Source organism: Somniosus microcephalus, chromosome 4, assembly GCF_052327205.1.
Source record: "Somniosus microcephalus isolate GS21.2 chromosome 4, FLI_Smic_1.0, whole genome shotgun sequence".
Lineage (NCBI taxonomy): Eukaryota > Metazoa > Chordata > Chondrichthyes > Squaliformes > Somniosidae > Somniosus > Somniosus microcephalus.
In genome coordinates this window covers 80674476-80811785 of record NC_140990.1, presented here as the reverse complement: position 1 = coordinate 80811785, position 137310 = coordinate 80674476, and the positions used below count along the sequence as shown (strand labels likewise).

Here is a 137310-nt window from a genome sequence, read left to right as displayed (position 1 = left end):
CCAACTCCTCTTTCACCCCTACTCTCCAAACCCCCTCAACCCAACTCCTCTTTCACCCCAACTCTCCAACCCCCCTCACCCCCCACATAACCCTCTACACCCCACACCCCTCCCAACCCCCCTCACACCCCACCCAACACACCCCACCCCAACCCCCACCCACACCCCAACCCCACCCACACCCCACCCCCTCACCCCCACCACACCCCAACCCCCCCACCCCACCCCCTCACCCCAACACACCAACCCCCCTCACCCCAACTCCCTCAACACCCACCACCCCCCACCCCAACCCCTTCACCCAACACCACCCCACCCCCCCACACCCACACACACCCTCACCCCCCCCACACTCCAACCCCCCACACCCCACACCCTCACCCCCACACCACCAACCCCCACACCCCAACCCCCCAACACCCCTACCCCCACCCCCCACACCCCAACACCTCTTCACCCCCACACTCCAACCCCCCCACCCCCAACCCCTCACTCACCCCACTCACCAACACCCCCCACCCACCCCCTCACCCCACCACCCTTCACCCCACTCCAACCACCCCCCCACCCTCCACCAACCCCCACCTCACCCCAACCCCACTTCACCCCAACTCCCACCCCCCACACCCCACCCCACACACCCCACCCCCCTCACCCCCCAACCCCCTACACCCCAACACCTCTCACCCCCACACCCAACACCCTCACCCCACACCCCCTCCTCAACACCCCACCTCCCAACCCCCCCACCCCACTCCTCTTTCACCCCTACTCTCCAAACCCCTCACCCCAACTCCTCTTCACCCCTACTTCCAACCCCCTCACCCCAACAACTCTTCACCCCTACTCTCAACCTCTCTCACCCCAACTCCTCTTCACCCCTAATCCCAACCCACCTCACCCCAACTCCTCCTCACCCCTGCTCTCCAACCCTCACACCAACACCTCTCTCCCCTACTCTCCAAACCCCCTCACAACTCCTCTTCAAACCAACTCTCCAACCCCTCACCCCAACTCCTCTTTCACCCCACTCTCCAACCCCTCACCCAACTCGTCTTCACCCCTACCTCCACCCCCCCACCCCAACTCTCTTTCACCCCTACTCTCCAGCCCCCCTCACCCCAACTCCGCTTTCACCCCTACTCTCCAACCCCCCTCACCCCAACTCCGCTTTCACCCCTACTCCAACCCCCCTCACCCCACCTCCTCTTTGACCCCTACTCTCCAAACCCCCACACCCCAACTCCTCTTTCACCCCTACTCTCCAAACCCCCGCACCCCAACTCCTCTTTCACCCCGACTCTCCAACCCCCCTCACCCCAACTCCTCTACACCCCAACTCACCAACACCCTCACCCCAACTCCTCTTTCACCCCTACTCTCCAACCCCTCACCCCAACTCCTCTTTCACCCCTACTCTCCAACCCCTCAAACCAACTCCTCTTTCACCCGTACACTCCAACGCCCTCACCCCAACTCCTCTTCACCCCTACACTCCAACCCCTCACCCCAACTCCTCTTCACACCTACTCTCCAACCCCTCACCCCAAGTCCTCTTCACCCCTGCTCTCCAAACCCCCTCACCCCAACTCCTCTTGCACCCCTACTCTCCAACCCCCCTCACCCCAACTCCTCTTTCACCCCCTACTCTCCAACCCCCCTCACCCCAACTCCTCTTTCACCCCTAGTCTCCAACCCCCTCACCCCAACTCCTCTTTCACCCCTACTCTCCAACCCCCCTCACCCCAACTCCTCTTCACCCCTACTCCAACCCCCCTCACCCCAACTCCTCTTCACCCCTAGTCTCCAACCCCCTCACCCCAACTCCTCTTTCACCCGTACTCTCCAACGCCCCTCACCCCAACTCCTCTTTCACCCCTACTCTCCAACCCCTCACCCAACTCCTCTTTACCCCTACTCTCCAACCCCCTCACCCCAACTCCTCTTTCACCCCTACTCTCCAACCCCTCTCACCCCAACTATTCTTTCACCCCTACTCTCCAACCCCCCTCACCCCAACTCCTCTTCACCCCTACTCTCCAACCCCCTCACCCCAACTCCTCTTTCACCCCTACTCTCCAACCCCCTCACCCCAACTCCTCTTTCACCCCTACTCTCCAACCCCCCTCACCCCAACTCCTCTTTCACCCCTACTCTCCAACCCCCTCACCCCAACTCCTCTTTCACCCCTACTCTCCAACCCCCTAACCACAACTCCTCTTTCACCCCTACTCTCCAACCCCCTCACCCCAACTCCACTTTCACCCCGACTCTCCAACCACCCTCATCCCAACTCCTCTTTCAAACCAACTCTCCAAACCCCTCACCCAAACTCCACTTTCACCCCACTCTCCAACCCCCTCACCCCAACTCCACTTTCACCCCAACTCTCCAACCCCCCTCACCCCAACTCCTCTTTCACCCCTACTCTCCAAACACCTCACCCCAACTCCTCTATAACCCCTACACTCCAACCCCCCTCACCCCAACTCCTCTTTCACCCCAACTCTCCAAACCCCCGCACCCCAACTCCTCTTTCACCCCTACTCTCCAAACCCCCTCACCCCAACTCCTCTGTCACCCCTACTTTGCAAACCCCTCACCCCAACAACTCTTTCACCCCTACTCTTCAACCTCTCTCACCCCAACTCCTCTTTCACCCCTAATCTCCAACCCACCTCACCCCAACTCCTCCTTCACCCCTGCTCTCCAACCCCTTCACACCAACTCCTCTCTCCCCTACTCTCCAAACCCCCTCACAACTCCTCTTTCAAACCAACTCTCCAAACCCCTCACCCCAACTCCTCTTTCACCCCTACTCTCCAACCCCTCACCCAACTCGTCTTTCACCCCTACTCTCCAACCCCCCTCACCCCAACTCCTCTTTCACCCCTACTCTCCAGCCCCCCTCACCCCAACTCCGCTTTCACCCCTACTCTCCAACCCCCCTCACCCCAACTCCGCTTTCACCCCTGCTCCAACCCCCCTCACCCCACCTCCTCTTTGACCCCTACTCTCCAAACCCCCACACCTCTTTCACCCCTACTCTCCAAACCCCCGCACCCCAACTCCTCTTTCACCCCGACTCTCCAACCCCCCTCACCCCAACTCCTCTTACACCCCAACTCTCCAACACCCTCACCCCAACTCCTCTTTCACCCCTACTCTCCAACCCCTCACCCCAACTCCTCTTTCACCCCTACTCTCCAACCCCTCAAACCAACTCCTCTTTCACCCGTACTCTCCAACGCCCCTCACCCCAACTCCTCTTTCACCCCTACTCTCCAACCCCTCACCCCAACTCCTCTTTCACACCTACTCTCCAAACCCCTCACCCCAAGTCCTCTTTCACCCCTGCTCTCCAAACCCCCTCACCCCAACTCCTCTTGCACCCCTACTCTCCAACCCCCCTCACCCCAACTCCTCTTTCACCCCTACTCTCCAACCCCCCTCACCCCAACTCCTCTTTCACCCCTACTCTCCAACCCCCCTCACCCCAACTCCTCTTTCACCCCTAGTCTCCAACCCCCTCACCCCAACTCCTCTTTCACCCCTACTCTCCAACCCCCCTCACCCCAACTCCTCTTTCACCCCTAGTCTCCAACCCCCTCACCTCTTTCACCCGTACTCTCCAACGCCCCTCACCCCAACTCCTCTTTCACCCCTACTCTCCAACCCCTCACCCAACTCCTCTTTTACCCCTACTCTCCAACCCCCTCACCCCAACTCCTCTTTCACCCCTACTCTCCAACCCCTCTCACCCCAACTATTCTTTCACCCCTACTCTCCAACCCCCCTCACCCCAACTCCTCTTTCACCCCTACTCTCCAACCCCCCTCACCCCAACTCCTCTTTCACCCCAACTCCCCAATCCCCCTCACCCCAACTCCTCTTACACCCCAACTATCCAATCCCCTTCACATCAACTCCTCTTTCACCCCTACTCTCCAACCCCCCTCACCCCAACTCCTCTTTCACCCCTACTCTCCAACCCCCTCACATCAACTCCTCTTTCACCCCTACTCTCCAACCCCCCTCACCCCAACTCCACTTTCACCCTTACTCTCCAACCCCCCCTCACCCCAACTCGTCTTTCACCCCTCCTCTCCAACCCCCCCTCACCCCAACTCCTCTTTCACCCCTAGTCTCCAACCCCCTCACCCCAACTCCTCTTTCACCCCTACTCTCCAACCCCCCTCACCCCAACTCCTCTTTCACCCCTACTCTCCAAACCACCCTCACCCCAACTCCTCTTTCACCCCTACTCTCGAACCCCCCTCACCCCAACTCCTCTTTCACCCCTACTCTCCAACCCCCTCACCCCAACTCCTCTTTCACCCCTGCTCGGCAACCACTCACCCCAAATCCTCTTTCACCCCTACTCTCCAACCCGCCTCACCCCAACTCCTCTTTCACCCCTACTCTCCAACCCCTGACCCCAACTCCTCTGTCACCCCTACTTTCCAAACCCCTCACCCCAACTACTCTTTCACCCCTACTCTCCAACCCCCCTCACCCCAACTCCTCTTTCACCCCTACTCCACTTTCACCCCTACTCTCCAAACCCCCGCACCCCAACTCCTCTTTCACCCCTACTCTCCAAACCCCCGCACCCCAACTCCTCTTTCACCCCTACTCCACTTTCACCCCTACTCTCCAAGCCCCTCACCACTCCTCTTTCACCCCTACTCTCCAACCCCCTCACCCCAACTCCTCTTTCACCCCTACTCTCCAAACCCCCGCACCCCAACTCCTCTTTCACCCTGACTCTCCAACCCCCTCACACCAAATCCACTTTCACCCCTACTCTCCAACCCCCCTTACCCCAACACCACTTTAACCCCTACTCTCCAACCCCCCTCACCCCAACTCCTCTTTCACCCCTACTCTCCAACCCCCCTCACCCCAACTCCACTTTCACCCCTACTCTCCAACCCCCCTCACCCCAACTCCTCTTTCACCCCTACTCTCCAACCCGCCTCACCCCAACTCCCCTTTCACCCCTACTCCCCAACCCCCCTCACCCCAACTCCTCTTTCACCCCTACTCTCCAACCCCCTCACCCCAACTCCTCTTTCAAACCAACTCTCCAACCCCCCTCACCCCAACTCCTCTTTCACCCCTACTCTCCAACCCCCTCACCCCAACTCCTCTTTCACCCCTACTCTCCAACCCCCTCACCCCAACTCCTCTTTCACCCCTACTCTCCAACCCCCCTCACCCCAACTCCTCTTTCACCCCTACTCTCCAACCCCCTCACCCCAACTCCTCTTTCACCCCTACTCTCCAACCCCCTCACCCCAACTCCTCTTTCACCCCTACTCTCCAACCCCCTCACCCCAACTCCACTTTCACCCCGACTCTCCAACCACCCTCATCCCAACTCCTCTTTCAAACCAACTCTCCAAACCCCTCACCCAAACTCCACTTTCACCCCTACTCTCCAACCCCCTCACCCCAACTCCACTTTCACCCCAACTCTCCAACCCCCCTCACCCCAACTCCTCTTTCACCCCTACTCTCCAAACGCCTCACCCCAACTCCTCTATAACCCCTACACTCCAACCCCCCTCACCCCAACTCCTCTTTCACCCCAACTCTCCAAACCCCCGCACCCCAACTCCTCTTTCACCCCTACTCTCCAAACCCCCTCACCCCAACTCCTCTGTCACCCCTACTTTGCAAACCCCTCACCCCAACAACTCTTTCACCCCTACTCTTCAACCTCTCTCACCCCAACTCCTCTTTCACCCCTAATCTCCAACCCACCTCACCCCAACTCCTCCTTCACCCCTGCTCTCCAACCCCTTCACACCAACTCCTCTCTCCCCTACTCTCCAAACCCCCTCACAACTCCTCTTTCAAACCAACTCTCCAAACCCCTCACCCCAACTCCTCTTTCACCCCTACTCTCCAACCCCTCACCCAACTCGTCTTTCACCCCTACTCTCCAACCCCCCTCACCCCAACTCCTCTTTCACCCCTACTCTCCAGCCCCCCTCACCCCAACTCCGCTTTCACCCCTACTCTCCAACCCCCCTGAACCCAACTCCGCTTTCACCCCTACTCCAACCCCCCTCACCCCAGCTCCTCTTTGACCCCTACTCTCCAAACCCCCACACCCCAACTCCTCTTTCACCCCTACTCTCCAAACCCCCGCACCCCAACTCCTCTTTCACCCCTACTCTCCAACCCCCCTCACCCCAACTCCTCTTACACCCCAACTCTCCAACACCCTCACCCCAACTCCTCTTTCACCCCTACTCTCCAACCCCTCACCCCAACTCCTCTTGCACCCCTACTCTCCAAGCCCTCACCCCAACTCCTCTTTCACCCCTACTCTCCAACCCCTCAAACCAACTCCTCTTTCACACCTACTCTCCAAACCCCTCACCCCAAGTCCTCTTTCACCCCTGCTCTCCAAACCCCCTCACCCCAACTCCTCTTGCACCCCTACTCTCCAACCCCCCTCACCCCAACTCCTCTTTCACCCCTACTCTCCAACCCCCCTCACCCCAACTCCTCTTTCACCCCTACTCTCCAACCCCCCTCACCCCAACTCCTCTTTCACCCCTCGTCTCCAACCCCCTCACCCCAACTCCTCTTTCACCCCTACTCTCCAACCCCTCACCCAACTCCTCTTTTACCCCTACTCTCCAACCCCCTCACCCCAACTCCTCTTTCACCCCTACTCTCCAACCCCTCTCACCCCAACTATTCTTTCACCCCTACTCTCCAACCCCCCTCACCCCAACTCCTCTTTCACCCCTACTCTCCAACCCCCCTCACCCCAACTCCTCTTTCACCCCAACTCCCCAATCCCCCTCACCCCAACTCCTCTTACACCCCAACTATCCAATCCCCTTCACATCAACTCCCCCCTCACCCCAACTCCTCTTTCACCCCTACTCTCCAACCCCCTCACATCAACTCCTCTTTCACCCCTACTCTCCAACCCCCCTCACCCCAACTCCACTTTCACCCTTACTCTCCAACCCCCCCTCACCCCAACTCGTCTTTCACCCCTACTCTCCAACCCCCCCTCACCCCAACTCCTCTTTCACCCCTAGTCTCCAACCCCCTCACCCCAACTCCTCTTTCACCCCTACTCTCCAACCCCCCTCACCCCAACTCCTCTTTCACCCCTAGTCTCCAACCCCCTCACCCCAACTCCTCTTTCACCCGTACTCTCCAACGCCCCTCACCCCAACTCCTCTTTCACCCCTACTCTCCAACTCCTCACCCAACTCCTCTTACACCCCAACTATCCAATCCCCTTCACATCAACTCCTCTTTCACCCCTACTCTCCAACCCCCCTCACCCCAACTCCTCTTTCACCCCTACTCTCCAACCCCCTCACATCAACTCCTCTTTCACCCCTACTCTCCAACCCCCCTCACCCCAACTCCACTTTCACCCCTACTCTCCAACCCACCCTCACCCCAACTCCACTTTCACCCCTACTCTCCAAACCTCTCACCCCAACACCTCTTTCACCCCTACTCTCCAACCCCTCACCCAACTCCTCTTTCACCCCTACTCTCCAAACCCCCTCACCCCAACTCCTCTTTCAAACCAACTCTCCAACCCCCCTCACCCCAACTCCTCTTTCAATCCAACTCTCCAAACCCCTCACCCCAACTCCTCTTTCACCCCTACACTCCAACCCCTCACCCAACTCCTCTTTCACCCCCTCTCCAAACCCCCTCACCCCAACTCCTCTTGCACCCTTACTCTCCAACCCCTCACCCCAACTCCTCTTTCACCCCTAATCTCCAACCCCCCTCCGCCCAACTCCTCTTTCACCCCTACACTCCAACACCCTCACACCAACTCCTCTTTCACCACTGCTCCGCAACACCTCACCCCAACTCCTCTTTCACCCCTACTCTCCAACCCCTCACCCCAAATCCTCTTTCACCCCTACTCTCCAAACCCCCTCACACCAACTCCTCTTGCACACCTGCTCTGCAACCCCTCACCCCAACTCCTCTTACACCTCAACTATCCAATCCCCTTCACCCCAACTTCTCTTTCACTCCTACTCTCCAACCCACCTCATCCCAACTCCTTTCACCCCTACTCTCCAAACCCCTCACCCCAACACCTCTTTCTCCCCTACTCTCCAACCCCCCCTCACCCCAACTCCTCTTTCAAACCAACTCTCCAAACCCCTCACCCCAACTCCTCTTTCACCCCTACTCTCCAACCCCTCACCCAACTTCTCTTTCACCCCTACTCTCCAACGCCCATCACCCCAACTCCTCTTTCACCCCTACTCTCCAACCCACCCTCACCCCAGCTCCTCTTTCACCCCTACGGTCCAACCCCTCTCACCCCAACTCCTCTTTCACGCCTACTCTCCAACCCCCCTCACCCCATCTCCTCTTTCACCCCAACTCTCCAATCCCCTTCACATCAACTCCTCTTTCACCCCTACTCTCCAACCCCCATCACCCCAACTCCTCTTTCACCCCTACTCTCCAAACCACCCTCACCCCATCTCCTCTTTCACCCCAACTCTCCAATCCCCTTCACATCAACTCCTCTTTCACCCCTACTCTCCAACCCCCCTCACCCCAACTCCTCTTTCACCCCTACTCTCCAAACCACCCTCACCCCAACTCCTCTTTCACCCCTACTCTCGAACCCCCCTCACCCCAACTCCTCTTTCACCCCTACTCTCCAACCCCCTCACCCCAACTCCTCTTTCACCCCTGCTCGGCAACCACTCACCCCAAATCCTCTTTCACCCCTACTCTCCAACCCGCCTCACCCCAACTCCTCTTTCACCCCTACTCTCCAACCCCTGACCCCAACTCCTCTGTCACCCCTACTTTCCAAACCCCTCACCCCAACTACTCTTTCACCCCTACTCTCCAACCCCCCTCACCCCAACTCCTCTTTCACCCCTACTCCACTTTCACCCCTACTCTCCAAACCCCCGCACCCCAACTCCTCTTTCACCCCTACTCTCCAAACCCCCGCACCCCAACTCCTCTTTCACCCCTACTCCACTTTCACCCCTACTCTCCAAGCCCCTCACCACTCCTCTTTCACCCCTACTCTCCAACCCCCTCACCCCAACTCCTCTTTCACCCCTACTCTCCAAACCCCCGCACCCCAACTCCTCTTTCACCCTGACTCTCCAACCCCCTCACACCAAATCCACTTTCACCCCTACTCTCCAACCCCCCTTACCCCAACACCACTTTAACCCCTACTCTCCAACCCCCCTCACCCCAACTCCTCTTTCACCCCTACTCTCCAACCCCCCTCACCCCAACTCCACTTTCACCCCTACTCTCCAACCCCCCTCACCCCAACTCCTCTTTCACCCCTACTCTCCAACCCGCCTCACCCCAACTCCCCTTTCACCCCTACTCCCCAACCCCCCTCACCCCAACTCCTCTTTCACCCCTACTCTCCAACCCCCTCACCCCAACTCCTCTTTCAAACCAACTCTCCAACCCCCCTCACCCCAACTCCTCTTTCACCCCTACTCTCCAACCCCCTCACCCCAACTCCTCTTTCACCCCTACTCTCCAACCCCCTCACCCCAACTCCTCTTTCACCCCTACTCTCCAACCCCCCTCACCCCAACTCCTCTTTCACCCCTACTCTCCAACCCCCTCACCCCAACTCCTCTTTCACCCCTACTCTCCAACCCCCTCACCCCAACTCCTCTTTCACCCCTACTCTCCAACCCCCTCACCCCAACTCCACTTTCACCCCGACTCTCCAACCACCCTCATCCCAACTCCTCTTTCAAACCAACTCTCCAAACCCCTCACCCAAACTCCACTTTCACCCCTACTCTCCAACCCCCTCACCCCAACTCCACTTTCACCCCAACTCTCCAACCCCCCTCACCCCAACTCCTCTTTCGCCCCTACTCTCCAAACGCCTCACCCCAACTCCTCTATAACCCCTACACTCCAACCCCCCTCACCCCAACTCCTCTTTCACCCCAACTCTCCAAACCCCCGCACCCCAACTCCTCTTTCACCCCTACTCTCCAAACCCCCTCACCCCAACTCCTCTGTCACCCCTACTTTGCAAACCCCTCACCCCAACAACTCTTTCACCCCTACTCTTCAACCTCTCTCACCCCAACTCCTCTTTCACCCCTAATCTCCAACCCACCTCACCCCAACTCCTCCTTCACCCCTGCTCTCCAACCCCTTCACACCAACTCCTCTCTCCCCTACTCTCCAAACCCCCTCACAACTCCTCTTTCAAACCAACTCTCCAAACCCCTCACCCCAACTCCTCTTTCACCCCTACTCTCCAACCCCTCACCCAACTCGTCTTTCACCCCTACTCTCCAACCCCCCTCACCCCAACTCCTCTTTCACCCCTACTCTCCAGCCCCCCTCACCCCAACTCCGCTTTCACCCCTACTCTCCAACCCCCCTGAACCCAACTCCGCTTTCACCCCTACTCCAACCCCCCTCACCCCACCTCCTCTTTGACCCCTACTCTCCAAACCCCCACACCCCAACTCCTCTTTCACCCCTACTCTCCAAACCCCCGCACCCCAACTCCTCTTTCACCCCTACTCTCCAACCCCCCTCACCCCAACTCCTCTTACACCCCAACTCTCCAACACCCTCACCCCAACTCCTCTTTCACCCCTACTCTCCAACCCCTCACCCCAACTCCTCTTGCACCCCTACTCTCCAAACCCTCACCCCAACTCCCCTTTCACCCCTACTCTCCAAACCCCCTCACAACTCCTTTTTCACCCCTACTCTCCAACCCCTCACCCCAACTCCTCTTTCACCACTACTCTCCAACCCCTCAAACCAACTCCTCTTTCACACCTACTCTCCAAACCCCTCACCCCAAGTCCTCTTTCACCCCTGCTCTCCAAACCCCCTCACCCCAACTCCTCTTGCACCCCTACTCTCCAACCCCCCTCACCCCAACTCCTCTTTCACCCCTACTCTCCAACCCCCCTCACCCCAACTCCTCTTTCACCCCTACTCTCCAACCCCCCTCACCCCAACTCCTCTTTCACCCCTCGTCTCCAACCCCCTCACCCCAACTCCTCTTTCACCCCTACTCTCCAACCCCCCTCACCCCAACTCCTCTTTCACCCCTACTCTCCAACCCCCCTCACCCCAACTCCTCTTTCACCCCTAGTCTCCAACCCCCTCACCCCAACTCCTCTTTCACCCGTACTCTCCAACGCCCCTCACCCCAACTCCTCTTTCACCCCTACTCTCCAACCCCTCACCCAACTCCTCTTTTACCCCTACTCTCCAACCCCCTCACCCCAACTCCTCTTTCACCCCTACTCTCCAACCCCTCTCACCCCAACTATTCTTTCACCCCTACTCTCCAACCCCCCTCACCCCAACTCCTCTTTCACCCCTACTCTCCAACCCCCCTCACCCCAACTCCTCTTTCACCCCAACTCCCCAATCCCCCTCACCCCAACTCCTCTTTCACCCCTACTCTCCAACCCCCTCACATCAACTCCTCTTTCACCCCTACTCTCCAACCCCCCTCACCCCAACTCCACTTTCACCCTTACTCTCCAACCCCCCCTCACCCCAACTCGTCTTTCACCCCTCCTCTCCAACCCCCCCTCACCCCAACTCCTCTTTCACCCCTAGTCTCCAACCCCCTCACCCCAACTCCTCTTTCACCCCTACTCTCCAACCCCCCTCACCCCAACTCCTCTTTCACCCCTACTCTCCAAACCACCCTCACCCCAACTCCTCTTTCACCCCTACTCTCGAACCCCCCTCACCCCAACTCCTCTTTCACCCCTACTCTCCAACCCCCTCACCCCAACTCCTCTTTCACCCCTGCTCGGCAACCACTCACCCCAAATCCTCTTTCACCCCTACTCTCCAACCCGCCTCACCCCAACTCCTCTTTCACCCCTACTCTCCAACCCCTGACCCCAACTCCTCTGTCACCCCTACTTTCCAAACCCCTCACCCCAACTACTCTTTCACCCCTACTCTCCAACCCCCCTCACCCCAACTCCTCTTTCACCCCTACTCCACTTTCACCCCTACTCTCCAAACCCCCGCACCCCAACTCCTCTTTCACCCCTACTCTCCAAACCCCCGCACCCCAACTCCTCTTTCACCCCTACTCCACTTTCACCCCTACTCTCCAAGCCCCTCACCACTCCTCTTTCACCCCTACTCTCCAACCCCCTCACCCCAACTCCTCTTTCACCCCTACTCTCCAAACCCCCGCACCCCAACTCCTCTTTCACCCTGACTCTCCAACCCCCTCACACCAAATCCACTTTCACCCCTACTCTCCAACCCCCCTTACCCCAACACCACTTTAACCCCTACTCTCCAACCCCCCTCACCCCAACTCCTCTTTCACCCCTACTCTCCAACCCCCCTCACCCCAACTCCACTTTCACCCCTACTCTCCAACCCCCCTCACCCCAACTCCTCTTTCACCCCTACTCTCCAACCCGCCTCACCCCAACTCCCCTTTCACCCCTACTCCCCAACCCCCCTCACCCCAACTCCTCTTTCACCCCTACTCTCCAACCCCCTCACCCCAACTCCTCTTTCAAACCAACTCTCCAACCCCCCTCACCCCAACTCCTCTTTCACCCCTACTCTCCAACCCCCTCACCCCAACTCCTCTTTCACCCCTACTCTCCAACCCCCCTCACCCCAACTCCTCTTTCACCCCTACTCTCCAACCCCCTCACCCCAACTCCTCTTTCACCCCTACTCTCCAACCCCCTCACCCCAACTCCTCTTTCACCCCTACTCTCCAACCCCCTCACCCCAACTCCACTTTCACCCCGACTCTCCAACCACCCTCATCCCAACTCCTCTTTCAAACCAACTCTCCAAACCCCTCACCCAAACTCCACTTTCACCCCTACTCTCCAACCCCCTCACCCCAACTCCACTTTCACCCCAACTCCCAACCCCCCTCACCCCAACTCCTCCTTTCACCCCTACTCTCCAAACGCCTCACCCCAACTCCTCTATAACCCCTACACTCCAACCCCCCTCACCCCAACTCCTCTTTCACCCCTACTCTCCAACCCCTCACCCAACTCCTCTTTACCCCTACTCTCCAACCCCCTCACCCCAACTCCTCTTTCACCCCTACTCTCCAACCCCTCTCACCCCAACTATTCTTTCACCCCTACTCTCCAACCCCCCTCACCCCAACTCCTCTTTCACCCCTACTCTCCAACCCCCCTCACCCCAACTCCTCTTCACCCCAACTCCCCAATCCCCCTCACCCCAACTCCTCTTACACCCCAACTATCCAATCCCCTTCACATCAACTCCCCCCTCACCCCAACTCCTCTTTCACCCTACTCTCCAACCCCCTCACATCAACTCCTCTTTCACCCCTACTCTCCAACCCCCCTCACCCCAACTCCACTTTCACCCTTACTCTCCAACCCCCCCTCACCCCAACTCGTCTTTCACCCCTACTCTCCAACCCCCCCTCACCCCAACTCCTCTTTCACCCCTAGTCTCCAACCCCCTCACCCCAACTCCTCTTTCACCCCTACTCTCCAACCCCCCTCACCCCAACTCCTCTTTCACCCCTACTCTCCAACCCCCCTCACCCCAACTCCTCTTTCACCCCTAGTCTCCAACCCCCTCACCCCAACTCCTCTTTCACCCGTACTCTCCAACGCCCCTCACCCCAACTCCTCTTTCACCCCTACTCTCCAACTCCTCACCCAACTCCTCTTTACCCCTACTCTCCAACCCCCTCACCCCCACTCCTTTCACCCCTACTCTCCAACCCCTCACCCCAACTATTCTTTCACCCCTACTCTCCAACCCCCCTCACCCCAACTCCTCATTCACCCCTACTCTCCAACCCCCCTCACCCCAACTCCTCTTTCACCCCAACTCCCCAATCCCCCTCACCCAAACTCCTCTTACACCCCAACTATCCAATCCCCTTCACATCAACTCCTCTTTCACCCCTACTCTCCAACCCCCCTCACCCCAACTCCTCTTTCACCCCTACTCTCCAACCCCCTCACATCAACTCCTCTTTCACCCCTACTCTCCAACCCCCCTCACCCCAACTCCACTTTCACCCCTACTCTCCAACCCACCCTCACCCCAACTCCACTTTCACCCCTACTCTCCAAACCTCTCACCCCAACACCTCTTTCACCCCTACTCTCCAACCCCTCACCCAACTCCTCTTTCACCCCTACTCTCCAAACCCCCTCACCCCAACTCCTCTTTCAAACCAACTCTCCAACCCCTCACCCCAACTCCTCTTTCAATCCAACTCTCCAAACCCCTCACCCCAACTCCTCTTTCACCCCTACTCTCCAACCCCTCACCCAACTCCTCTTTCACCCCCTCTCCAAACCCCCTCACCCCAACTCCTCTTGCACCCTTACTCTCCAACCCCTCACCCCAACTCCTCTTTCACCCCTAATCTCCAACCCCCCTCAGCCCAACTCCTCTTTCACCCCTACACTCCAACACCCTCACACCAACTCCTCTTTCACCACTGCTCCGCAACACCTCACCCCAACTCCTCTTTCACCCCTACTCTCCAACCCCTCACCCCAAATCCTCTTTCACCCCTACTCTCCAAACCCCCTCACACCAACTCCTCTTGCACACCTGCTCTGCAACCCCTCACCCCAACTCCTCTTACACCTCAACTATCCAATCCCCTTCACCCCAACTTCTCTTTCACTCCTACTCTCCAACCCACCTCATCCCAACTCCTTTCACCCCTACTCTCCAAACCCCTCACCCCAACACCTCTTTCTCCCCTACTCTCCAACCCCCCCTCACCCCAACTCCTCTTTCAAACCAACTCTCCAAACCCCTCACCCCAACTCCTCTTTCACCCCTACTCTCCAACCCCTCACCCAACTTCTCTTTCACCCCTACTCTCCAACGCCCATCACCCCCAACTCCTCTTTCACCCCTACTCTCCAACCCACCCTCACCCCAGCTCCTCTTTCACCCCTACGGTCCAACCCCTCTCACCCCAACTCCTCTTTCACGCCTACTCTCCAACCCCCCTCACCCCATCTCCTCTTTCACCCCAACTCTCCAATCCCCTTCACATCAACTCCTCTTTCACCCCTACTCTCCAACCCCCCTCACCCCAACTCCTCTTTCACCCCTACTCTCCAAACCACCCTCACCCCAACTCCTCTTTCACCCCTACTCTCGAACCCCCCTCACCCCAACTCCTCTTTCACCCCTACTCTCCAACCCCCTCACCCCAACTCCTCTTTCACCCCTGCTCGGCAACCACTCACCCCAAATCCTCTTTCACCCCTACTCTCCAACCCGCCTCACCCCAACTCCTCTTTCACCCCTACTCTCCAACCCCTGACCCCAACTCCTCTGTCACCCCTACTTTCCAAACCCCTCACCCCAACTACTCTTTCACCCCTACTCTCCAACCCCCCTCACCCCAACTCCTCTTTCACCCCTACTCCACTTTCACCCCTACTCTCCAAACCCCCGCACCCCAACTCCTCTTTCACCCCTACTCTCCAAACCCCCGCACCCCAACTCCTCTTTCACCCCTACTCCACTTTCACCCCTACTCTCCAAGCCCCTCACCACTCCTCTTTCACCCCTACTCTCCAACCCCCTCACCCCAACTCCTCTTTCACCCCTACTCTCCAAACCCCCGCACCCCAACTCCTCTTTCACCCTGACTCTCCAACCCCCTCACACCAAATCCACTTTCACCCCTACTCTCCAACCCCCCTTACCCCAACACCACTTTAACCCCTACTCTCCAACCCCCCTCACCCCAACTCCTCTTTCACCCCTACTCTCCAACCCCCCTCACCCCAACTCCACTTTCACCCCTACTCTCCAACCCCCCTCACCCCAACTCCTCTTTCACCCCTACTCTCCAACCCGCCTCACCCCAACTCCCCTTTCACCCCTACTCCCCAACCCCCCTCACCCCAACTCCTCTTTCACCCCTACTCTCCAACCCCCTCACCCCAACTCCTCTTTCAAACCAACTCTCCAACCCCCCTCACCCCAACTCCTCTTTCACCCCTACTCTCCAACCCCCTCACCCCAACTCCTCTTTCACCCCTACTCTCCAACCCCCTCACCCCAACTCCTCTTTCACCCCTACTCTCCAACCCCCCTCACCCCAACTCCTCTTTCACCCCTACTCTCCAACCCCCTCACCCCAACTCCTCTTTCACCCCTACTCTCCAACCCCCTCACCCCAACTCCTCTTTCACCCCTACTCTCCAACCCCCTCACCCCAACTCCACTTTCACCCCGACTCTCCAACCACCCTCATCCCAACTCCTCTTTCAAACCAACTCTCCAAACCCCTCACCCAAACTCCACTTTCACCCCTACTCTCCAACCCCCTCACCCCAACTCCACTTTCACCCCAACTCTCCAACCCCCCTCACCCCAACTCCTCTTTCACCCCTACTCTCCAAACGCCTCACCCCAACTCCTCTATAACCCCTACACTCCAACCCCCCTCACCCCAACTCCTCTTTCACCCCAACTCTCCAAACCCCCGCACCCCAACTCCTCTTTCACCCCTACTCTCCAAACCCCCTCACCCCAACTCCTCTGTCACCCCTACTTTGCAAACCCCTCACCCCAACAACTCTTTCACCCCTACTCTTCAACCTCTCTCACCCCAACTCCTCTTTCACCCCTAATCTCCAACCCACCTCACCCCAACTCCTCCTTCACCCCTGCTCTCCAACCCCTTCACACCAACTCCTCTCTCCCCTACTCTCCAAACACCCTCACAACTCCTCTTTCAAACCAACTCTCCAAACCCCTCACCCCAACTCCTCTTTCACCCCTACTCTCCAACCCCTCACCCAACTCGTCTTTCACCCCTACTCTCCAACCCCCCTCACCCCAACTCCTCTTTCACCCCTACTCTCCAGCCCCCCTCACCCCAACTCCGCTTTCACCCCTACTCTCCAACCCCCCTGAACCCAACTCCGCTTTCACCCCTACTCCAACCCCCCTCACCCCACCTCCTCTTTGACCCCTACTCTCCAAACCCCCACACCCCAACTCCTCTTTCACCCCTACTCTCCAAACCCCCGCACCCCAACTCCTCTTTCACCCCTACTCTCCAACCCCCCTCACCCCAACTCCTCTTACACCCCAACTCTCCAACACCCTCACCCCAACTCCTCTTTCACCCCTACTCTCCAACCCCTCACCCCAACTCCTCTTGCACCCCTACTCTCCAAACCCTCACCCCAACTCCCCTTTCACCCCTACTCTCCAAACCCCCTCACAACTCCTTTTTCACCCCTACTCTCCAACCCCTCACCCCAACTCCTCTTTCACCCCTACTCTCCAACCCCTCAAACCAACTCCTCTTTCACACCTACTCTCCAAACCCCTCACCCCAAGTCCTCTTTCACCCCTGCTCTCCAAACCCCCTCACCCCAACTCCTCTTGCACCCCTACTCTCCAACCCCCCTCACCCCAACTCCTCTTTCACCCCTACTCTCCAACCCCCCTCACCCCAACTCCTCTTTCACCCCTACTCTCCAACCCCCCTCACCCCAACTCCTCTTTCACCCCTCGTCTCCAACCCCCTCACCCCAACTCCTCTTTCACCCCTACTCTCCAACCCCCCTCACCCCAACTCCTCTTTCACCCCTACTCTCCAACCCCCCTCACCCCAACTCCTCTTTCACCCCTAGTCTCCAACCCCCTCACCCCAACTCCTCTTTCACCCGTACTCTCCAACGCCCCTCACCCCAACTCCTCTTTCACCCCTACTCTCCAACCCCTCACCCAACTCCTCTTTTACCCCTACTCTCCAACCCCCTCACCCCAACTCCTCTTTCACCCCTACTCTCCAACCCCTCACCCCAACTATTCTTTCACCCCTACTCTCCAACCCCCCTCACCCCAACTCCTCTTTCACCCCTACTCTCCAACCCCCCTCACCCCAACTCCTCTTTCACCCCAACTCCCCAATCCCCCTCACCCAAACTCCTCTTACACCCCAACTATCCAATCCCCTTCACATCAACTCCCCCCTCACCCCAACTCCTCTTTCACCCCTACTCTCCAACCCCCTCACATCAACTCCTCTTTCACCCCTACTCTCCAACCCCCCTCACCCCAACTCCACTTTCACCCTTACTCTCCAACCCCCCCTCACCCCAACTCGTCTTTCACCCCTACTCTCCAACCCCCCCTCACCCCAACTCCTCTTTCACCCCTAGTCTCCAACCCCCTCACCCCAACTCCTCTTTCACCCCTACTCTCCAACCCCCCTCACCCCAACTCCTCTTTCACCCCTAGTCTCCAACCCCCTCACCCCAACTCCTCTTTCACCCATACTCTCCAACGCCCCTCACCCCAACTCCTCTTTCACCCCTACTCTCCAACTCCTCACCCAACTCCTCTTTTACCCCTACTCTCCAACCCCCTCACCCCCACTCCTTTCACCCCTACTCTCCAACCCCTCACCCGAACTATTCTTTCACCCCTACTCTCCAACCCCCCTCACCCCAACTCCTCTTTCACCCCTACTCTCCAACCCCCCTCACCCCAACTCCTCTTTCACCCCAACTCCCCAATCCCCCTCACCCAAACTCCTCTTACACCCCAACTATCCAATCCCCTTCACATCAACTCCTCTTTCACCCCTACTCTCCAACCCCCCTCACCCCAACTCCTCTTTCACCCCTACTCTCCAACCCCCTCACATCAACTCCTCTTTCACCCCTACTCTCCAACCCCCCTCACCCCAACTCCACTTTCACCCCTACTCTCCAACCCACCCTCACCCCAACTCCACTTTCACCCCTACTCTCCAAACCTCTCACCCCAACACCTCTTTCACCCCTACTCTCCAACCCCTCACCCAACTCCTCTTTCACCCCTACTCTCCAAACCCCCTCACCCCAACTCCTCTTTCAAACCAACTCTCCAACCCCCCTCACCCCAACTCCTCTTTCAATCCAACTCTCCAAACCCCTCACCCCAACTCCTCTTTCACCCCTACTCTCCAACCCCTCACCCAACTCCTCTTTCACCCCCTCTCCAAACCCCCTCACCCCAACTCCTCTTGCACCCTTACTCTCCAACCCCTCACCCCAACTCCTCTTTCACCCCTAATCTCCAACCCCCCTCAGCCCAACTCCTCTTTCACCCCTACACTCCAACACCCTCACACCAACTCCTCTTTCACCACTGCTCCGCAACACCTCACCCCAACTCCTCTTTCACCCCTACTCTCCAACCCCTCACCCCAAATCCTCTTTCACCCCTACTCTCCAAACCCCCTCACACCAACTCCTCTTGCACACCTGCTCTGCAACCCCTCACCCCAACTCCTCTTACACCTCAACTATCCAATCCCCTTCACCCCAACTTCTCTTTCACTCCTACTCTCCAACCCACCTCATCCCAACTCCTTTCACCCCTACTCTCCAAACCCCTCACCCCAACACCTCTTTCTCCCCTACTCTCCAACCCCCCCTCACCCCAACTCCTCTTTCAAACCAACTCTCCAAACCCCTCACCCCAACTCCTCTTTCACCCCTACTCTCCAACCCCTCACCCAACTTCTCTTTCACCCCTACTCTCCAACGCCCATCACCCCAACTCCTCTTTCACCCCTACTCTCCAACCCACCCTCACCCCAGCTCCTCTTTCACCCCTACGGTCCAACCCCTCTCACCCCAACTCCTCTTTCACGCCTACTCTCCAACCCCCCTCACCCCATCTCCTCTTTCACCCCAACTCTCCAATCCCCTTCACATCAACTCCTCTTTCACCCCTACTCTCCAACCCCCATCACCCCAACTCCTCTTTCACCCCTACTCTCCAAACCACCCTCACCCCATCTCCTCTTTCACCCCAACTCTCCAATCCCCTTCACATCAACTCCTCTTTCACCCCTACTCTCGAACCCCCCTCACCCCAACTCCTCTTTCACCCCTACTCTCCAACCCCCCTCACCCCAACTCCTCTTTCACCCCAACACCCCAATCCCCCTCACCCCAACTCCTCTTACACCCCAACTATCCAATCCCCTTCACATCAACTCCTCTTTCACCCCTACACTCCAACCCCCTCACACCAACTATTCTTTCACTCCTACTCTCCAACCCACCTCACCCCAACTCCTCTTTCACCCCTACTCTCCAACCCCTCACCCCAAATCCTCTTTCACCCCTACTCTCCAACCGTCCTCACCGCAACTCCTCTTTCACTCCTACTCTCCAAACCCCCTCACCCCAACTCCTCTTTCACCCCTACTCTCCAACCCCCTCACCCCAACTCCTCTTTCACCCATACTCTCCAACCCCCCTTACCCCAACACCACTTTAACCCCTACTCTCCAACCCCCCTCACCCCAACTCCTCTTTCACCCCTACTCTGCAAACCTCTCACCCCAACACCTCTTTCACCCCTACTCTCCAACGCCCCTCACCCCAACACCTCTTTCACCCCTACTCTCCAACCCCCCTCACCCCAACACCTTTATCAACACTACTCTCCAACCCCCTCACACCAACCCCTCTTTCACGCCTACTCTCCAACCGCCTCACTCCAACTCCTCTTTCACCACTGCTCTCCAACCCCTCACCCCAACTCCTCTTTCACCCCTACACTCCAACCCCCTCACCCCAACTCCTCTTTCACTCCTACTCTCCAACCCGCCTCACCCCATCTCCTTTCACCCCTACTCTCCAACTCCCCTCCCCCCAACTCCTCTTTCAACCCGACTCTCCAAACCCCCTCACCCCAACACCTCTTTCACCCCTGCTCTCCAACCCCTCACCCCAACTCCTGTTTCACTCCTGCTCTGCAACCCCTCACCCCAACTCGTCTTTCATCCCTACTCTCCAACCCCCCTCACCCCAAATCCTCTTTCACTGCCCTCCAGTACCTCACCAAGTGGTAATTCTGAGCTGTGAGCCTATACTGAAGGTGCTGTGTGATGGTGGGGTTTGGCCCCAGTCACTGTCTGCCTTCCAGTACCTCACCAATGGTAATTCTGAGCTGTGAGCCGATACTGAAGGTGCTGTGTGATGGGGTTCGGCCCCAGTCACTGTCTGCGCTCCAGTACCTCACCAAGTGGTAATTCTGAGCTGTGAGCCTATACTGAAGGTGCTGCCCGATGGTGGGGTTCGGCCCCAGTCACTGTCTGCCCTCCAGTACCTCACCAAGTGGTAATTCTGAGCTGTGAGCCTATACTGAAGGTGCTGTGTGATGGTGGGGTTCGGCCCCAGTCACTGTCTGCCCTCCAGTACCTCACCGAGTGGTAATTCTGAGCTATGAGCCTATACTGAAGGTGCTGTGTGATGGTGGGGTTTCGGCCCCAGTCACTGTCTGCCCTCCAGTACCTCACCAAGTGGTAATTCTGAGCTGTGAGCCTATACTGAAGGTGCTGTGTGATGGTGGGGTTCGGCCCCAGTCACTGTCTGCCCTCCAGTACCTCACCAAGTGGTAATTCTGAGCTGTGAGCCTATACTGAAGGTGCTGTGTGATGGTGGGGTGCGGCCCCAGTCACTGTCTGCCCTCCAGTACCTCACCAAGTGGTAATTCTGAGCTGTGAGCCTATACTGAAGGTGCTGTGTGATGGTGGGGTTTGGCCCCAGTCACTGTCTGCCTTCCAGTACCTCACCAATGGTAATTCTGAGCTGTGAGCCTATACTGAAGGTGCTGTGTGATGGGGTTCGGCCCCAGTCACTGTCTGCCCTCCAGTACATTGCTAATTCTGAGCTTGTGAGCCGATACCGTGAGCTGCCAACATTTCGACCATGGGGAGCAGCACAGCCGCCGGCCCTGGCTGATTCTGTCTGGCAAAGCTGAAGCCAATGATAGCACAGCAACAACAACTTTCATTTACATAGTGCCTGCAATGTATTAAAACCTTCCAAGGTGCTTCACAAGAGTGGAATCAGTCAAAAATTGACACCAAGACAAAGAAGACTTTAGACAATGTGGAAAATTGCCCAGGTATGTCCTGTCCACAAAAAGCAGGACAAATCCAATCCGGCCAATTCCTGCCCCATCAGTCTGCTCTCAATCATCAGCAAAGTCATGGAAGGTGTCGTCGACAGTGCTATCAAGCGGCACTTTCTCACCAATAACCTGCTCACCAATGTTCAGTTTGGGTTCCACCACGACCACTCGGCTCCAGACCTCATTACAGCCTTGGTCCAAATATGGACAAAAGAGCTTAATTCCAGCGGTCAGGTGAGAGTGACTGCTCTTGACATCAAGCAGCAATTGACCGAGTGAAGCATCAAGGAGCCCTAGTAAAACTGAAGTCAATGGGAATCAGGCAGAAAACTCTCCACTGGCTGGAGTCACACCGAGCACAAAGGAAGAGAGTTGTGGTTGTTGGAGGTCAATCATCTCAGCCCCAGGACATCGCTGCAGGAGTTCCTCAGGGCAGTGTCCGAGGCTTAACCATCTTCAGCTCTTTCACCAATGTCCTTCCCTTACCATAAGGTCAGAAGTGTGGATGTTCACTGATGATTGCAGTGATCAATTCCATTCACAACTCCTCAGTTAATGAAGTAGTTGTGCCCGCAGGCAGCAAGACTTGGATGACATTCAGGTCAGAGCTGATAAGTGGCAAGTAACATTTGTGCCACACAAGTGCCAGGCATTGACTATCTCTAACAAGAGAGATCTAACCACTGACCCTTGACATTCAACGGCATTACCATCACTGAATCTTTCACCATCAACATTCTGGGGGTTACCATTGACCAGAAACTTAACTGGACCAACCACATAAATACTGTGGCTACAAGAGCAGGTCAGAGGCTGGGTATTCTGCGGTGAGTGTCTCACCTCCTGACTCCCCAAAGCCTTTCTACCATCTACAAGGCACAAGTCAGGAGTCTGATGGAAATACTCTCCACTTGCCTGGATGAATGCAGCTCCAACAACACTCAAGAGCCTCAACACCATTCAGGACAAAGCAGCCCGCTTGATCAGCTCCCCGTCCAGCAACTTAAACATTCACTCCTTCCACCACCGGCGTACCGTGGCTGTAGTGTGTACCATCTACATGATGCACTGCAGAAACACACCAAGGCTTCTTCAGCAGCACCTCTCAAACCCGCGACCTCTTCCACCTCGGACAAGGGCAGCAGGCACATGGGAACACCACCACCTGCAAGTTCCCCTCCAAGTTACACACACCATGCTGACATGTAAATATATCGCCGTTCCTTCATCGTCGCTGGTTCCAAATCCTGGAACTCCCTCTATAACAGCACTGTGGGAGCACCTTCACCACACGGACTGTAGCGATTCAAGACCAGCTTCTCTATGGCAACTGGGGATGGGCAATAAATGCCGGCCTTGCCAGCGATGTCCACATCCCAATTCAATTAAAAAATCTAAATAGTAAAACTTTAAGAGGAGTAGAGGAGCAGAGAGAAGAGTGGTGTTAGATTCCAGCTAACGCCTTGTCTTATTATTTAATTAATAGGTCCAAGAGTTGAGTGTCAACAACTTTAAGATGAGCAGATTCTCTGTCCTCTACCGTATCATATATTGATCCATCAAGCAGAGTAAACAGGCAAGTCCCACGTCCGACTAAGGTAAGTTTGTGGGATGCGACCTTCTTTTGCAGAAGCTGTGTGAGTATTTCTAATGGATCCTTCCCTGTCCCAGTGACCATAAACAGCATCTCTCAGGATCCCATCAAGCATCTTCCCTCTGATCGAGATCACACTAATTCCAGGCTCTGATTCTCCCTGTTTTTAAAATGGGAATGACGAGAGCTACCTTCCAATCTCAGGGAACAATCCCTGACTCTATGGAGCTGTTGATGATACGGGCAAGGGGCTCACAGAGCACCGTCCCATCTCTTTAAACACCCGTGGGTGGATATCATCAGGACCTGGAGCGCTATCTAATTTCAGATCTCCTATTTTATCCAAGATGACAATCCCTTTCTATTTTAATACTTATGATAATATTGCTCCCTGACCAGTCTCCATTTCTCCTCTATTTACAGATGCTCCCTGACCAGTCTCCATTTCTCCTGCATTTACATACGCTCCCTGACCAGTCACCATTTCTCCTCCATTTACAGATGCTCCCTGACCAGTCTCCATTTCTCCTCCATTTACAGATGCTCCCTGACCAGTCTCCATTTCTCCTCCATTTACACATGCTCCCTGACCAGTCTCCATTTCTCCTGCATTTACATACGCTCCCTGATCAGTCTCCATTTCTCCTCCATTTAGATGCTCCCTGACCAGTCTCCATTTCTCCTTCATTTACAGACGCTCCCTGACCAGTCTCCATTTCTCCTCCATTTACAGATGCTCCCTGACCAGTCACCAGTTCTCCTCTATTTACACACGCTCCCTGACCAGTCTCCATTTCTACTAAATTTACAGAGGCTCCCTGACCAGTCACCATTCCTCCTTCATTTACAGACTCTCCCTGGCCAATCACCATTTCGCCTCCATTTACAGACGCTCCCTGACCAGTCTCCATTTCTCCTTCATTTACAGACGTTCCCTGACCATTCACCATTTCTCTTCCATTTACAGACGCCCCCTGACCAGTCACCATTTCTCCTCCATTTACAGACGCTCCCTGACTAGTCCCCATTTCTCCTTCATTTACAGACGCTCCCTGACCAGTCACAATTTCTCCTCCATTTACAGACGCTCCCTGACTCACTTCCTGTCTGACCCGGAGTTTGGCGCTTTGTTGAGAATCGGGCCGGAGTGAAACGTGAACCCGCGGGTGGGGGCGGATAATGTTCACTGCTCTTATAATCGGGCCTGGGGCCGCACTCGGGGTGTGTGAAACCCGCCTCCCTCTGACCTGCTGCAGCCTCTCCACCCGCGCATGCTCAGCTCACACTGCCCAACAATCAACCTCTCCCGCGCATGCTCAGCTCACCTTCTGATCAGGTTCAAAAGTCAAGCCCCGCCCCTCACACTCCGATTGGTTGGAGGACCCGCCGTCCGCGCGGTCCTCCAGCCGCGCCCCGCTCTTCCTGTTGGTCAGGAGCTCCCGTCAATCACCCGGGCAGTGTGAGCTGAGCATGCGCGGACCTGTGGCAGCAGCCGCTGACACATCAGGTGAGAGAGCTCAGGGAGCGGGTTCATGAACCCCGGGGGGACGCGGGCTGTTCACACCCCGAGTGCGGCCCCAGGCCCCATTATTAAAACATTCAACGTTATCCGCTTCACACACCTGGGGTGGGCCTCAGGCCCCGAACAAGAGCCTCCGGGCCGGGCGTTTGCCCCGAGCGGGGCGGCAGCTGCGGTGACAGGCCCGGGGTAACGGCCGCCATCTTGAGAGGCTCAGGGGGCAGCAGGGCGCATGCGCAGCCCTCTTGGCCAGGAACCAGGAGGAGAGAATCTTTTCCATTTCTATTCTGGACTCACAGTGATGGCTTTTGTAAACTCCTTTTACAGGCTGTGAGAAGGGCAGCATTTACACACCGCAAACTCAAACCAAACATCACATCGAGATCTGACAGAGTCACTCCATTCATCAGGACCCGAATATCATCATCCTCTGAATGTGGAAGGAGAAATATTTGTTCTGTCTGGGAAAAGATTTCAAACATCAGTGTAACTGGAAAAGCACCGAGACACACACACCCGAGTGAGAGTGTTCCAGTGCACTGACTGTGGAAAGAACTTTAACCAGTTACACAGCCTGAAAAAACATCGCACCATGCACACGTGTTCTGTGTGTGGACGAGGTGTCAACTGATCATCCATCCTGGAGAGACACAAGGACACCCGCACCATGGAGAAACCGTGGAAATGTGGGGACTGTGGGAAGAGATTCAATTACCCATCTGAGCTGGAAACTCATCAACGCAGTCACACCGGGGAGAGGCCGTTCACCTGCTCCGTGTGTGGGAAGGGATTCACTCTGTCATCCAGCCTCCATTTACACCAACGAGTTCATACTGATGAGAGACCTTTTAAATGCTCTGACTGTGGGAACTGCTTTAAACTCTCTGCAGATTTTATTAAACATCAGCTTGTTCACACTGACGAGAGACCGTTCAGTTGTACTCACTGCGAGAAGAGCTTCAGGCAGTCATCTCACCTCATTCAACATCAGCGAGTTCACACTGGGGAGAGGCCGTTTACCTGTTCTGTATGTGAAAAGGGATTCACTCATGCATCCAATCTTCGAACGCACCAGCGGATTCACACTGGGGAGAGGATATTCACCTGCTCCATTTGTGGAAAGGGATTTACACAGTCATCCAATCTCCAGACACACCAACGGGTTCACACTGGGGAGAGGCCGTTCACCTGCTCCGTGTGTGGGAAGGGATTCACTAAATCATCCCACCTGCTGACACACCAACTTGTTCACCTTGATAGAGCTTTTAAATGTGCTGACTGTGAGAAGAGCTTTAAAAGCGCAAAGGATCTGCTGACACATCAACGGGTTCACACTGGGGAGAGGCCATTCACCTGCTCCGTGTGTGGGAAAGGATTCACTCTATCATCCAGTCTCAAGGCCCACCAACGCACTCACAGCGGAGAGAGGCTGTTCACCTGCTCCGTGTGTGGGAAGGGATTCACTACTTCATCCAACCTGCTGAGACACCAGCGAGTTCACACTGGGGAGAGGCCGTTCACCTGCTCCGTGTGTGGGAAGGAATTCAATCGTTCATCCAACCTGCGGATACACCAGCGAGTTCACACTAGGGAGAATCCGTTCACCTGCTCCGTGAGTGGGAAGGGATTCTCTCGATCATCTTACCTGGTGAGACACCAGCAAGTTCATAAGTGACTGTAGGGGTAGGATTCTGCTGTTAATCACCTCCTATGTTTGTTTCTACCAATGTTATTAACCCCTATAACTGGGCTGTGTTATGTTCGTTATTTCTCCAAGATAAGGGACTAATTGATGTCCATTTTAGGACCTTTTCTCCTTTTGAACTCTAGATTAATTCAGTTCTCATACCTTCAGTTGTTCTCACGGACAAGTCCCAGCTCCCCATACCTTCCACAGTGCCTCCCCTAGCCTTGGTATTGAGGGAAGGTATCAGTAACATGCCCGGGATCACTAAACACAAAACCCAGTCTGTTAATCACTTTCAGCTACTGGACTTAGCGTGTGTCCCCCAGCATCTCTCTCACCTTTGATGTGTGAATAGAGTATCACGCCTCAGAACCTGGTTTTAAATTTATTCAGCAAATCTATTGAACAGAAGCTTGCAGGGTGATGAGGCAGTGTTGAGGTGCTGCTGTACCAGCCTTGGCTCAGTTGGTAGCACTCTCGCCTCTGAGTCAGAAAGTTGTGGGTTCAAGTCCCAGCCCAGAGACTTGAGCACAAGAACCTAGGCTGACACTCCTGTGCAGTACTGAGGGAGTGCTGCACTGTCAGAAGTGCCGTCTTTCAGATGAAACATTAAACCGAAGCCCCATCTGCTCTCTCAGGTGGAAAAGATCCCATGGCACTATTGAGAAGAAGAGCATGGGAGTGATCTCTGGTGTCCTGGCCAATATTTATCACTAAAATAAAACAGATTATCTGGTCATTTTCACATTGCTGTTTGTGGGAGCTTGCTGTGCACAAATTGGCTGCTGCGTTTTCTACATTACAACAGTGACGACGCTTCAAAAGTACTTCATTGGCTGTAAATGTTTTGGGACGTCCTGAGGATATGAAAGAGGCGGTATAAATGCAAGTCTCATCTTTACTCTGCATTGTGCCTGTAATGAAAATAACTGAAGATTTGTCCCAGTGTAACCTTTGCTGTCATGAAATGAGTGTGTCTTTGAATGAGCCTCATGTCCTTGCTCATGTCGGCTGCAATTGTGTAGAAAGGGGATGTGTAAAGAGATGGTCTGTGTATGGAGATGTGAAAGAAGGAAACGGTGTGTGTGTGTGATAGTGACACAGCCTTGTGGTCACAGTCAGAACAATAACAGATATCCTTCTGGTTATGGTTTGAACAGGGCCAGATCAATAATGTAGTAAACAAGTTAAATATAAATATTGCCAGTGTAGTCGCAGCTTGTTAGAACAGACTTGGGGAGAAGAGAGCTCTGAATCCACTATATTATCTCTGTTCTCCGGATCAGGTAACTATACTCTGCCTGATTCTTTGCAGTGCTGTTAATAAAGTCAGTAAAGGACAATCTGTTGTTGTGAGCTTGATTATCTGGTGTCTGAAACCACAAGACTCAATTTTTAGAGTCAACAAGATGAACACCAAACACATCATGGCCCAATACCCCAGCTCTGTATTCACATGAGAAAGTCTGTTATCACACTCATCAAGTGGACAGAACAAAGAAAGATCCCAACTCAAACAGCCTCTAGAATCATTTGTAAATACCTTTCAAATCCTGACTGATATCAATTGTCAGTATACGTTCCATTGAAGTCAATGGCTGATGAGGGAGGGGCTGGAGAGTAGGGGTGTAAGAGGAGTTGGGGTGAGGGGGGTTGGAGAGTAGGGTTGAAAGAGGAGTTGGGGTGAGGGGGGTTGGAGAGTAGGGTTGAAAGAGGAGTTGGGGTCGGGTTAGAGAGTAGGGGTGAAAGAGGAGTTGGGTGAGGGGGTTTGGAGAGTAGGGGTGAAAGGAGTTGGGTGAGGGTGTTGGAGAGTAGGTGTAAAAGAGGTGTTAGGGTGAGGGGGGTTGGAGAGTAGGGGTGAAAGAGGAGTTGGGGTGAGGGGTTTGGCGAGTAGGGGTGAAAGAGGAGTTGGGGTGAAAGCGGATGGAGAGTAGGGGTGAAAAGAGTTGGGGTGAGGGGTTTGGAGAGTAGGGGTGAAAGGTGTGTGGGGGGTTGGAGAGTAGGGGTGAAAGAGGACTTGGGGTGAGGGGTGTTGGAGAGTAGGGGTGAAGGAGGAGTTGGGTTGAGGGGGTTGGAGCATAGGGGTGAAAGAGGAGTTGGGGTGAGGGGGGTTGGAGAGTTGGGGTGAAAGGAGTTGGGGTGAGGGGTTTCGAGAGTAGGGGTGAAGGAGGAGTTGGGGTGAGGGGTGTTGGAGAGTAGGGGTGAAAGATGAGTTGGGGTGAGGGGGGTTGGAGAGTAGGGGTGAAAGAGGAGTTGGGGTGAGGGGGTTGGAGAGTAGGGGTGAAAGAGGAGTTGGAGTGAGGGGGGTTGGAGATAAGGGTTAAAGAGGAGTTGGGGTGAGGGGTTTAGAGAGTAGGGGTGAAAGAGTAGTTGGGGTGAGGGGGTTTGGAGTGTAGGGGTGAAAGAGGAGTTGGGGTGAGGTGGTTGGAAAGTAGGGGTGAAAGAGGAGTTGGGGTGAGGGGGGTTGGAGAGTAGGGGTGAAGAGTGGGGGTGAGGGGGTTGGAGAGTAGGGGTGAAAGAGGAGTTGGGGTGAGGGGGGTTGGAGAGTAGGGGTGAAAGAGGAGTTGGGGTGAGGGGGGTTGGAGAGTAGGAGTGAAAGAGGAGTTGGGGTGAAAGAGGAGTTGGGGTGAGGGGGGTTGGAGAGTAGGGGTGAAAGAGGAGTTGGGGTGAAAGAGGAGTTGGGGTGAGGGGGGTTGGAGAGTAGGGGTGAAAGAGGAGTTGGGGTGAGGGGGTTGGAGAGCAGGGGTGAAAGAGGAGTTGGGGTGAGGGGGTTGGAGAGTAGGGGTGAAAGAGGAGTTGGGGTGAGGGGGGTTGGAGAGTAGGGGTGAAAGAGGAGTTGCGGTGAGGGGGGTTGGAGAGTAGGGGTGAAAGAGGAGTTGGGGTGAGGGGGGTTGGAGAGTATGGGTGAAAGAGGAGTTGCGGTGAGGGGGGTTGGAGAGTATGGGTGAAAGAGGAGTTGGGGTGAGGGGGGTTGGAGAGTTGGGGTGAAAGGAATTGGGGTGAGGGAGTTGGAAAGTTGGGGTGAAAGAGGAATTGGGGTGAGGGGGTTGGAGAGTAGGGGTGAAAGAGGAGTTGGGGTGAAAGAGGAGTTGGGGTGAGGGAGTTGGAGAGTAGGGGTGAAAGAGGAGTTGGGGTGAGGGGGTTGGAGAGTAGGGGTGAAAGAGGAGTTGGGGTGAGGGGGTTTGGAGAGTAACAACAACAACTTGCATTTAGATCGTGCCTTTAACTTAGTAAAACATCCCAAGGAGCTTCACTGTAACGTTAGCAAACTAAATTTGACTCTGAGCCACATGATGAGATATTCGGGCAGATGATCAAAAGCTTGTTCAAAGAAGTAGGTTTTAAAGAATGTCTTAAAGGAGGAACGATAGGTGGAGAGGTTTAGGAAGGGAATTCCAGAGCTTGGGGCCTCGACAGCTGAAGGCACGGCCGCCAATGGTGGAGCGATTAAAATCGGGGATGCGCAAGAGGCCAGAATTGGAGGAGCGCAGAGATCTCAGAGGTTGTAGGGCTGGAGGAGTTTACAGAGATAAGGAGAGGGGAGGCCATGGAGGATTCCCCTGGTGCTGGAATCAAGAACAAGAGGCTAGAATCTTAAAATTAGAGCTCAGCCATTCAGGTGTGAAATCAGGCAGCACTTTTTCACACACAGGGTAGTAGAAATGTGGAACTCTCTCCCCCAAAAGGCTGTGGATGCTGGGGGTCGACTGGAGCTTTCAAGACTGAGATGATCGATTTCTGTGAGGTAATTGTTCCGAGGGATGTGGAATAAAGGCGGGTAAATGCAGTTAGGATACGGATCAGCCTGATCTAATTGAATGGTGGAGCAGGCTCGAGGGGCTGAATGGCCTCCTCCTGTTCCTAATGTACCTGTGACACACTCAGAAATGTCCCGGAGCAGTGAAATCCCACTGGGCCCCAGCACACGCTCAACGGAAAGCCCAGGTCAAGGACAAAGCCAGCGTGCCCTCTCTGAACCCAGTTTGCTGCTCCCTCTGTGCCCAGCACTGCCTGCACCCCCGGCACACGGCAGTGGAATTTCAGCTTCAGTGTTACATGTTTCATCGGTTACAGGCTGGAGAGAAGAATAATTCAATCTGTCACCGAGCTGTGTGATTGGTTCAGTCTCCACTAATATTGACTGTCAGAAATACCCAAGAAGCAGTTTTTGACTAATATCGGCTCCCACAGGGATGAGGAATTCACAGAGTTACAGAGAGTCTGCAGCACAGAAACAGGCCATTCGGCCCAACTGGTCCGTGCCGGTGTTTCTGCTCCACACGAGCCTCCTCCTGCTCCTCTTCATCCAAACTTATCAGCAGATCCTTCTATTCCTTTCTCCCTCGTGTACTTATCGAGCTTCCCCTGAAATGTATCCGTGCTATTCACCTCAACCACTCCATGTGGTAGCGAGTCCCACATTCTCACCACTCTCTGGGTAAAGAATTCCACATTGGATTTATTGGTGACTGTCTGATATTTATGGCCCCTAGTTTTGGACTCCCCACAGAAGGAAACATCTTCTCTACGTCCACCCTATCGAACCTCTTCACAGTTTTAAAGACCTCTATCAGGTCGAGAGAAAAGAGCCCCGGCCTGTCCAGTCTTTCCTGATAAGTACATCCTCTCAGTTCTGGGATCAACCCTGTGAATCTTCTTTGCACCGACTCCAGTGCCTTTTTTATCCTCTTTATAATATGGAGACCAGAACTGTGCAGAGTTCTCCGTGTGTGGCCTCACCAAGGTTCGATACAAGTTTAACAGAACTTCTCGACTTTCAATTCTATCCCTCTAGAAATGAACCCCAGTGCTTGGTTTGCTATTTTTAACGGCCTTATGAAGCTGCTCATCGGAAAACCCCGGGTAAGGTACACCCAGCGAGCCCACTCTGAACCCGCTTTACTGCTCATCGGAAAACCCCGGGTAAGGTACACCCAGCGAGCCCACTCTGAACCCGGTTTGTTGCTGATCGGAAAACCCCGGGTAAGGTACACCCAGCGAGACCACTCTGAACCCGGTTTGCTGCTGATCGGAAAACCCCGGGTAAGGTACACCCAGCGAGCCCACTCTGAACCCGGTTTGCTGCTCATCGGAAAACCCCGGGTAAGGTGCACCCAGCGAGCCCACTCTGAACCCGGTTTGCTGCTCATCGGAAAACCCCGGGTAAGGTATACCCAGCGAGCCCACTCTGAACCCGGTTTGCTGCTCATCGGAAAACCCCGGGTAAGGTACACCCAGCGAGCCCACTCTGAACCCGGTTTGTTGCTCATCGGAAAACCCCGGGTAAGGTACACCCAGCGAGCCCACTCTGAACCCCGTTTGCTCATCGGAAAACCCCGGGTAAGGTACACCCAGCGAGCCCACACTGAACCCGGTTTGTTGCTCATCGGAAAACCCCGGGTAAGGTGCACCCAGCGAGCCCACTCTGAACCCGGTTTGCTGCTCATTGGAAAACCCCAGGTAAGGTACACCCAGCGAGCCCACTCTGAACCCGGTTTGCTCATCGGAAAACCCCGGGTAAGGTGCACCCAGCGAGGCCACTCTGAACCCGGTTTGTTGCTCATCGGAAAACCCCGGGTAAGGTGCACCCAGCGAGCCCACTCTGAACCCGGTTTATCGCTCATCGGAAAACCCCGGGTAAGGTACACCCAGCGAGCCCACTCTGAACCCGGTTTGCTCATCGGAAAACCCCGGGTAAGGTACACCCAGCGAGCCCACTCTGAACCCGGTTTGCTCATCGGAAAACCCCGGGTAAGGTACACCCAGCGAGCCCACTCTGAACCCGGTTTACTGCTCATCGGAAAACCCCGGGTAAGGTGCACCCAGCGAGCCCACTCTGAACACGGTTTACTGCTCATCGGAAAACCCCGGGTAAGGTACACCCAGCGAGCCCACTCTGAACCCAGTTTGCTGCTCATCGGAAAACCCCGGGTAAGGTACACCCAGCGAGCCCACTCTGAACCCGGTTTACTGCTCATCGGAAAACCCCGGGTAAGGTACACCCAGCGAGCCCACTCTGAACCCGGTTTGCTGCTCATCGGAAAACCCCGGGTAAGGTACACCCAGCGAGCCCACTCTGAACCCGGTTTGCTGCTCATTGGAAAACCCCGGGTAAGGTATACCCAGCGAGCCCAATCTGAACCCGGTTTACTGCTCATCGGAAAACCCCGGGTAAGGTACACCCAGCGAGCCCACTCTGAACCCGGTTTGCTGCTCATCGGAAAACCCTGGGTAAGGTACACCCAGCGAGCCCACTCTGAACCCGGTTTGCTGCTCATCGGAAAACCCCGGGTAAGGTGCACCCAGCGAGCCCACTCTGAACCCGGTTTACTGCTCATCGGAAAACCCCAGGTAAGGTACACCCAGCGAGCCCACTCTGAACCCGGTTTGCTGCTCGTCGGAAAGCCCCGGGTAAGGTGCACCCAGCGAGCCCACTCTGAACCCGGTTTACTGCTCATCGGAAAACCCCGGGTAAGGTACACCCAGCGAGCCCACTCTGAACCCGGTTTGCTCATCGGAAAACCCCGGGTAAGGTACACCCAGCGAGCCCACTCTGAACCCTGTTTACTGCTCATCGGAAAACCCCGGGTAAGGTACACCCAGCGAGCCCACTCTGAACCCGGTTTACTGCTCATCGGAAAACCCCGGGTAAGGTACACCCAGCGAGCCCACTCTGAACTCGGTTTGCTGCTCATCGGAAAACCCCGGGTAAGGTACACCCAGCGAGCCCACTCTGAACCCGGTTTGCTCATCGGAAAACCCCGGGTAAGGTACACCCAGCGAGCCCACTCTGAACCAGGTTTGCTGCTCATCGGAAAACCCCGGGTAAGGTACACCCAGCGAGCCCACTCTGAACCCTGTTTACTGCTCATCGGAAAACCCCGGGTAAAGTGCACCCAGCGAGCCCACTCTGAACCCGGTTTACTGCTCATCGGAAAACCCCGGGTAAGGTACACCCAGTGAGCCCACTCTGAACCCGGTTTACTGCTCATCGGAAAACCCCGGGTAAGGTGCACCCAGCGAGCCCACTCTGAACTCGGTTTGCTGCTCATCGGAAAACCCCGGGTAAGGTACACCCAGCGAGCCCACTCTGAACCCGTTTTGCTGCTCATCGGAAAACCCCGGGTAAGGTGCACCCAGCGAGCCCACTCTGAACCCGGTTTCCTCATCGGAAAACCCCGGGTAAGGTACACCCAGCGCGCCCACTCTGAACCCGGTTTGCTGCTCATCGGAAAACCCCGGGTAAGGTACACCCAGCGAGCCCACTCTGAACCCGTTTTGCTGCTCATCGGAAAACCCCGGGTAAGGTACACCCAGCGAGCCCACTCTGAACCCGGTTTACTGCTCATCGGAAAACCCCGGGTAAGGTACACCCAGCAAGCCCACTCTGAACCCGGTTTGCTCATCGGAAAACCCCGGGTAAGGTACACCCAGTGAGCCCACTCTGAACCCGGTTTGCTCATCGGAAAACCCCGGGTAAGGTACACCCAGCGAGCCCACTCTGAACCCGGTTTGCTCATCGGAAAACCCCGGGTAAGGTACACCCAGCGAGCCCACTCTGAACCCGGTTTACTGCTCATCGGAAAACCCCGGGTAAGGTACACCCAGCGAGCCCACTCTGAACCCGGTTTACTGCTCATTGGAAAACCCCGGGTAAGGTACACCCAGCGAGCCCACTCTGAACCCGGTTTGCTGCTCATCGGAAAACCCCGGGTAAGGTACACACAGCGAGCCCACTCTGAACCCGGTTTACTGCTCATCGGAAAACCCCGGGTAAGGTACACCCAGCGAGCCCACTCTGAACCCGGTTTACTGCTCATCGGAAAACCCCGGGTAAGGTACACCCAGCGAGCCCACTCTGAACCCGGTTTACTGCTCATCGGAAAACCCCGGGTAAGGTACACCCAGCGAGCCCACTCTGAACCCAGTTTGCTCATCGGAAAACCCCGGGTAAGGTGCACCCAGCGAGCCCACTCTGAACCCGGTTTGTTGCTCATCGGAAAACCCCGGATAAGGTACACCCAGCGAGCCCACTCTGAACCCGGTTTGCTGCTCATCGGAAAACCCCGGGTAAGGTACACCCAGCGAGCCCACTCTGAACCCGGTTTACTGCTCATCGGAAAACCCCGGGTAAGGTACACCCAGCGAGCCCACTCTGGACCCGGTTTGCTGCTCCCTCTGCGCCCAGCACTGCCTGCACCCCCAGCACACAACAGTGGAATTTCAAAAGAAGGAAGGTGTCAGCGTGTGAAAGGCTTTTAGATAGAATTCAAGGTGTTTTCAGAGAGTTGGGATCTTTCTCTATTCTCGGGGAGTTAGATATCAGCTTTTAAATCCGTGAATTTTGATGTATGGTGCCCTTCAATAAATCGACAGAGACTGCAGAGGAACAATCAACAGGTGTTTACTGGATGAAGGTTACTCTAAAACTAAAGTACAGATCCCTACTCAGGGTTTATATACAGGTGTGGTCACTGCCGGTACTACAGTATACAGGAGCTGTAAAAAGTAGTTCTCCCCTTAAAGGTACCTACACTACAATTCCTCCCCTTTTAGATTAACAGTACCATAACATTCATTTAACAATTAACACTTTTAACTTGCAACATTAACTGCAAATAGTCCATTTTTAAATTCAGTCTTTGTGGCGGCTTCCTGATCCTTTCTGGATAGCGCCTTTCCTGAGTGTCTTGCTCTTGGTGCGGAGGCGATTCTGCCCCCCTGTCATCGGTTGGTTCATCAGCTCCCGATGCTACTGTTTCTGGGGTAGATGCTACCTGTATGTCGGGTTCATCACCAGGTACGCGAGACCTGGGGTTGACTCGTTCCTGTGACTCTAGGATCTGGTCGACATGGCGTCTCACAATGTTCTCCCCAACATCCACTGTATACATTAGTGGCCTCTGCCGTGTGCATATCGTTCCTGGTTGCCATTTCTCTGTTCGGTAGTCGCGGGCCAAGACTGGTTGCCCTACATTGAAGCTCCTTGTCAGCTTCTCATTGATGTGCTGGAATTGCTTATTCTCAACATCTCTTCGAACATTTGGTCTGAGCAAATCCAGACGAGATCTCAACCTTCGGTTAAAGAACATCATGGCCAGGGTCTGGTTGGTGACTGCATGTGTCGCATTTCTGTAGGCTAACAGGAAATTGTCCACCTTATGCTGCAGTGGAATGTTGTCATCGCACATGGCCCTTACTGCTTTTTTAAAGGTTTGTACGAACCTCTCAGCCAATCCATTTGTGGCTGGATGATACGGGGTGGATGTGTAATGCCTTACCCCATTCCTTTTCATAAATCTTCGAAACTCTTCGGATACAAACTGTGGTCCGTTATCAGAGCAAATCTGCTCTGGCAAGCCGTTCCTGGCAAATATGGTCCGCAGGACTGCAATAGTTTTCTCCGTGGTGGTGGAGGACATTTTGATCACCTCAGGCATTTCGAGTGCGCATCCACAGCTATTAAAAATATTGAGTCCATGAATGGACCAGCAAAATCAATATGCACCCGTTGCCATGGAGATGAGGGCCACTCCCATGGGTGTAGAGGGGCATGTGGTGGTGCATTTTGGACCTTCTGGCATCTTGAGCAGCTCTTTGTCAGGTCCTCGATTTGCTGATCGATCCCCGGCCACCAGACATAAGCCCTAGCAAGGCTTTTCATTTTCATCCCTCCCAGATGGCCTTCGTGAAGCTCATTGAGCACTCTCTCCCTTAACTTGGGTGGAATTACCACTCGGGATCCAGACATCAAGGTCCCCTGGCATACTGACAGCTGTTCTCTTCTGGATGAGCATGCTGGCAACAGTGAGTCGCCATGTGCTGGCCATCCCTTCACCGTCAAATCATATACCCGAGACAGTGTCGGGTCATTTCGGGTCTCCTTCTCTATACCAGCGTTAGTTACTGGCAAGCATTCAATTATAGTCGAATGAAATATTTCGACAGGATCCACTGCTGGTGCTTCCTCCGCAGTAGGCAGTGGCAGGCGTGATAGCCCATCAGCGTTTCCATGCTGTTTTGTGCCCTTATACTCGATATCATATTGGTGCGCCCCTAGAAAAAGGGACCATCTTTGTAGCCGTTGCGCAGTCATCACCGGAACGCCCTTCTTTGGATTAAAGATGGAGACAAGTGGTTGGTGGTCAGTCAGCAAGGTGAACTTCTGCCCGTGCAGATAGTGGTTGAACTTTTTCACTCCCCACACTAGACTGAGGGCCTCCCTGTCAATCTGGGCGTAGTTACGCTCGACTGAGGTTAGTGACCGAGACGCAAAGGCTACTGGCCTCTCCGAGCCGTCCGGGAATTTGTGCGACAGCACCGCTCCAATGCCATAGGGTGATGCATCACACGCCAGCCGAATTGGTAGTGCTGGGTTGAAATGAGCCAACACCTCTTTTGATGTGATCAATTCTTTGCACTTCTGGAAAGCTCGTTTACATTCATCATTCCACTTCCATGGTAACCCCGTTTGCAGTAGGGTGTTCAGTGGGTGTAGTACTGTAGACAAATTCGGCAAGAACTTATGGTAGTAGTTCACCAACCCGAGGAACGACCTCAGTTGTGACACATTTTCCGGTGCTGGAGCCTTGACTACTGCCTCAATCTTTTCAGGGGACTTATGTAACCCCTCTTCATCAATAACGTGGCCACAATACGAGATCTGCTTCTGGAAAAACTCGCATTTGTGGCGATTACCTCGGAGCCCATAATCCTTCAATCTAGTGAGCACCTGCTCCAGGTTGGCGAGGGGATCACTGTCATTTTTGCCCGTGACCAGGATGTCGTCCAAATAACACTGGGTCCCTGGAATCCCTTGCAGGACTTGATCCATTGCCCTTTGCCAAATAGCCGGAGCTGATGCTACCCCGAACACCAGCCGGTTGTATTGGTAGAGACCTTTATGAGTGTTGATCGTGAAGTACTGTTTCGAGGCTTCTTCTACCTCCATTTGCAGGTACGCCTGGGCCAGATCAATCTTAGTGAAGCGTTTCCCTCCAGATAGCGAGGCGAAAATATCTTCAATCCGCGGAAGCGGATATTGTACAGTGTGAAGGATTGGGTTCACTGTCACCTTAAAGACCCCACAGATGCGAACCTTCTTTGGTTCCCCAGGCGTATTACTCAACGACCTCTTCATTACAGGAACGATGGGTGTAGCCCACTCGCTCCAGTCCACTTTGGATAGTACTCCTGAATGTTCCAAACCTTCCAGCTCTGCTTCGGCGGCTGGGCGGATTGCATAAGGTAGCGGTCTGGCCTTAAAAAACTTTGGGCTTGCAATTCCTCTATTTTGATCATTGCTGTTATGTCTTTTAGTGCTCCGAGTCCCTCCTGGAACACTTCTTGTGCGTCAGTTAGCATTTTTGACAGTCGTCCAGGTGTGACGTCGTCATCCTTTTTGGCATCTACAGTCAGTGCTTGTATGGAATGCCAATCTAGCTGTATCTTCCGGATCCATTCATGCCCTAGCAGTGGTGGTCCTCCATCTGGCAATACATATATGTCCATTTTTGGTGTTTCCTTGCTGTTGTATATCACGTTCACCCTTATTTTTCCTTTGGGGTAGACTTTTTGCCCCGTGTACGTCTTCAAGACAATCTCTGTATCTCTCAAGGGTATATGTGAGAATAGCCGCTTGTAGTCCCTTCAGTTTATGACTGTTAGGGCTGATCCTGTGTCCAATTCCATTTTCAGTTGGACTCCGTCTATCTTGAGCGTGACCCAGATAGTTTGGTGATCCTCCATTTTGATCACATTATGTAGTTTCAGACAACCCAGCTCCTTGCTTCCGGAGTCTGTATCACTTTTCTGTTCATCTGAACTACTCTCCGTCACCTTATGTACCTTTTTGTACTTCTCCTGTGGAGATTTCTTGCTGCTGGTTTTCTTTCCTGACCTGCAGACACTTGCTATGTGTCCTACTTTTCCACACTGTCTGCACACTTGGTCCTTGAACCAACAATCCTTATGGTCGTGTGTTGTTCTGCCGCAGCGATAACACTTCACTGCTCCATATGACATTTCATTTGTGCCATATTCTTGCGATCTCCGTTGTATCTCTGCAGTGCCCCGTGCGGCTACTTCGTGTGATACTGCCATGCTGAAAGCCTTGTCCAGCTTAAGATCCTTTTCTGATAGAAGCCGTTTCTGGGTTCCTTCACTTTGAAGCCCACACACAAACTTGTCCCTTAAAGTATCTGCTAGTCCCGTTCCAAACTGGCAGTGTTTCGATAGTTTGCGCAGTTCCGTTAAATACTCAGAATTACTTTCGTCTTTATGCTGGTTCCTTTTGTGAAACTTAAATCTTTCTGCTATCAGCAGCAGTGTGGGGTTTAAGTGGTCCTGTAGGATTGCCACTATGCTTTCAAAATCATTTTCCACTGGCTTCTCTGGGGTTACTAGGTTTCGCAGTAACCATAAGTTTTTGCACCCATGGAATTCAACAATACCAGTGCTTTCCTGGCATCTGGCACTTCATTCGCCTTGCAGTACACTTCTACGCGTTCTATATATGTTGCCCAATCTTCGACTTCATTGTCGAACGCTGTGACACTGCCACTCTTCTGCATCCCTGGGTGTGGTTAGACTGGCTAAAAATGGCGTCTCCCGCGCTCTCCCTTCTTCTCCGATGGCTCAAAATGGCATCTCCTGCGGTTTCCTTTCTTCCCGTGCTCGCCCTTCTTCTCCGCGGCTCAATGGCGTCTCCCACGCTTCCTTTCTTTCCCCGCGGACGCTGCTCAGCCCTTGAGCCCTGGCTGCGCTCTGCGCGTTCTCCTGTGCGCCTCTCTCGTTGCCGCCGCTCGGTCCTAAACCCCGGCTGTGCTTTACCCTCTCTCTCTTTTTTGTTTTCTGTCGACGCCGCTCGGTCTTCAACCCCCGGCTGCGCCCTGTGCGCTTTACACTCTCTCTTACCCCGTCGACGCTGCTCGGTCTTTTCTGTGCCGTCGGTGAGCTCCAACCGCCGCTGTCCGGGAAGGGTCCGCGCTGTACCTGTTGCCAGTCTGTTGCTGGATTGTCGTGGCTGGAGAACCAAGCCCAGCTCTCAACAGCCTCCCCTGCGATGTTCACTCTCTGCCGGATGACTGGGCAGTTGCTACTGGTCGACGCCCGTGCTTCTGGCCTTGACTTTCTTCCACCGTCCTCCCGGAGCGAATCCTTGGAAGGGAATGCAGAGTTGCAGGTAGATTCGAATCGACCTCGTCGCCACTGTTGAATCCGTGAATCTTAAAGTATGGTGTTCTTCAATAACGAGACGGAGGCTGTAGATTAACAATCAACAGGTGTTTACTGGAGGAGGGTAGTCTAAAGACTAACAGTACAGATGCCTGCTCAAGGCTTATATACAGGTGTGGTCACTGCCGGTACTACAGTATACAGGAGCTGTAAAAGTAGTTCTCTCTTAAAGGTACATACACTACAAATATCTCTAAAATCTACAGGGAGATCAGATACACAAATCTTTAAAAGTTGGAGGACAAGTTTATAAAGTGGTTTAAACATAACTGAGTTTTTTTATAAATGGGGCGTAGAAAACAAAACCATCAGTTCGGCTGCAGTTAGAATAAGTTTTGGGAATCTTACACTAGGAAGGATGTCGGGGCCACAGAGAGGCTGCAGAATAAATTCACTGAGGTTATACATGGATGAGAGGCTTTAGTTATCAGAGAATCGGAGAATAATACAGCACAAAAGGCGGCCATTCGGCCCATCATGCTTGTGCCAGCTCTTTGGGAGAGCTATCCAATTAGTCCCACTCCCTTGCTCTTTCCCCATATCCCGGTAAATGTTTTCCCTTCAAATATTTATCCAACTCGCTTTCGAAAGTTACTCTTGAATCTGCTTCCTCCACACTTTCAGGCAGTGCATTTCAGATCATAATAACTCGCTGGGTAAAGAAATGTTTCCTCATGATGACCTGTCTGCAGTGAAGCGCCTGTTTGAGTTTCTAACTGAGGCGAACTTCTCTTTCCCAGGAGGAGAGACGAGAGAAACTGGGGCACTTCTCATTAGAACAAAGCAGGGTGAGAGGAGATGTGAGCGAGGTGTTTAAACAAAATATCAGAGACACTCCCTGTCCTTCAGGACCTGTGTCCAGGGGAGAAGCTGATGGGTTTATCAGATCATCTTTGGGTTAAATGTTGTGCTCGTGGAGCTGAGCCCCTGGTGTCAGCATGAAACACTCTCCAGTCGGGTACAGCACGGGTCAGATACAGAGTAAACCCATCAGCCGCTCCCCGACACAGATACCGAGGGACAGGGAGTGTCCGGGACAATGACATTTCTCACTCAATAAGGTATAAATTGATCCTGTACCTCTCCCCATTAATCCTGGGCTCCACACGGGGCGAATCCTGCTCCTGTTTCCCTTCCTGTAACAGCACTGAGCTAAACCCAGCCCATAATGAGCAGGGCTCAGGGAGGTTGGTTGCTAGGCACTGCAGTGATGTCATAAAGCAGGGCCATTCAGCCCAGCTGGTCGTCTCCTTGTCCCTTTAAAGGTGGAGAGCCGGGACACCCTGTCTCCAAACACATCCCACCTGTTCATACTGAGAATCCCCGGGGAAGGCCCAAGGCCCAGAGTGTGGAACACAACCAAGGGCGAAAGAGGAGGAGAGAAGGGGAAGTAAATCAAGGAGTCGGGACTGAGGGACACCGAGCTTCAGTTTTAGAGCCTGTAGACTTCAGGAGGGGAAGAGTGAGTTCAGTAGTTTTAGGATCCAGGGAGAGAACAAGGAGCAGGTGGGGAGACTGGTGTGGATTCCAGCACAGTGAGGATGTAGGGGGAGGGAGATTGTGTCGGGCCGTGTATTAGGGGTGTAGGAGGGACAAGAGAGGAAAGGTCAGAGGAGCAATTACTGCAGCAGTGCCCATAAATAGTGAGAGAGAGAGAAGGTGGGGGTTCGAGTGGACCAGGGACAGTCTGTTAAACTCTCTGTTTGCTGTGACCAGTTTTCTTTCGGTTAAAAATGGCCTCCTGTAGCCCAGTGACACAAACAGCCCATTAAACTCCACCAATGGCCTTTGGTCTGGTGAGGTCTCCCTTTGTGAAACATCGGCTGTTGTTAAAGCTTTTCATTCTGACACGCTCACACTGAGAAATGAGCTGCAGAACTGCCGACACCGTCAGCTTTAAGGAGATGTTTCCCTTTGGAGATCGGATTGTCCATTGAGTCTGAATAAATTGATGTTAAAGTAACAAGGCTGCTTTGCCCCGTGACAATAACAGATTATCAGAATATTTCCCATAGGTTAAAATCCAATATTACAGGGGCTCACTGCCCTGGGTGGTTGAAGTGGACCCTGTGATATAATAGAATTTTCTGTCCTAGAAACATAGAAACATAGAAGATAGGAGCAGGAGTAGGCCATTCGGCCCCTCGAGCCTGTTCCGCCATTTAATGAGATCATGGCTGATCATCCAAATTCAGTACCCTGTCTCTGCCTTCTCCCCATATCCCTTGATCCCTTTAGCCTTAAGAAATATATCTAACTCCTTCTTGAATATATTTAATGAATTGACCTCAACTGCCTTCTGTAGTAGAGAATTCCACAGGTTCACCACTCTCTGGGTGAAGAAATTCCTCCTCATCTCTGTCCTAAATGGCTTACCCCTTATCCTTAGACTGTGACCCCTGGTTCTGGACTCCCCCGCCATCGGGAACATCCTTCCTGCATCTAGTCTGTCTAGTCCTGTTAGAATTTTATAAGTTTCAATGAGATCCCCTCTCATTCTTCTAAACTCTAGCGAATATAAGCCTAATCAACTCAACCTCTCTTCATACGTCATTTCTGCCATCCCAGGTATCAGTCTGATGAATCTTCGCTGCACTCCCTCCATGGCAAGAACATCCTTCCACAGATAAGGCGACCAAAACTGCACACAATACTCAAGGTGTGGTCTCATCAAGGCCCTGTACAACTGGAACAAGACATCCTTGTTCCTGTACTCAAACCTTCTCGCTATGAAGGCCAACATACCATTTGCCTTCTTAACCGCCTGCTGCGCCTGCTAAAAGCCGACAAAACCCCTGAACCTGATGGCCGACATCCTATAGTTCTCCAGGAGGTGGCTGCAGAGATAGTGGATGCATTGGTTGTGATCTTCCAAAATTCACTAGATTCTGATAGGTCCCAGTGGAATGGAGCAGGGGTCTACAGGCCAGTTAGCCTGACACCAGTCCTCGGGAAAATGATGAAATCCATTATTAAGGAAGTGGAACAGGGCACTTAGAAAATGATTATATGATTAGGCAGAGTCAACATGGTTTTATAAAAGAGAAATCATGTTTGCATAAAGCTCCAAAGTGGGTTCCAAATCATTAATGCTCTAGATTCTAAGATTGGGAAGTGAAAGCTGTGAAATGGTAGGTTTTAGACCACTTCTGCAGCTTTCACCTATTCACAGCAATCCAGTCATTGAGAACCCGACACACTTACCTGACGTGATAGCCGCTCTCCGGGACCCTCGTTAAAAACCTGGTTAAATGGTAAGTACTTGGGAAAATGGTGCTTAACTACCTTTTAACAAGCTTAAAATATCTAAATTGACTGACCTGCCGCTTGGCGTCGGGTCTGTTCAGGGATGACAGACCCGACACTTAGAAAACTCACAAGGAGGCGGTTCAGAGCGGGATACCAACCCGCTGTCAGTTTTTGTGGTTTTGACAGCGGACTCGCCTCCAAACCCGCACTCTGAGCACCAGCAAAATTCAGCCCTTAGAGAACTGCGTACAGTTCTGGTCGCCATATTATAAATAGGATATAGAGGCACTGGAGAGGGAGGAGAGAAGATTTAGAAGGATGATACCAGAAATGCGAGGGTATACAGATCAGGAAAGGATGAACAGGCTGGGTCTCTTTTCTCTTGAAAAAATGCTGAGGGGTGACCTAATAGAGGTCCTTAAAATTATGAAAAATGTTGTTAGAATGGATACAGAGGGAATGTTTCCACTTGTGGGGAAGAGCAGAAGTAGAGGCCATCAATATAAGATAGTCACCAAGAAATCCAATAGGGAATTCAGAAGAAACTTCTTTACCCAGAGAGTGGTGAGAATGTGGAACTCGCTACCACAGGGAGTGCTTGAAGTGAATAGTATCGATGCATTTAAGGGGAGGCTGGACATGCATATGAGGGAGAAGGAAATAGAGGGTTATGCTGATAGATTTAGATGAGGAAAGACGGGAGGAGGCTCGTGTGGAGCAGAAACACCAGCATGGACTTGTTGGGCTGAATGGCCTGTTTCTGTGCCGTATATCCTGTGTAATCCTGTGTAATTCTAACAATCTCAGTTTTGCAATTTTCAATTCACTATTCCCTGTAAAGCGATTGTTAAAATCTGAGCCAGTGAGTTGTGAGACAAAGGCCTAGAAATTCAGTTGGTTCTGCCAGCCGTTAGTGCCTTAAGAGAAGTGAATTTCGGGCGCTATGCGTGTAGCGTCCGGGCGCAGCGCGATCTGCGCCTCGCCCCAAATTAAGTACACATTTAGCGCCGGCGCAAAGTTTAGCGCGCGCTCACCTGCGCGCGCAGAAAATGACGTCATATCCTCGTGCAACGCCCTTTGCGCGCCCTGATCCAGAACTTCAGTGGGACCGCCCCATTGTGCGGCCGGCGGCCCGCACGCTTGTTTAGTGGAACGCAACAGAGCCGACGCGGGACCCGGGGAGCGTAAATTAAAGGGCACTTACCCTGCACTATAAAGGGCAGCCAGTTTGCAGCAAACACTCTTGTGCAACGGATTTCTGGAGAGAGACCAAGGAAGACAGCTTTCTGGTTTGGGCCAACAGTAGCTCAGGTATTTTTGGCTTCAGGCCAGAGCGTTGCAAGTGGCCTCTTGTATATTTGACTGTTTGGCAGCATATTATGGGGGCTGCATGGGGTGCCAACGCTGAGTTTCAGCGTCATGTCCGTATGGCTCGCAGACGCGGTGTGAGAGGGGCAGCCCTGGCTAGACGCAGAGGGGGCAACAGGTGTCGGCAACATAGGCCTTACCCAGTCTGGGCATACTGCCAGCAGCGCACCTACCTCAACATGAGTGGCGCGCGATGTGTAAAAAGGCTGAGATTCCAAAAGGAGGTGGTTGGAGAGATCTGCCGTCTGCTTCGCAGAGATCTGCGTCCAAAGCTCAGGAGCAGGACGTCTCTGTCGGTGGAGGCGAAGGTGACGGTGGCCTTGAACTTCTATGCCACCGGCTCCTTCCAATCCGCTGCTGGGGACATAGCTAACATATCCCAGTTCGCCGTGCATTGCTGCATCCGCCAGGTGACCGATGCCCTTTTCAGAAGGAGACGCCAATTCATCTCCTTCCCCATGGCCCTGGAGAGGCAGCATCAGCGTGCACTGGGATTTGCAAGATTCGCGGCCTTCCCCTTGGTGCAGTGCGCCATTGACTGTACGCATGTGGCTTTGCGGGCACCTGTGGAGCATGCTGAGGATTACCGCAACCGGAAGGGCTACCATTCCCTCAATGTGCAGCTGGTGTGTGACCACAAGCAGCGCATCCTAGCTGTCAATGCCCGCTTTCCAGGCAGCAGCCACGATGCCTTTATCCTGCGGCAGACAACTGTGCGTGACATATTCGAGGCACAGCCTCCCCCAAGAGGATGGCTTCTCGGGGACAAAGGCTATCCTTTGTGTACCTGGCTCATGACCCCGCTCCGCGCGCCCAGGACCCCTGCTGAAGAGGCATACAACGAGAGTCATCAAGTGAGCAGGAACATAATCGAGCAAACAATTGGCGTCCTCAAGCAGCGGTTCCACGGCCTGGATCGTTCTGGTGGATCTCTGCAGTATTCCCCGGACCGAGTGTCCCAATTCGTCGTTGTTTGCTGCATGCTGCACAACCTGGCTCTCCGCAGGACTCAGGCACTGCCACCTCACGTTGGACCACCACCTCAGGAGGAGGAGCAGGAGGAGCATGAGGAGCAGGAGGAGGAGGAGTACCATCCCAGGAGGGAGCGAGAAGGTCCAAGGGCCGTCCGTCGGCGGCTTATTGAACGGCACTTCTAAGCCCCCTGTCAGGGAATGCCTTGTGGGCATGAAGGAACATGAACGCAGCCGCTCCGCAAGCCCTCAGCCGGCGAAGGCAACAAACACTTACAGCAACAAACATGGACACTGTCTGAATAAAGGGAAATCTTTATTTTAGACCAATGAAACCCCTTCACACATGAAACCCAGAAACATTCAACGGCCCCAAAAAACAGTACATCAAATGACTCACTCCCACAACCTGGGGAGGAATAACTGAACATTTGTTCAAAAATGGCCTTCATCCTCGGCCTTAACCCAAAAAACATCCCCAGAAACAAAACAACCATGGCCAAAAGAAACATAGGCATCGCCATATAAAATAACACTTGGCCACACCGTCTACTTCTTGGGCCGCGAGGGCGAGACCTTGTCGAGCCTTTTGGGGCCCCTGCCCGGCCTGCTGCTCCTCCGCAAGCTCTGCCCAGTGGCTGCTGCGAGGCTGGGGAAAGGCTCCTGAGGGTTAGATGTCCTTCTGGCAGATGCCCTTGGGGGGCGGCCTAGACGGGGTTTGCCCCTCGAGGGTCCGGCTGGTGATTGGCGCAGCTGTGCCTGGCCAACATCATTCGCAGCCGCTTGCCGTTGAGGCGCCACTGGGGGAGTGGCGGTGACGGCTGGAGGAATGTGTGCAATCTGGCGGATGGTCGGCCCTGGCTGGTGATGTGCCATTTTGGCACTCGCACGGGCCCGCACTGCAGCATGCGCACCAATCTGCTGAAGGGCAGCCCGCTGTGCTGCTGCAGCGCGGCGGGTGTCCAGGCGATGCCTGGCTGACGCAGCACGTGTGGCAGCAGTCAGTGCCCCTGTTGCCCTGGTCTGCGACCGCAACAGAGCAGCCACTGTCTGGACGGCATCACTGATCAGCCGGCCACTCGCGGCATGTGAGGCCCCGAACTCGTGCACACTACTAGCCAGGGACTCGATGGCCTCAGGCATCCGTGCCACTACCCTCATCAGCTCGGTGTGCCGGCGATCCGAATCCTGGGCCATTTGATCGAGGTGGCGCACCTCCTCTGAGTTGAAGGTGGCCGGACTGGAGTCCGGACTCTCCCGCTGGGGAGCAGGGGGCAGAGCTGGCCGACCCTTGCCACGTTGCCGGCGGCGACTGGGCCCAGCAACTGCACTCCCCTCCGATCCTTCCCCCCTCTGGGGGGAAGGCCGTGGACCAACCGCAGCCCTCCTGGGTTGCTGGACGCCACTGGTCCCAGCAGCTCCACTCCCCTCCGACACTTCCTCCAGGCTCTCCTCCAGGGAAGACGTGTCCACTACTTCGGCATCTGCAGCCGCACCTGACTGCTGCCCTGATGGTCCGCCTTCCTGTTCCTCCGCCTCCTCCTCCTCGGAGGGGCTGTCACTGGCAGCTTCAGGGAGCTCCTCGTCACCAGCTGAAAGCAGGAAGGCACAAGAGTAGCTTTAGAGTGAGGAGAGGGCGTCAGCGAGGGAGGCATGACTGGTGGCATTCAGCGCATTGGTCGGACAATGGCAAAGGAGGTAGATCGGATGCGCAAGTGCGACGAGAGAGGTCCAAAAGGTGATGTCCATACCATTGTGGCCCAGAAGAGGGTCGGCATCTCCACAGGCGACGGGCCCAATCACCCGGGGTCCCATGAGGCGACTCACGCGCTCCTCCAGGGGAGTGAGCTCCTGGATCTGGGGGCGGCCTCCCCCGGTCTGCTCCTGGTGCCTTCGGTTGTTGGCAAGTTTAGCCTGCAAGAGAAAGGACGGCCTGTAAGTACGGTGTGTAGCCCTGATGTGGTGTGCACTGCCTCCCATGGTGGAATAGCTTGGCCAGTGTGTAGCCCTGATGTGGTGTGTGCTGCCTCCCATGGTGGAATAGCTTGGCCAGTGTGTAGCCCTGATGTGGTGTGCGCTGCCTCCCATGGTGGAATAGCTTGGCCAGTGTGTAGCCCTGATGTGGTGTGCGCTGCCTCCCATGGTGGAATAGCTTGGCCAGTGTGTAGCCCTGATGTGGTGTGCACTGCCTCCCATGGTGTAAAGTGCAGAATGTACAATTGATGTTCATGACTGTGCCATAGCTGCTGGCTGAGGGCTGGCCATTAGGGCTTTCAGGTCCCTTTGCCCATCATGTCAGGTGTACATGCAAGGATGAGGAGGAGACTGGAAAGGGTACTCACCCTGACAATCCTGGTCAGGTCATTAAACTTCTTCCGGCATTGGACATTGTCCCTGGGGGCATCGCCGGTGGCCGACACCCAGCGGGCGACCTCCCTCCAGGCTTTCCTATAGACGCTAGTTGGAGGCTTCCTGCCAGTGTCCGGGAACAAGATGTGCTGTCTCTTCTCCAAGGCCCTCACCATCACCTTCAAGTCATGGGCTGAGAAGCGCAGGGCACGCTCACGGGCCTTCTGTACCATTGCCATGGCTCCTTCTGATTACCAGCAGTGTTCAGGCCTAGCTGGAAGGCTGCAGCTTGCAGGCCGTTGCAGCAGAGCAAGTCGACCCTTCCCCCTTTAAGAGCTGGCCGGCGCCACGGTGTCTGCTGTCAATCAAGAAATGACCGCACCTGCGCTGCGCCCGGCCTCGGCGCTATCCCTCTGCACCGCCGGCTTAGCGCCTAAAGATAGGCGTGCAACGCCAGTTTTAGCGCTCAAGCAACCTCTTAGGGCGAAGCTACTGAATATCGGCGAAGTGCCATCGACTTTGCGCCGGGCGCAAACTTTAGCGCCCGCCCGACTTTACCGCCCCAAAAGTGGCTATACTGAATTTCTAGGCCAAAGAGCCTTGTGTCCAATAAGGGGAATAAAGGCGCACAGCCTCCCCTGGCCCCGGGCCCTGAACAAGGGACTGGAGAAACTCGCTGCCCTGCGGATCAGACAATCAGCTGGTGCTAGTCCCGCCCCTTGGGCTCCCCGATTGGCTGGAGGACCCGCCGCCGGCTCGCTCCTCCAGCCCCGCCCCACTCGCTCCCTATTGGTCGGAAGCTCCCGTCAATCATGCCGTGGGCCCAGGTCGTGTGTCCCTCACTGGGTGGAGCTGCAGATCAGCGGGAGCGGGGTCGGGAGATTAATAAACTGCGGGTAGGCCGCGCTGCAGGGTTTATAAAGTTGGTGGAGGGAGCGGGTTAATGAACCCCGGGGGGACGCGGGCTGCACACACCCCAAGTGCGGCCCCAGGCCCCATTATTAAAACACTCAACATTATCCGCTTCACAAACACCCGGGGTGGGCCTCAGGCCCCGAACAAGAGCCTCCGGGCCGGGTGTTTGTCCCGAGCAGGGCGGCAGCTGCGGGGCTTGCTCCCGGTGATAGGCCCGGGGTAACGGCTGCCATCTTGAGAGGTTCAGGGGGCAGCAGGGCGCATGCGTGGCCCCCTTGGCCAGGAACCAGGAGGAGAGAATCTTGTCAATTTCTATCCTGGACTCACAGTGATGGCTTTTGTAAACTCCTTTTAGAGGCTGTGAGTAGGGCAGCATTTACACACCGCAAACTCAAACCAAACATCACATCAAGATCTGACAGAGTCACTCCATTCATCAGGACCCGAATATCATCGGCCTCTGAATGTGGAAGGAGAAATGTTTGTTCTGTCTGTGGGAAAAGATTTCAAACATCAGTGTGACTGGAAAAGCACCGAGACACACACACCCGAGTGAGAGTGTTCCGGTGCACTGACTGTGGAAAGAGCTTTAACCAGTTACACAGCCTGAAAAAACATCGCACCATTCACAGTGGGGAGAAACTGTACACATGTTCTGTGTGTGGACGAGGCTTCAACTGATCGTCCAAACTGGAGAGACACAAGGACACCCGCACCATGGAGAAACCATGGAAATGTGGGGACTGTGGGAAGGGTTTCAATTACCCATACTGTAACGATCAATAACATGTCATTCTATAGTGGACACTAGGTGGAGCCGTAGAGCTGTGTAGAGCTGTATATAAGACTACACTACCCAGCTGTATATATATTAAGACTAGGCTACCCACAAGGCAGCAGTCAAGATGGAAGCCTCTACAGATACTGTACCAGTCCACATGTGCTCAATAAAGTAACTAGCAAAAGCTAGCTGTGTTCATAATAAGAATGTCTATTTATTAATGAACATAACATGGTACCAGGGTGGTGAAGATCTGCTGAAAATTGTGAAAATCGACATGGAGAATTTTAAGCCACCAGAGCGTTTGAATCTCGAGGGAAATGTCGACTACAATTGGTGGATTTTTAAACAACAATTCGAACTCTACATTGCAGCCATCGGATTCGGTATGAAGCCAGATGCAAGGAAGATAGCGTTGCTGCTTATGGTTGCAGGCTCACGGGCGATAGAGGTATTTAATACATTTGTATTTAATCCAGAGGAGAAGAGAGAAAAATTAGAAGATGTGCTAAAAAAATTTGATGCGCATTTCTCTCCCAAAAAGAATGAGACGTATGAGAGGTACATCTTCCGTTCTCAGACACAGCAGCAAAATGAGACTTTTGATAGCTTTATGACTGATCTGAAACTGAAAGCACAGACATGTAATTTCTCTGAGCTGAAAGCATCCATGATTCGTGACCAGATTGTGTTTGGTATTCATGATAAAAAAGTTAGGGAATGTCTGTTGAGAGAAACCGAACTAAATTTGGAAAATGCGGTGAAAATATGCCAAGCCAGCGAGCTAGCTCGAAAGCACGTGAAGACTTTCAGTGAAATCAATAATGATGCGATTGTAACGAGTGATAATGCTGCTGTCGGTGCTGTGTCCTATAAGGGGAATAAACATGGGCAGAACAGAAATGAAAAGCAATCGGAGGATGAAATTTTTAATTGTAAATGCTGTGGTTACAAACACCAGTTAAGACAATGCCCAGCGTTTGGAAAAATGTGCACAAAGTGTAATGGAAAGAATCACTTTGCCAAACAATGCTTTTCAAAAGTACAAACTAAGAAAGGGCAACGAGTTAATGTAATTGAGGACACTGATTTAAGTGAGACATTTTTTGTAGGAATGGTGTCATGTGGCAATATCAAAAAGGATACAGAAAATGTGCAGCCCTCAGAAATGGACAATGCTGAACATAAAGTTAATGCAGTAAAAGAGGACAAATGGATGATCCCACTGCAGGTAAATGGAGCATTAGTTACCTTGAAACTAGACACTGGGGCAAAAGCAAACTTAATCAGTATGAGTGACATTAACAATATGAAAGAAAAGCCCAAAATACAGAAAAAGTCAGTACTACTGAAGGACTATAATGGACAGAAAATAGATAGCTTAGGTGTATGCAGACTTAAAGTGACAGTCAAAGACAAAGTGCATCATCTCATGTTTTCTGTTGTGGCTGAATGACTTGATTCGATACTAGGTGACAAAGCTTGTGAAGACTTAGAACTGGTCAAGAGAGTCTACCGTATAAACTGTGCCATAAGCAGACCAGATGACTCAGGTGATGAAGCAGAGAGCCCATCAAGGATGAAAAGGCCAAAGGTATCCATGTCTTCAAAAAGCCTAGTTTCTCCAAGAAGAAAGAAAAAGACTTTAAGGTCAAAGAGAAGCCAAAGGAAGAAAAACACAAAGAGGAAAAACACAAGGAGAAAAAGTCCAAAGATATAACCGCAGCAGATGTTGTTAAGCAGTGGAAAGAGAAAAAGAAAAAGAAGAAGCCTGCACCAGAGCAGGAAGCAGTTCCGGTGGATACTCCTTCTTCCCTCAGGCCAATCTTTGGTGTTCCATTAGCCGAGGCTGCTGAGAGGACTATGCTGTAGGATTGAGGATCCAGATGCATGGAACAGGAAAGCTACAGTTCTTGAGGAAGTAGGACCAAGGTCATACACTGTTAGAACTGAGGAAGGACAGATTCTCAGGAGGAACCGCCGTTCCCTCCTAAAAACACAAGAGACTATTCAAGACCAGATTGATGACAATGCCACAACTGTATCTTGTCATTCACCGCCAGAACAATCTCATGAAGACACATCAGACTTACCCGTGTTGAGAAGATCCACACGTGAAGTAAAAAAGCCTGATAGACTTAATCTTTGAGTACAATGTAAAGCTTTGAAAATGTGTTGACTGTTTTGAAAATGTTTATGTTTATAGTGCACTAACAAAAGTGTTACTGATATTATCTTTATTGTTTTCTTGAAAGTTGATTGATATTGATTTTGTTAAACCTCAAAGAAAGGGGGATGTAACGATCAATAACATGTCATTCTATAGTGGACACTAGGTGGAGCCGTAGAGCTGTGTAGAGCTGTATATAAGACTACACTACCCAGCTGTATATATATTAAGACGAGGCTACCCACAAGGCAGCAGTCAAGATGGAAGCCTCTACAGATACTGTACCAGTCCACATGTGCTCAATAAAGTAACTAGCAAAAGCTAGCTGTGTTCATAATAAGAATGTCTATTTATTAATGAACATAACATGGTACCAGGGTGGTGAAGATCTGCTGAAAATTGTGAAAATCGACATGGAGAATTTTAAGCCACCAGAGCGTTTGAATCTCGAGGGAAATGTCGACTACAATTGGTGGATTTTTAAACAACAATTCGAACTCTACATTGCAGCCATCGGATTCAGTATGAAGCCAGATGCAAGGAAGATAGCGTTGCTGCTTATGGTTGCAGGCTCACGGGCGATAGAGGTATTTAATACATTTGTATTTAATCCAGAGGAGAAGAGAGAAAAATTAGAAGATGTGCTAAAAAAATTTGATGCGCATTTCTCTCCCAAAAAGAATGAGACGTATGAGAGGTACATCTTCCGTTCTCAGACACAGCAGCAAAATGAGACTTTTGATAGCTTTATGACTGATCTGAAACTGAAAGCACAGACATGTAATTTCTCTGAGCTGAAAGCATCCATGATTCGTGACCAGATTGTGTTTGGTATTCATGATAAAAAAGTTAGGGAATGTCTGTTGAGAGAAACCGAACTAAATTTGGAAAATGCGGTGAAAATATGCCAAGCCAGCGAGCTAGCTCGAAAGCACGTGAAGACTTTCAGTGAAATCAATAATGATGCGATTGTAACGAGTGATAATGCTGCTGTCGGTGCTGTGTCCTATAAGGGGAATAAACATGGGCAGAACAGAAATGAAAAGCAATCGGAGGATGAAATTTTTAATTGTAAATGCTGTGGTTACAAACACCAGTTAAGACAATGCCCAGCGTTTGGAAAAATGTGCACAAAGTGTAATGGAAAGAATCACTTTGCCAAACAATGCTTTTCAAAAGTACAAACTAAGAAAGGGCAACGAGTTAATGTAATTGAGGACACTGATTTAAGTGAGACATTTTTTGTAGGAATGGTGTCATGTGACAATATCAAAAAGGATACAGAAAATGTGCAGCCCTCAGAAATGGACAATGCTGAACATAAAGTTAATGCAGTAAAAGAGGACAAATGGATGATCCCACTGCAGGTAAATGGAGCATTAGTTACCTTGAAACTAGACACTGGGGCAAAAGCAAACTTAATCAGTATGAGTGACATTAACAATATGAAAGAAAAGCCCAAAATACAGAAAAAGTCAGTACTACTGAAGGACTATAATGGACAGAAAATAGATAGCTTAGGTGTATGCAGACTTAAAGTGACAGTCAAAGACAAAGTGCATCATCTCATGTTTTCTGTTGTGGCTGAATGACTTGATTCGATACTAGGTGACAAAGCTTGTGAAGACTTAGAACTGGTCAAGAGAGTCTACCGTATAAACTGTGCCATAAGCAGACCAGATGACTCAGGTGATGAAGCAGAGAGCCCATCAAGGATGAAAAGGCCAAAGGTATCCATGTCTTCAAAAAGCCTAGTTTCTCCAAGAAGAAAGAAAAAGACTTTAAGGTCAAAGAGAAGCCAAAGGAAGAAAAACACAAAGAGGAAAAACACAAGGAGAAAAAGTCCAAAGATATAACCGCAGCAGATGTTGTTAAGCAGTGGAAAGAGAAAAAGAAAAAGAAGAAGCCTGCACCAGAGCAGGAAGCAGTTCCGGTGGATACTCCTTCTTTCCTCAGGCCAATCTTTGGTGTTCCATTAGCCGAGGCTGCTGAGAGGACTATGCTGTAGGATTGAGGATCCAGATGCATGGAACAGGAAAGCTACAGTTCTTGAGGAAGTAGGACCAAGGTCATACACTGTTAGAACTGAGGAAGGACAGATTCTCAGGAGGAACCGCCGTTCCCTCCTAAAAACACAAGAGACTATTCAAGACCAGATTGATGACAATGCCACAACTGTATCTTGTCATTCACCGCCAGAACAATCTCATGAAGACACATCAGACTTACCCGTGTTGAGAAGATCCACACGTGAAGTAAAAAAGCCTGATAGACTTAATCTTTGAGTACAATGTAAAGCTTTGAAAATGTGTTGACTGTTTTGAAAATGTTTATGTTTATAGTGCACTAACAAAAGTGTTACTGATATTATCTTTATTGTTTTCTTGAAAGTTGATTGATATTGATTTTGTTAAACCTCAAAGAAAGGGGGATGTAACGATCAATAACATGTCATTCTATAGTGGACACTAGGTGGAGCCGTAGAGCTGTGTAGAGCTGTATATAAGACTACACTACCCAGCTGTATATATATTAAGACGAGGCTACCCACAAGGCAGCAGTCAAGATGGAAGCCTCTACAGATACTGTACCAGTCCACATGTGCTCAATAAAGTAACTAGCAAAAGCTAGCTGTGTTCATAATAAGAATGTCTATTTATTAATGAACATAACACATACCAGCTGGAAACTCATCGACGCAGTCACACTGGGGAGAGGCCATTTACCTGCTCCGTTTGTGGGAAGGGATTCACTCAGTTATCCCACTTGCTGACACACCAGCGAGTTCACACTGGGGAGAGACCATTCACCTGCTCTGTGTGTGGGAAGGGATTCACTCAGTCATCCGACCTATTGATACACCGCCGAGTTCACACTGGGGAGAGGCCATTCACTTGCTCCGTATGTGAGAAGGGATTCACTCTGGTAGGCAACCTGCTGAGACATCAACGAGTTCACACTGGGGAGAGACCGTTCATCTGCTCCCTGTGTGGGAAGGGATTCCCCCAGTTATCCAACCTGCTGAGACACCAGCGAGTTCACAAGTGACTGCAGGGGTTGGATTCTGCTGTTATTGCTGCTGTTAATCACATCCAGGCCTGAACCATGTTCATTCTGACAGTTGGGGTTTGTTTCTGCGGATGTTAATAACCACTATAACTGGGCTGGAGTTTAATATTCTGGATATATATGTGAAATAAATCAGTTTTGTTTTAAACACATTGTTGTAGATTTTTGTCTTTCCCACCAATGTGTTTAGCATCACCTGGTTGGAAACCAGAAAGGACAATCTGGGGGAGGATCGTACGGCAGGGACAGAACTTCAGCCTGGACACAGTCCTTCAGGGCCACACTGAGAGGGGCAAACGGCACTTTGGTCTCTATCGTCTTCTCAGGTGAATTTCTCACGTGTGTTCAGGATGATTTTCTGCAACAATATGTCCTAGAACCAACAAGGGGGCAGGCCATATTAGATTTAGGAATGTACCAGATTTAGTGAACAGCCTCACGGTGCGTGAACATTTATCTAACAGCGATCATAACATGATCGAGTTCCACATTATGTTTGCAAGGGAGAAATGCGAAACAGCTACTAAGATTCTAGTGTTAGTTCAGGGCAACTTCAACAGGATGAGACAGAGACTGTCCACAGTAAACTGGGGAAATCTGTTAATGGGTAAAACAACAGAAGATCAGAGGGAGATGTTCAAAAAATAATTTACGGTGATACAGAAGCAGCTTCTACCCCCGAGGGGCAAGCGCTCTACATACCAAAAAACCCCAGCCATGGACGACTAAAGAGAGAAGGGACAACATCAAACTAAAAGAACAAGTACACAGAAATACAATAAATAGCACAAATCCTGGTGATTGGGAGAAATACAAAGAACAACAAAGGGTGACAATTGATGCGCTATCAATTACTCAAAGACTGAGGTTAAGCGAGTAACTAACAGGCTTTTAGTAACAAGAGAATGAAGGTGTGCCTCGAGTGGTCGACCAGTCCAGAATACAGAGGGACTGTGGAGCAGTCACCTTTATACCTGGACTCATGGGAGGAGTCAGCCGAGGCATGTACAGACATGTCCACAGTGGAATACAAACAGTGGTTTACCACAACAAACAGATAGTAAGAGCTACAAAAAGGGAGTATGAAAAGAAACTTGTGAGGATTATCAAAATCAACACAATTTTTATTACAATTACATTAGGAAAAAGAGGGTGGTCATGAGCAATGTGGGCCCCTTGAAAACTGATAATGGTGATATTGTAAATGAAAATAAGGAAAAGGCGGCCATGTTGAATAATTATTTTGTGTCAGTATTTACAGTAGAGGAAGAGGATAGCAGGCCGGACATCCCAAGGAAACTAATATTGAATCAGGGATGGGGACTCACCAAAATAACAGTAATGAAGAAAATAATGGCACTAAAGAGTAACAAATCCCCAGGACCAGATGGTTTCCAAGCCAGGATTTTAAAGGAAGTAGGTGAGAACATTGCAGTTGCCCAAACTATAATCTTCCAAAGTTCTCTCGATTTGGTAACCATTTTGTCAGATTGCAAAATTGCGCATGTCACTCCGCTATTTGAGAAAGGTGAGAGAGGGAAACCAGGGAATTAGAGACCAGTTAGCCTAACATCTGTTGTCGGGAAATTACTAGAGTCTGTAATTAGGGACAGGGTGACTGAACACCTTGAACATTTTCAGTTGATCAGAGAGAGCCAGCATGGATTTGTGAAAGGTCGGTCATGCCTGACAAACCTGATTGAATTTTTTGAAGAGGTGACTGAAGTAGTTGACATGGGAATGTCTATGGATGTTATTTATATGGACTTATAAGGGACTTTATTAAATGCCTCCTGTAAGAGTCTGTTAGCTAAAGTTGAAGCCCATGGAACTGAAGGCAAATTAGTGACCTGGTTAGGAAATTGGCTGAGTAGCGGGAGACAGAGAGTGGGGATAATGGGCAGGGACTCTAATTGGCAGGATGTGACTAACGCTGTCCGGCAAGGATCTATGTTGGGGCCTCAACTATTCACCGTATTTATTAATGACTTAGATGATGGGATAGAAAGCCACATATCCAAGTTGCCGATGAAACAAAGATAGGTGGCATTGTAAGCAGTGTAGATGGAAGCATATAATTACAAAGAGATATTAATTGATTAAGTGAATGAGCAAAACTGGCAAATGGATTTCAATGTAGGCAAATGTGAGGTCATCCACTTTAGACCTAAAAAGGATAGAACAGAGTACTTTCTAAATGGTGAAAAGCTAGAAACAGTGGAGGTCCAACGAGACTTGGGGATCCAGGTACATAGATCATTAAAATGTCATGAACAGGTACAGGAAATAATCAAAAAGGCTAATGGAATGCTGGCCTTTATATCTCGAGGACTAGAATACAAGTGGGTAGAAGTTACACTACAGCTATACAAAGCCCTGGTTAGACCACACCTGGGGTACTGAGAGCAGTTCTGGGCACCACACCTTGGGAAGGATATGTTGGCCTTGGGAGGAGTGCAGCGTAGGTTTACCAGAATGATACCTGGACTTCAGGGGTTAAATTACAAGGAGAGATTAAACAAATTCGGGTTGTATTTCCTGGAAATTTAGAAGGTTAAGAGGTGATTTGATTGAAGTTTTCAGGATATTAAGGGGAACTGATAGAGAGAATCTATTTCTGCTGGCTGGGGAGTCTGGGACTACGGGGCAGAATGTAAAAATTAGAGCCAGACCTCTCAGGAGTGAAGTTAGGAAATACTTCTACACACAAAGGGTGTTAGAAGTTTGGAACCCTCTTCCACAAACAGCAGTTGATGCTAGATCAATGGTTACTTTTAAATCTGTGATTGATAGATTTTTGTTAACCACACGTATTAAGGGATATGGGGCAAAGATGGGTATATGGAGTTAGGTCGCAGATCAGCCATGATCTCATTGAATGGCAGAGCAGGCTTGAGGGGCTGAATGGTCTACTCCTGTTCCTATGTTGTCAAGCTCTGGAATTCCCTCCCTAAACCTCTCCGCCTCTCTTTCCACCTTTAAGATGCTCCTTAAAACCTACCTCTTTGAGCAAGATTGTGGTTACCTGCCTGAATATCTCCTTATATGACTCACTGTCAAATATTGTTTGAAAACATTACTGTGAAGCAACATGGGATGTTTTACTACATTAAAGGCACTATATAAATGCAAGTTGTTGTTGTTGTCTGTGACACCAAATCCAGTGATGACTTAAACTTTGAGACCAAATCCATGGACCACTTACACTGAGACACCAAATCCAGGGACCACTTACACTGAGACACCAAATCCAGGGACCACTTACACTGAGACTCCAAATCCAGGGACCACTTACACTGAGACACCAAATCCAGGGACCACTTACACTGAGACACCAAATCCAGGGACCACTTACACTGAGACACCAAATCCAGGGACCACTTACACTGAGACACCAAATCCAGGGACCACTTACAGTGAGACACCAAATCCAGGGACCACTTACACTGAGACACCAAATCCAGGGACCACTTACACTGAGACACCAAATCCAGGGACCACTTACACTGAGACACCAAATCCAGGGACCATTTACACTGAGGCTATAAATGGGAATCAGAGAGCCTCAGTGTGGGGAATGGTCATGGTGGTGAAACCAGCTCCAGTGAGGGTGAAAGGCGGGTAATGGAGGAAGATATGATGGTGGAATCAGTTGGCGACTGGTGGGGCCTGGTGACAGGTTATTGTCAGAAACCCTTTTCAGGCAGGCCGATGATTGGATGTAACCAGAGCAACACCTGGATCCACCTGTTCGTGTCCTGAAATCCAAAAGTCTAATGTCCCTTATATCATTTTCTGTGGAAAATGTCGAGATGTGAAAGGGAGAAAATCGGGCTCGGGCCAGAAGGAAGATTCCTTGAATGAACAATTCACGAGGCTGTTTTGTGACTCGTCTGCGTGAGGTTAAAAAAATGAATGAAAAAGGACGCATCTAGTCACACAGGCGTTGTCAATAGTGGTTACTAACCTTAATCACTATCTCGTAAGCCTAATATCCTATTGACTACCCCAAACCACTAACCCCAATCTTAACCAATAACCACTGGCCCCAACCACTAACCCCAATCTTAACCAATAACCACTAGCCCCAACCACTAACCCCAATCTTAACCAATAACCACATCCACAACCACTAACCCCAATCCTAACCAATAACCACTAGCCCCAACCACTAACCCCTAAACCTACACCCTAACCCCAGCCCCTAACCAAGGATTATTGACAGGGATCAATAGAGGAGCTAAAGACCTGATAAAGGAAGTAGTTGAAACAATTATCTCGATTAAAGAAATAGTGCAAGGTATGTTAGTAACAAGAGATTAAATCAACGAGACCATCCAGCTCAGAAATTACTATTACAAAGATTGGAACATTTCAAAGACTATCACATGCAGTACGTGTGGAGGAGTTTTACTAAATCGGATCCAAAAAAGTGATAATTAATACAGCAAATAACAGATTTCAACTCTTATGCAAGATATTTCTATAAAGGGGTGGTTCAAAGGAATTTCAGATGAGTGTAAAGTGAGACAGTACAGTTCAGTCTATGACACCCACAAGCCATGTACACAAATGGAACAAGTTTGGGGTTTGATGTGGTAGAAGGTGAACTAGATGAGAACTGAAATAATCCAGAGTAAGAAAAGGCCCAAAAATGGAACACTCGGTATCAGAACATCAATTAGACTCCTCTTATCATGCAGAAATTAAATATTTGACACACTGTACAATAGCAAAATACTGCAGATGCTGGAAATCCGAAAAAACAACAGAAAATGCTGGAAAAATTCAGCAGGCCAAGCAACATCCGTGGAGAGAAAATAGAGTCAACGTTTTGGGTGAACCCTTTGTCAAGACTATAGAAGCACAGGAAATGAAATAGATTAAGAGGCCAGGCTGGGAGAGAACAAAAGAGAAGTGAAGAGACATTAAGAGGTATTCAAAACGAGACGAGATGGTGATCGGACTAGTGGAGACAAAAGACGGCTCTAGATTAGGTGTGAAATGTGCTGGCAGAATGGGAGACAGCTGTCATGTGGGAGAGAAAAAAAAAGGGGGAGGGAGGAAAAGGGCCAAAACAAAGGTGTGGATAAAAAATATAAGTAAAAATGTAATAGGGGCCGAGGTTATGATCTGAAATTGTTGAATTCGATATAGAGTCCGGAAGGCTGTAAAGTGCCTAATCGGAAGAGGTGGTGTGGAGATGCCGGTGTTGGACTGGGGTGGACAAATGTAAGAAGTCACACAACACCAGGTTATAGTCCAACAGCTTTATTTGAAATCACAAGCTTTCGGAGCACTGCTCCTTCATCAGGTGAAGTGGAGAAATGCATAAAGACACAGCTTATATAGTCAGAGAATCATGTCAGATGTTTACAGGTAATCTTTCCAACTGCCATTTATCACACCTCGGCAGAGAGATAATCACAGCAATCAAAGGTGTGAATGGTGTCCAAACAGGTCAGTCAGGAAAACATTACATCAAAGAACAATGAGGTGGGGTCACAAGGGGTCAAATGTTGCAGATGCTGGGGTCTGTATGAAAAACAAAAAAACAGACAAAAAACATTTTTTTTGCTGGAAATCACAGCAGGTCCGGCCGCATCTGTGTAGAGAGAACAAGCCAATGTCGACTCGAGTCTGGATGACCCTGCGTCAGGTGGGGTTACATGTAGCGTGACATGAACCCAAGATCTCGGTTGAGGCCGTCCTCATGGGTGCGGAACTTGGCTATCAGTTTCTGCTCGACGATTTTGCGTCGTTGTGTGTCTCGAAGGCTGCCTTGGAGAATGCTTACCCGAAGATCGGAGGCTGAATGTCCTTGACTGCTGAAGTGTTCCCTGACTGGGAGGGAACATTCCGGCCTGGTGATTGTTGCGCGGTGTCCGTTCATCCGTTGTCGCAGTGTCTGCATGGTCTCGCCGATGTACCATGCTCCAGGGCATCCTTTCCTGCAACGTATGAGGTAGACAACGTTGGCCGAGTCACATGAGTATGTACCATGTACCTGGTGGGTGGTGTCCTCACGTGTGATGATGGTATCTGTGTTGATGATCTGGCATGTCTTGCAGAGGTTGCTGTGGCAGGGTTGTGTGGTGTCGTGGTCGCTGTTCTCCTGAAAGCTGGGTAATTTGCTGCGAATGATGGTCTGTTTGAGGTTAGGCGGCTGTTTGAAAGCGAGTAGTGGAGGCGTGGGGATGGCCTTAGCGAGGTGTTCCGTCGTCATCAATGACATGTTGAAGGCTGCGAAGAACATGGCGTAGTTTATCTGCTCCGGGGAAATACTGGATGACGAAGGGTACTCTGTTGGTTGGTTGGTTGTGTTTGTCTTCTGAGGAGGTCTATGCGATTTTTCGCTGTGGCCCGTCGGAACTGTCGATCGACGAGTCGAGCGTCATATCCCGTTCTTACAAGGGCGTCTTTCAGTGTCTGTAAGTGTCCATCGCGTTCCTCCTCGTCTAAGCAGACCCTGTGTATTCGCAGGGCTTGTCCATAGGGGATGGCTTCTTTAACGTGGTTGGGGTGGAAGCTGGAGAAGTGAAGCATCGTGAGGTTGTCCGTGGGCTTGCGGTAGAGTGAAGTGCTGAGGTGCCTGTCTTTGACGGAGATTCGTGTGTCCAGGAATGAAACCGATTCTGAGGAGTAGTCCATGGTGAATTTGATGGTGGGATGGAACTTGTTGATGTTATCGTGTAGTCTTTTCAGTGATTCTTCGCCGTGGGTCCATAGGAAGAAAATGTCGTCGATGTATCTGGTGTATAGCGTTGGTTGGAGATCCTGTGCAGCGAAGACGTCTTGCTCGAACTTGTGCATGAAAATGTTTGCGTATTGGGGTGCGAATTTGGTCCCCATGGCTGTTCCGTGTGTTTGGTAAAGAACTGGTTGTCGAAGGTGAAGACATTGTGGTCAAGGATGAAGCGGATGAGTTGTAGGATGGCGTCTGGAGATTGGCTGTTGTTGGTGTTGAGTACTGAGGCTGTCGCAGCGATGCCGTCATCGTGGGGGATACTGGTGTAGAGTGCCGAGACGTCCATCCTGGCGAGGAGTGTTCCTGGTTCAACTGGTCCGTGGGTGCTAAGTTTCTGTAAGAAGTCTGTAGTGTCACGACAGAAGCTGGGGGTTCCCTGTACGATGGGTTTCAGGATGCCCTCGACATATCGAGAGAGGTTCTCACACAGGGTTCCGTTGCCTGATGCGATAGGACGTCCGGGTGTTGGCTTTGTGTATCTTTGGGAGGCAGTAGAAGTCTCCCATGCGGGGAGTACGTGGGATGAGAGCATGTAGGATGCTTTGAAGGTCTGGATCGAAGGTCTTGATCAGTCTGTTGAGTTGGCGGGTGTGTTCTTTGGTCGGATCTGCGGGTAACTGTCTGTAGTGTTCCTGGTTGTCCAGTTGTCGGTATACTTCTTTGCAATAGTCTGCTCTGTTCTGTATGACAATGGCGCCTCCTTTGTCTACTGGTTTGGGTTCATGTCACACTACATGTAACCCCACCTGACACAGGGTCATCCAGACTCGAGTCGACATTGGCTTGTTCTCTCTACACAGATGTGGCTGGACCTGCTGTGATTTCCAGCAAAAAAAATGTTTTTTGTCTGTTTTTTTGTTTTTCATACAGACCCCAGCATCTGCAATATTTGACCCCTTGTGACCCCACCTCATTGTTCTTTGATGTAATGTTTTCCTGACTGACCTGTTTGGACACCATTCACACCTTTGATTGCTGTGATTATCTCTCTGCCGAGGTGTGATAAATGGCAGTTGGAAACATTACCTGTAAACATCTGACATGATTCTCTGACTATATAAGCTGTCTTTATGCATTTCTCCACTTCACCTGACGAAGGAGCAGCGCTCCGAAAGCTTGTGATTTCAAATAAAGCTGTTGGACTATAACCTGGTGTTGTGTGACTTCTTACATTAATCGGAAGAGGAGTTGCTGTTCCTCGAGTTTACGGTGAGCTTCCATGGAACAATGCAAGAGGCCGAGGACGGTGAGGTCCAAGTGGGGATGGGGCGGTGAATTAAAATGACAGGCGACCGGAAGCTCGGGGTCACCCTTATGGACTGAACGGAGGTGTTCCGCAAAGCGGTCGACACACTGTGTTTGAAACAAAGATGATTTATTAAATATTTATACAGAATATTAATCTCCAGTTATAAGGTTTATTAACATAAGCAGAAACAAACCGCAACTGTCAGGGTGAAAATGATTCAGTCCCTGATATGGTTAACAGCAGCAATAACAGCAGAATCCAACCCCTGCAATCACTGGTGAACTCGCTGGTGTCTCAGCAGGTTGGATGACTGAGTGAATCCCTTCCCACACGCGGAGCAGGTGAACGGCCTCACCCCAGTGTGAATTCGCTGGTGATTAAACAGTTTGGATGATGAAGTGAATCCCTTCCCACAGTCAGAGCAGGTGAATGGCCTCTCCCCAGTGTGAACTCGCTGGTGTGTCAGCAGGTTGGATGGTGAAGTGAATCCCTTCCCACACACGGAGCAGGTAAATGGCCTCTCCCCAGTGTGAACTCGCTGGTGTGTGAGCAGGGTGGATGACTGAGTGAATCTCTTTCCACACACGGAGCAGATGAACGGTCTCTCCCCAGTGTGAGTACGTTGGTGGTTCTGCAGATCATTTTTGCTTTTATACTTATCAGTCAGAACATTTAAAAGTCCTCTCCTCTGTGTGAACACGATGGTACCTCAGAAGGTGGGATGACTGACTGAATCCCTTCCCACATTCAATGCACGTGAATGTTCTCGCTCCGGTGTGAACTGGTGTGTCAGCGGGTAGGATGACTGAGCGAAACCCTTCCCACACACGGAGCAGGTGAACGGCCTCTCCCCAGTGTGAGTGCGTTGATGAGTTTCCAGCTCAGGCAGGTAACTGAACCCCTTCCCACAGTCCCCACATTTCCACAGTTTCTCCATGGTGCGGGTGTCCTTGTGTTTCTCCAGGTTGGAAGATCAGTTGAAGCCTCGTCCACACACTGAACATGTGTATGGTTTCTCCCCGCTGTGAATGGTGAGAAGTTTTTCAGGTTGTGTAAAGATTGAGACAAATATTTCTCTTTCCACATTCAAAGGCCAATTATATTTAGGTCCTGATGAATTGAGTGACTGTCAGATCTTGACGTGATGTTTGGTTTAAGTTTTCCGTCTGCAAAGCATTCCCTTCTAATATCCTGTAAAGGGAATTTACAAAAGTCTTCGCTGTAAGTACAGGATCGAAATTCAGAACAGACAATTCTAGTTGCTGCAAAAATTCTTTCCTCTCTTCTTTCCCAAAGCTGTAAATCCCCATCCCACAGAATCTCCCTCCTTCCTGCATGGAAATCCAAACCCATTGCACCACCTCCAACATTTTTCCTGTCAGTCAAATGTTTTCCCTCCCCTGAAGGTGCTGACTCTGACTGGGTTCAGTTCCCCACTCACTGGTTCCCCTCCCTCTCCTCCCCTAAAGTTGCTGACTCTGACTGGGTTCAGTTCTACACTCACTGGTTCCCCTCTCTCCTCCACTGAAGGTGCTGACTCTGACTGGGTTCAGTTCCCCACTCACTGGTTCCCCTCCCTCTCCTCCCCTGAAGGTGCTGACTCTGGCTGGGTTCAGTTCCACACTCACTGGTTCCCCTCCCTCTCCTCCCCTAAAGGTGCTGATTCTGACTGGGTTCAGTTCTACACCCTCTGGTTCCCCTCCCCTGAAGGTGCTGACTCTGGCTGGGTTCAGTTCTACACTCACTGGTTCCCCTCCCTCTCCTCCGTTGAAGGTGCTGACTCTGGCTGGGTTTAATTCCACACTCACTGGTTCCCCTCTCTCTCCTCCCCTGAAGGTGCTGACTCTGGCTGGGTTCAGTTCTGCACTCATCAGTTGCTCTCCAGTGTGTGACCTGTGTGCCCCATCTATGTATCAATCTCTGGGAATTAGATCGAATGCGCAGTCCCTCTGGGGACCGGCCCCCCGGCCCGAATCAAAGGTTTCAGAGGAGGAGAGTTTGATAAAACTATTTAAAAGGTGTGGTGGTGAAATGTTGGGCGGGTGCTCAGCATCTCACACATTGTGCAAGATTAACATTCCACATGTCTGAGCCTTTCATTCCGTCCCTGATTTGGGAATCTCTTGAGCTGCACTTCTTGTCCCATTATACCAAGTTGGTGCAACAGGAGAGCCGGGGATGAGGGGGATATTGGACAGAAAGCACACAGCACGGACAGTACACTGCAGGTGGGATATGTGAGAGTGTTACAGTGAGGGCTTCGGGCACTTTATTAAACACACCCACAGCAGAAGCACATTAATCTGATGGGAGATCACTGACACACGAGCAGCCAGTGGTGTGGAGCCTCCTGAGAGTCCGGCCACTTTACAGCCAGTATTTACAGGAGCTGAGATACAGAAGTGTCTCATTAAAATCACTGATATATTTGTTCACACAAATCAACTCCCAAAAAATGCTGAATGATTTCTCCCAGACGCACCCTGACCAGTCACCATTTCTCCTCCATTTACAGACGCTCCCTGACCAGTCTCCATTTCTCCTCCATTTACAGACGCTCCCTGACCAGTCCCCATTTCTCCTCCATTTCCAGACACTCCCTGACCAGTCACCATTTCTCCTCCATTTACAGACGCTCCCTGACCAGTCACCATTTCTCCTCCATTTCCAGACACTCCCTGACCAGTCACCATTTCTCCTCCATTTACAGACGCTCCCTGACCAGTCACCATTTCTCCTCCATTAACAGACGCTCCCTGACTCACTTTCTGTCTGTCCCGGAGTTTGGCGCTTTGTTGAGATTCGGGCCGGAGTGAAACGGGAACCCGTGGGTGGGGGCGGATAATGTTCACCGCTCTTATAATCGGGCCTGGGGCCACATTCGGGGTGTGTGAAGCCCGCGCCCCCCCGGGGTTCATGAACCAGCCTCCCTCTGACCTGCTGCACCCTCACCACCCACGCATGCTCAGCTCACACTGCGCAACAATCAGCCTCTCTCGCGCATGCACAACTCACACTGCCCAACAACCAGCCTCTCCCGCGCATGCTCAGCTCACACTGCCCAACACTCAGCCTCTTCCGCGCATGCTCAGCTCACCTTCTGTTGTTCAGGTTGAAAGGTCAAGCCCCGCCCCTCACACACTCCGATTGTTTGGAGGACCCGCCGCCCACTCGGTCCTCCAGTCCCGCCCCGCTGTTCCTATTGGTCCGGAGCTCCCGTCAATCACCCGGGCAGTGTGAGCTGAGCATGCGCGGACTTTGGCAGCAGCCGCTGACACATCAGGTGAGAGAGCGGGTTCATGAACCTTGGGGGGACGCGGGCGGCTCGCACCCCGAGCGGGTTAATGAACCCCGGGGGGACGCGGGCCGCTCGCACCCCGAGCTCAGGGAGCGGGATAATGAACCCCGGGGGGACGCGGGCCTGCTCGCACCCCGAGCTCAGGGAGCGGGTTAATGAACCCCGGGGGGACGCGGGCCGCTCGCACCCCGAGCTCAGGGAGCGGGTTAATGAACACCGGGGGGACGCGGGCCGCTCGCACCCCGAGCTCAGGGAGCGGGTTCATGAACCCCGGGGGGACGCGGGCCGCTCGCACCCCGAGCTCAGGGAGCGGGTTCATGAACCCCGGGGTGGACGCGGGCCGCTCACACCCCGAGCTCAGGGAGCGGGTTCATGAACCCCGGGGTGGACGCGGGCCGTTCACACCCCGAGCTCAGGGAGCGGGTTAATGATCCCCGGGGGGAGGCTGCGAGATTATCAGCAGCTCAGCTCAGCTCTGCTCGGTGCTGTGTGAACGGGCTGCTCCACACCCCGGCTGCTCACGGGGAATGCCAGTGCGGAGGGCCCAGTGCAGAAGGCCCAGGGTGGAAGACCCAGAGGAGAGTGTCCTAGGCGGGAGGCCCAGCACGGAGGACCCCAAATGGGGGGCCCAGGACGGAGCGGCTGGTCGACAGAAGCAGAGTCGGGAGATGCTGTGGGTGAGCATGCTGCACGGTTTCTAAAGGTGAAGAACGGTCTCTGGCCCGAATGAGTTCCAGCGGCCCCGCCTGTGCTCCATCTGGTGGGAGCTGTGAAGCTTTGTTTCGGTGATGGGATTGGGTTTGTGCGCCGCCATTTTGGTGGAGGAAAGACAGACTGTTCCTATCTATAGTATGGTGCTTGAACAGCCATAAGATGGGAAAAGAGAACGGGATAAAAGTAAAAAAGGAAAATAAAAGACAAAACAAGGTATATCGGCAAGGAATAACAAATGTCATGATGGCTGGGTCCTGTGAGTGATAACAGCAAGAAGAAGGGAATTTGAGTAGTCGTTTTCTTCTTTTACGGGATTTGAGAAAGTGGTCGGCTTCTTTTCTGTGGAAAGGTTGAAGAATGTGGATAAGGATTATGACATTATATGGTTGGATAACATCAAGTGAAGACGAGGAGTTATTAGAGTGCCAATAGGGCTGGCGTTGAACTGGTATTACTTGTTTTTGAGGAAGTTTCGGGTTCTGGTTAAAAGTAGTTTACTTGAAGTCTTAAGTGATTTTTTGATATGATTGTGGGATTTTCTATATTGTGTTATTTAGTGTTAACGCCTTCCTTAATCAAACGAACGAACGCTCTAGTGAACGCACGCATGCGGATACAAATATATGCGTGCACGCATACACAATGGAACTTGCGTTCGACCGAATGAAGGGCCCGCTCTCCAGGATGGGGGTCACTCGGTGAGCGTGAGGCCTGCCGGACGGATGAACGAACGCACGCATGCACACAGGTAGACAAATGATACGCACGCTTACACAATGGAACTTGCGGTCGACCGAATGAAGGGCCCTCGCTCCTTAGGTGAAAGTCGGCTTGGCGAGCGTGAGGCCTGCCGGACAGATGAACGAACACATAGGCATGCACGCAGATAGAAACCGCACACATGTACGCAGTCATGCACATGGAACTTATGCTTGAGCGAACGATCGGATGAATGGAGGAATGAATGATTGAACAATGCCAGTTGGACTGGCGTGTACGGATTCTTGGTTTATTAAATAGTTGCAGTTTGTACTGTAAACATTGATTTACCTGTAAAAATTTATTGTTGTATTTATATTGTTGACCATAATTGGTCAATGAATGTAATGGATTTACTATAACTGTTGAGTTGTATAAGTACTGTTGTACTTGAATGTTAAATTTTTTTTTTAAAAAGGACGACAGGTTATACCAAGCAAAAATGAAGAGTTATTAGATTGCCAGTAGGACTGGTATGTATTGTTTTTTACTATGGGTACCTGTATTGTTGACATTGGTTTTGTCTGGAAAAATTTATTATTGTATTTGTACTGTTCATCCTAAAGCTGTTTCTTCTAAGGCTTAGCCTTATTGTGGTTAATGAATGTAATGGATTTATCATGTAATTGATGAATTGTAACAAGTACTACCAGATTTAAATAAAAGATTAATGAACCCCAGGGGGATGCGAGCTTCACACACCCTGAGTGCGGCCCCAGGCCCGATCATAAGAGCAGTGAACATTATCCACCCCCACCCGCGGGTTCCCGTTTCACTCTGGCCCGAATTTCAACAAAGCGCCAAACTCCGGGACAGACAGAAAGTGAGTCAGGGAACGTCTGTACATGGAGGAGAAATGGTGATGGGTCAGGGAGCGTCTGTAAATGGAGGAGAAATGGAGACTGGTCAGGGAGCGTCTAGAAATGAAGGAGAAATGGAAACTGGTCAGGGAGCGTCTGTAAATGGAGGAAAAATGGTGATTGGTTAGGGAGCGTCTGTAAATGGAGCAGAAATGGTAACTTATCAGGGAGCGTCTGTAATGAAAGGAGAGATGGAAACTGGTCAGGGAGTGTCTGTAAATGAAGGAGAAATGGTGACTAGTCAGGGAGCGTCTGTAAATGGAGGCGAAATGGTGACTGATCAGGGAGCGTCTGTAAATGAAGGAGAAATGGAGACTGGTCAGGGAGCATCTGTAAATGGAGGAGAAATGGAGAATAGTCAGGGAGCGTCCTTCACCTAAACTGAGAAATATTACACGGGGACAGTTTATAGGGACGGACCGAGCGTGGGAAAGGGGGTTTTAGAAGTCCAAAATTAAAATGAAAATATTGTCACTATTAAAATATATTTAGAATGAAATTCTAAACACAAGACAGATTTTCTTTATTTCATATACACATGACCTGTCGTTGTTATTTCAGATTTCCAGCATTCACAGTATTTTGCTATTGTATGTTTACATAGAGGCTGCCAGATTCTGAATTAAAAGACTAACTGCCCATTGATGCGCTATCAATTACTCAAAAGACTGAGGTTAAGCGAGTAACTAACAGGCTTTTATTAACAAGAGAATGAAGGTGTGCCTCGAGTGGTCGACCAGTCCAGAATACAGAGGGACTGTGGAGCAGTCACCTTTATACCTGGACTCGTGGGAGGAGTCAGCCGAGGCATGTACAGACATTTACACAGTGGAATACAAGCACCCACACAGGCAGGTATAACAGTGGTTTACCACATTCACCCCTTGTTTAAAAATGAGTCCGGCGGGGTGAAGTGTATTAAAAGTTTGTGTATTGGAGTCTCTCCGGAGGTCTTGTCTGCCGCTGTGATCGACGTGGCGACGGCAGGGGTAGTGAAGCTTCCGGCGTCGAGTCCCGCGTAGGCTGGGGCACTGGTGTGTAGTCCTCGTGGGTGTCGAGCGGGTCGCGGGGCCCAGGCGTGCCGTCTGCTGGGGTTGGATATTGGATCGTGGGGGGGGGGGGGTTGGTAGTGGGTTACTGGGGCCCCCGAGGGTGCGAGGTCTCGTATGGAGACTGTGTCCTCCCGCCCGTCCGGGTACGCAATGTAAGCATACTGGGGGTTGGCGTGGAGGAGGTCGACCCCCTCGACCAGGGGGTCCATTTTATGGGTCCTCACGTGTCTTCTCAGTAGGACCGGCCCTGGGGACGTCAGCCATGGCGGTAGCGATGTCCCCGATGTGAACTTCCTTGGGAAGACAAACATTTTCTCAGGAGGGGTGGCGTTAGTGGCAGTGCAGAGCAGTGACCGAATAGAGTGGAGCGCATCGGGGAGCACATCCTGCCAGCGGGAGGTCGGAAGGCCCCTAGACTTTAAGGCTAGCAGGGCGGCCTTCCAAACTGTCGCATTCTCTCTTTCCACCTGTCCGTTCCCCCGGGGGTTTTAACTGGTGGTCCTGCTTGTGGCAATACCCCTAGCGAGCAGGTACTGGCGGAGTTCGTCGCTCATAAACGATGAGCCCCGGTCGCTATGGATATAGCTGGGGAAACCGAACGGGGTGAAGAGGTCATTCAGACATTTAATGACCGTGGCACTGGTCATGTCCGGGCAGGGGATGGCGAACGGGAAATGGGAGTACTCATCAATAATGTTGAGGAAGTACACATTGCGGTCGGAGGAGGGGAGAGGCCCTTTAAAATCAACGCTCAGGGGCGAGTGGCTTTTATCAGGTGAGCCCTGTCTGGTCTATAAAAGTGCGGTTTGCACTCAGCGCAGACTTGGCAGTTCCTGGTCATGGTCCTGACCTCCTCAATGGAGTAAGGCAGGTTGCGGGCCTTGATGAAGTGGAAGAACCTGGTGACCCCCGGGTGGCAGAGGTCATTGTGGAGGGCCCGCAGTCTATCGATCTGCGCGCTGGCGCAGGTGTCACGCGATAGAGCATCCGGGGGTTCATTGAGCTTCCCGGGCCGGTACAAGATCTCGTAATTGTAGGTGGAAAGTTCGATTCTCCACCTCAAGATTTGTCATTTTTGATTTTGCCCCTCTGCTTGTTGTTAAACATAAAAGCAACTGAACGCTGGTCAGTGAGCAGGGTAAATCGTTTTCCGGCCAGGTAGTGCCTCCAATGACGCACAGCCTCCACAATAGCCTGGGCCTCCTTCTCAACAGCGGAGTGTCTGGTCTCCGGGCCCTGGAGGGTTCGTGAAAAGAAGGCCACGGGTCTCCCCGCCTGATTTAGGGTAGCGGCCAGGGCAAAGTCGGACGCGTCGCTTTCCACCTGGAAGGGGATGGATTCGTCCACTGCGTGCATGGTGGCTTTGGCAATGTCTTCCTTGATACGGTGGAAGGCTAAGCAGGCCTCTGCCGTCAAGGGAAAAGAGGTGGTCTTGATCAGCGGACGGGCCTTGTCCGCATAGTAGGGGACCCACTGGGCGTAATAGGAGAAAAACCCTAGGCACCTCTTCAGGGCCTTGAGGCAGTGGGGCAGTGGGAGTTCCATAAGGGGACGCATCCGGTCGGGGTCGGGACCGATGACTCCATGTTCCACAACACAGCCAAGGATGGCGAGGCGGGTTGTGCGGAATATGCACTTCTCCTTGTTATACGTCAGGTTCAGGAGCTGGGCGGTGCAGAGGAATTTTTTGAGGTTTGCGTCATGGTCCTGTAAGTCATGGCCGCAGATGGTCACATTGTCCAGATATGGGAAAGTGGCCTGCAACGCATTTTGATCGACCATCCGGTCCATCTCCCTTTGGAAGACGGAGACCCCGTTGGTGACGCCAAAGGGAACCCTAAGAAAGTGATAGAGGCGGCCGTTTGCCTCAAAGGCAGTATACTGGCGGTCCTCAGGGCGGATAGGGAGCTGGTGGTACGCTGATTTCAGGTCAATGGTCGAGAAGACGCGGTACTGCGCGATCTGGTTGACCATATCAGCTATGCGGGGGAGTGGGTAAGCGTCCAGCAGGGTGTAGCGATTTATTGTCTGGCTGTAGTCGATGACCAGGCGCTGCTTCTCGCCGGTCTTAACGACCACAACCTGGGCTCGCCAGGGGCTGGTGCTGCCCTCAACAATCCCCTCCTTCAGGAGCCGCTCCACTTCGGTTTTAATGAAAACCCTGTCCCCGGCACTGTATCGCCTGCTCTTTGTGGCGATGGGCTTACAGTCGGGGGTGAGGTTAGCAAACAGTGGTGGGGGGGTGACTCTGAGTGTGGAGAGGTTGCACCTGGTGCGCGGCGGGCAGTTTGGAAGCTGCTGGCTGCGGACTGTGAGTGGGGGGAGGGGTCCACCGTACGCCATCGTAACACTTTTAAGGTGGCACTGAAAATCTAACCCCAGTAGAACGGCAGCGCAGAGGTGGGGCAGGACCAGAAGTTTAAAATTATCGTACACAGTCCCGTCTACTAAGAGTGTCACCACGCAGTAGCCGCCAATGTCCGCCGACTGGGACTCGGAGGCCATAGAAATCCGCTGGTGCGCAGGCAGGACTGGGAGAAAGCAACGCCGCACCGTGTCGGGGTGGATGAAGCTCTCCGTGCTCCCAGAGTGAAAAAGGCAGGTTGTTTCGTGACCATTTACCTTAATGTCCATTGTGGACCGGGCCAGTTGGTGCGGTCTCGCTTGGTCCAGCGTAACGGAGGCCAGCGTAGGGGTCGGTGTGTCGCTGCGGGTATCAGATGAGGCGGTGTTGGGGGCCTGCTGCGTCCCGGCTGGCGTCCAAGATGGCGGCGTCCATGATCCCCATGTGGCTGGAGGCGTCCAAAATGGCTGCTGTTCCGGTGGTTCGCACATGGCTGGGGAGGCCCAAGATGGCGGCCCACACGCGGCGCTGCTGGGGTTCGGGGTGGCTTTGGCCCTGCAGACGCTGGCGTAGTGTCCCTTCTTCCCGCAGCCCGAGCAGATTGCATTTTTCGTCGGGCAGCGCGCTCTGGGATGTTTGGCCTGGCCACAGAAGTAGCATTTCTGGCCTTGGGACACTGCTGCGGTAGTTGGGCCGTGGCTGGGGTGGCACGGCGCTATGAGACGGTCCTACCGTGTCCCAGGCTGTCGTTCCCCGCGGCGTCCATGGTGCAGAGGAGTAGGCATCCATGCCCCGGTAGGCTGCGTCCAATGATAGTGTGAGTTCAGAGGCCTTGTTGAGGTCGAGGTTACTCTGCTCCAACAGTCGCTGTCGGGTGTAATTGGACCTGTGGCCCGCTACAAAAGCGTCCCGGATAAGTTCCTCTGTGTACACGGCGGCCTTTACATCCTTACAACCACAGGCCCGGCCAAGCACAGACAGTGCCTGAAGGTATTCCTCGGTCGATTTCCCCAGGTTGTTGTTTACGACTCCCCAGGAGGTGCCTGGCGTACACCTCGTTCACTGGGCGCGTGTACTGGTCCTTGAGGAGCTTGAGAGCAGCCGTGTACGAGGTCGCGTCCTGGATGACCGAGTACGCTCGGTGGTTCACTCTGGAGGTCAGGACATCCAGTTTGTCCTCATCCGATTTGACCGTTGCAGCGGAGGCGATCAGGAATCCTTCAAAGCACCTAAGCCAGTGAGCAAACTTGGTGGATGCGTCCGCCTCCCGATGGTCTAAGTCCAGGCATGCTGGTGTGAGGATCTTCTCCATTATAAAAAAGTCTTGTTAATAAAATTGATGCGCTATCAATTACTCAAAGACTGAGGTTAAGCGAGTAACTAACAGGCTTTTATTAACAAGAGAATGAAGGTGTGCCTCGAGTGGTCGACCAGTCCAGAATACAGAGGGACTGTGGAGCAGTCACCTTTATACCTGGACTCGTGGGAGGAGTCAGCCGAGGCATGTACAGACATGTACACAGTGGAATACAAACACCCACACAGGCAGGTATAACAGTGGTTTACCACACCCAGAAATTCTTGAATTGAAGCTTTTTTATCAATTCCTCCTTGGCCTCACCCCTCCCTATCTCTGTAACCTCCTCCAGCCCTACAACCCTCCCAGATTGCTGCGCTCCTCCAATTCTGGCCTCTTGCACGTCCCCAGTTTTAATCGCTCCACCATTGGCGACCGTGCCTTCAGCTACTGGGCCCTAAGCTCTGGAATTCGTTCCCCAAACTCCCCGACTCTCCTCTTTTAAGCCGCTCCTTCAAACCTACCTCTTTTGCGCTGATATCTCCTTATGCGGTTTGGTGTCAAATTTTGTTTGATAATAGGCTCCTGTGAAGCACCTTGGGACATTTTACTGTGTTAAAGGTGCTGCATAAATGCAAGTTGTTGTTACTCTCTACACAGAGACCTTCCCTGTTGGAGAGGTCCATAAACATCATTGTGCTGTCTAGGCAACGGGCAAAGCCATCTGTCTTAACTATCAATTTAAGAAGTTTATAGTTCCAATTAACTCCTGAGGCACAATACTCAATTGTGGGAAGAAAATATACTGAAGGAGCTGGTAGTTACAAAAACAGTCTGCCAAGCCTGTGTCTGCGGAAGATCGAGTTAGAGCGAGCACATCTGTAAAAGGAATGCAGCTGGAAGTAATATTCCTTGCAGTTCGATGGAGGCCCTTTGTTAGTTCATTAATTGTAAGTTTAGTTTGAGGTTGTTCTGTAACTTTCCTTCAGCAGGATGATCTGATTCACAGATGTAACAAGAATCACGCAGGCTCGACTTTTCGGGCCTTAATAAATTTTACAGGTAAATCAATAATGTTTACAGTACAAACTGACACTATTTAATAAACCAAGAAAAGAAAGAACCTGTATACGCCAGTCCTACTGGCATCGCTCAATCATTCAGTCATTCATTCCTCCGTTCGTTCGTTCGCTCAAGCGTAAATTCCATTGTGCATGTCTGCGTGTGCGTGTCATTTGTCTACATGTGTGCGTTCGTTCATCCGTCCAGACAGGCCTCACGCTCACCCAATAGGATGCTCACTTTCATCCTGGGGAGCGAGGGCCCTTCATTCAGTCGAACATAAGTTCCATTATGTCAGATCAGATCAGATTAGATTTATTTGCCATATGTAACAAGTACAATGGAATGCTTGTTCCCCGTAGGGACGCGTCAGCTATACATACAGCGCCGCGTTCAGGGTCAATACAATGGCTTCCCGTGGCAGTGGGAGCACGATGTCCCTCAGCCGCTCCGTCCTCCTCTTCACCGCGGCCTCCTCCTCACTGTTGCCGGCTCCACGTGTGGTGGCCTGCTTCTCCCGCTCTGGCCACCATGCCCGGCTTCCCTACTCCCATCCGGACTGCGAGTTACCCGAAATGGAGCTGCCGGCCGACGTGCTGCAGCGTGTCGTGAGTCTGCTGCTGCTGCTCGTTGCGCTGCGCTCCTCTGCCCGACTCGCCGAACACCGTGTGCGTGCGTATTATTTGTGTCAGCATACGTACGTTCACTTGAGCGTTCGTTCGTACATTGAGGAAGGCTTTCACACTAAATAACACCACAATATACAAAGTCCCATAACCATATCGGAAATCAATTAAAACTTCAAGTAAACTACTTTTAACCAGAAACCGAAACTTCTTCAACAAAACAAGTAAATACCAGTTCTACGCCAGTCCTATTGGCCCTCTAATAACTCCTCGTTTTCACTTGGTGTTATCTAACCATATAATGTCATGATCCTTGTCCACAGTCTTCAACCTTTCCACAGAAAAGAAGCCGACCACTTTCTCAAATCCCATAAAAGAAGAAAACGACTACTCAAATTTCCTTCTTGCTGTTATCACTCACAGAACCCAGCCATCAAGACATTCGTTATTCCTCGCCGATATTACTTTGTTTTGCCTTTTGTCTTCCTTTTATTTTCCTTTTTTTCACTATTATTCCGTTCTCTTTTCCCATTTTGCAGTTAGCAGCTTAGTTGAGAGTCCGTACCCCGGGGATAAGAAAGCTGACTGCTGCAGTCAAGGTGGAACATCTTGTGGTGCCTCCCAGATCTGCTCACTATCAGTCTGCTCAGTTGGTGGGCACTGCCTGTCAGAAGAACTTTACTACACAACTATAATATTGTATGAATATCATAATTAGTATTTGTTTGTAGAATCTGTTATATAAGGAAAGTTTTCACAGCAGGGAGTAACCATATATGTGTTCTGTGTGTAGACAAGGCTTCAACCGATCGTCCAACCTGGAGAGACACAAGGACACCCGCACCATGGAGAAACCGTGGAAATGTGGGGACTGTGGGAAGGGATACTCTTGCCCATCTAAGCTGGAAGCTCATCGGCGCAATCACACTGGGGAGAGACCGTTCACCTGCTCCGTGTGTGGGAAGGGATTCACTCGTTCATGGAGCCTCACTGAACACCAGCGTATTCACACTGGGGAGAGGCTGTTCACCTGCTCCGTGTGTGGGAAGGGATTCATTTCTTCATCCCACCTCACTACACACCAAGTTGTTCACACTGATAAGAGACCTTTTAAATGTTCTGACTGTGAGAAGAGCTTCAAAAGGAAAAATGATCTGTTGGCACACCAACGCACTCACACTGGGGAGAGACCGTTCACCTGCTCCGTGTGTGGAAAGAGATTCATTTGTTCACCCACCCTGCTGAAACACCAACGCACTCACACCGCGGAAAGGCCGTTCACCTGCTCCGTGTGTGGGAAGGGATTCACTCGGTCAGTCACACTCACTGAACACCAGCGAGTTCACACTGGGGAGAGGCCATTCACTTGCTCTGTGTGTGGGAAGGGATTCACTCAGTCATCCAACCTGCTGACTCACCAGCGAGTTCACAAGTGATGGCAGGGGTTGGATTCTGCTGTTAATCACATTCAGGACTGAACCATGTCCATTCTGATAGTTGGGGTTTGTTTCTGATGTTAATAACTCCCTAACTGGGCTGGAGTTTAATCTTCTGGATATTTGCCAAATAAATCAGCTTTGTTTCTAACACAGTGTGTGGAGTCCTTGACGTCTCCAAGATAAGAGGAGACTAATGTCCTGTTACCGACTGCTCCATTTTTGGGCCTTTTCTCCTTTCTAACTCTAGATTATTTCAGTTCTCATACCTTCGGTTACTCTCATGGACAAGTCCCAACTCCCCATACCTTCCAGAGTGCCTCTCCTAGCCTTGGTATCCAGGGAAGGTATCGGTAACACGCCCGGGATCACTAAACACAAAACCCAGTCTGTTAATCACTTTCAGCTACTGGACTTAGCGTGTGACCCACAGCATCTCTCTCACCTTCGATGTGTGAATAGAGAATCACGCCTGCAAACCTGGTTTATATTTAAATTAACTCAGGAAATGCATTTAACAGAATATCAACAAGGAAACACATCACGGTCCAATAATCCAGCTCTACATTCACAAGAGGAAGTCTGTTATCTAACTCCTCGAGTGGACAAAATAAAGAAATATCCCAAATGTAAGGGCCCCTCGAATACTTTAATACCTTTCAAATCGTGACCGGTTCCTCCTCATTCTAGAATTCCCCATCCGTGTGGGAGTTGATATTGGTCAGTTTGCTCAGATGGTTCGAGCATGGTGCTAAAAACGGCAATGTCGTGGGTTCAATCCCCGTCCTGATGAGCTACGCTGTTTCGGCACGGGTTAGACGGACTAATCTGCTAATTGGAAATTTCTCACTGATTTTTCTGATTCGAATTTCAAGCTGACCAGTTCCTTCCTTCAGAGAATCTCGAGGTGGACTCTGATTTAAACACAGCTCTCCCCTCTTTTATATCTGGGATTAGAGTTTATGGGAATTTGAATACCTGACCACTCAAATTTAAAAGGGCCCGTCAGTCACACAGCTCTGGGTCAGATTAAACTATTCCTCTCTCCAGCCTGTAACCGATGTAACTTGTAACACTGAGGCTGAAATTCCACTTCCATGCGCCGGGGGTGCAGGCAGTGCTGGGCACAGAGGGAGCAGCAAACCGGGTTCAGAGTGGGCACAGTGGGCCTGCCCTTGACCTGGGCTTTAGCGTCAGCATCTGCTGGGGTCCAAGCTCATTGCCAACGCATGGATTCCAAACCTGGGACTGTACATAGGCATTCTAACCCTGGGACTGTACACGGGGATTCTAACACTGGGACTGTACATAGGGATTCTAACCCTGGGACTGTACATGGTGATTCTAACCCTGGGACTGTACATGGGGATTCTAACCCTGGGACTGTACATGGTGATTCTAACACTGGGACTGTACATGGGGATTCTAACCCTGGGACTGTACACGGGGATTCTAACCCTGGGACTGTACATGGGGATTCTAACCCTGGGACTGTACATGGTGATTCTAACACTGGGACTGTACACGGGGATTCTAACCCTGGGACTGTACATGGTGATTCTAACCCTGGGACTGTACATGGGGATTCTAACCCTGGGACTGTACATGGGGATTCTAACCCTGGGACTGTACACGGGGATTCTAACCCTGGGACTGTACATGGGGATTCTAACCCTGGGACTGTACATGGGGATTCTAACCCTAGGACTGTACATGGGGATTCTAACCCTGGGTCTGTACATGGGGATTCTAACCCTGGGACTGTACATGGGGATTCTAACCCTGGGACTGTACATGGGGATTCTAACCTTGGGACTGTACATGGGGATTCTTACACTGGGACTGTAGATCGGGTTCCAACCCTGGAACTGTACATGGGGATTCTAACCCTGGGACTGTACATGGGGATTCTAACCCTGGGACTGTACACGGGGATTCTAACCCTGGGACTGTACATGGGGATTCTAACCCTGGGCCTGTACATGGGCATTGTAAACCTGGGACTGTACATGGGGATTCTAACCCTGGGACTGTACATGGGGATTCTAACCCTGGGACTGGACATGGGGATTCTAACCCTGGGACTGTACATGGGGATTCTGACCCTGGGACTCTACATGGGGATTCTAACCCTGGGACTGTACATGGGGATTCTAACCCTGGGACTGTACATGGGGATTCTAACCCCGGGACTGTACATGGGGATTCTAACCCCGGGACTGTACATGGGGATTCTAACCCTGGGACTGTACATGGGGATTCTAACCCTGGGACTGTACATGGGGATTCTAACCCTGGGACGGTACATGGGGATTCTAACCCCGGGACTGTACATGGGGATTCTAACCCCGGGACTGTACATGGGGATTCTAACCCTGGGACTGTACATGGGGATTCTAACCCTGGGACTGTACATGGGGATTCTAACCCTGGGACTGTACATGGGGATTCCAACCCTGGGACTGTACATGGGGATTCTAACCCTGGGACTGTATGTGGGGATTCTAACCCTGGGAATGTACATGGGGATTCTAACCCTGGGACTGTACATGGGGATTCTAACCCTGGGACTGTACACGGGGATTCTAACCCTGGGACTGTACATGGGGATTCTAACCCCGGGACTGTACATGGGGATTCTAACCCTGGGACTGTACATGGGGATTCTAACCCTGGGACTGTACATGGGGATTCTAACCCTCGGACTGTACATGGGGATTCTAACCCCGGGACTGTACATGGGGATTCTAACCCTGGGACTGTACACGGGGATTCTAACCCTGGGACTGTACACGGGGATTCTAACCCTGGGACTGTACACGGGGATTCTAACCCTGGGACTGTACATGGGGATTCTAACCCTGGGAATGTACATGGGGATTCTAACCCTGGGAATGTACATGGGGATTCTAACCCTGGGACTGTACACGGGGATTCTAACACTGGGACTGTACACGGGGATTCTAACCCTGGGACTGTACATGGGGATTCTAACCCTGGGAATGTACATGGGGATTCTAACCCTGGGAATGTACACGGGGATTCTAACCCTGGGAATGTACACGGGGATTCTAACCCCGGGACTGTACATGGGGATTCTAACCCTTGGACTGTACATGGGGATTCTAACCCTGGGACTGTACAGGGGGATTCTAACCCTGGGACTGTACATGGGGATTCTGACCCTGGGACTGTACATGGGGATTCTAACCCTGGGACTGTACATGGGCATTCTAACCCTGGGAATGTACACGGGGATTCAAACCCTGAGACTGTACACGGGGATTCAAACCCTGGGAATGTACACGGGGATTCTAACCCTGGGAATGTACATGGGGATTCTAACCCTGGGACTCTACACGGGGATTCTAACACTGGGACTCTACACGGGGATTCTAACCCTGGGACTGTACATGGGTATTTTAACCCTGGAACTGTACATGGGGACTCTAACCCTGGGTCTGTACATGGGGATTCTGACCCTTGGACTGTACATGGGGATTCTAACCCTTGGACTGTACATGGGGATTCTATCCCTGGGATTGTACATGGGGATTCTAACCCTTGGACTGTACATGGGGATTCTAACCCTGGGACTGTACATGGGGATTCTAACCCTGGGACTGTACATGGGGATTCTAACCCAGGGACTATACATGGGGATTCTAACCCTGGGACTGTACATCGGGGATTCTAACCCTGGGACTGTACATGGGGATTCTAACCCTGGGACTGTACATGGGTATTCTAACCCTGGGACTGTACATGGGGATTCTAACCCTGGGACTGTACATGGGGATTCAAACCCTGAGACTGTACACGGGGATTCAAACCCTGGGAATGTACACGGGGATTCTAACCCTGGGAATGTACATGGGGATTCTAACCCTGGGACTCTACACGGGGATTCTAACCCTGGGACTGTAAATGGGGATTCTGACCCTTGGACTGTACATGGGGATTCTAACCCTTGGACTGTACATGGGGATTCTAACCCTGGGACTGTACATGGGGATTCTAACCCTGGGACTGTACATGGGGATTCAAACCCTGAGACTGTACACGGGGATTCAAACCCTGGGAATGTACACGGGGATTCTAACCCTGGGAATGTACATGGGGATTCTAACCCTGGGACTCTACACGGGGATTCTAACCCTGGGACTGTAAATGGGGATTCTGACCCTTGGACTGTACATGGGGATTCTAACCCTTGGACTGTACATGGGGATTCTAACCCTGGGACTGTACATGGGGATTCTAACCCTGGGACTGTACATGGGGATTCTATCCCTGGGATTGTACATGGGGATTCTAACCCTTGGACTGTACATGGGGATTCTAACCCTGGAACTGTACATGGGGATTCTAACCATGGGACTGTACATGGGGATTCTAACCCTGGGACTGTACATGGGGATTCTAACCCTGGGACTGTACATGGGGATTCTAACCCTGGGACTGTACATGGGGATTCTAACCCTGGGACTGTACATGGGGATTCTAACCCTGGGACTGTACATGGGGATTCTAACCCTGGGACTGTACATGGGGATTCTAACCCTGGGAATGTACACGGGGATTCGAACCCTGGGACTGTACACGGGGATTCAAACCCTGGGAATGTACATGGGGATTCTAACCCTGGGAATGTACATGGGGATTCTAACCCTGGGAATGTACATGGGGATTCTAACCCTGGGAATGTACACGGGGATTCAAACCCTGGGACTGTACATGGGGATTCTAACCCTGGGACTGTACACGGGGATTCAAAGTCTGGGACTGTACATGGGGATTCTAACCCTGGGACTGTACATGGGCATTCTAACCCTGGGAATGTACACAGGGATTCAAACCCTGGGACTGTACATGGGGATTCTAACCCTGGATTGTACATGGGGATTCTAACCCTGGGACTGTACATGTGGGCCCTGAATTTATTGTTGCAGTGCAAATAGTCCCATCATAAATCGGCCCTGGGTTTGATAATGTAAATGGTCACAGGATTTAGTGTAAATGTTTCCTCAGTTAGACATCATTGTATAAGTGGCCTCTAGATTTGGTGTCATAGTGTAAATGGTCCCTTGATTTAATGTCACAATGTAAGTGGTCCTGGATGTTTTTGTCACAGTGTAAGTGATCCCTGGATTTGGTGTCTCAATTTAAGTAGTCCCCGGATTTGGTGTCTCTGTGTAAGTGGATCCGGAATTTGATGTCACACTGTAATTTGTCCCTGGATTTGGTATTACGGCGTAAGTGGTGCCTGGATTTGGTGTCACATTGTGAGTGGTCCCTAGATTTGATATCAGCAACAACTTACATTTATATAGCACATTTAACATAGTAAAATGTCCCAAAGCGCACAAGAGCAATATAAAAAAAACATGTTTGACACCGAGCCACAGAAGGGGATAGCAGGAAAGATGACCAAAAGCTTTATCAAAGAAGTAGGTTAAAAGGAGCATCTTAAAGGACGAGAGAAAGGGGGAGAGGTGGAGAGTTTTTTTTTTTAAATTGACATTACAGAGCCCAGGTCTCAGCTCTTTGAACAAAGTCACAAGCCATCATTCCCTACAAGGCAGGGGTCTCGCACACATTTATGTAAACACAAGTACTAACCACAATAAGCTTGATCCCAGTAGTCACTTTAATCGCTCTCACCCAGAGTGAGTTTGTGAAACAGGTACTCTCCCACGCCATTCCCAGGGGGCTCCCAGTCTCCCCAAGCCGGTGATGCGACCTCCAGATCATCATAGAAACATAGAAGATAGGAGCAGGAGTAGGCCATTCGGCACTTTGAGCCTGCTCCGCCATTCAATGTGATCATGGCTGATCATCCAAATTCAGTACCCTGTCCCTGCCTTCTCCCCATATCCCTTGATCCCTTTAGCCTCAAGAAATATATCCAACTCTTTCTTGAATATATTTAATGAACTAGCCACCCACCCATCCAAATAGTGGGTCTCCAGGAAGTCACACAAGTGAGGGTCGGTGCTCCCAGTGGAGAGCCCATGCAGACAGGTGGAGAGTTTTAGGGAGGGAATTCCAGAGCTTAAGGCCAAGTTCTTTGTCACACATACATTCCAACACCCTCTCACCCCAACTCCTCTCACCCCTACTCACCCCAACTCCTCTTTCACCCCTACACCCCAACCCCTCACCCCAACTCATCTTTCACCCCTACACCCCAACCCCCCTCACCCCAACTCCTCTTTCACCCCTACTCTCCAACCCCCCTCACCCCAACTCCTTTCACCCCTACTCTCCAACCTCCCTCACCCCAACTCCTTTCACCCCAACTCCTTTCACCCCGACTCTCCAACCCCTCTCACCCCAACTCCTTTCACCCCTACTCTCCAACCCCTCTCACCCCAACTCCTCTTTCACCCCTACTCTCCAACCCCCCTCCCCCAACTCCTCTTTCACCCCTACTCTCCAACCCCCCTCCCCCAACTCCTCTTTCACCCCTACTCTCCAACACCCCGCACCCCAACTCCTCTTTTGCCCCTACTCTCTAACCCCCTCACCCCAACTGCTCTTTCACCCCAACTCCTCTTTCACCCCTGCTCTCTAACCCCCTCACCCCAACTGCTCTTTCACCCCAACTCCTCTTTCACCCCTACTCTCCAACACCCCACACCCCAACTCCTCTTTCAACCCTACCCTCCAACCCCCTCACCCGAACTCCTCTTTTGCCCCTGCTCTCTAACCCCCTCACCCCAACTGCTCTTTCACCCCAACTCCTCTTTCACCCCTACTCTCCAACACCCCACACCCCAACTCCTCTTTCAACCCTACCCTCCAACCCCCTCACCCGAACTCCTCTTTTGCCCCTGCTCTCTAACCCCCTCACCCCAACTGCTTTCACCCCAACTCCTCTTTCACCCCTACTCTCCATCCCCCTCACCCCAACGCCTCTTTCACCCCTGCTCTCCAACCCCCCTCACCCCAACTCCTTTCACCCCTACTCTCCAACCCCCTCACCCCAACTCCTCTTTCACCCCTACTCTCCAACCCCCCTCACCCCAACTCCTTTCACCCTTACTCTCCAACCCCCTCACCCCAATTCCTCTTTCACCCCAACTCCTCTTTCACCCCAGCTCTCCAGCCCCTCTCGTCTTCCATTGACTTCACTGGAATGTACACTGATAATTGATATCAGTCAGGATTTGAAAGGTATTTACAAATGATTCTGGAGGTTCTTTGAGTTGGGATCTTTCTTTATTCTCGATGAGTGTGATATCAGACTTTCTCCTGTGAATATAGAGCTGGAGTATTGGGCCATGATGTGTTTACTTGTTCATCTTGTTGACTCTAAAATTTGAGTCTTGTGGTTTCAGACACCAGATAATCAAGTTCACAACAACAGATTGTCTTTCACTGACTTTATTAACAGCACTGCAAAAATACAGGCAGAGTATAGTTACACGATCCGGAGAACAGGGATAATACAGTGGATTCAGAGCTCTCTTCTCCCCAGGTCTGTTCTAACAAGCTGCGACTACACTGGCGATATTTATAATATAACAATCAACTTTATTTTCATTGTTAGTGCACAAGTGCAGTACAACGAAATGTAAGCTTGCGGCTCCCGAGAGTGTACATTTTGATTAGACATTTAACATACATTTGGCTTGTAACATAAACATAAACATAATGAAGTGCATTGGCAGATGTGCAGGCTTAGAGTTTATTTGCAGAGTTCAATAGGATGACAGCCCTGGGAAAGAAGCTGTTCCTAAATCTGGTCGTTCGGGTGCGAATGCATCTGTAGCGTCTCCCAGATGGCAGGGGGGCGAACAAACTGTGGCTGGGGCGGGTAGGGTCTTTGATGATGGTCAGTGACCTCCGTAAACAGCGTTTCTGGTAGATGTTCTCAATGGTCGGTAGCCGGGTGCTGGTAATGCGTTGGGCAGTTTTGACTACCCGCTGCAGGGCTTTCCGGTCATAGGAGCTACAGCTTGTTTAACTTGTTTACTACATTATTGATCTGGCCCTGTTCAAACCATAACCACAAGGATATCTGTGCATTGTTCTGACTGTGACCACAAGGCTGTGTCACTATCACACACACACACCGTTTCCTTCTTTCACATCTCCATACACAGACCATCTCTTTACACATCCCCTTTCTACACAATTGCAGCCGACATGAGCAAGGACGTGAGGCTCATTAAAAGACACACTCATTTCATGACAGCAAAGGTTACACTGGGACAAATCTTCAGTCATTTTCATTACAGGCAAAATGCAGAGCGGTCAAGCAGCACGTGGCACCTTAACAGAGTCTCATCGGCCTACAGTATAGAGCTGGAGGATGGGCCCTGGTCTGTTTACTTGTTCATCTCTTGTTCAATACATTTGCTGCGTGCATTTATATTGAAAACCAGGTTTGCAGGCGCGATGCTCTATTCACATCGAAGGTGAGAGAGATGCTGTGGGTCACACACTAAGTCCAGTAGCTGAAAGTGATTAACAGACTGGGATTGTGTTCAGTGATCCCAGGTGTGTTACCGATACCTTCCCTGGATACCAAGGCTAGGAGAGGCACTCTGGAATGTATGGGGAGCTGGGACTTGTCCATGAGAGTAACCGAAGGTATGAGAACTGAAATAATCTAGAGTTAGAAAGGAGAAAAGGCCCAAAAATGGAGCAGTCGGTAACAGGACATCAATTAGTCTCCTCTTCTCTTGGAGAAATCAAATATTCGACACACTGTGTGTTTGAAACAAAGCTAATTTATTTGACAGGTATCAAAATATTAAAATCCAACCCAGTTATAGGGGTTATTGACATCAGCAGAAACAAACCCCACCTGTCAGAATGAATGTGGTTCAGTCCTGGATGTGATTAACAGCAGCAAGAACAGCAGAATCCAACCCCTGCATGCACTTGTGAACTCGCTGGTGTATCAGCAGGTTAGATGACTGAGTGAATCCCTTCCCACACACGGAGCAGGTGAACGGCCTCTCCCCAGTGTGAGCGCGTTGGTGTTGCATCAGATGCATTCTGCTTTTAAAGCTCTTCTCAGTCAGAACATTTAAACGATCTCTTATTAGAGTGAACAAGTTGGTGTGCAGCGAGGCTGGAGGAGTTAGTGAATCCCTTTCCACACACGGAGCAGGTGAACGGCCTCTCCCCAGTGTGACTGCGTCGATGAGTTTCCAGCTTCGATGGGTAATTGAATCCCTTCCCACAGTCCCCACATTTCCATAGTTTCTCCATGGTGCAGTTGTCCTTGTGTCTCTCCAGGTTGGATGATCAATTGAAGCCTCATCCGCACACAGAACACGTGTACGGTTTCTCCCCGCTGTGAATGGTGCGATGTTTTTCAGGCTGTGTAACTGGTTAAAGCTCTTTCCACAGTCAGTGCATGGAACACTCTCACTCGGGTGTGTGTGTCTCGGTGCTTTTCCAGTCACACTGATGTTTGAAATCTTTCCCCACAGACAGAACAGACAAACATTTCTCCTTCCACATTCAAAGGCCGATGATATTTAGGTCCTGATGAATTGAGTGACTCTGTCAAATCTTGACGGGGTTTGAGTTCCCTGTGTGCAAATCCTCCCCTTCTAATACCCTGTAAAAGGAGTTTACAAAAGTCATGACTAAGTACAGCATAGAAATAAAGAACAGACAATTCTAGTTTCTATGGAACATTCTTTCCTCTCTTGTTCCCCAAAAGCTATAAATCCCCGTCCCACACACTCTCCCTCCTCCCTGTGCTGAAATCCAAACCCATTGCACAATCTCCAACATTTTTTCCTCTGCACCCATTTTTCTTCCTCCCCTGAAGGTGCTGACTCTGGCTGGGTTCAGTTATACACTCACTGGTTCCTCTCCCTCTCCTCTCCTGAAGGTGCTGACTCTGGCTGGGTTCAGTTCTACACTCACTGGTTCCCCACCCTCTCCTCCCCTGAAAGTGCTGACTCTGGCCAGGTTCAGTTCTACACTCACTGGTTTCCCTCTCTCTCCTCTCCTGAAGGTGCTGACTCTGGCTGGGTTCAGTTCTACACTCACTGGTTCCCCTCTCTCCTCCTCTGAAGGTGCTGACTCTGGCTGGGTTCAGTTCTACACTCACTGGTTCCCCTCTCTCCTCCCCTGAAGGTGCTGACTCTGGCTGGGTTCAGTACTACACTCACTGGTTCCCCTCTCTCTCCTCCCCTGAAGGTGCTGACTCTGGCTGGGTTCAGTCCTACATTCACTGGTCCCCCACCTTATGAACTGCTTCGGGCACTTTGTTAAACACACACACAGCAGAAGCACATTAATCTAATGGGAGATCACTTACGCAGAAGCAGCCAGCGGTGTGGAGCCTCCTGAGAGTCCGGCCCCTTTCCAGCCAGTATTTACAGGAGCTGGGTCACGGAAAAGAGTCTAATTGAAATTAGTGATTATTTATTCACACAAACCAAGCCCTAAAATAATGAATAATTTCTCCATTATTTACAGACGCTCCCTGGCCAGTCACCATTTCTCCATTTATAGACGCTCCCTGACCAGTCCCCATTTCTCCTCCATTTACAGACGCTCCCTGACCAGTCACCATTTTTCCTCCATTTACAGACGCTCCCTGACCAGTCACCATTTCTCCTCCATTTACAGATGCTCCCTGACCAGTCACCATTTCTCCTCCATTTACAGACGCTCCCTGATCAGTCACCATTTCTCCTCCATTTACAGATGCTTCCTGACCAGTCACCATTTCTCCTCCATTTACAGACGCTCCCTGACCAGTTACCATTTCTCCAACATTTACAGATGCTCCCTGACCAGTCACCATTTCTCCTCCATTTACAGACACTCCCTGACCAGTCTCCATTTCTCCTCCATTTACAGACGCTCCCTGATCAGTCACCATTTCTCCTCCATTTACAGACGCTCCCTGACCAGTCACCATTTCTGCTCCATTTACAGATGCTCCCTGACCAGTCACCATTTGTCCTCCATTTACAGACGCTCCCTGACCAGTCACCATTTGTCCTCCATTTACAGACGCTCCCTGACTTCCTGTCTGTCCCGGCGTTTGGCACGGGGCCCCTTTGCTGAGCGAATCGGGAGAAACCAGGAAGCGGCGGGCGGATAATGTTGAGTGTTTTAATAATGGGGCCTGGGGCCGCACTCGGGGTGTGTACAGCCCGCGTCCCCCCGGAGTTTATTTATTTTTTGCATTATGCATTTATTTATGTTGTTCACATGTCTAGAGTCAACCATTACATTGTCATACAGGTGTAGAAGAATTACAAAAGGTAGCAGCACAAAACATTCTATACAAGTTTCACCTCTTGCACAAGTATTGCAAATCTAGCCCAATGCCAGTTAACCAAACTTCAGTGTTGCTTCTGCACAAGGTGGACAGGTGGTCAAGCAGAAATCTCATTGGATCAGAACAGTGGATTTAGGTTTGCTCATCATTCCATTCCATACTCCACAGACCACGAGCAAAAGGCCAATAAGTCAGCATCATACAAAGATAGTTTATATCTGTAGGCATTGACTATATTTTCAATAGCTCTCCACGCAATTCAATGACCCATATTGCAAGACTGCTGTCAATGAATCTTTCAATGGTAGATAAGCATCCAGTGCAACAACCAGTCATCTTCAGTAACGACACGAGGAGCCAGTTAATTAACCCGCTCCCTGAGCTCGGGGTGTGAGCGTCCCGCGTCCCCCCGGGGTTCATGAACCCGCTCCCTGAGCCCGGGGTGTGATCGGCCCGCGTCCCCCCGGGGTTCATGAACTCGCTCGGGGTGTGAGCGGCCCGTGTCCCCCCGGGGTTCATGAACCCGCTCCCTGAGCTCGGGGTGTGAGCGTCCCGCGTCCCGCGTCCCCCCGGGGTTCATGAACCCGCTCCCTGAGCTCTCTCACCTGATGTGTCAGTGGCTGCTGCCAAGGGCTGCGCATGTTCAGCTCACTGCCCGGGTGATTGACGGGAGCTCCGGACCAATAGGAAGAGCGGGGCGGGGCTGGAGGACCGAGCGGGCGGCGGGTCCTCCAAGCAATTGGAGTGTGTGAGGGGCGGGGCTTGACCTTTAAACCTGAACAACAGAAGGTGAGCTGAGCATGCGCGGACCTTGGCAGCAGCCGCTGACACATCAGGTGAGAGAGCTCAGGGAGCGGGTTCATGAACCCCGGGCGGACGCGGGCTGCTCACACCCCGAGCGGGTTCATGAACCCCGGGCGGACGCGGGCTGCTCACACCCCGAGCTCAGGGAGCGGGTTCATGAACCCCGGGGGGACACGGGTTGCTCACACCCCGAGCTCAGGGAGCGGGTTCATGAACCCCGGGGGGACACGGGTTGCTCACACCCCGAGCTCAGGGAGCGGTTCATGAACCCTGGGGGGACGCGGGCCGCTCACACCCCGAGCTCAGGGAGCGGGTTCATGAACCCCGGGGGGACGTGGGATGCTCACACCCCGAGTGCGGCCCCAGGCCCCATTATTAAAACATTCAACATTATCCGCTTCACAAACACCCGGGGTGGGCCTCAGGCCCCGAACAAGAGCCTCCGGGCCGGGCGTTTGCCCGGAGCGGGGTGGCAGCTGCGGGGCTTTCTCCTGGTGACAGGCCCGGGGTTACGGCCGCCAATATGAGAGTCTCAGGGAGCAGCAGAGCGCATGCGCGGCCCCCTTGGCCAGGAACCAGGAGGAGAGAATCTTGTCCATTTCATTCACTTTGCGTCCAATTTCCACCCTTCCCTCACCTTCACATGGTGCATCTCCGACTCTTCCCTTCCTCGACTTCTCCGTCTCCATCTCTGGGGATAGGTTATTGACCAATATTCAGTATAAGTCTCCCACAACTACCTGGACTACACTTCCTCCCACCCCGCCTCTTGTAAGGACTCTATTCCATTCTCCCAGTTTCTCCATCTCTGCCGCATCTGCTCCGACGATGCCACCTTCCACAGCATCTGCTCCGACGATGCCACCTTCCACACCAGCGCTTCCGACGTGTCTTCCTTTTTCCTCAACTGAGGATTCCCCTCTACCATGGTTGACACGGCCCTTGACCGTGTCCGTTCTATCTCCCGCACTTCTGCCCTCACCCCTGCCCCTCCCTCCCTCCCGGAACCACGATAGGGTTCCCCTTGTCCTCACCTTTCACCCCACCAGCCTCCACATTCAACGGCTCATTCTCCGCCATTTCTGCCACCGCCAACGTGATCCCACCACCAAACGCATCTTCCCCTCCCCTCCCCTTTCAGCATCCCGTAAGGACCGCTCCCTCCGAGACACCCTAGTCCACTCCTCTGTCACCCCCAGCACCCCTTTGCCCGGCACTTTCCCGTGCAAGCGCAGCAGATGCAACACCTGCCCTTATACCTTCCCACTGTCCAGGGCCCGAAACACCCCTTCCAGGTGAAACAGCGATTTACTTGTATTTGTTGCAATCTAGTATACTGTATTCGCTGCTCACGATGTGGTCTCCTCTACATTGGGGAGACCAAATGAAGATTGGGTGACCGCTTTGCGGAACACCTCCGTTCGTTCAGTCCGTAAGGATGACCCCGAGCTTCCGGTCGCTGGTCACTTTAATTCACCGCTCCATTCCCATTCAGACCTCACCCTACTCGGGCTCTTGCATTGTTCCACGGAAGCTCGAGGAACAGCACCTCATCTTCCGATTAGGCACTTTACAGCCTTCCGGGCTCAATATCGAGTTCAACAACTTCAGATCATAACCTTGGCCCCTATTACATTTTTACTTATATTTTTTATCCACACCTTTGTTTTGGCCCTCCCCCACCCCTTTTTTTCTCTCCCACATGGCAGCTATCTCCCATTCTGCCAGCGCATTTCACATCTAATCTGAACCGTCTTTTGTCTCCACTAGTCCGATCACCATCTCGTCTCGTTTTGAATTCCTCTTAATGTCTCTTCACTTCTCTTTTGTTCTCTCCCAGCCCCCAAACTGGCCTTTTAATCTGTTTCATTTCCTGTGGTTTTTTCAGTCTTGACAAATGGTTTTGACCTGAAACGTTGACTCTATTTTCTCTCCATGGATGTTGCCTGGCCTGCTGAGTTTTTCCAGCATTTTCTGTTGTTGTTGTCAATTTCTATCCTGGACTCACGGTGATGGCTTTTGGAAACTCCTTTTACAGGCTGTGAGAAGGGCAGCATTTACACCACAAACTCAAACCAAACATCACGTCAAGATCTGACAGAGTCACTCCATTCATCAGGACCCGAATATCATCGGCCTTTGAATGTGGAAGGGGAAATGTTTGTCTGTTCTGTTTGTGGGAAAAGATTTCAATCATCAGTGTGACTGGAAAAGCACCGAGACACACACACCCGAGTGAGAGTGTTCCAGTGCACTGACTGTGGAAAGAGCTTTAACCAGTTACACAGCCTGAAAAAACATCGCACCATTCACAGCGGGGAGAAACCATACACGTGTTCTGTGTGTGGACAAGGCTTCAACTGATCGTCCAACCTAGAGAGACACAAGGACACCCACACCATGGAGAAACCGTGGAAATGTGGGGACTGTGGGAAGGGATTCTATTACCCATCTGAGCTGGAAACCCATTGGTCCTTCTTTATCTGGAAATCCAATGTCTGTTGTATAATTGTACCAGCAGTTAACAGGCTCCTGTGAACTTCTCTGTCTGCTGTTTTATTTTAAATGGGTTTATGTTAAATGAGTTAATGTCTGACTTAAAATGGTAGACTCAGGACTGCCACACAAACACGTTAAAGCTTCGTAGAATAATTACCATTCATTTTTAGACAGAAAACTTAAACCTCTTTCACTTTCAGTAAGGAACAGATTGCGGTTTTACACCAATCTCTGATTCAACAGCACGTTTCCAGCCTTCACCGTTTGTTCTTCCTGAACCTGCGACAGTACCTCCCAAACCCGCGACCTCCAGCACCTCGGACAAGGGCTGCAGGCACACAGGAACACCACCACTATAAGTTCCCCTCCAAGTTTCACACCATCCTGACTTAGAAGTATATCGCCGATCCTTCATCGTCGCTGGGTCAAAATCCTGGAACTCCCTCCCTAACAGCACTGAGGGAATACCTTCACCACACGGACTGCAGCGGTTCAAGAAGGTGGCTCACTACCACCTTCTCAAGGGCAATTATGGATGGGCAATAAATGCTGGATTTGCCAGCGACGCCCACATCCCAGGAACGAATATAAAAAACCTTAAATACAGTTGGAAAGGAACCTTCTGTTCCGTGCCTAGGAGCTCTGGACCATGGAAGAGAGCGGCTGGGACACACTTCTTACAGGCCTCAAGATTAACCTGGACAGAGTCTTTGCTGTCGGTGAAGAGAGACGAGAAAGTGCCGTTTGCCCCTCTGTGTGGCCCTGAAGGACTGTGTCCAGGCTGAAGTTCTGTTCCCGCCGTACGATCCTCCCCCAGATTGTCCTTTCTGAGCACCAGCCAGGTGATGCTAAATACTCAGGTGGGAAAGAAGAAAATCTACAACAATGTGTTTAAAATAAAACTGATTTATTTGACATATATCGAGGATATTAAACTCTAGCCCAGTTATAGGGGTTATTAACATCAGCAGAAACAAACATTAACTGTCAGAATGAACGTAGTTCAGTCCTGGATGTGATTAACAGCAGCAAAAACAACAGAATCCAACCCCTGCAGTCACTTGTGACCTTGCTGGTGATTCAGCAGGTTGGATGAACGAGTGAATCCCTTCCCACACATGGAGCAGGTGAACAGTCTCTCACCGGTGTGACTGCGCCAATGAGTTTCCAGCTCAGACGGGTAATTGAATCCTTTTGCACAGTCCCCACATTTACACGGTTTGTCCTTGACAGGCCAACTGATTGGCTGAATCCTCGTCCACACACAGAACACGTGTACGGTTTCTCCCCACCGTGAATGGTGCTTTTTGTTTCCATGTTCAAAGGCCGATGAAATTCAGTTCCTGATGAATCGAGTGACTCTGTCAGATCTTGGTACGATGTTTGGTTTGATCTTCCTGTCTGCAAATCTGCCCCTTCCAATACCCTGCAAAATGAATTTAAAACAGGAAAAAGGGAGCGTGAGCGAGAAGCCACAATAAAACAAAGGCAGGTTGTGAAATTGAGCTCAATGAATCTGGTCATTTGTGGGGCTGGCAGCAGAAACAAGTGACCATGAAAGCTGCTGGATTGTCATAAAACCCAACTGGTTCACTAATGTCCCTCAGGGAAGGGAATCCGCCACCTGGTCTGGGCCTACACAGGACTCTGGCCTCTATGGGAGGAGAGAGAGAGGGTCTTTAAACATCTGCAACTTGATAAGGCTTCTTTGACAGAACCTGCCAAACCCACGACCTCCACCACTTGGAAGGACCAGGGAAGCACGTGCATGGTGTAAGGTCCCAGAGGGACCCTGGTTCCTAATGATTCGAGGTTGACCCGTATTGGAGACAGTGATTTAACTTTATTCAGTACAAGCAAGACTTAATACATTACAGTATTCGAACAGCAGTTTACAGAGTATAATTGAGACTTATATTACCACTTATACTCTGGGTAGAAGCGCAGTTGTGAGCAGCCTGCACCCTGTGTCTCTTGTCTCTCTCTCCATCTCCCAGGCGTAAGAATCCTGAGAAATCTCCATTTCAGATTCCCACGAGCTAACATGGATGAAATGAAATAAGCATTATCAGTTGTAGGTTTAAGTGTGTATTATGGAACTGTTAGTCAATGCATGCCGATTCTTGAATAATCATGCTTTTAAACTAGTGTAATATGCCTTGGGTATCCATCTTGTGGATAATTCTTACTAAGTATGATCTCTCTCTAGCCCTCAATTGTCCCAATCCAAATTCTATGTCGCTCTCTGCTTCAACTTCAGTGCCTCGGGTAGTGGCCAGTCTATCAAATGAAGTTTTCTTACAAAGTTCACAGGCAAGGACACAAACCTCTCCAAGAGAAAACTATCAATTGACTCTTTTCAACTGCACGTTCCTGCCTTTCCCGAGACTGTTCATTAATCCCAGATTGAGACCTTTCAGTGAATCGTACACAGGTGATTTATTCCAATTCAACTGAGGAAATGATTCCCATTTGGTGGTGAATGAAACATTTCCTGTTTCTATCTGACATCCTCAATCACTTCCTCTCATTCCATTTTACACATCCCATTAATTACCATTCTATCTCATTCATGAGCCCTGGAGGAACTTCCCTGTCCAATACACTATTAAAGATAGGAAACAGATCAAACCTTCCCACTTGGTCCCAGTTATTAACACATTTTGGGTTTTTTAATTCTTTATTTTAGAGGACCTTTTTATTTCCCAAAATAATCCGATGTATTGTGTCCGAGTCCATTTTATCATCGCAGTATTGTTGGACTGATAAAATTGAACATTTACAAAACCTATTTCCCAAAAACTTTCTTCCCTGATAGAAAGCGGCGGCGGCGGAGCTAACTTAAAAGCAAGGCGGCAGCAGCAGGTAGGCCCCACAACAGCGGCGGACCTGGGTGAAGCAGCGGCGGCGGCAGAGCTAACTTAAAACCAAGGCGGCAGCAGCAGGTAGGCCCCACAACAGCGGCGGACCTGGGTGAAGCAGCGGTGGCGGCAGAGCTAACTTAAAACCAAGGCGGCAGCAGCAGGTAGGGCCCACAACAGCGGCGGACCTGGGTGAAGCGGCGGCGGCAGAGCTAACTTAAAACCAAGGCGGCAGCAGCAGGTAGGGCCCACAACAGCGGCGGACCTGGGTGAAGCGGCGGCGGCGGCGGAGCTAACCTAAAACCAAGGCGGCAGCAGCAGGTAGGGCCCACAACAGCGGCGGACCTGGGTGAAGCGGCGGCGGAGCTAACTTAAAACCAAGGCGGCAGCAGCAGGTAGGCCCCACAGCAGCGGCGGACCTGGGTGAAGTGGTGGCGGCGGAGCTAACTTAAAACCAAGGCGGCAGCAGCAGGTAGGCCCCACAGCAGCGGCGGACCTGGGTGAAGTGGCGGCGGAGGAGCTAACTTAAAACCAAGGCGGCAGCAGCAGGTAGGCCCCACAGCAGCGGCGGACCTGGGTGAAGCGGCGGCGGAGCTAACCTAAAACCAAGGCGGCAGCAGCAGGTAGGCCCCACAGCAGCAGCGGACCTGGGTGAAGCGGCGGCGGAGCTAACTTAAAACCAAGGCGGCAGCAGCAGGTAGGCCCCACAGCAGCGGCGGACCTGGGTGAGGCGGCGGTGGAGCTAACCTAAAACCAAGGCGGCAGCAGCAGGTAGGCCCCACAGCAGCGGCGGACCTGGGTGAAGCGGTGGCAGCGGCGGAGCTAACCTAAAACCAAGGCGGCAGCAGCAGGTAGGCCCCACAGCAGCGGCGGACCTGGGTGAAACGGCGGCGGAGCTAACCTAAAACCAAGGCGGCAGCAGCAGGTAAGTTTACCAATCTCGGAGAGAGAGAGAAGTAAAAAGTAATCGAAGTGTGACGTCACCAAAAAGCAGGTAAGTGATTGGTTGGTGAGTATTTCTTTCTCCTTTCTCCTTTTTTCAAACTTAAACTCTGGGTTTATAGTTTCTAAGCTCTCTGTGGTGTAGCGGGGACTGTTGGTAAACAAGGGCCCTTGAGTATATCATTTAATTATAGTATAATTGGTGGTATTGATTTGATTTAATTTAAATTAATTGAAGTGTAAGTCATGGCAGCGCAGCTCGCCACCGTGGTATGCTCCTACGTTATGTGGGAAATCAGGGACTCTTCCTGTGTCCCTGACGACCACATGTGCAGGAAGTGTATCCAGCTGCAGCTACTGGCAGACCGCATTGCGGTGCTGGAGCTGCGAATGGCTATATAATGGAGCATTCACGACGCTGAGGACGTCATGGATAGCACATTTAATCAGTTGGTCACACCGCAGGTAAAGGTTACACAGGCAGAAAGGGAATGGGTGACCACCAGGCAGAGTAGTAGGCGCAGGCAGGTAGTGCAGGAGTCCCCTGTGGTCATCCCCCTATCAAACAGATATACCGCTTTGGATATTGTTGAGGGGCATGGCTTATCAGGGGAAGGCAGCAGCAGCCAACATCCTGGCACCAGGGGTGGTTCTGCTGCACAGGACTGGAGGAAAAAGAGGGGTCGAGCTATAGTAATAGGGGATTCTATTGTAAGGGGAATAGATAGGCGTTTCTGCGGCCGTAAACGAGACTCCAGGGTGGTGTGTTGCCTCCCTGGTGCAAGGGTCAAGGATGTCTCAGAGTGGTTGCAGAACATTTTGGAAGGGGAGGGTGAACAGCCAGTTGTCGTGGTGCATATAGGTACCAACGATATAGGTAAAAAATGGGATGAGGTCCTAAAAGCTGAATATAGGGAGTTAGGAGGTAAATTAAAAAATAGGACCTCAAAGGTAGTAATCTCTGGATTGCTACCAGTGCCACGTGCTAGTCAGAGTAGAAATGGAAGGATATTTCAGATGAATATGTGGCTAGAGGAATGGTGCGAGGGGGAGGGATTCAAATTCCTGGGACATTGGAACCGGTTCTGGGGGAGGTGGGACCAGTACAAACCGGACGGTTTGCACCCGCGCACGACCGGGACCGATGTCCTAGGTTTGCTAGTGCTCTGGGGGAGGGTTTGAACTAAAATGGCAGGGGGTTGGGAACCTGAGCAGGGAGACAGAGGAAAGGGAAACAAGGATCGATGCAAAAGACAGGAAAGAGAAAAACAAAGGTGGCAGTCAGAGAAATCAAGGGTTTAAATCAAACATGGCCACAGTAAATAATAATTCTAAAAGGTCTAAGAGCGTTAAAAAAACAAGCCTGAAGGCTTTGCGTCTTAATGCGAGGAGCATTCGTAATAAGGTGGCTGAATTAGCTGCGCAAATAGAGGTAAATGAATATGGCTCCAGGGTGACCAAGGCTGGGAACTCAACATCCAGGGGTATTCAATATTCAGGAAAGATGGGCAAAAAGGAAAAGGAGGTGGGGTAGCATTGCTGGTTAAAGAGGGGATTAACAAAATTGTAAGGAAGGATATTAGCTCTGATGATGTGGAATCTGTATGTGTAGAACTGAGAAATACCAAGGGGCAGAAAACATTAGTGGGAGTGGTATATAGACCCCCAATCAGTAATGCGGAGGTTGGGGATGGCATTAAAAGGGAAATTAGAGAAGCGTGCAATAAGGGCACCGCAGTTATCATGGGTGACTTTAATCTACATATAGATTGGGCTAACCAAATTAGTAACAATACTGTGGAGGAGGAATTCCTGGAGTGTATACGGGATGGTTTCCTGGACCAATATGTCGAGGAACCAACTAGAGATCAGGCCATCTTAGACTGGGTATTATGTAATGAGAAAGGATTAATTAGCAATCTTGTGTGAGGCACCTTGGGTTGGAGCGATCATAATATGATAGAATTCTTCATTAAGATGGAGAGTGAAGTAGTTGACTCAGAGACTAGGGTCCTGAATTTAAATAAAGGAAACTACGATGGTATGAGGCGTGAGTTGGGTAGGATTGATTGGAGAATGTCATTCAAAGGGTTGACGGTCGATAGGCAATGGCAAACATTCAAAGATCGCATGGATGAACTACAGAATTTGTTCATCCCAGTTTGGCATAAAAATAAAACAAAAAAGGTGACTCAACCGTGGCTAACAAGGGAAATTAGGGATAGCATAAGATCCAAGGAGAGGACATGTAAATTGGCCAGAATAAGCAGTAAACCTGAGGATTAGGAGCAGTTTAGGATTCAACAAAGGAGGACAAAGGGATTAATAAAGAGGTGGAAAATAGAGTATGAGAGTAAACCTACAGGGAACATAAAAACTGACTGTAAAAGCTTTTATAGATATGTGAAGAGAAAACGATTGGTGAAGTCAAGCGTCGGTCCCTTGCAGTCAGAATCAGGGCAATTTATAATGGGGAACAAAGAAATGGCTGACCAATTAAATACATACTTTGGTTCTGTCTTCACAAAGGAGGACACAAATAACCTACCAGAGGTGTCGGGGAACATAGAGTCTGATGAAAGGGAGGAACTGAAAGAAATCAGTATTTGTAGGGAAATGGTGTTAGGGAAATTGACGGGATTGAAGACCGATAAATCCCTAGGGCCTGATAATCTACATCCTAGGGTAATTAAGGAAGTGGCCCTAGAAATAGATGCATTGCTGGTCATCTTCCAAAATTCGATAGACTCTGGAACAGTACCCATTGACTGGAGGGTAGCTAATGTTACCCCACTGTTCAAAAAAGGTGGTAGAGAGAAAACGGGGAATTATAGACCGGTAAGCCTGACATCGATAGTGGGGAAAATGCTAGAGTCCATTAAAGAAGATGTAATAGCAGAGCACTTGGAAAACAGTGACAGGATCAGACAAAGTCAACATGGATTTACAAAAGGTAAATCGTGCTTGACTAATCTACTGGACTTTTTTGAGGATGTAACTGGTAAAATAGATAAGGGAGAACCAGTGGATGTGGTGTATTTGGACTTTCAGAAGGCTTTCGATAAGGTCCAACATAAGAGATTAGCGTGTAAAGTTAAGGCACATGGGATTGGGGGCAAGGTATTGACTTGGATAGAGAACTGGTTGGCAGACAGAAAGAAAAGAGTTGGAATAAACGGGTCTTTTTCCGAGTGGCAGGCAGTGACTAGTGGGGTACCGCAGGGATCGGTCCTAAGACCCCAGCTATTCACAATATATATTAATGATCTAGACAAGGGAATTAGATGTAATATCTCCAAGTTTGCAGACGACACAAAGCTGGGTGGGCGTGTGTGCTGTGAGGAGGATGCCGAGAAACTCCAGTGTGATTTGGACAGGTTGTATGATTGGGCAGAAGCATGGCAGATGCAATATAACGTGGATAAATGCGAGGTTATCCACTTTGGTGTCAAAAACAGGAAGGCAGATTATTATCTGAATGGCAATAGATTGGGAGAAGAGGAAGTGCAATGAGACCTGGGTGTCCTTGTGCACCAGTTGCTGAAGGTAAGCATGCAGGTGCAGCAGGCGGTTAAGAAGGCAAACGGTATGTTGGCCTTCGTAGCGAGAGGGTTCGAGTACAGGAACAAGGATGTCCTGCTGCAGTTGTACAGGGCCTTGGTGAGACCACATCTTGAGTATTGTGTGCAGTTTTGGTCGCCTTATCTGAGGAAGGATGTTCTTGCCATGGAGGGAGTGCAGCGAAGATTCACCAGGCTGATACCTGGGATGGCAGGAATGACGTATGAGGAGAGATTGGGTCGAATGGGCTTATACTCGCTGGAGTTTAGAAGAATGAGAGGGGATCTCATTGAAACTTATAACATTCTGACAGGACTGGACAGACTAGATGCAGGAAGGATGTTCCCGATGGCCGGGGAGTCCAGAACCAGGGGTCACAGTCTTAGGATAAGGGGTAAGCCATTTAGGACAGAGATGAGGAATTTCTTCACCCAGAGAGTGGTGAACCTGTGGAATTCTCTACCACAGAAGGCAGTAGAGGCCAATTCATTAAATATATTCAAGAAGGAGTTAGATATATTTCTTAAGGCTAAAGGGATCAAGGGATATGGAGAGAAGGCAGGGACAGGGTACTGAATTTGGATGATCAGCCATGATCTCATTGAATGGTGGAGCAGGCTCGAGGGGCCGAATGGCCTACTCCTGCTCCTATCTTCTATGTTTCTATGTAATTGGCAGGACCACCTTAGACTGCTTTCCACCAGTTTCTTTTAATGAAAATTTGACTATCCCCTTAAACTTTAGGTAAATTTTTCTTTCTTGAGTGCTTGAAGCAGAAACTTATCAAATTTATTTTTATCAATTCATCTCATCAATTCCCATTTCAGATAGAAGTGATGCCCAGGCTTGCTGGTTTACATGATGGTTTCATATTAGAGACAGAAGTGCTTGGAATTAGTTTGGAGGTAACTTCCATATCTCCCCTTCTCAAGCACTCTGTCTCGGGAAATAGCACATAACCCTGAATGGGTTAAGTCCGAGTCTTTGACAGGCAAAGCCTTTAGTCCAAATCGTCACCATGCTGGGATTTATTTTAAATGTCTGTCGATGCCTGCAGATAGGTTCTTAAATTCTTTAAACTGCTGGATCTCTTGTTAAGGCATCAATATTCATTTTGATATGTATAAATGACCTGGATATTGGAATACAGAGTAGAACATCTGAATTTGCCGATGACACCAAACTTGGGGGTGTGGCAAACAGTGAGGATGATACCAATCCACTGCAATAGGACATAGAAAGGCTAACAGAATGGGCAGAGAAGTGGCAGATGGAATTTAATAGAGAAGTGTGAGGTGATGCATTTTGGCAGAAGGAACAGGGAGAGACAATATACACTTAATGGCACAGTTTTAAAGAGTGTACAGGGACAGAGGGACCTGGGAGTTGATGTGCATAGGTCCCTGAAGGTGGCGGGACATATTGAGAGAGTGGTTAAAAAGCATATGGGATCTTGGGCTTCATAAATAGAGGTATTGAGTACAAAAGTAGAGAAGTTATGCTGAACCTTTATAAAGCCCTGGTTAGGCCACAACTGGAGTATTGTGTCCAGTTCTGGTCACCACACTTTAGGAAGGATGTGAAGGCCCTTGAGAGGGTGCAGAGGAGATTTACCAGAATGGTTCCAGGGATGGGGGATCTTAGCTACAAGGACAGGTTGGAGAAGCTGGATTTGTTTACATTAGAGCAAAGGAGGTTGAGGGGTGATTTGAAAGAGGTGTACAAGATTATGACAGGTTTGGATAGGCTGGACGGGGAAAGGCTGTTCCCACTAGTTGATGGTACAAGGACTAGGGGACACAGATTTAAGGTTTTGGGCAAGAGATACAGGGGGGTTGTGAGGAAAAACTTTTTTACGTAGCGAGTGGTGAGGACCTGGAACTCGCTGCCGACGGACATGGTGGAAGCGGAGACACTGAATGTTTTCAAGGGGAGACTGGATAGGCACTTGAGGGAAATAAACTTGCAGGGCTACGGGGATAGAGCGGGGGAATGGGACTGAGTAGATTGCTCTATAGAGAGCCGGCACGAACTGGATGTGCCGAATGGCCTCCTTCTATGCCGTTATGACTCATGCGGTCTGGAAAACCCTGGTCACCTGTTTAAAAGAAAAGAAAACAGAATCCATTGTGGCTCCGCTTAAACACCCAAGGGGTTAATTTGTGAAATCAGAATTTTCCTTCCGTACCATGGGGAAATATTCACTTCATCATATTAATAATGTCCAATATCTTTAAATTTCATTCAGCAATACAAAAGTTGTAGCTTGGTGAATTAAAAAAGGCAGCTGTCAGCAGACAGGGTTAACTCCTTTGCAGGTTTATAAGAAGGCGGAGTGAAACATTGTCAGACACACGCAATTGCGTCACTTCATGCAAAAAATGTTTTAAAAGCTTTCCCGATTGAAACTTTTTTCCAAGTCTTTGTACCTTCAAAACTTTCTTCAGTATTAAAAATCCATTAAAACAGCAGAAATCATTAGTAACATATTATTAACTCTAAATAAAAGATTCTCATCAGGGAAGACAGCTTTTTAGATTAAGCTCCAATTGTTTTTAAACTTTTTAGCATTTTGTTTGAGGTTTCCAACCCCAAGATTTTCCAGTGCAACCAAAATGTTTAACAAGCAGAATCACCTCAAATATCACAACATTACAATTCAAAGCATTAAACGTTTAAGAAATTCAAAACTGCCAACGTGAAAGTCTCACATCCGGAGCTAGAAACGCTCACATAATTAAAAATAATAACCAGGATTTCACTGAGGCTGCAATGAAAGGCAGGTTTTCACAATTTAATAATTAACCTCAATAATTCCAATTTAATTCAGACCAATATTTTAAAAAACTAAACACGATACAAAACAGACAAAATAATCAAAATAACCCACGCTTACAAAAAAGCCAATAAATGAGGTCATCTTTCTCTTTGTTCTTCAGGCACCTTTCCAAATGACTAAAAATACAGAATCTAACTGGAAAAAATAGTTTTCACATTGAAAGAAATCAAATCAAAGTGCTTTGGAAATTCCAATTAAGTACCAGGCACCATGGCAACTGCAACTCCAAGGTTAACCCTTAGACTGAAACTTATCTTTTGTTAAACAAACTTTTTTGTTTTTGCTGTTCTCATCCTTTTCACACCAGAGTTTTTAACTGAAATTGTAGTTCAAAGTTCTCTTTTCCCCAATTCTGGGTGCACAATCTTAAATTGAAATGAACATGCTCAACATTTTCACACATTTACGCAACTTAGAAATGTTGATCCCTGTAATGGGTTATGAACTCCAAGAGTACCAAATGCTTCCAACATCCAAGACAAGACGACAAAAGGTTAAACGGCTTTTAGTTCTGTGCACAGGAAAGTGGGTGGAGCTAAAAAAAAAAAACGACAGACACTTTTTTAAAGACAGACTTTCAGACAAAAGAAATACTGTAACTGCTTAAACATTCGCAGTCAGGAAAACTTCCTCACTTTAACACCCACTTTCTCTCAAACTGAAATTCCAGCTTCCTTTCAGGTTCCTTTCACTCAGTAATCTTGTGTTTTATTTTTCTCGGTACAGAAGCTGACAGCTTCAGTGATAGTTTCAACTTTACCTTTCTGTTTTCACCCTTTAAACTGTCGCCTCAGCAGCTTGTCCTGGCTCTCCCCATTTTTCCCCTTCATTTGCTGAGTTCCCAGATTCCTGGTTTCTAGTTGCTGGAGTTCTTTCTCTATTATTTTCCGCATTTCTAAATGTTCCCCTTCTCTTATTCTGTGTTTTTAAATGTTCCCCTTCTCTTATTCTGTGTTCTAAATGTTCCCCTTCTCTTACTTCACTGCGCTGTGCACAGAAATGTGCTGCATAGCCTGACAAGTGTTTCCCTTTGTCTAACTTGACCTTTCCCAGAAACACTTGTCTCTGGACCCTCTCTCTCCCCTTCTGATATGAGTCTGTTTCTGGACTCGCCAGAAACGATACTAAATCAGTTACACTTAATTATCTGAACTCTTTATCTCTGACATGCTCAACTTCTGTCAAGCCCACCATTTCTACTAACTGTTGCTATGACTACTGGTAGGTCGCAGTGTCCCACACCCTCCCGAAGGCTTTCCTTCCTTAAATGACTCGGTCGCACTAACCACGTCAGTCCTAGGATCTTGTACCGAATAATTTATGAAAGAATCAACTGTCAATCAACCTCCTGGCTTGGCTCACCAGTTTATAAGATCCCAGAGGGACCCTGGTTCCAAATGATTCGAGGTTGACCCATATTGGGGACAGTGATTTAATTTTATTCAGCACAAGCAAGACTTAATATATTACAGTATTCGGGCAGCAGTTTACAGAGTATAATTGAGACTTATTACCACTTATACTCTGGGTAGAAGCGCAGCTGTGAGCAGGGTGCACCCTGTGTCTCTTGTCTCCCTTCATCTCCCGGGTGTCTCCTTGATTATTCCTGAAATCCTCTGCTCCTGAAATCTTCTACAATTTGTGGCTGTTAAGACCCCATTCCTACACCCTTACTCTGGTTCAAGAGGACTCCATAGGTTTTGAACCAATCACTGGCTGACACCCAGACCCAAAATCCAATCATAAAGATGCCACATTTGCATTACCCTGGTTTACACAGGCGTTAGTCTGCTGACACGCTGACATCATCTGTTTTTGACACCAAGACTCATATCTGGGGTAGTTATGACAATACGAAAGGAACATGTCTCATTGGTTGTGATACGGCCCTTGAACTTGGCCTTTGTGTTTAATTCTCTGCGGATGTTATAACATTCCACAAAGTGGTAACTGCAGCTCACCTTGGTTCCCAGGCTAACTGCAGTCTGATCGACCACGGCAATCTCTTCCTTACCCCAGGTTGTCTGGTTACAGCTTACTCACAGACTTTTAAGCATAAAAAGGGTTACATGTGACGTAATAAAATTCACTACACACTTGGTTTGAGCATAAAGCAAGGCTTTAATCAACTTGTTTCAGAACATGGAGGTCTAGTTGTATCCACTAGCTCCTTGTCTTACAAAATGTCCCCGGAAAGCTGGGGCCAACGCCCGAGTATTTATACTCCTTGGACGGCGCCACCAGCTGGCCGTCCAGTGTTATTTCATAGGTAGTTTCTCGATGATGAGATTTATGACAACATGTTATACTTAATTCAGGTTACCATTGCATACAGTTGATGATTACAGACTTTTATATTTAATTCCTACACCCGATTATAAATCCATTACTGATGATTATAAGATACTGATGATTATAAGATAGTAAAGCAAGTATTCTAAAAACCAACTAATCCGACCTGCATCACCGGTGACATCACAATGACTATTGACAACACGACCGACCTGCATCACCAGTGACATCACAATGACTATTGACAACACGGCCAACCTGCATCACCGGTGACATCACAATGACTATTGACAACACGGCCAACCTGCATCACCGGTGACATCACAATGACCATTGACAACACGGCCAACCTGCATCACCGGTGACATCACAGTGACTATTGACAACACGGCCAACCTGCATCACCGGTGACATCTTCTTAGGCAGTCCCTCGGAGCCGAGGATGACTTGCTTCCACACTAACAATGAGTTCGCAGGTAGCTGATTAGTCCAATGCGGGACCTACAGTCTCTGTCACAGGTGGGGCAGACGGTGGTTGAAGGGGCGGGTGGGTGGGGTGCTTGGGTTGACGTGTGCTCCTTGCGCTTGGCTTCCGCTTGCTCCCGGCGAAGAGACGCGAGGTGTTCGGCGCCTTCCCGGATGCTTCTCCTCCACTTTGTGCGGTCTTGGGCCAGGGATTCCCAGGTGTTGGTGGGGATGTTGCACTTTTTCAAGGAGGCTTTGAAGGGTGTCCTTGAAGCATTTCCTCTGCCCACCTGGGGCTCTCTTGCCGTGCCGGAGCTCCGAGTAGAGCGCTTGTTTTGGGAGTCTCGTATTGGGCATGCGGACAATGTGACCCGTCCATCGGAGCTGATTGAGCGTGGTCAGAGCTTCGATGCTGGGGATGTTGGCCTGAGCAAGAACACTGACGTTGGTGCGCCTATCCTGCCAATGGATTTGCAGGATCTTGCAGAGGCAGCGTTGGTGGTACCTCTCCAGTGCTTTGAGGTGCCTGCTGTACATGGTCCATGTCTCTGAGGCATACAGCAGGGCAAGTATCACTGCTGCCCTGTAGACCATGAGCTTAGTGCCGGGTTTGAGGTCCTGGTCTTCAAACACACTCTTCCTCAGGCGACCGAAGGCTGCAATGGCACACTGAAGGCGGTGTTGGACTTCGTCGTCGACATCTGCTCTTGTTGACAGTAGGCTCCCGAGGTATGGAAATTGGTTCACGTTGTCCAAGGCCTTGTTGTGGATTTTGATAATCGGGGGGCAGCACTGTGTGGTGGGGGCAGGTTGGTAGAGGACCTTTGTCTTACGGATGTTTAGTGTAAGGCCCATGTTCTCGTATGCTTCGGTGAAGGTGTTTACGATGGTTTGGAGTTCGACCTCCGAGTGAGCGCAGACGCAAGCATCGTTTGCATACTGTAATTCGACGACAGAGGATGGGACGACCTTGGATCGGGACTGGAGGCGACGGAGGTTGAACAGTTTCCCGTTTGTTCTGTAAATTAGCTCCACTCCAGTGGGGAGCTTACTGAGGGTGAGATGGAGCATTGCAGCAAGGAAGATTGAGAAGAGCGTTGGTGCAATGACACAGCCTTGCTTGACCCCGGTTCTTACGTGAATTGGGTCTGTGGTGGAACGTTGGTCAGGATCACGGCTTGCATGTCATCATGAAGCAGGCGGAGGATAGTGACAAACTTTTGAGGGCAGCTGAATTTGAGGAGGACACTCCATAATCCCTCACAGTTGACAGTGTCGAAGGCCTTTGTGAGATCAAAGAAGGCCACGTACAGCGGTTGGTGCTGTTCCCTGCATTTCTCTTGTAATTGACGTGCAGTGAAGATCATGTCCATTGTGCCCCTTAGTAGGCGGAATCCGCATTGCGACTCTGGGAGGAGCTCTTCGGCCACTGGGAGAAGGCGATTGAGGAAGATTCTTGTGATGACTTGCATACAGTTGATGATTACAGACTTTTATATTTAATTCCTACACACGATTATAAATCCATTACTGATGATTATAAGATACTGATGATTATAAGATAGTAAAGCAAGTATTCTAAAAACCAACTAATCCATGATAATCTTACACTATTGACAACGTGGCCGACCTGCATCACCAGTGACATCACAATGACTAATGACAACGTGGCCGCCCTGCATCACCGGTGACATCACAATGACTAATGACACTGAACAATTTAGGGTTAGTGGCTGGGGTTTTGGGGTTCGGGGCAGGTGTTACACTTAGGGGTTACTGGTTGTGGTTACGGGTTGTGGTTAGGGTCAGGAATAGGGGTTAGTAGTTAGGATTAGAGGTTAGTGGTTATGTTTACGGGTTAGGATTAGGGATAGAAACAATTATTGATGATGCCAATGCCACTGGATGTGTCCTTTTTCATTTGGTGTCAGTGTAAGTGGTCCCTGGATTTGGTGTCTCTGTGTAGGTGATCCCCCCATAGAGCTGGTTCTCAAGGCCCCGCCCCACATAGAGTGGGTTTCCTCATGTGGCCTGCTGGGTCAGGGTATAAAGAGACCGCGCGCTGTTCCTACTCCCACTGCCTGGGAGAATGGGGCAGATATTTAAATGGACCGTGACCCCTTTACTTTGCATATTTTATAGTTAAAGGAACAGTCTGGTTTATCTTTGAGTGTCGGAGCACTTCACTGACAGAGCTCCTGTTAACAGTCGTTCCCTTCTGTACTCGTGCAGTGATTGTAAACCTGTCTATTTTAGTGACTTGAGCCTTTCTAAAATGTCTCACTACTTTTTGTTTGTTCAATTTTGAAAGACTTCAGAACTTTGCAGTTTAATGAAGGTTTCCTTTAAAGGTGGAATAACATTCCTTTCAAAATATTCTGTCCTAACCCTCCCCCAGGAGGCGGTAGGAGATTGTGGGCTCGGGGAGGAATTGGAGCCGCGGGCGGGCAGGGTAGCTTCACAAACAAACACCAGGTGTAGGCCTCAGGCCCTGAATAAGAGCCCACAGGCCCCGTGTTTGTCCCGCGGTGACAGGCCGGGTCAGCGGGGTCACTGGCCGCCATCTTGGACAGGGCGGAATCACCGGCGCATGCGCAGCCATCTTGGCCTATAACAGAGAGTGGGCGGGGCTTCAGGGTCATGTAGAAACATAGAAAATAGGAGCAGGTGTAGGCCATTCGGCTCCTCGAGCCTGTTCCGCCATTTAATGAGACCATGGCTGATCATCCAAATTCAGTATCCTGTCCCTGCCTTCTCCCCATATCCCTTGATCCCTTTAGCCTTAAGAAATATATCTAACTCCTTCTTGAATATATTTAATGAATTGGCCTCAACTGCCTTCTGTGGTAGAGAATTCCACAGGTTCACCACTCTCTGGGTGAAGAAATTCCTCCTCATCTCAGTCCTAAATGGCTTACCCCTTATCCTTAAACTGTGACCCCTGGTTCTGGACTACCCCGCCATCGGGAACATCCTTCCTGCATCTAGCCTATCTAGTCCTGTTAGAATTTTATAAGTTTCAATGAGATCCCCTCTCATTCTTCTAAACTCTAGCGAATATAAGTCTGATCGACCCAATCTCTCCTCGTACGTCATTCCTGCCATCCCAGGTATCATTCTGGTGAATCTTCGTTGCACTCTCTCCATGGCAAGAACATCCTCAGATAAGGCGACCAAAACTGCACACAATACTCAAGGTGTGGTCTCACCAAGGCCCTGTACAACAGCAGCAAGACATCCTTGTTCTTGTACTCAAACCCTCTCGCTATGAAGGCCAACATACCATTTGCCTTCTTAACTGCCTGCTGCACCTGCATGGTTACCTTCAGCGACTGGTGCACAAGGACACCCAGGTCTCTTTGCACTTACCCTTTTCCCAATCTATTGCCGTTCAGATAATAATCTGCCTTCCTGTTTTTGCCACCGAAGTGGATAACCTCGCATTCATCCAAATTATACTGCATTTGCCATGTATCTGCCCAATCAGCCAACCTGTCCAAAGCATAGTGGAGTTTCTCTGCATCCTCCTCACAGCACACACACCCACCCAGCTTTATGTCATCTGCAAACTCATTTAGTTCCCTCGTCTAGGTCATTTATATATATTGTGAATAACTGGGGTCCTAGCACCGATCCCTGCAGTACCCCACTCGTCACTGCCTGCCACTCGAAAAAAGACCCGTTTATTCCAACTCTTTGCTTCCTGTCTGCCAACCAGTTCTCTATCCAAGATAGTACCTTACCCCCAATCCCATGTGTTTTAACTTTACACGCTAATCTCTTATGCAGGACCTTATCGAAAGCCTGCTGAATGTCCAAATACACCACATCCACTGGTTCTCCCTTATCTATTCTACCAGTTACATCCTCAAAAAATTCCAGTAGATTAGTCAAGCATGATTTACCTTATGTAAATCCATGTTGACTTTGTCCGATCCTGTCACTGTTTTCCAAGTGCTCTGTTATTACATCTTTTATAATGGACGCTAGCATTTTCCCCACTACCGATGTCAGGCTTACCGGCATCCTGGGGATTTATCAACCTTCAATCCTGTCAATTTCCCTAACACCATTTCCCTACAAATACTGATTTCATTCAATTCCTCCCTCTCATTAGACCCTATGTTCCCCGACATCTCTGGGAGGTTATTTGTGTCCTCCTTTGTGAAGACAGAACCAAAGTATGTATTTAATTGGCCAGCCATTTCTTTATTCCCCATTATAAATTCCCCTGATTCTGACTGCAAGGGACCTACGCTTGACTTCACCAATCTTTTTCTCTTCACGTATCTATAGAAGCTTTTACAGTCAGTTTTTATGTTCCCTGCAAGTTTACTCTCATATTCTATTTCACCCTCTTAATTAATTCCTTTGTCCTCCTTTGCTGAGTCCTAAACTGCTCCCAATCCTCAGGTTTACTGCTTTTTCTGGCCAATTTATATGTCCTCTCCTTGGATCTTATGCTATCCCTAATTTCCCTTGTTAGCCACGGTTGAGTCACCTTTTTTGTTTTATTTTTATGCCAAACCGGGATGAACAAATTCTGTAGTTCATCCATGCGATCTTTAAATGTTTGCCATTGCCTATCCACCGTCAACCCTTTAAGTAATGTTCCCCAATCCATCCTAGCCAACTTGCACCTCATACCATTGTAGTTTCCTTTATTTAAATTCAGGACCCTAGTGTCTGAGTCAACTACTTCACTCACCATCTTAAGAATTCCATCATATTATGATCGCTCCTCCCCAAGGGACCGCGCACAAGATTGCTAATTAATCCTTTCTCATTACATAATACCCAGTCTAAGATGGCCTGATCTCCAGTTGGTTCCTGGTCCAGGAACCCATCCCATATACACTCTAGGAATTCCTCCTCCACAGTATTGTTACTAATTTGGTTAGCCCAATCTATATGTAGATATATGTAGTCTCTGTTCCCAACCGGGTCCCAGTGCCCGGGAGATGGAGCATCCTGGGCAACAGGTTTTTAATCACCTTCACCCATTCCCAGGCCGCATGTGATGTTTGCGGCCTAGAGGAGTCCATGGGCCGTGTATATATTCAGTGTGAGAGGTTGCAGCCCCTGTATAGTTACCTGAAGGGGCTGCTCCTCAACTCTTGGTTACACTTTAGCCCCACACTCCTAATCTTTGGCCGCCCAGTGCGGAGGGGGGTGGGTAAGTCGGAGGATCTTCTCCTGGACCTACTCTTGGGACTGGTGAAAACAGCAGTTTGTAGGTCCAGGATGGGCGGGGCCCATGGGGGGGTCACTCTGGCTGCCTGCCTCTCTCCCGTGGTCTTGTCCCTGCCCAGATGGCCCTGGAGAGGGAGCAGGCGGTGTCCACCTGTTCACTTGATACCTTCCTCGACCGGTGGGCACCTCAGGGTACAGAGTGTCTCTCAGACACTGGCAACAACATTCTGGTTTAGTTGGGAAGGTTCCCTTTGCTTTTGTTGGGACTTTGTTGCTTATTTTAGCTTCTTCCAGTTTGATTGGACCACATGTTTGGGGAACAAGAGAGGAAAGACTGTTGCAAGGAAACGAGAATTGTCTGTTCTGAATTTCTATCCTGTACTTACAGCGATGACTTTTGTAAACTCCTTTTACAGGGTATTAGAAGGGGAGGATTTACAGACGGGGAAACTCAAACCAAACATCACATCAAGATCTGACAGAGTCGCTCAATTCATCAGGACCTGAATATCATCGGCCTTTGAATGTGGAAGGAGAAATGTTTGTCTGTGGGAAAAGATTTCAAACATCAGTGTGCCTAGAAAAGCACTGAGACACACACACCCGAGTGAGAGCGTTCCAGTGCACTGACTGTGGAAAGAGCTTTAACCAGTTACACAGCCTGAAAAAACATTGCACCATTCACAGCGGGGAGAAACCGTACACGTGTTCTGTGTGTGGACGAGGCTTCAACTGATCGCCCAACCTGGAGAGACACAAGGACACCCGCACCATGGAGAAACCGTGGAAATGTGGGGACTGTGGGAAGGGATTCAATTATCCATCCCAGCTGGAAACTCATCGACGCAGTCACACTGGGGAGAGGCCGTTCACCTGCTCCACGTGTGGGAAGGGATTTGCTCGATTAACCAACCTCACTATACACCAACTTGTTCACACTGAAAAGAGACCTTTCAAATGTTCTGAGTGTGAGAAGAGTTTTAAAAGCACAAGAGATCTGCTGAAACACCAACAAACTCACATTGGGGAGAGACCATTCACCTGTTCCGTGTGTGGGAAGGGATTCACTAACTCCTCCAGCCTCACTGCGCACCAACTTGTTCACTCTAATAAGAGACCATTTAAATGTTCTGACTGTGAGAAGAGCTTTAAAAACAGAAAGCATCTGACGCAACACCAACGCACTCATGCTGGGGAGAGGCCGTTCACCTGCTCCGTATGTGGGAACAGATTCACAAATTTATCCAACCTGCAGAAACACCAGTCTGTTCACACCGGGGAGAGACCGTTCACCTGCTCCGTGTGTGGGAAGGGATTCACTCAGTCATCCCACCTCGCTGTACATCACCTTGTTCACACTGACGAGAGACCCTTTAAATGTTCTGACTGTGAGCAGAGCTTTAAAAGCAAAAGGGATCTGCTTACTCACCAACGCATTCACATCGGGGAGAGACCGTTCGCCTGCTCTGTGTGTGGGAAGGGATTCACTAATTCATCTTGCCTGCTGACACACCAGCACATTCACACTGGGGAGAGGCCATTCACCTGTTCCGTGTGTGGGAAGGGATTCACTAATTCATCCCACCTGCTGAGACACCAGCGAGTTCACACTGGGGAGAAGCCATTCCCCTGCTCTGTGTGTGGGAAGGGATACCCTCAGTCATCCCAACTGTTAACACACCAGCGAGTTCACACTGGGGAGAGGCCGTTCACCTGCTCCGTGTGTGGGAAGGGATTCATTGATTTATCCACCCTGCTGAGACACCAGCGAGTTCACACTAGGGAGCGGCCGTTCACCTGCTCTGTGTGTGGGAAGGGATTCAATCAGTCATCCAACCTGCTGACACACCAGCAAGTTCACACTGGGGCGAGGCCGTTCACCTGCTCCGTGTGTGGGAAGGGATTCACTCGGTCATCCAACTTGCTGAGACACCAGCGAGTTCACAAGTGACTGCAGGGGTTGGATTCTGCTGTTATTGCTGCTGTTAATCACATCCAGGACTGAATCATGTTAATTCTGACAGTTGGGGTTTGTTTCTGATGTTAAGAACCCTGTAACTGGGGTGGAGTTTAATATTCTGGATAAATGTCAAATACACAGCGTCGAGTATTTCTTTCCTCCAAGATAAGAGGAGACTAATTGATGTCCTGTTACCGACTGTTCCATTTTGGACATTTCTCTCCTTTCTAACTCCAGATTATCTCAGTTCTAACACCTTCAGTTACTCAAGTCCCAGCTCCCCACACCTTCCAGAGAGCCTGTAATAGAAAATGACTGAAGATTTATCCCAGTATAACTATTGCTGTTATCCAAGGAAAAAGGCTTGTATTTCTATCGCATCTTTCACAACCTCAGGACGTCCCAAAGGGCTTTACACACAAGGAAGCACTTTTGAAGTGTAGTCACTGTTCTAATGTAGGAAATTTCTCCACAGCAAGCTCCCACAAACAGCATTGCGATATTGACCAGATAATCTATTTTTCAATGACGTTGATTGAGAATGGAAGGGGATGTGTACAGAGATGGTCTGTGTATGGAGATGTGAAAGAAGGAAACGGTGTGTGTGTGTGATAGTGACACAGCCTTGTGGTCACAGTCAGAACAATGCACAGATATCCTTGTGGTTATGGTTTGAACAGGGCCAGGTCAATAATGTAGTAAACAAATTAAATATAAATATCGCCAGTGTAGTCGCAGCTTGTTACAACAGACCTGGGGAGAAGAGAGCTCTGAATCCACTGTATTATCCCTGTTCTCCGGATCGGGTAACTATACTCTGTGTTTTTGCAGTGCTGTTAATAAAGTTAGTGAAAGACAATCTGTTGCTGTGAGCTTGATTATCTGGTGTCTGAAACAACAAGACTCAATTTTTAGAGTCAACAAGATGAACAAGTAAACAATTCACGACCCAATACTCCAGCTCTATATTGACAGGAGAAAGTCTGTTATCACACTCCTCGAGTGGACAGAATAAAGAAAGATCCCAACTCGAAGAATCTCCAGAATCATTTGTAAATATCTTTCAATTCTGACATATCAATTGTCATTGTACATTCCATGGAAGACGAGAGAGGGCTGGAGAGTAGGGGTGAGGGAGGTTGGAGAGTAGGGGTGAAAGAGAAGTTGGGGTGGGGTTGGAGAGTAGGGGCGAAAGAGGAGTTTTGGAGAGTAGGGGTGAAGGAGTTGGGGTGAAAGTGGAGTTGGGGTGAGCGGGGTTGGAGAGTAGGGATGAAAGAGGAGTTGGGGTGAGGGGGGTTGGAGAGTAGGGGTGAAAGAGGAGTTGGGGTGAGGGGGTTGGAGAGTAGGGGTGAAAGAGGAGTTGGGGTGAGGGGTTGGAGAGTAGGGGTGAAAGAGGAGTTGGGGTGAGGGGTTGGAGAGTAGGGGTGAGGGGGGTTGGAGAGTTGGGGTGAAAGAGGAGTTGGGGTGAGGGGGGTTGGAGAGTAGGGGTGAAAGAGGAGTTGGGGTGAGGGGTTGGAGAGTAGGGGTGAAAGAGGAGTTGGGGTGAGGGGGGTTGGAGAGTTGGGGTGAAAGAGGAGTTGGGGTGAGGGGGGTTGGAGAGTTGGGGTGAAAGAGGAGTTGGGGTGAGGGGGTTGGAGAGTAGGGGTGAAAGAGGAGTTGGGGTGAGGGGGGTTGGAGAGTAGGGGTGAAAGAGGAGTTGGGGTGAGGGGGATTGGGGGTGTGATGCCACACTCGGTCAAATGCTGCCTTGATGTCAAGGGCAGTCACTCTGACCTCGCCTCTGGAAATCCGCTCCTTTGTCCATGTTTGGACCAAGGCTGTATTGACGTTGGGAGCCGAGTGCTCTTGGCGGAACCCAAATTTGGCATCAGTGAATAGGTTATTGATGAGTAAGTGCCGCTTACATAGAAACATAGAAGATAGGAGCAGGAGTAGGCCATTCGGCCCCTCGAGCCTGCTCCGCCATTCAATGAGATCATGGCTGATCATCCAAACTCAGTACCCTGTCCCTGCCTTCTCCCCATATCCCTTGATCCCTTTAGCCTTAAGAAATATATCCAACTCCTTCTTGAATATATTTAATTCATTGGCCTCAACTACCTTCTGTGGTAGACAATTCCACAGGTTCACCACTCGCTGGGTGAAGAAATTCCTCCTCATCTCTGTCCTAAATGGCTTACCCCTTATCCTTAGTCTGTGACCCCTGGTTCTGGACTCCCCCGCCATCGGGAACATCCTTCCTGCATCTAGTCTGTCTAGCCCTGTTAGAATTTTATAAGTTTCAATGAGATCCCCTCTCAATCTTCTAAACTCCAGCGAGTATATGCCCAATTGACCCAATCTGTCCTCATACATCATTCCTGCCATCCCAGGTATCAGTCTGGTGAATCTTCGCTGCACTCCCTCCATGGCAAGAACATTCTTCCTCAAATAGGGCGACCAAAACTGCGCACAATACTCAAGGTGTGGTCTCAACAATGCCCTGTACAACTGCAGCAAGACATCCTTGTTCCTGTACTCAAACCCTCTCGCTATGAAGGCCAGCATACCATTTGCCTTCTTAACCGCCTGCTGCACCTGTGTCGTCTGCAAACTTGGAGATATTACATCTAGTTCCCTTGTCTAGATCATCATTAATATATATTGTGAATAGCTGGGGTCCTAGCAATGATCCCTGCGGTACCCCACTAGTCACTGCCTGCCACTCGGAAAAAGACCCATTTATTCCAACTCTTTGCTTCCTGTCTGCCAACCAGTTCTCTATCCAAGACTGTACCTTACCCCAATCCCATGTGCCTTAACTTTACACGCTAATCTCTTATGCGGGACCTTATCGAAAGCCTTCTGAAAGTCCAAATACACTACATCCACTGGTTCTCCCTTATCTATTTTATCAGTTACATCCTCAAAAAATTCCTGTAGATTAGTCAAGCACAATTCACCTTTTGTAAATCCATGTTGACTTTGTCCGATCCTGTCACTGTTTTCCAAGTGCTCTGCTATTACATCTTTTATAATGGACTCTAGCATTTTCCCCACTACCGATGTCAGACTTACCGATCTATAATTCCCCGTTTTCTCTCTAGCACCTTTTTTGAATAGTGGGGTAACATTAGCTACCCTCCAATCCATGGGAACTGTTCCAGAGTCTATCGACTTCTGGAAGATGACCAGCAATGCATCTACTATTTCTAGGGCCACTTCCTTAAGTACCCTAGGATGTAGATTGTCAGGCCCTGGGGATTTATTGGTTATCGATCATTTCACTAAATTTAAACAGAGTACTCTATACACCAACAACAACTTACCTTTATATAGCACCTTTAAAATGTCACAGTAGCGCAGTCAGACAATAATCGACACACATACTTTGTTTATGGCCCAGTACACTGACACAAATTTCCTTCACAACTGTAACAATTTTGCTGTGAAGGCTGCACTCACTCTGCTCGTACACCTGGTCTCCAAAGGAGGCAAAACAGGACTAATGCTGCCGAGAAGGTTTGAGTACAGGAACAAGGATGTCTTGCTGCAGTTGTACAGGGCCTTGGTGAGACCACACCTTGAGTATTGTGTGCAGTTTTGGTCGCCTTATCTGAGGAAGGATGTTCTTGCCATGGAGGGAGTGCAGCGAAGATTCACCAGACTGATACCTGGGATGGCAGGAATGACGTATGAGGAGGTATTGGGTCGATTGGGCTTATATTCACTGGAATTTAGAAGATTGAGAGGGGATCTCATTGAAATTTATAAAATTCTAACAGGTCTAGACAGACTAAATGCAGGAATGATGTTCCTGGTGGCCGGGGAGTCCAGAACCAGGGGTCACAGTCTAAGGATAAGGAGTAAGCCATTTAGGACAGAGATGAGGAGGAATTTCTTCACCCAGAGAGTGGTGAGCCTGTGGAATTCTCTGCCACTGAAGGCAGTGGAGGCCAATTCATTAAATATATTCAAGAAGGAGTTGGATATATTTCTTAAGGCTAAAGGGATCAAGGGATATGGGGCGAAGGCAGGGACAGGGTACTGAATTTGGCTGATCAGCCATGATCTCATTGAATGGCGGAGCAGGCTCGAGGGGCCGAATGGCCTATTCCTGCTCCTATCTTCTATGTTTCTATGTAATTCTACATAATAAGAGAGGATAGAATGTTCCATAGAAACTGGAATTATCTGTTCTGCAGTTTTATCCTGAACTTATTGATGCCTTTTGTAAACTGCTTTTACAGGGAATATCATCGGCCTTTGAATGTGGAAGGAGAAATGTTTGTCTGTTCTGTCTGTGGGAAAAGATTTCAAACATCAGTGTGACTGGAAAAGCACCGAGACACACACACACCCGAGTGAGAGTTTTCCAGTGCACTGACTGTGGAAAGAGCTTTAACCAGTTACACAGCCTGAAAAAACATCGCACCATTCACAGCGGGGAGAAACCATACACGTGTTCTGTGTGTGGACGAGGCTTCAACAGATCGTCCAACCTGGAGAGACACAAGGACACCTGCACCACGGAGAAACCGTGGGAATGTGGGGACTGTGGGAAGGGATTCAATTACCCATCCAAGCTGGAAATTCATCGACGCAGTCACACAGGGGAGAGACCGTTCACCTGCTCCGAGTGTGGGAAGGGATTCAATTACCCATCTCAGCTGAAAAATCTTCAGTGCAGTCACACTGGGGAGAGGCCGTTCACCTGCTCCGTGTGTGGGAAGGGATTCACTCGATCATCGACCCTGCTGACACACCAGCGAATTCACACTGGGGAGAGGCCGTTCACCTGCTCCGTGTGTGAGAAGGGGTTTAATTGTTCATCCAACCTGCTGAAACACCAGCGAGTTCACATGTGACTGCAGGGGTTGAATTCTGCTGTTAATCACATCCAGGACTGAACAATGTTTCAAGTATGTAAAAAAAAAATTAGTGAAGACAAATATAGGTCCCTTACAGTCAGAAATGGGAGAATTTATAATGGGGAACAAGGAAATGGTTGAGCAATTAAACAAATACTTTGGTTCTCTCTTCACAGAAGAGGACACAAATAACTTCCCAGAAATGCTAGGGAACCAAGGGTCTAGTGAGAAGGAGAAATTAAAGGAAATTAGTATTAGTAAAAAAATAGTGCTGGAGAAATTAATGAGACTGAAAGCCGATAAGTCCTCAGGGCCTGATAATCTGCATCCGTACCCCAGAGTACTAAAAGAGGTAGCCATGGAAATAGTGAATGCATTGGTTGTCATCTTCCAAATGTCTATAGATTATGTAAGAAGTCACACAACACCAGGTTATAGTCCAACAGCTTTATTTGAAATCACAAGCTTTCAGAGCACTGCTCCTTCGTCAGGTGAACTGGAGAAAAGCATAAAGACACAGCTTATATAGTCAGAGAATAATGTCAGATGTTTACAGGTAATTGCCAACTGCCATTTATCACACCTCGGCAGAGAGATAATCACAGCAATCAAAGGTGTGAATGGTGTCCAAACAGGTCAGTCAGGAAAACATTACATCAAAGAACAATGAGGTGGGGTCACAAGGGGTCAAATATTGCAGATGCTGGGGTCTGTATGAAAAACAAAAAAACAGACAAAAACATTTTTTTTGTTGTTGCTGGAAATCACAGCAGGTCCGGCCGCATCTGTGTAGAGAGAACAAGCCTATGTCGACTCGAGTCTGGATGACCCTGCGTCAGGTGGGGTTACATGTAGCATGACATGAACCCAAGATCTCGGTTGAGGCCGTCCTCATGGGTGCGGAACTTGGCTATCAGTTTCTGCTCGACGATTTTGCGTTGTGTGTCTCGAAGGCCGCCTTGGAGAATGCTTACCCGAAGATCGGAGGCTGAATGTCCTTGACTGCTGAAGTGTCCCCCGACTGGGAGGGAACACTCCTGCCTGGTGATTGTTGTGTGGTGTCCATTCATCCGTTGTCGCAGTGTCTGCATGGTCTCGCCGATGTACCATGCTCCGGGGCATCCTTTCCTGCAACGTATGAGGTAGACAACGTTGGCCGAGTCACATGAGTATGTACCATGTACCTGGTGGGTGGTGACCTCACGTGTGATGATGGTATCTGTGTTGATGATCTGGCATGTCTTGCAGAGGTTGCTGTGGCAGGGTTGTGTGGTGTTGTGGTCGCTGTTCTCCTGAAAGCTGGGTAATTTGCTGTGAACGATGGTCTGTTTGAGGTTAGGCGGCTGTTTGAAAGCGAGTAGTGGAGGCGTGGGGATGGCCTTAGCGAGGTGTTCATCATCATCGATGACATGTTGAAGGCTGCGAAGAACATGGCGTAGTTTCTCTGCTCCGGGGAAGTACTGGACGACGAAGGGTACTCTGTTGGTTGTGTCCCGTGTTTGTCTTCTGAGGAGGTCGGTGCGATTTTTCGCTGTGGCCCATCGGAACTGTCGATCGACGAGTCGAGCGTCATATCCCGTTCTTACAAGGGCATCTTTCAGTGTCTGTAGGTGTCCATCGCGTTCCTCCTCGTCTGAGCAGATCCTGTGTATTCGCAGGGCTTGTCCATAGGGGATGGCTTCTTTAACGTGGTTAGGGTGGAAGCTGGAGAAGTGAAGCATCGTGAGGTTGTCCGTGGGCTTGCGGTAGAGTGAAGTGCTGAGGTGTCCGTCTTTGATGGAGATTCGTGTGTCCAAGAATGAAACCGATTCTGAGGAGTAGTCCATGGTGAGTATGATGGTGGGATGGAACTCGTTGATGTTATCGTGTAGTCTTTTCAGTGATTCTTCGCCGTGGGTCCATAGGAAGAAAATGTCGTCGATGTATCTGGTGTATAGCGTTGGTTGGAGATCCTGTGCAGCGAAGAAGTCTTGCTTGAACTTGTGCATGAAGATGCTTGCGTATTGGGGTGCGAATTTGGTCCCCATGGCTGTTCCATGTGTTTGGGTAAAGAACTGGTTGTTGAAGGTGAAGACATTGTGGTCAAGGATGAAGCGGATGAGTTGTAGGATGGCGTCTGGAGATTGGCTGTTGTTGGTGTTGAGTACTGAGGCTGTCGCAGCGATTCCGTCATCGTGGGGGATGACGGGCCACAGCGAAAAATCGCACCGACCTCCTCAGAAGACAAACACGGGACACAACCAACAGAGTACCCTTCGTCGTCCAGTACTTCCCCGGAGCGGAGAAACTACACCATGTTCTTCACAGCCTTCAACATGTCATCGATGATGACGAACACCTCGCTAAGGCCATCCCCACGCCTCCACTACTCGCTTTCAAACAGCCGCCTAACCTCAAACAGACCATCGTTCGCAGCAAATTACCCAGCTTTCAGGAGAACAGCGACCACGACACCACACAACCCTGCCACAGCAACCTCTGCAAGACATGCCAGATCATCAACACAGATACCATCATCACACGTGAGGACACCACCCACCAGGTACATGGTGATGCGCTATCAATTACTCATAAAAGACTGAGAGTTAAGAGAGTAACTAAAGGCTTTTATTAGCAAAGAACAGAGCATGCCTCTCGTGGTTGACTGGGTTCCAAGAAGGCAGGGGGCTGCAGGTCAATCACCTTTATACCTGGGCCTGTGTGGGTGGAGCCAGCCGAGACATGTTGAGGCATGCATAGTGTGGTAAACCACTTTTATCGTTCACTATCGTTACACTATAGTTATCACTGTTGTATTGTTCTCACTGTTCTCACTGTTGTATCACTATACGAGGTCGCCTCTTGTCGCGCTGTTATACCTGGGCTGACCACCTCCGACTCCGCCCATGGCTCCACCTACCTGCCCAGGTATAAAGGTAGTCGACTGGCTGGTATTCCTCCTTGTTGGACCCGATCACCCACGAGGGTGGGCTCTGTTATTTAGTCAATAAAAACCTTTAGTTACGTTCCTAACTCATCGCTTTTTATTGGACGAATCGATAGGTATATCACATAGGTACAACAGTGTGTAATAACAACAACAACAACAACAACAGTGGGTTACCACATTCACCCCTTGTTTAAAATTGAGTCCGGCGGGGTGAAGTGTACTAAAGGTTCGCGTAAGTAAGTCTATCAGGTGGCCTTGTATGCCGTCCTGATCGTCGTGGTGGCGGCGGTGATGGTGCAGCATCCAACGTTGAGTCTGGCATCTCATTGAGTGGTTGGGTGGTCAATGACGGGTCCTGGGGCTGCGGCATGCCGTCTAGCGGGGTTGGGTTGTGGGTAGTGGTGGATGGCAATGGTAGTGTTTCAGGGGCACCCAAAGGTGCGAGATCTCGTGTGGGGGCTGTGTCTTCCCTCCCGTCCGGGTACGCTATGTAAGCGTACTGGGGGTAGGCGTGGGTAGTGGTGGATGGCGAGGGGGGTGTTTCGGGAGCACCCGAAGGTGCGAGGTCTCGTATGGAGACTGTGTCCTCCCGCCCGTCCGGGTACACCACGTAAGCATACTGAGGGTTGGCATGGAGGAGGCTCACCCTCTCGACCAGGGGGTCTGTCTTATGGGACCTCACGTGCTTCCGCAGTAGGACGGGTCCTGGAGAAGTCAGCCATGTCGGTAACGAGATCCCCGATGTGGACTTCCTGGGGAGGGAGAACATTCTCTCATGAGGGGTAGCATTGGTGGCTGTACAGAGCAGTGACCGAATGGAATGGAGCGCCGCAGGGAGGACTTCCTGCCAGCGAGAGGTCGGAAGGCCCTTAGATTTCAAGTTTAAAAGGACTGCCTTCCAGACCGTCGCAATCTCCCTTTCCACCTGGCCATTCCCCCGGGGGTTGTAGCTGGTGGTCCTGCTTGTAGCGATACCTCTCGAGAGCAGGTACTGCCGGAGTTCGTCGCTCATAAAGGATGAGCCCCTGTCGCTATGAATATAGCTAGGGAAACCGAACAAGGCGAAGAGGTCATTCAGACATTTAATGACCGTGGTACTGGTCATGTCTGAGCAAGGGATGGCAAACGGGAAACGGGAGTACTCATCAATTATGTTGAGGAAGTACACATTGCGGTCGGAGGAGGGGAGGGGCCCTTTAAAATCGACGCTCAGCCGTTCAAAGGGGCGCGTGGCTTTGATCAGGCTTGCTCTGTCTGGCCTATAAAAATGCGGTTTGCACTCGGCACAGATTTGGCAGTTCCTGGTCATGGTCCTGACCTCCTCGATGGAGTAGGGCAGGTTACGGGATTTGATGAAGTGAAAAAACCTGGTGACCCCCGGGTGGCAGAGGTCATTGTGGAGGGTCTTCAGTCTATCGACCTGCGCGTTGGTGCATGTACCACGTGATAGGGCATCTGGGGGCTCATTGAGTTTCCCGGGCCGGTACAAGATATCGTAATTGTAGGTGGAGAGTTCGATTCTCCACCTCAAGATCTTGTCGTTCTTGATTTTGCCCCTCTGCTTATTATTAAACATAAAAGCTACTGAACGCTGGTCAGTGAGCAGGGTAAATCGTTTTCCGGCCAGGTAATGCCTCCAATGTCACACAGCTTCCACAATGGCCTGGGCCTCCTTTTCGACAGAGGAGTGTCGAATCTAGGGGCCCTGGAGGGTCCTTGAGAAAAAGGCCATGGGTCTCCCCGCCTGGTTAAGGGTTGCAGCTAGGGCAAAGTCGGATGCGTCGCTCTCCACTTGGAAAGGGATGGACTCATCCACTGCATGTATTGTGGCCTTCGCAATATCTCCTTTTATGAGAGTGAAGGCTGCACAGGCCTCTGCTGTCAAGGGGAAGGAGGTGGACTTGATGAGGGGTCTGGCTTTGTCCGCATAGTTGGGCACCCACTGAGCATAGTACGAGAAAAACCCTAGGCATCTCTTCAGTGCTTTTTGGCAGTGGGGGAGGGGGAGCTCCATAAGGGGGCGCATCCTGTCGGGGTCGGGGCCGATGACTCCGTTCTCCACTACACAGCCAAGAATGGCAAGGCGCTTGGTACGAAACATACATTTGTCCTTGTTGTATGTTAGGTTCAGCCGCTGGGCCGTACGGAGGAATTTTTCTAGATTAACATCATGGTCCTGCTGGTCGCGGCCACAGATGGTGACGTTGTCTAGATTGGTGAAAGTGGCCTGGAGCGCGTTCTGGTCGACCATCCGGTCCATCTCCCGTTGGAAGACTGAAACCCCGTTGGTGACGCCGAAGGGAACTCTGAGGAAGTGGTAGAGATGACCGTCAGCTTCAAAAGCTGTGTACTGGCGGTCCTCAGCCCTGATGGGGAGCTGGTGGTATGCCGACTTCAGCTCAATCGTCGAGAACACCCGGTATTGTGCTATCTGATTGACCATGTCAGATATGCGGGGGAGTGGGTATGCATCTAGCTGGGTGTAGCGATTGATCGTCTGGCTGTAGTCAATAACTAGGTGCTGTTTTTCGCCAGTCTTCACTACCACCACTTGTGCTCGCCATGGGCTGGTGCTACTTTCAATAATCCCTTCCTTCAGTAGTCTTGCTACCTCGGATTTAATGAAGCTCCTATCCCCGGCACTGTAACGCCTGCTTTTGGTAGCGATGGGCTTACAGTCGTGGGTGAGGTTAGCGAACAAGGAGGGGGGGGTACTTTAAGGGTGGAGAGGCTGCAAATGGTGCGCGGCGGGCGATTTAAAAGCTGCTGGCTGCAGACTGTGAGTGGGGGGAGGGGTCCGTCGTACGCTAATGTGACACTCTTAAGGTTGCACTGAAAATCCAACCCCAGTAGAACGGCAGCGCAAAGATGGGGCAGGACCAGGAGTTTAAAATTTTTGTATTCTGTGCCCCTTACTGAAAGGGTCACTACACAGTAGCCACCGACGTCCGCTGACTGGGCTTTGGAAGCCAAAGAGATCCGATGTCGTGTCGGGAGGACCGGGAGAGAGTAACTGCGCACCGTGTCGGGGTGGATAAAGCATTCCGTGCTCCCACTGTCAAAAAGGCAGGTAGTGGCGCGGCCGTTTACCTTAATGTCCATCATGGACCTGGACAGTTGATGGGGGAGAGATTGGTCCAGCGTCACGGAGGCCAGCGTATGGTCGAGCGAGTCGATGTGGTCATCAGATGAGGCGGTGGTTGAGTCCGGGTCCCCCGTGGTTGAAGTTGGAGACGTCCGAGATGGCGGACAAAATGGCGGACAAGATGGCTGCCCCATGGTTCGCACGCGGTGCTGCTGGCGTTAGCGGTTTTACCTTTGCAGGCGCTGACATAGTGTCCTTTCTTCCCGCAGCCGGAGCAGGTAGCGTTTCTCGCCGGGCAGCGTGCTCTGGGGTGTTTTGCCTGGCCACAAAAATAACATTTCTGTGCCTTGGACATCGCAGCAGCAGTTGAAGGTGGCGGTCCCATGACCCAAGGTTGTGGCGTCCATGTTGCGGAGCGGTTAGGGGAGAAGGCGTCCATATTCCTGTGGGCCGCGTCGAGCGAGAGCGCGAGGGACACTGCCTTTCTCAGGTCCATTTCTCCCTTTTCCAACAGTCTCTGCCGGGAGTAGTCGGACCTTAGACCCGCAACGAAAGCATCTTGGATCAGTCCCTCCGTGTGTGCTGCGGCTGATGCTTCTTTGCAATCGCAGTCTCGGCCGAGTATCCGTAGTGCCCGTAGGAAGGCCTCCACCGATTCCCCGGGCTGCTGTCTGCAGGATCTTAAGAGGTGCCGGGCATAGACCGTATTTACCGGGTGTGCGTATTGCCCTTTTAGCAGACCGATAGCCGCCGCGTAGGTCGTCGCGTCCTGGATTATTGTATAAACTTGGTGGCTCACCTTTGAGGCCAGGATTTCCAACTTGTTTTCGTCCAGGGTCACAGTTGAGGCTTGCAGGTAGGCCTCGAAGCAACGCAGCCAATGCGCGAATTTGGTAGCCGAACCCGCTTCTTGCGGGTCTAGGTCCAGGCATGTTGGTCTGAGGGCTCGCAGCAGCTCCTGCTGCTCAGCATTTGGTGCAGCAGCCTGCTGTTCAGCGTTTGGTGCAGCAGCCTGCTGTTCAGCAAATGTCGACATTTTGTTTTTGCTAATAAAATTGATGCGCTATCAATTACTCATAAAAGACTGAGAGTTAAGAGAGTAACTAAAGGCTTTTATTAGCAAAGAACAGAGCATGCCTCTCGTGGTTGACTGGGTTCCAAGAAGGCAGGGGGCTGCAGGTCAATCACCTTTATACCTGGGCTTGTGTGGGTGGAGCCAGCCGAGACATGTTGAGGCATGCATAGGTACAACAGTGTGTAATAACAACAACAACAACAACAACAACAGTGGTTTACCACACATGGTACATACTCATGTGACTCGGCCAACGTTGTCTACCTCATACGTTGCAGGAAAGGATGCCCCGGAGCATGGTACATCGGCGAGACCATGCAGACACTGCGACAACGGATGAACGGACACCGCGCAACAATCACCAGGCAGGAGTGTTCCCTCCCAGTTGGGGAACACTTCAGCAGTCAAGGACATTCAGCCTCCGATCTTCGGGTAAGCATTCTCCAAGGCGGCCTTCGAGACACACGACAACGCAAAATCATCGAGCAGAAACTGATAGCCAAGTTCCGCACCCATGAGGACGGCCTCAACCGAGATCTTGGGTTCATGTCACGCTACATGTAACCCCACCTGACGCAGGGTCATCCAGACTCGAGTCGACATTGGCTTGTTCTCTCTACACAGATGCGGCCGGACCTGCTGTGATTTCCAGCAAAAAAAAAAAATGTTTTTTGTCTGTTTTTTTGTTTTTCATACAGACCCCAGCATCTGCAATATTTGACCCCTTGTGACCCCACCTCATTGTTCTTTGATGTAATGTTTCCCTGACTGACCTGTTTGGACACCATTCACACCTTTGACTGCTGTGATTATCTCTCTGCCAAGGTGTGATAAATGGCAGTTGGCAAGATTACCTGTAAACATCTGACATGATTCTCTGACTATATAAGCTGTGTCTTTATGCATTTCTCCACTTCACCTGAAGAAGGAGCAGCGCTCCGAAAGCTTGTGATTTCAAATAAAGCTGTTGGACTATAACCTGGTGTTGTGTGATTTCTTACATTTGTCCACCCCAGTCCAACTCCGGCATCTCCACACCATGGCTTCTATAGATTATGGAACAGTTCCTGCAGATTGGAGGGTGGCAAAACTGAGATGAGGAGGAACTACTTCACTCAGAGGGTGGTAGGTCCATGGAATATGCTGCCCCAAAAAACTGTAGAAGCTACATCATTACATAAATTTAAAACAGAAATAGACAGTTTCCTAGAAGTAAAGGGAATTAAGGGTTACGGGGAGCAGGCAGGAATTTGGACATGAGTCTAGGTTCGGATCGGTCATGGCCCTGTGGGTAGCGGAGTGGGCCCAGGGGCCGTGTAGCATGATCCTGCTCCTATTTCGTGTGTCTAATTCTGTTAGATTCAGGAGATGGTTCAGTGATAGTAGATTGGCGGTTAGGATCAGATCAGCCATGATCTCATTGAATGGCGGAGCAGGCTCGAGGGGCCGATTGGCCTACTCCTGCTCCTATTTCTTATGTTCTTATGTTCTTATGTAATCCCACTATTTAAAAAAGGAGTGAGTGAGAAAACAGTGAACTACAGACTATAGCCTAACATGCGAGACTCGATTATAAAGGATGTGATAACAGGACACTTAGAAAATATCAGTGGGATTAGACAGAGTCAACCTGGATTTATGAAAGGGAAATCGTGTTTGACAAACCTACTGGAGTTTTTTGAGGATGTAACTGGTAGAATTGATAAGGGAGAACCAGTTGATGTGGTGTATTTGAATTTTCAGAAGGCCTTTGATAAAGTCCCACATAAGAGGTTAGTGTGCAAAATTAAAGCTCATGGGATTGGGGGTAATATACTGGCATGGATTGAAAATTGGTTAACAGACAGGAAACAGAAAGTATGAATAAATGGGTCTTTTTCGGGGTGGCAGGCGGTGACTAGTGGGGTACCGCAGGGATCAGTGCTTGGGCCCCAGCTGTTCACAATATATATCAATGATTTGGATGAGAGAACCAAATGTAATATTTCCAAGTTTGCTGATGACACAAAACTAGGTGAGATTGTGAGTTGCGAGGAGGATGCAAAAAGGGTTCAAGGCGACTTAGACAAGTTGAGTGAGTGGGCGAATACATGGCAGATGCAGTATAACTGGATAAATGTGAAGTTATCCACTTCGGTAGAAAAAACAGAAAGGCAGAGTATTATTTAAATGGTGATAGATTAGGAAATGTTGACGTACAGAGGGACCTGGGTGTAGTTGTACACCAGTCACTGAAAGCAAACATGCAGGTGCAGCAAGCAGTTAGGAAGGCAAATGGTATGTTGGCCTTCATTGCAAGAGGATTAAGTACAGGAGCAAGGATGTCTTACTACAGTTATACAGGGCCTTGGTGAGACCACACCTGGAGTAGTGTGTGAAGTTTTGGTCTCCTTACCTAAGAAAGGATGTACTTGCCATAGAGGGAGTGCAACGAAGGTTCACCAGACTGATTCCTGGGATGGCAGGACTGTCGTATGAGGAGAGATTGGGTCGACTAGGCCTGTATTCACTAGAGTTTAGAAGAATGAGAGAGGATCTCATTAAAATGCATAAAATTCTGAAGGGCTAGACAGTCTGGATGCAGGGAGGATGTTTCCCCTGGCTGGGGGTTCGAGAACGAGGGGTCACAGTCTCAGGATCTGGGGTAGGACATTTAGGACTGAGATGAGGAGAAATTTCTTCACTCAGAGGGTGGTGAACCTGTGGAATTCTCTACCACAGAAGGCTGTGGAGGCCAAGTCACTGAATATATTTAAGAAGGAGATAGATAGATTTCTAGACACAAAAGGCATCAAGGGGTATGGAGAGAGAGTGGGAATATGGTATTGAGGTAGAGGATCAGCCATGATCATACTGAATGGCAGAGCAGGCTCGAAGGACCAAATGGCCGACTCCTGATCCTATTTTTCTATGTTTTTATGTTCATTCTGACAGTTGGGGTTTGTTTCTGCTGATATTAATAACCCTATAACTGGGCTGGAGTTTAATACTCTGGATATATAGCTGATTGACTTGTCGGGTCTACAATGTCCGTTTAAGAACCGCTGTCTGATCTTTCCCCTTAATTTCTGATGAGAGTCCCTGAATTATTTTACAATAAAATTATGAACTTTTACTTCAATCCTAAATTGATCTTTGGTACAAAATCTACAATTCAGTGTCTGAAAAGTTCCGCTGATTAACATCTCCAATTAGAAAGTGCTGATTAATCCTCGCTGACAATTCTTACTGACTTGCACATTACACACAGTAGCACCTCCATTATCCACCAGAAAGAAGGGGAATGGGAATTGGTGGAGAATCGAGAGTCCCCAAGTATTGCCCCTCCCGTCTGGTACAGCAATCCCCTCGGCACGGGAATGGAGACAAGTCCAATCCAAGTAATGGGCTGAGTTAAAGGTATTTACTCAGACGGGCGGAAGGTGGGAGGTTGTGTTCCACGGGGATCGGTGCTGGGACCACTGTTGTTCACCATTTACATGAATGATTTGGACTTGGGAATCAGAAGTACAATTTCAAAATTTGCAGATGACACTAAATTGGGGAGTGTCGTTAATACTGAGGAAGACTGCGATAGCATCCTTGTAGAATTATTCAGTTGTGTTCAGTAAATAGCAGCATCTTTTAATTTGCTTTGACTGATCACATCACTATAGAGTTATGTGAAAGACAGAAATCATTAACAGCACCCAATTTCAGAATCTAACATTTCAATAATTGTAATGGATGTAGGTGAGATATTAGGACTAATACAATAGCAAAATACTGCGGATGCTGGAAAGCTGAAATAACAACAGAAAATGCTGGAAACACTCAGCAGGTCAGGCAGCATCGAGGAGAGAGAAACAGAGTTAACGTTTCGAGTCGGAGACCCTTCGTCAGAACTGAAAAAGGTTGGAGAAGAGAGATTTTTAAGCGGGGGCAGGGAGAAGGGGAGGAAAGAAGAAAGGGAAGGTCTGTGATAGGATGGAAGAACAAAGGGGAGGTCTGTGATAGGATGGAAGAACAAAGGGAAGGTCTGTGATAGGATGGAAGAACAAAGGGAAGGTCTGTGATAGGATGGAAGAACAAAGGGAAGGTCTGTGATAGGATGGAAGGCCGGAGAGATTGACTGACAAAAGGGAGGATGGTGCGAGGCAGAAGGAGAGGTAATGGGACAAGTAAAGAAACAAAAGATGGCTCTAGATGAGGTGTGAATGATGATGGCATCATCCTTAACAACTACCAGGTGAGAAAAGGAGAAAAAAATATATATAAAGAAATGCAGGGGCCAAGGTTCTAGTCTGAAATTGTTGAACTCGATGTTGAGTCCGGAAGGTTGTAAAGTGCCTAATGGAAAGATGAGGTGCTGTTCCTCGAGTTTCCGTTGACCTTCATTGGAACAGTGTAGGAGGCCGAGTACGGTGAGGTCAGAGTGGGAGTGGAGCGGAGAATTAAAGTGACAGGTGACCGGAAGCTCGGGGTCACGCTTGCGGCCTGAACGGAGGTGTTCCGCAAAGCGGTCACCCAATCTGCGTTTGGTCTCCCCAATGTAGAGGAGACCGCATCGTGAGCAGTGAATACAGTATACTAAATTGTATCGCTGTTTCACCTGGAAGGGGTGTTTGAGGCCCCGGATTGTGGGAAGGGAGGAGGTAAAAGGGCAGGTGTTGCATCTCCTGCGCTTGCACGGGAAGGTGCTGGGCGAAGCGCTGTTGGGGGTGATTGAAGAGTGGACCAGGGTGTTGCGGAGGGAGCGGTCCCTTCAGAATGCTGAAAGGGGAGGGGAAGATATGTATGGTGGTGGGTGTTGTGTATGTACCTTTAAGGGAAGAACTGATTTTATACTGCAGTACCGGCAGTGACCACCCCTGTATAAAAGGCCCTAGCAGGCTTCTGTACTTCAGTCTGACGTTACCCTCTGTTCAGTAAAATACCTGTTAAACTGTTCTCCCAAAGTCCGTGTATTATTGAGGCATGGACTTTACAGTGGCGACGAGCAAGTTCGAACTCACCGGCAGAGTTACATCACCTCACGGGGATCTCACCCTGAGAAGAAGTTTCTTGGAGGTCGAAGTCTGAGCAACGGGCGTCGACCGCGGGCAACCGCCCAAGGCTCCATCGGTGTTCGGAGAATTGCGGGAGAGGCTGTGGAGAGCTAAGCTTGGCTCCCCAGTTAAGGTGTTCCAGCAAATCGTGCTGGTAGCAGTTAGTGCGCTGACCCTTCCGGACTGCGGCGGGCTCGAGCTCGATCGAGCGGCTCTGCAAAAGGGGCCGCGCAGCGTCGCCGGGAGGAAAAAGAGAGAGAGAGGGTGGAGCGCACAGGGCGCGGTCGGTGCTCAAGAACCGGAGAGAAAATAAACGAGGGGAATGAAAGTGAGACGCGCCAAAGCCGCGGGTCGCCGCCATTACCCTGTAGAATGCTAGGAGCAGCGTGGCAGCAAGGGGAAGAAGGAAAAGCATGGGAGGCGCCATTTTATTCCATTGGGGAAGAAGAAAAAGCGCGGGAGGCGCCATTTTAAATCACCCAAGATGCCAAAAAGTGGCACTATCACTGCTTTCGACAACGAGGTAGAAGACTGGACCACGTATGTGGAAAGAATTGAAGTGTACTGCAAGGCAAATGAGGTGGCCGATGGAAAGAAGGCGTCGGTATTATTAAATTCGATGGGCGCAGGAACGTACGGCCTATTGCGGAATTTAATTACCCCAGCTAAACCAATGGAGAAAAGTTTTGAGGAGATTGTTAATATCTTACAGGAACACCTAAACCCTACACTGCTGCTGATAGCAGAAAGATTCAAGTTCCATAAAAGAAACCAGCACAAAGATGAGAGCAATGCTGACTATCTTACAGAACTACGCAAGTTATCGAAGCACTGCCAGTTCGGAGCAGGACTGGCAGACACCTTATGGGATAAGTTTGTCTGCGGGCTCCTGAGTGATGGAGCCCAGAAACGACTACTTTCAAAAAAGGACCTGACGCTAGAACAGGCTTTCAGCGTGGCAGTATCCTACGAAGCAGCAGCACGGGGAGCTGCGGAAATACAACAGAAACCACAAGAATACAGCGCTAACGAAATGGCGTATGGAGCCGAAAAGTGCTATCGCTGCGGCAGAACAACCCATGAGCAGAAGGACTGCTGGTTTAAGGACAAAGTATGCAGGCAATGCAGAAAAATGGGACATATAGCAAAAGTCTGCAGGTCGGGAAAGAAAATCAACACTACAAGAACTACTAAGGAAAAGTACAAGAAAGTAAACAAAATGACAGACAGTAGTTCGGAAGATCAGGAGAGTGATAACGACTCCGGGAACAGGAGATTAAGTTGTCTAAAGTTACACAACGTGATCGCAAAGGAGGATCACCGAACCATTTGGGTCACCCTCATGATAGCAGGGTCCCAAGTAAAGATGGAATTAGATACAGGATCAGCCCTAACTGTCATGAATCGATGAGACTATGAGCGGCTATTCTCACACATACCCTTAAAGGACACGTCCATTGTATTGAAGACACACACGGGGCAAAAAGTCTACCCCAGAGGAAAAATAAGGGTGCCAGTTAAATATAACCGCAAGGAAACACAGAAACTGTATCTATATATACTACAAGATGGAGGACGACCATTATTGGGATGTGAATGGATCCGAAAAATACAATTGGATTGGCATTCCATTCAGGTGCTAACTGTGACTGACAAAAAGGATGATGACGTCGCACCTGGACGTCTGTCACAAATTCTAACTGATGTGAAAGAGGTGTTCCAACAAGGACTTGGGACTGTAAAAGGAGTAAAGGCAACGATAAAAATCGAAGATAACGCAAACCCAAAATTTTTTAAGGCCAGACCGGTGCCTTACGTGATCCGCCCAGCCTTTGTAGCAGAACTGGAGAGTCTGGAGCATTCGGGTGTGCTGTCCAAGGTGGACTGGAGCGAGTGGGCCACACCCATCGTTCCTGTAATGAAGAAATCATTGAGCAGCATGCCTGGGGAGCCGAAGAAGGTTCGCATCTGTGGGGACTTCAAGGTGACTGTGAACCCAGTCCTGCACACAGTACAATATCCACTTCCACGGATAGAAGATATTTTCGCCTCACTATCTGGAGGGAAACATTTTACGAAGATTGATCTGGCCCAAGCGTATCTACAAATGGAGGTGGAAGAAGCATCTAGGAAATACCTCATGATAAACACTCACAAAGGCATTTACCAGGACAATCGACTGGTATTTGGGGTAGCATCAGCCCCGGCTATTTGGCAGAGGGCAATGGAACAAGTCCTGCAAGGGATCCCAGGGACCCAGTGTTATTTGGATGACATCCTGGTGATGGGCGAAAATGACAGTGAACACCTTTCAACCTGGAGCAGGTGCTCACTAGATTGCAGGAATATGGGCTACGAGCCAACCACCCCAAATGCGAGTTCTTCAGGAAACAAATCTCGTATTGTGGCCACATGATTGATGAGGAAGGGTTGCATAAGCCGCCAGACAAGATTGAGGCTGTAGTCAAGGTTCCAGCACCGGAAAATGTGTCACAACTGAGGTCGTTTCTCGGGCTGGTGAACCACTACCATAAGTTCTTGCCGAATTTATCTACAATTCTGCACCCACTGGACGCCCTGCTGCAAACTGGAGCAACATGGAAATGGAGTGATGAGTGTAAGCGTGCCTTTCAGGAATGTAAATGCCTAATCACTTCAAAAGAAGTATTGGCCCACTACAACCCAACACTACCGATTCGGTTGGCATGTGATGCGTCACCCTACGGCATTGGAGCGGTGCTGTCACACAAATTCCTTGATGGTTCAGAGAGGCCAATAGCCTTTGCGTCGCGCTCGTTAACCTCAGCCGAGCGTAGTTACGCCCAGATTGACAGGGAGGCCCTCAGCCTGGTGTGGGGGGTGAAGAAGTTCAATCACTATCTGCACGGGCAGAAATTCACCCTACTGACTGATCATCAGCCCCGGTCTCCATTTTTAACCCAAAGAAGGGCGTTCCGGTGATGACAGCGCGACGGCTGCAAAGATGGTCACTTTTTCTAGGAGCACATCAGTACGACATAGAATACAAGGGTACGAAGCAGCATGGAAACGCTGATGGGCTGTCGCGCCTACCGTTGCCTATGGTAGAGGAAGCACCTGCAGTGGACCCTGTTGAGATATTCCATGCAACCATAGTCGAATGTCTGCCTGTTACAAACTCAAGTATAGAGAAGGAAACCCGAAATGACCCGACACTCTCTCGGGTCTGTGATTTGATGGTGAAGAGATGGCCAGCATATGGCGACTCACTGTTGCCAGCATTCTCGCCAAGGAGAGAACAGCTGTCAGTGTGCCGGGGGACCTTGATGTGTGGATCCCGAGTGGTAATTCCACCCAAGTGGAGAGACAGAGTGCTCAATGAGCTTCATGAAGGTCATCTGGGAGGGGTAAAAACGAAGAGCCTAGCCAGGGCGTTTGTGTGGTGGCCGGGAATCGATAAACATATCGAGGACCTGACCAAGAGCTGCTCAGGATGCCAGAAAGTCCAAAATGCACCACCACAGGCCCCTCTACACCCATGGGAGTGGCCCTCATCTCCATGGCAATGGGTACACATTGATTTTGCTGGTCCATTTATGGACTCAATGTTTCTAATCGCCGTGGACGCCCATTCGAAATGGCCAGAGGTCATCAAAATGTCCTCCACCACCACGAAGAAAACTATTGCAGTCCTACGGACCATCTTCGCCAGGAATGGTTTGCCAGAACAGATTTGCTCCGACAATGGGCCACAGTTTGTGTCCGAGGATTTCCGGAGGTTTCTGAGGAATAATGGGGTGAAACATTACACATCTGCCCCATATCATCCAGCCACAAATGGATTGGTTGAAAGGTTTGTTCAGACCTTTAAAAAGGCAATAAAGGTGATGTATAACGACGACATACCACTACAACACAAGGTAGATAATTTCTTGTTTGCTTACCGGAATGCGACACATGCAGTCACCAACCAAGCTCCAGCCATAATGTTCTTCAACCGAAGGCTAAGATGTTGCCTGGATTTGCTCAAACCAAACATAAGACGAGATGTTGAGGATAAGCAATTCCAGCACATCAACGAGAGGCCAACCAGGAGCTTCAAGATAGGGCAACCAGTCTTGGCCTGTGACTACCGAACAGAGAAATGGCAGCCAGGAATGATATGCACACAGCAGGGAGCACTAATGTACACAGTGGATGTTGGAGAGAGCATCGTGAGATGCCATGCTGACCAGATTCTAGAGTCACAGGAACAAGCCAAACCTATACCACAAGCATGTGCGCCTGGTAATGAGCCCAAAGTACAGATTGCGTCTACCTCAGAAGCAGTGGTATTGGAAGCTGACGAACCAACCAATGACAATGAGCCAGAATCGACACCACCACAAGAACAGGATACTCGAGAAAGGCGCTATCCAGTCAGGATTAGGAAGCCTCCTCAAAGACTGAACTTATAAATGATTATTTCAGTTGATGTATATAGTACAGAGAAAATTGTAATTGTAATTAGTTATTATTTAGTTGTTAAATGAATGTTATGTAATTATCTAAAAGGGAAGGAATTGTTGTGTATGTACCTTTAAGGGAAGAACTGATTTTATACTGCAGTACCGGCAGTGACCACCCCTGTATAAAAGGCCCTAACAGGCTTCTGTACTTCAGTCTGACGTTACCCTCTGTTCAGTAAAATACCTGTTAAACTGTTCTCCCGAAGTCCGTGTATTATTGAGGCGCGGACTTTACAGTGGGATCACGCTGGAGTTGGCGGAAATGGCGGAGGATGATCCATTGAATGTGGAGGCTGGTGGGGTGGAAGGTGAGGACAAGGGGAACCCTATCGTGGTTCTGGGAGGGAGGGCAAGGGGCGAGAGCAGAAGTGCGGGAAATGGAACGGACATGGTCGAGGGCCATGTCAACCACGGTAGAGGGGAATCCTCGGTTGAGGAAAAAGGAAGACATACTGGAAGCACCAGTATGGGAGGTGGCATCATCAGAACAGATGCGGCGGAGACGGAGAAACTGGGAGAATGGAATAGAGTCCTTACAGGAAGCGGGGTGGGAGGAAGTGCAGTCCAGGTAGTTGTGGGAGTCAGTGGGCTTATAGTGAATGTTGGGCAATTCCTCCCACTCCCTGGTTATTGACCTCTCTGCTAAGGGGAATAGGCCCTTCCTATCCACTCTATCTAGGCCCCTCATAATTTTATACACTTCAATTAAGTCTCCCTTCAGCCTCCTCTGTTCCAAAGAAAACAACCCCAGCCTATCCAATCGTTCCTCATAGCTAAAATTCTCCAGTCCTGGCAACATCCTTGTGAATCTTGTAGAGTCCGCGCCTCAATAATACACGGACTGCGGGAGAACAATAAAACAGGTATTTACTGAACAGAGAGTAACGTCAGACTGAAGTACAGAAGCCTGCTAGGGCTTTTTATACAGGGGTGGTCACTGCCGGTACTGCAGTATAAAATCAGTTCTTCTCTTAAAGGTACATACACAACAATTCCTCCCCTTTTAGATAAACAGTACATAACATTCATTTAACAACTAAATAATAACTAATTACAATTACAATTTTCTCTGTACTATATACATCAACTGAAATAATCATTTATAAGTTCAGTCTTTGAGGAGGCTTCCTGATCCTGACTGGATAGCGCCTTTCTCGAGTATCCTGTTCTTGTGGTGGAGTCGATTCTGGCTCATTGTCATTGGTTGGTTCGTCAGCTTCCAATACCACTGCTTCTGGGGTAGACGCAATCTGTACTTCGGGTTCATTACCAGGTGCACATGCTCGTGGTATAGGTTTGGCTTGTTCCTGTGACTCTAGAATCTGGTCAGCATGGTGTCTCACGATGCTCTCTCCAACGTCCACTGTGTACATTAGTGGTCCCTGCTGTGCGCATATCGTTCCTGGCTGCCATTTTTCTGTTCGGTAGTCGCGGGCCAAGACTGGTTGTCCTATCTTGAAGCTCCTGGTTGGCTTCTCGTTGATGTGCTGGAATTGCTTATCCTCAACGTCTCGTCTTATGTTTGGTTTGAGCAAATCCAGGCGACATCTTAGCCTTCGGTTGAAGAACATTATGGCTGGAGCTTGGTTGGTGACTGCATGTGTCGCATTCCGGTAAGCCAACAAGAAATTATCTACCTTGTGTTGTAGTGGTATGCCATCATTATACATCGCCTTTATTGCCTTTTTAAAGGTCTGAACAAACCTCTCAGCCAATCCATTTGTGGCTGGATGATATGGGGCAGAAGTGTAATGTTTCACCCCATTATTCCTCAGAAACCTCCGGAAATCCTCGGACACAAACTGTGGCCCATTGTCGGAGCAAATCTGTTCTGGCAAGCCATTCCTGGCGAAAATGGTCCGTAGGACTGCAATAGTTTTCTCCGTGGTGGTGGAGGACATTTTGATGACTTCTGGCCATTTCGAATGGGCATCCACGGCGATTAGAAACATTGAGTCCATAAATGGACCAGCAAAATCAATGTGTACCCGTTGCCATGGAGATGAGGGCCACTCCCATGGGTGTAGAGGGGCCTGTGGTGGTGCATTTTGGACTTTCTGGCATCCTGAGCAGCTCTTGGTCAGGTCTTCAATTTGTTTATCAATTCCCGGCCACCATACATAAGCCCTGGCTAGGCTTTTCATTTTTACCCCTCCCAGATGACCCTCATGAAGCTCATTGAGCACTCTGTCTCTCAGCTTTGGTGGAATTACCACTCGGGATCCACACATCAAGGTCCCCCGGCACACTGACAGCTGTTCTCTCCTTGGCGAGAATGCTGGCAACAGTGAGTCGCCATGTGCTGGCCATCCCTTCACCGTCAAATCATAGACCCGAGAGAGTGTCGGGTCATTTCGGGTTTCCTTCTCTATACTTGAGTTTGTAACAGGCAGACATTCGACTATGGTCGCATGGAATATCTCAACAGGGTCCACTGCAGGTGCTTCCTCTACCATAGGCAACGGTAGGCGTGACAGCCCATCAGCGTTCCCATGCTGTTTCGTACCCTTGTACTCTATGTCGTACTGATGTGCCCCTAGAAAAAGTGACCATCTTTGCAGCCGTTGCGCCGTCATCACCGGAACGCCCTTCTTTGGATTAAAAATGGAGACCAGGGGCTGATGATCAGTCAGTAGGGTAAATTTCTGCCCGTGCAGATAGTGATTGAACTTCTTCACCCCCCACACCAGGCTGAGGGCCTCCCTGTCAATCTGGGCGCAGTTACGCTCGGCTGAGGTTAACGAGCACGACGCAAAGGCTATTGGCCTCTCTGAACCGTCAAGGAATTTGTGTGACAGCACCGCTCCAATGCCACAGGGAGACGCATCACATGCCAGCCGAATCGGTAGTGTTGGGTTGTAGTGGGCCAATACTTCTTTTGAAGTGATTAGGCATTTACGTTTCTGAAAGGCACACTTACACTCATCACTCCATTTCCATGTTACTCCAGTTTGCAGCAGGGCATTCAGTGGGTGCAGAATTGTAGATAAATTCAGCAAGAACTTATGGTAGTAGTTCACCAACCCGAGAAACGACCTCAGTTGTGACACATTTTCCGGTGCTGGGGCCTTCACTACAGCCTCAATCTTGTCTGGCGACTTATGCAACCCTTCCTCATCAATCATGTGGCCACAATACGAGATTTGTCTCCTGAAGAACTCGCATTTGGGGCGGTTGGCTCGTAGCCCATATTCCTGCAATCTAGTGAGCACCTGCTCCAGGTTGGCAATGTGTTCACTGTCATTTTCGCCCGTAACCAGGATGTCGTCCAAATAACACTGGGTCCCCGGGATCCCTTGCAGGACTTGTTCCATCACCCTCTGCCAACTAGCCGGGGCTGATGCTACCCCGAATACCAGTCGATTGTACTGGTAAAGGCCTTTGTGAGTCTTTATCGTGAGGTATTTCCTAGATGCTTCTTCCACCTCCATTTGTAGATACGTTTGGGCCAGATCAATCTTCGTAAAACGATTCCCTCCAGATAGTGAGGCGAAAATATCTTCTATCCGTGGAAGTGGATATTGTACTGTGTGCAGGACTGGGTTCACAGTTACCTTGAAGTCCCCACAGATGCGAATCTTCTTCGGCTCCCCAGGCGTGCTGCTCAATGATTTCTTCATTACAGGAACGATGGGTGTGGCCCACTCACTCCAGTCCACCTTGGACAGCACACCCGAATGCTCCAGACTCTCCAGTTCTGCTTCAACGGCTGGGCGGATCGCGTACGGCACTGGTCTGGCCTTCAAAATTTTGGGGTTTGCGTTATCTTCGATTTTTATCATTGCCTTTACTCCTTTTAGAGTCCCAGGTCCTTGTTGGAACACCTCTTTCGCGTCAGTTAGAATTTGTGACAGTCGTCTAGGTGTGACGTCATCATCCTTTTTGTCAGTCACAGTTAGCGCCTGAATAGAATGCCAATCCAATTGTATTTTTCGGATCAGTTCACGTCCCAATAATGGTGGTCCTCCATCTTGTAGTATATATAGATACAGTTTCTGTGTTTCCTTGCCGTTATATTTAACTGGCACCCTTATTTTTCCTCTGGGGTAGACTTTTTGCCCCGTGTATGTCTTCAATACAATGGACGTGTCCTTTAAGGGTATGTGTGAAAATAGCCGCTCATAGTCTCATCGATTCATGACAGTTAGGGCTGATCCTGTATCCAATTCCATCTTTACTTGGGACCCTGCTATCATGAGGGTGACCCAAATGGTTCGGTGATCCTCCTTTGCGATCACGTTGTGTAACTTTAGACAACTTCGTCTCCTGCTCCCGGAGTCGTTATCACTCTCCTGATCTTCCGAACTACTGTCGTCATTTTTTTTACTTTCTTGTACTTTTCCTTAGTAGTTCTTGTAGTGTTGGTTTTCTTTCCCGACCTGCAGACTCTTGCTATATGTCTCATTTTCCCGCATTGCCTGCATACTTTGTCCTTAAACCAGCAGTCCTTCTGATCATGGGTTGTTTTGCCGCAGCGATAGCACTTTTCTGCTCCATACGCCATTTCATTAGTGCTGTATTCTTGTGGTTTCTGTTGTATTTCCGCAGCTCCCCGTGCTGCTGCTTCGTAGGATACTGCCACGCTGAAAGCCTGTTCTAGCGTCAGGTCCTTTTCCGAAAGTAGTCGTTTCTGGGTTCCTTCACTCTGGAGCCCGCAGACAAACTTATCCCGTAAGGTGTCTGCCAGTCCTGCTCCGAACTGGCAGTGCTTCGATAACTTGCATAGTTCCGTAAGATAGTCAGCATTGTTCTCATCTTTGTGCTGGTTTCTTTTATGGAACTTGAATCTTTCTGCTATCAGCAGCGGTGTAGGGTTTAGGTGTTCCTGTAAGATATTAACTGTAAAGTCT

The 137310-nt window shown here is 50.3% G+C and overlaps 1 protein-coding gene and 1 long non-coding RNA gene across 5 annotated transcripts; one reads left to right on the top strand and one right to left on the bottom strand.

The window, feature by feature from the left end:
• The first annotated feature begins 25016 nt into the window (after nt 1-25016).
• Nucleotides 25017-116871, top strand: LOC147119339 (uncharacterized). Of its 4 annotated transcripts, XM_085984975.1 has the most exons (6): nt 25018-26510; nt 54526-54816; nt 76031-76317; nt 110238-110390; nt 110559-110994; nt 115677-116871. In XM_085984975.1, the coding sequence occupies exons 1-6, from the start codon at nt 25750-25752 to the stop codon at nt 115852-115854; spliced, it is 2106 nt and encodes a 701-aa protein (XP_085841101.1). In that variant the 5' UTR covers nt 25018-25749; the 3' UTR covers nt 115855-116871. The 4 variants fall into 4 exon arrangements, with proteins under 4 accessions (XP_085841103.1, XP_085841101.1, XP_085841100.1 ...); XM_085984974.1 differs by lacking the exons at nt 110238-110390; nt 110559-110994; nt 115677-116871 and adding an exon at nt 57542-57558 and having other exon boundaries at nt 25027-26753; nt 54511-54816; nt 75796-76473; XM_085984978.1 differs by lacking the exons at nt 110238-110390; nt 110559-110994; nt 115677-116871 and having other exon boundaries at nt 25027-26594; nt 54526-54844; nt 75789-76473.
• LOC147119340 (uncharacterized) lies at nt 63557-65830 on the bottom strand. Its single transcript, XR_015078013.1, has 2 exons — nt 65640-65830; nt 63557-64065 (listed from the first exon to the last, which is right to left on the bottom strand). It is a non-coding gene; the product is annotated as an uncharacterized LOC147119340 (long non-coding RNA).
• Nucleotides 116872-137310: the final 20439 nt, after the last annotated feature.

Excerpts from the sequence above, each read along its gene's own strand:
- LOC147119339 (XM_085984975.1), top strand. The coding sequence starts at position 25,750 with ATGGAGAAACCGTGGAAATGTGGGGACTGTGGGAAGAGATTCAATTAC. Across the intron at positions 54,817-76,030 it reads TGTGGGAAGGGATTCCCCCA|GAAAAATGATCTGTTGGCAC; the intron begins GTTATCCAACCT and ends GAGCTTCAAAAG. Across the intron at positions 110,995-115,676 it reads AGACACCAGCGAGTTCACAA|TCACACTGGGGAGAGGCCGT; the intron begins GTGACTGCAGGG and ends TCTTCAGTGCAG.